We start from the raw sequence: 144,179 nt of genomic DNA, 5'->3' as shown, positions 1-144,179 counted from the left end.
ACATTACCCAACACTACAACACATGGAAACACTTAAAGTTTTTTACTGTTGCAAGATAATAATATTTTATTAATGTTGAAAGATTATATATACATCACATATTAGTAGTCTTAAGCCCATGTAGGGCTTTTCATAAAAAGTGTAAACCAATACAGCCGCCCTTACAAGCAAGTTTCTAGTGTGCATAGCTTTGTTATTTTTGTTAAATGCTTATTTAGTGAAATCTTCAAATTTCCTTTGAATGGTTTCCACTTGGAACATTTCCACTTGAATGGTTTCCACTTGGAACATTTTCTCACATGAGCTTTAGGTTCCTTCCAAAAGGTAACATTATTTTGGGCTCTTTTTTAAAAGGGGCATAAAGTGTGCATGTTTGCCCACTTGACTATATGGTCAATTATAGGTAGATGAAGTGTAACAATATTCATGTCAATAAATTAAGTCAAGGCATTGTGGTAGTGTTAACCATAATGGTCAACATTGCTCTAAACACACCCACAATGACTCACTTGTTTTGACATATCATTTTATACCACACAAAGAGCTTCATGTAATAGATTTTGTGTAATGCTGTATAATAGTCATTTACTAAGCTTACAACTTGTGTAATGTGAGACGGTAGTCATTTATTGTGAGACGGTAGTCATTTATTGTGCTTACAACTTGTGTAATGTGAGACGGTAGTCATTTATTGTGCTTACGCGCCTTGTGTAATGTAGGAAGTATATACTTAACCTAGGAAATAAGCCTATTTCTAGCTTTTGGTCCCTGGACATTACATGTGTGATTGGTCATTTTAAATATAAAGGTTGTATATAAGACATTTTGACTAATGAGAACACATATAATCCCATTATCACAATTGAGTCTAGCTTTATGCTCTTGTTCTTCTGCTTGCTTGCATGTTTTCTCTCTCTTTGTTGATGCATGCTTGCTTGTTTGGATTGTATGGTAAGGGTGTAGAGTGATGTTACTTGCTTCTCCTCCCTCTCCCTCTCCCTCTCCCTCTCGCTCTCCATCTCCACCTCTTTGCTATTCTCTCACTAACATAGATATTGACATTGAGATTGAGTTTTCCATAGCTCTCCCTCTTTACTCACTACCTAGGGGAGGAAAGGTTGAGGACCCTAGCTTCTTCACAAGAGAATGTTATTCGTCCATGAATGGCTAAGGGTGCAAACCGGCATAGACCCTTGAATTCTTCACTTCTTCTCTCTCATGCAAGGATTGAGTGTTTTTGAAATGGTGAACATGTATACTTCCAAACTATTTTTTATGCCCATCCTCAATGCCCATAAAAGGCCCTTTGTTTTCCACTTATGGGGGTGGTATTTTGAATCCACTTCTCTTCTTTTTTGTTATATGAAGTTCCCACTTGATCTCGAGTTTCACTAAAAGTCCTTTGTTTGCCACTTATGGGTGGTCTTTTGAATCCACTTCTCTTCTTTTTTGTTATATGATGTTCGCAATACTTGATCTTGAGTTTCACTAAAGGCTTAAGCACCTTGAGAGTTTCACAACTATGCATCCATTGAATATTGGAATAGAATAGGGACATTGGTGGCCAATTGTGATATACAATGGGTTAGTTGCCTGCCTTAAGAAGGCATACTCTTCCATAATAAATCCATATTGATTATCTCCAAAGTCCATCCAACCTTGTGCACATTCATAGACTTTCTACCTCCTTATGCCCTTCTTATGTAATTTGTTGGCCTTGTTAAACATTGATTTGAGCTAATGGTTTGCCCTCTTATTTCCAACCACTAAATGATTTTACCTAAGGATTAGTCCCATGTCAAAGGTCTCAGCCCACTCCATTCACAATCCTTTAAAGCCTCTTTCCAACAAGCTAATTTTCCTTAGACAACAAACACTTGTTTTATTATGCATGGGGCAAAAAGCCCACTCCAAGTATTGAAAGACCTCCCATTGTTATTAGCCATTGATTGAAGAGCATAGTACATTGAGCTTGTGTCACCACTTGTAGACTATACTTATGCCTTGAACTATACACTTAAATATACTATATATTTAAGGAACGTTTAGTCAACCTCTCTCTCAAGGGCTACATATCCGATCCTAAGCTATTAAGTGTCATCCTAGTTTATGTTCATAAGCTCACAAAAATCTATTAGAGAAATCTCTAAACAGTTTGTCAACCTTCAACCATAACGGTTTTTACTGAAGTCACATATGGAAGCGACAAATAATATGGAGGCTGTGTGTATATGTTTTACCATAATGATTTGACATGTTTTTCAATTCCACCCCATGAAATCTTAGCAACCTAAGACTTGCCCGGTTTGACCCATTTAAATCCATACTTATTGGTTCAATCATCTTGCTCACATCTATGTACATAGAGGGCTTCGTCTTAATGCAAGTTGTTCATAAACCTTAATAGAGCACAAAGTTCCTCTACAAGGCCCAGTAGAGTATCCACATTACCTAGTATTACTAGCATTTCTCCCCTTCTATATTATTACTATAGTACTACAAGGCCCAGTAGAGTATCCACGTTACCCTTTGTCCCCTTCTATAGTATTACTATCCACCACATTAGCCTTTCTTCCCTTTTATCTCAGGAGGCATTACTTTCTAGTACATAGATTTCAATTGACCACACTGATCACAAAAGCCTGAAGTTGATCTTCTCTCATCCTATTCTTAATATGAGGAAGACGACATGGATTGAACTATTTCAAGGGTTTGATTCTAAGAATAAATTCCATCCTAGTAAAGGAAAATGTATTAATTGATGCTCTCAATCGTTAAAGTTTTAGTATGGCCATCTCTATGCCTTCTAATCCTCTTCAAGAGAAAGTTAAGGGTTTTCTTAATCAAGATCCCTACTTTCAGCCAATTGGGGAAACTCTCAATTTAAATCACATGGATCCAAAGCAAAAAGGTTTTACTTGGAAGATGGATGCATGTTGTCTCATATAAGGCTATGCATTCCCCCCTTTTTTAGTGATGAGGAGATTAGAAACAAGATCATCTCTAAAGCTGATGATATTCCTTTAGCAGGTCACCCAAGTGATGCTAAGACCTATGCTTTAGTTAAAAGGAGTTTCTTTTGGCTAGGTTTAAAGAGGGATGTATTAAATTATGTAAAGCAATGCCTTTCTTGTTAGAAGATGAAATCAGAAAGAGTCAAGGCTCTAGGGAAGCTTCACCCCTTAGAGATCCTGCAAATGATGTGGGAATGTATCAATATGGATTTCATCATTGGGCTTTCGATTTGTGCAAGAAGGTGGATATGATTTATTAGGGTTGTGGTAGAAATATTAACTAAGATAGCCCATTTGCTACCACTTAAGAAGCCCTTTTTATTGGTGGGGTGGGCCATATTTTTGTAAGAGAAATAGTAAAACTTCATGGATTGCTCAACAATCAGGGATAATAAGTTCACTTCTGGATTTCATACTCCTTTATTTGAGGTCATGGGTACTCACTTAGATTTGAGGTCATGGGTACTCACTTAGATTTGAGTATGACCTATTAGAGAGATGGATACACTGAGAGGGTTAATCAGGTTATTGAAGATATGCTTAGGCCTTACTATAGTCAAGAACCTAAGAAATGGTTTAAATTTTTACATCTAGTATAATGTAGAAGCTTGGGAATGTCTCCTTTAAGGCCTTGTATAGTCAAGAATGTATAACACCTTTGACTTGATTTGATTCTCTGATTAGAATTGAGGCCACCAACAAGCAGATGTTGGATGAAATGGATCATCAAGTCAAGCAAACTCAATAAGATCTTAAAGTCACTCATGGATCAATAGAAGAGTTATGTAGCCATAAAGGGATCCGAGAGACTATTTAAAGGAGGAGACATAGCATTTCTCTGAGTTAAACCAAAGACGATTTCCCTATCATTGGAAAATTTTAAAGAAGGAGACATAAAGGGATCTGAGAGACTAATCAAAGAAGGAGACATAGTGTTTCTCTAAGTTAAACCAAAGACAATTCCCTATTATTGGGAGAATTTTGGAAAATCTCTCCTAATTATTGTGGTCCATATGTGATCACAAGGTAGATTTGCAAACCAAGCCTATGAGTTACTTCTACCTCCTCATCTTTGGATTCACAACGTCTTTCATGTAAGTCTCCTTAAGAGGTATGTGGCTAGCCCCTCCCATATATTAGACAATGCCCAAGTGATCATCCCTAGGCAAGGAGAATTTAAGGTAGAGCTAGAACATATATTAATCATCTCTTCCTTTTTGGTCTCCCTCACTACACCCACAACCATCGGAGGACTGATCTCGCTTTATACACCTCACAATTGCTCAAGCTAAGCATTGGGGCTTCTTCAAAACTGAAGGGCACATTAACAAGCAAAATCAATGGCAAAAAATACGTATAAACAAGGCAAAATTTGCAGATTATCAAGTGCTTGTGTTTTTGGGAAAAAACAGTCCATCGCTTGCGTTTCTTCAAATTGGCGCGAGTCCACTCAACCCTAGGTGTTTTTTAGCATGGTAAATTGAATGGTGCAGTTCATTTTTCGATTGGAGGTCTACAATTATTGATTCAATCCTAGACACTAAAAAAGAAGTGTTTTTGGTAAAGTTAAAATTAAGCTTAATTAAGAGATGTAATCACGTGTGTATGAGTTTAAAACTCATCCCTGGGAGCTGCTACTACTTGGTTTGTGCTTACTTTGCAAAAGCCCCATCATTTGGTGATTCAATTTTACACTCCAAGTTTCCCTTCTTTCACACTACAAACAATCAATTGCCCTCTACTAATAATTAGTGATTAATCAGCATTAATCCTAGTATTAATGGACTATTTAGGATTCAAGCTTACCGTTGAGGACTTGTTACAACTTGCCAAAGCTTCATCTTGAAAAATCCCCTTGATTTTCCCCTTCAATGGTGCTCTACAACTCATGATATTTTCTACTCAATTAAATTTTTTTACTTTCACTAATATCTCAATTAGTCCTAATGATATAAGGTTTTTGGCATTTTATGATTGGATCTACATATTTTGATGTTGTTAAACCTCTATAAAGCATCAAATCAATTTATCCCCTTGATTTAAGTGGTCAATTTGTTAATCCAAAGCTGGGTATAATTCTGTATTCATATTGTTTTGGGACAATGAGATTTTTGAGCTTGAATACTTCATGTAACTCATCTACTATCATGCTCATAAATCAATTGTACAATGGCAAGACACTAGCCATTGATAAGGTTAAGACCCCCTTAAGAAGATTTATTGTGTTATCATCTGCAAGAGATATGCATCATCATCATATCAGGCTTCATGAACACATTCAAAACATGATCCATCTTTTCCTACACATGGATTTCATTACACAATGAAATCATGGATAAAGAAGACCAAGAGATACATGTACATCAAGATCTACATCAACATAAAGAAGATCTTCATCAGCATCTTGAACACATTAAGGGGAGATTCAGTTTATATGTTTAATCAAGGGTTCTCTGCCCTAGGTTGTCCCCTGAAATCTGAATCTTTTAGACTTTTTGGGATTGTTGAAAATCCTTGACGTTATAAAAGGCATAGGTGGCTTCCTAGACCAGGCTTGCCCACCTGTGGTCACCCCTCTATCCCAAGTGAATTGTAATCATAACTAGATGTCTAACATCTACCATCATAACTCGCATTGTAAACCACCATGAGTAAGACCTATGAGCACTTGGATGGTCATCATAAAATGTGGTGTAAACGGTAACTAGAGCTAGCATTGTCATCATAGTAGCCATGGATATTCTGTTGAGGGAGGATGTTGAGATAATACACCAAAATACTATGTGACATTTGTTGAGAGATGTAATTGCAGTGGTGTGTATGTGGAAAAGCACCTTAAAGGTGCAAGATATTGTGGCAAGATAAGAATACCACATGTAATATTGAATGGTGTGTGAGTGCTGACCAAAAGAAGTGGAAAAGGGAGTGCCACATGGATGATGATATGTAAAGTGGGATAAGACTAGAAAGCCTATATCATTCTATGCTTCATTTGAGATAGGGCAGTGTTGAGTGTGCATTCTCTCTCTCTCCCTCTCTCTCTCTCTCTCTCTCTCTCTCTCTCTCTCTTATGGAGTTCTTAGTGTAGTTTAATCCACCTTAATTATGTTACTTAATCTATGTCTATCACCATGATCAATTCCATTTTAAGATTGTTTAACATGGTATCAAAGCTTGGGTAAGGTCTTGGTCATGGGTGAATATTTATGTATAGATTTCTTGGTTATGTGTTTATTTGATTAAGCATTATTTTCAGTTTATTATGAAAAAAATTAAGACACTCATTGTCATTAGTATTGCATTTGGAGAGAGATTATGCTCATGGATATTTGGATTTTATGGTGCTACACCAATGAAAAGTTGAAAATGGAGATTTCAGCAACAAGTCTATAGAGTCTTCAGTGTCAACAAGGAAGCTGCCAAGGAGACAAAGGTGCCAAGAAGGTTGGTTTTATGAGTTTTGCCTCATTTATTTTTTGGTTTGAGCATGAGAGAGTGCTCATGTTGAGAAGGGTTGCTGATTTATGGGATGAGAGGATCCCATGGTTCTTTGCTCTTGCACATGGCAAAGAGCATAGTAGGTGCACACTTGTTCAAACGGGGGCAAGTACGTAAGGGCTGAAAATACAATCTAATGTTGAGCTTGTCACAGGAGAGGGGGAGCTTGAATGTGATGCTCATGGAAGATGGGCATGCAGGTGAAAGCCATGTTGAAGCCTTCACAATTGATATGCACCTATTATTTTCTATGGAGAAGTTACAAGAAAGCAAGCACCCTTGGATACAGGCAACAAGCGAGGGCGTCCATATTGGAGCCCAATTGAGAGCTCAATGTGGCCATGATTGTGGTCACTGCCGTGAACCTCATTGAAGAGGTAAGGGAGGTAAAGTAGCAGCATGAAGAAAGCAGCTTGGGTCATGTAGCTCTTGAGAGAATGAAGGAGTAGGATGATCGGAAAGCAATCACAATGGCATAATACAGTTTAGAGAATGCAAACAAGGAAGTTAGGCAATAGCAGCAGTGAGTGGTCCATAAAGAGGAGTGAACTTGCGCAGCCACCCATGAAGACCACAAAGGGGGTGGGAAGGTCATGAAGATCGATATCCGCATGAATCTCAAATCTCGGAAAGAGGGCTAAGTGGTTTTCCAAGGAAGTCTCGTGAGGCTAAGCGGTTTTCCAAAGAAGTACAGGCACATAAGCTTCAGTAAGCTCACAGCAGATTGAACAAGAAGTAAATAGAGCATCTTGCGAAGGCGAGCCGAAGGTTTATTCATCGCTGTTTTCAGCTCTGCTTTGCTGTTAACAAGGGGGGTTCTTTCCTTGCTTCCTCGCATGGCAGCCCTTCATAGCTCGGCTCTGTAGTCTATAGAATGCGTGCAGAAGTTGAATGTGAAATGTGAGGTGCGGCAAAATCACCACCCTCACATTGAGCGTAGGGCTGCAGAGAGTTGAAGTAAGCAGACCATGAAGAAGGAGGACAAGTGGGCCAACTGTTTGGCGTGTTCCAGAGAGAAAACGCGTGGGTCCCTTAGCCAGCTCCACGAATCCGTTTGCAGGTGTTGTGAGCTCATGAAGGTCCAACGCAATAAATGATCCATAAAATGTATTCTTTTTTGAGTGAGTTGGCTTAAAATGGACTAGGTGTCTAAGATGGTAGACACATGCACACATGTTCATTTGATGGACACTCCAATGTATCATTGAGGGGGAGTGTTGAGAGGTAGCGATTGCGGTTGTACAATGCTACATTAATGGGTGATGGGTAAGTTGTGGAACACCTCGATTAAGAGGGGGTGTTGAGAGATGTAATCACAGTGTTGTGTGTATGTGGAAAGCACCCTAGAGGTGCAAGATATTGTGGTAGGATAGGAATGCCACATGTAATATTGAATGGTGTGTGAGTGTTGACTAAAAGAAGTGAAAAAGGGAGTGCCACATGGATGATGACATGTAAAGTGGGATAAGGCTAGAAAGCCTATATCATTGTATGGTTCACTTGAGATAGTGCAATAGAATTGAGTGTTGAGTGTGCATTCTCTCTCTCTCTCTCTCTCTCTCTCTCTCATGGAGTTCTTAGTGTGGTCTAATCCACCTTAATTATGTTGCTTAATCTATGTCTATCACCATGATCAATCCCATTTTACAATTATTTAACAACATTGAGGATATAGGCATATAGTTCATTAGGTCTATAGCCAACTTCGCGTGAACACTCTAGGCATGAACAACCTCTCAGTTAGAGTCAAAAGATGGGTTTGGTGCCTATAAAAGGGTATTGTACTTGGTGGTTTATATGATCTCATTCATAATACATTCACCTTGTGTTGTGCCCAATTTTCTCTCTCTTGTGTGCTTAAGCTTCCTTTTCTCTCTCTTCTTCACACTCCACAACCATGGAGAGCTTTCATCCTCCATAGATCCAAGGTTATCATCTTGTGATTTCTAACATCTAAGAGATTTTAGTAAAGTGAAAACACTTGCCTAGAAGATGCTACTTGGGAAGAGGCTGATGATAGTCAATCATGCCAATCCCCATTTTTTAAGTTGAAGATAGCTCGTTATTTTCAAGGGGAAGGATGTAAGGTCCCTCCCTCTCCTTATTTAACGACCTTAGTCGTTTTCTTTTACTGTAATTTTATGTTTTAAAAATTGAACTTATTAATTTTGCCCCAATAGCTTGCTACTAGGAAAGTTCTTAAGCTACCCATTATAATGAGATATAAATATATTTTTTGATTTTGAGACTCAACGAACGATAGATAATAATAGATATTTTATAGATTTTACACGAAGGCAACAATAAGAGATTTTTTACTTGATAAAGAGCTATAAAAATTCTTAAGCTGACCATTATTGGGAGTTATGCTAATAAATCTTAATTCCAAGCTGGGAGTGGTACATTAGCAAGAAATCAAAGAAAAATATCAAATTATTTTAGCAAATTAGAAACAAAATATTTTTAGTGATGTTTGTTAAAGATGAAATTTTGGTCCAATGTAAGTGACCATTTGGACACCTAGGTGTGTACAGATTATAACCTTAGTTAATTGGACTTTGTAAGGGGCCTACTTGAGAAACTTGCTCAAGGGGCTTGCTTGCCCATCCCCCGGCCATGTGTTCACCATTATTTCTTCTAGAAAGGACTAGATGCTTCTCACTTTACCTCTTATTACCATCCCCTTTCCTTGTGTGACCACATGCATCATGTTGCTACTATTGTATTTAGGTTGTCTGGAGACTTCTTCTCCCTACCTCTAAATTGAAAAATGTGCCTACATCCCGGGCTTTTATGAGTTTATTTTTATCATAAATAACCCTTCCTCTTATTTTTATTTTTATTTATGAGTTTATTTTTATCATAAATAACCCTCCCTCTTATTGCCTATTGCCTCCTACCACTACCCCCTACACTCTCACGTGATATTGGAGCAGTTTCTAGAGCTACAAGACTAATTCCTACTCTTCCAAAGTCAAGCCAAATGTCTTGTAAGTAATTTTTTGGTTTTTCTCCAAATTTTTGGTAATTAATCTTAATTAAGATTTTCCTCACGTTTAATTATGCTACTAATGTGTTATGAAGTACCAAGGGGCCCTTTCTTGGAGTTTTCTACTCTTTTACCATGTCCACTCACTTGGATCCCACTGAAGTCACATGAGAGGGTGACCCTCCCATAGCCATAGGTGCCAGAATCCCTCTCTAGCCACCTTGGTCGGTGGAGGGTCTAAGTACTAGTAGCTATGCTCATGGAAACTAATCATCCTTCAGTCCGTTTACCCAGTCTCGTCATATGTTGGGGGCTCGTTTGTGCATACCATGGGGAGCTTTGAGTATGGGCCCAGTTCGATTACTCAGAGCTTCTTTTTAGACAACTTCCCTTGAAATCCTAGGAGGAGCCTCACTTGCATATGGGCAGGGATAGACTTAGCCTTCACATTTACTCTTTCACCCCCCAGAGTGGCTTGTCCTAATCTTGATCTTTAATCCTGATCTTGATCCGGAACCCTCCCCACCCCTCTAGCGTAGTTGGGAGTGTTCACCAGACGACATGACATACCTTTGGCCGTCTAGGGCACTAACGAGAGCTTCGCCTTCCTAACCTTCTCTATCGGACCACATGGCACACTCGATTGGAGGATTTTAGTATGCACCTTGCCAAAGAGTTCCCAAGGTCGTAGGAGGCTAGTTGCAATATGTTCTTAAATCTAGGGCTAAAGCCACAAGCATGCATCTCTATGAAAATTCATCTCGTACTCTAGGCCATGGGACCCCCGGGTGTGAGTAGAGATCTAGGCAAGTCCTTCCAAGGCTCACAAATATGTTCTTAAATCTAGGGCTAAAGCCATGAGCATGCATTTCTATGAAAATCCATCTCGTACTCTAGGCCATGGGACCCCCCAAAATGGGGGTGCCATGAGTAGAGATCCAAGCAAGTCCTTTCAAGGCTCGCCACCCGGAAGAAGTCCACAAACTATCAACTTGCCCAAAAGGGCATGACTTTGAATAGAGGGGTCGATGATACAAACCCCCCCATTGTTAACAATCAGAGTGAAAGTAAGAAGAGTGTGAGTCTGAGAGCTTTCATTGATAGCTAGAGATGCATGCTATGGTGTTTCACTGTGTTTATGTTGAGAAAAGATATATACATGAAAGAGAGAGAGAGAGAGAGAGAGAGAGAGAGAGAGAGAGAGAGAGAGAGAGAGAGAGAGAGAGAGAGAGAGAGAGAGAGAGAGAGAGAGAGATTATCCTTTCACACAACTTCAAAGGTTGTATTTCTCATTAAGGTTCTCACTTCATGTATGAGACTCAATTATTTTATACAGAAGGTTAGGGTTCTTATCCCCCAACTACAACACACTCACACACACTACATTGGTTAGCCTACACATGCTTTGCCAGGCCCACACACACATGTAAATGTCTCGCTTACATAGACTAAGGAGTTCCAACACCCCCTCTCAATTCCAACATGTGGCACACCATGATGGCACAAGTGCTCTACATGTGTAGAGCACGTGTCCAAAGCCCACCAATGGTTCATGCATCCATGCTCCTCTTCCACTGCTAGAGGAGTCCATTCTTGTTATGCTACAAAATGCTTGCATAATTCCCAATCTCCCGAGGCTTCTTGCAATATCATGCAAGATGTCCAGTCTCACTATCACCACAAGTGTTACAGGGAAGGATCTTTCAAGAAACAATGCGTCTCATCGTGTGATCCTTCTTCTTATATAGTACCTGCACTTGACCAAATTTGAGACCTTCTTTTTATTGTGACCCATAGCTAGGGCTTGCTCATGTAGGATGCCATGTCTCCCCTCTTTGCCTTGATGTTTCTCTCCTCATTAAACAATGCACCCGATAGATGCTTCAAAGTTATCATAAGACTTTTGTATGGCTTAGACATGCTGTTCAAGAACAAATTTGAGACCTTCTTTTTATTGTGACCCATATCTAGGTCTTGCTCATGTAGGATGCCATGTCTCCCCTCTTTGCCTTGATGTTGCTCTCCTCATCATTAAACAATGCACCAATGTTAGATCCGATAGATGCTTCAAAGTTATCATAAGACTTTCGTATGGCTCAGGCATGCTCTTTAAGAACAGCTATTTAAGAACACTGCAATTACATCATCCTCTTCCACCTTCGCATTGATGGAGGCCAGCTGAGTGGTGATACTGTGAAGCTCACTGGTGAAATCATTAAGTTTCTCATCCTCGTTGAACACTGTAGGCCAATTAGCTTGACCTTGAGAGCAATTTGGGAGTGCTTGGCTCTGCTCCAATTTGTTTGATGCTGCCTTTGAGGACATAGACCCTACCACCAAGTGAATGAGCTTGGGAAATATATTCAAGGCTATGATTTCTATTGCCTTTCATCCGCATCTACTTCATCACTGTTGCTAAGATCAACTTGCTTAGTGCATTTCACATAAGGCCACAACCACTTATACATCAGTAGATACTTAATTTGCATCTTCCATGCATGGAACCCCTCTCCATCAAAGGGCTTTATGCTGCTTAATCTTAGCTCCTTTGTCATGGTTTTTCACCTATATTGATTCCAACTTGCCCTGTTGATTGAGATTGTAGAGAGAGGATAAAGGGAGAGATGGATAGGTGCACCTCTTTCATAGACAAAACTCAAAAAATCAATTTCATAGCATATAATGGTTTTCCTTATGTTCATTGAAAAATTTAATAGGAAGAATTTTAGTTTGATGAGAGAAGGCCTTTGGCCTTTCACATGGAAGGGGAAGAGAAGATGCTTGAGGAAGAAGATGCATCACAAAAATCATGGAAGCTTAGGGATCAAAGAGCCTTTGGCCTCATAGCCCTTGGTCTCTCTGATAATTTCATACACCATGTAGTAGATATGCCAACTTCCAAAGATACCTATAAGAAGCTAAACAAGGTTTTTGGAGCTCGGGCAAAGATCTCCAAAGTTTCTTTGTAGATAAAGTTCTATGGTCTTATAATGCATGCACATGAGAGCTTTGATACTCGTGTACAAGATGAAGTCCATATAATGAACTAGCTTGCAAGTTAGAAGATAAAAGCTGATGATGATGTGGCCCTTGTAGTGCTTATAAAGTCAATATCTGAAGAGCTTTATGGGAACCTCATCACTGCACACTAAAGAACCTACCAAATCTTACTTTGGAAGGGGTATAACCTCCTTCAAAGAAGAAGATAGGTAGATCAAGAACAAAGAAGTAGGGAGAACAACTCCTTCTTCACAAAGAAGAACTTCAAAGGGTATAAAGTGCTCCCTTTGTGGTAGGAACAATCATGCAGAGAAGGACTTCAAAGAAGTTGTGCAAACATTATGGGAAAACAACCATAATGAAAAGAATTACTTTCACAAAAAGGCAGATGCCAATATCATTAAGGAGACAAAGCTTTCCACCATAGAGGAAGAAAACTATTGATATGATGATTGGGATTTTTAAAGTCTAAGATATGTGTTTTTTTCTATTGACTTGTGTGTTGTTTTTAGTTGTGCGTGTGTGACCTGATCCTTCTTTGTCCTTACCCATGGAATCCCATAACTGGCCTAGGAAACTAGAGCCATAACTAGCCTTTGAAACTAGAGTCATGTGATTTATCCTTGACTAGGAAATTTGGCATGAGAAACCATGAGCCTAGATTTATCCTTGACATAGTATGAGGTAATCTCTTGAGAATCAAGGTCTTACCTATGTGTGAACCCACTCTTATGAGTGTGGTAGTGTGTTTATATGTGAACTGCCTCTTATGAATAATATCTAAATATTTATATATGTGTTTGACATAAGCACTGATGTCATTGGGGCAACCTTTATAACCTATAAAGGTACTTGTACTTTGTTAAATCAATTAAGCAGCAACCACATCATTGAGTCATGTACTTCACTCTCTCTCTCTCTCTCTCTCTCTCTCTCTCTCTCTCTCTCTCTTTGGCTTGTCATCTCTCTCTTCTCTCTCTCTCTCTCTCTCTCTCTCTCTCTCTCTCTCTCTCTCTCTCTCTCTCTATTTGCCCCAATGCCATAGCCATGTACCTCTTCGACCCTCTATAGCTACAGCTCTGTTTTCATCAATACGCATTTGTGTAATTTTTTTGCCCCCTTTGTGCTCATTTACTTTACTTTTGTTATCACCACTAGTGATGGGTTTGCTTGAATGGTGTTAGCTTAATCTTATCTTTGTGATATTGAGTATGATTAGTGAGAGTTTAGAGCTCTCATATGGGATCCTTAAGCTTTAACAAAATCTTTACTTATATGCTTGTAAAGAAAGGTTGCTCATCATTTTTTATGTGGTAATTTGATCTTAATCCTATTGGGTAAATGGGTAAGCTTGAATGCTTGGATTAAGGTAGGATTAGCTACTTGGATCATTGTAAAGCATGAATGCCTAGATTAAGATAAGCTTAAACATTGAATTAATGTAAGCTTGAATAAGCTTAAACATTTGGTTTAATGTATTTGGATTAATGTAAGCTTTAATTCTTGGATTGGTGTAAACTTAAACACATGGATTAGTGAAAGAGATGTATGATTTATTATTTTGTGTATAAGATTGGGATTAATGTAAGCTTGATTGATTAGATTGGTGTAAGCTTGATTGCTTGGATTAGTGTAAGCTTAAAACACAAGGATTAGTGTGAAAGATATTATATGACTGTTTATGACTGTGTAAGCTTAAAACACAAGGATGATGCAGGATAAGTATAACTCTATACTCAAGAATGACACCTGGTATTTGACAGATCTACCTCATGGTGGCAAGAAGGCCATTGGTACTAAGTGGGTTAACAAGTTAAAACACAAAGTTATTGGTAGCATTGATCGTTACAAGGCTAGACTTGTTGCAAAGGAGTATGCCTAGCAAAAGGGCATTGATTATGATGAGACCTTTGCACCCACATCTCGTATGACTACCATAAGGTGTCTCATTGCTTTGGCAGCACATCATGGGTGGAATGTACATAAGTTGGACATTAAGACTACATTCTTGAATGGTGATTTACATGAGGAGGTGTATCTATCACAACCTCCTTGTTGAAAAAGTCTAAAGTATGGAGGTTGAAAAAGTCTAAAGTATGGAGGTTGAAAAAGGCTCTTTATGGCCTTAAGCACGCTCCTAGAGCATGGTATGAGAAGATTCATGCATACTTGGTTGCAAATTATTTTTGCAATAGTCCAACAGAGAGTACCCTCTATGTGAAGAGGAGTAAGGACATATTTCTGGTCATTGTTCTATGACATGTTGCTCACAGGACCCGATATAGACTAGATTTTAGCCTTTAAGGTTGATTTGCAGTCATCATTTGAGATGTCAGATTTGGGGCTCTTGCATTATTATTTGGGGATTTAGTTTATGTAGTGTAATGATGGCATTGTTATGCTGTAGTCTAAATATATACATAAGCTATTGAAGATGTTTAATCTTGAAGACTATAAACCTGTGGGGCTACACCTATGGAGACAAGTACTCGACTTAGTCTTCAAGATGCCAGAGACTCTTTTGATGCTAGTTTGTATCATTAGGATACTGGATCCCTTCTTTATGTATGCAATACGAGGCCAGATATATAGTATGTGGTCTCATAGTTGAGTAGATTTATGCATAGCCCAGGTACGAAGCACTGGCAGGCTGTCAAGCGGGTTTTTTGCTATTTGCAAGGCACTCAGTATTTTGGATTATTTTATCCAAAGGGAGGTGAGTCACAACTGCATGCTTTTCGTGATTCAGATTGGGCTGCTGGATGTTATGACACAACACGAGTGTCCACTAGTGGGTTTTACTTTCACCTTAGTGATTCATGTATATCATGGCTTAGCAAGAAGCAGCCTGCAATGGCCACTTCTAGCTTCTGTGAAGTTAGGGTAGCTTTTAGAGCTACAGTTGAGTGTGTGTGGCTTAGACATCTTATAGCTGATTTGGGTGTTGGCCAGTCATCTAGAACTACAATTTTCACTGACAGCCAGATCGCATTAGCAGTTGCAAGGAACCCAGTGTTTCATGCTCGCACTAAGCACATTGAGGTGCATTACCAACACTTTGTCAAGGAAAGACTCTCTGTAGTAGCAAAGATCACCTTGGTCTATGTGCCTACACATGACAACATGGCAGATTTATTCACAAAGGCTCTTCCTCGTGTGAAAAGTTCAAAGCTTTTCGTAAAGCTTTGGGCTTACTACCTTTTTAGGATTGATCGGCCATACCCTGTACATGTTTAGATTATCACTCCAGGGGAGATTTGTAGCATTATATGGTAGTGTTGTGTGTGAACACACTTAGGACTACCGGGGCCCTTTTTCCCTCACTAGGAAGTTTTTTCCCCCGTGCGTATGTACACCCTCTTATCTACTCATTTTGGGGTGTGTACTTATCTTTTGTATCTGGCATACATTTTTTCATTTTTCTAATCTAGTGAGTTTGTGTGATCTCAAACTTCTCTATCTTGTGTGTGTGCATTGTTGCAACCCTAACCCTAATTCCAACTGTCTCAAGATGCAGCACACAAGCCATGTAAAAAGAGTGTTAAAGAAAGTAAAATTAAAAGAGTTAAACAAAGAATGTGTTGGAGTGTTCACTCCATAAGGAGCTTCTACACATGCATACCTTTAGTCCCATGCACATGCATGACACCTATAATATACACATGGGCTTTATATGTAGTAGACACATCTAGTAAGAATAGGCACTGCTATCTTATGTACTTGCATTAAGCCTCATTATCAGTTTGACATTGTTGCTATCATGTACATTTCTAAATGCCCCACCATGGCCACGTCGCTGACATAAGCCTGGCCCATAGTACGACCCATCACTTGGATCCTCCTTAAATTAGTAGGAACTCTCTGTGGCCTCATTTTGACTCTTTAAATCAATAGGAACCCTTTGTGGCATCATTTTGACTATACCAACTCTTAAACCACCTATCCCTAGTGTTGTTGAGAAAAAGAGTAGCTTAACAATGGCCATGGAAGCTGCCTGATGAAGACCCTAATTATGGTGATTAGATTGAGACTTGTACTCATAGAGGGGCTTGAGAGCTTGCTTCATATTTCATTGCTTGAAAATTACCCCTTTTATATGGGTGAGTATAACATTGGCTTTGCTAGCTCATGTGGGATAATTCAAGCTTTGCTCATGTGGCTTCTTGCTAGGTTTGATACATGTTTGGGCTTACTCATACTCACTCCCTACATTTCTTAAGATCAGTGGCACCACATTTCTTAAGACCTCCCATGGTGCCATATTCTTAGGCTATTGGTGGTCAGATGTGACGTTTACAAATGCTTCACCCCCCTTAATGTAGATGGTAGGTGGATTGACATTTGGACATGGAACATCTCCCCCTTGGGTGCGTTATTAGCTACTCTCATGTGGTTAGGAGTGTTTACATTTGCATCACTTCAATAGGCTCTTTGGCTACTCTTAGAAGGTGGTAAAGCATGCTTACAAACAAATAGACTTACCTACTTATTTAGTGGCTTACAACATATGAATTTATTAGGTTAGGGTAGTGGTTGGTAGCCTCTTTATTAGGTTAGGGTAGTGGTTGGTAGCCTCTTTATTGCTCAGTTCTGCTACTTTCTTGAGATCTTCTTGATCTTGCTTGGTGAAGATCCCTTATTGTTGAGTTCATCTTTCATGTTGATGTCTTGTCCTTGTTCTTCATCTTCACATTGTTAGTTCTTGGTCTTTGCTCTTTGGCTTGACTCTTGGCTCTTGGAAAACTCCTTTGATGTGGACCTCATTCTTCTTGATGCTTATGTTTGGTGCCTTTGATTCTTCTCTATGTAGTAGTGCCTTTGATGTTTCTTCTTCATGTTGGTGGATTAGGCATATTTTGTGGAAGATTTTTAAATACACCTTTAACATTTATGTTTCCATGCAATGTGAGGTGCTTTGACCAAGTGTGTGTCCCTTTCCCTAGAGAACATCTCAATCTGGTTTGTTGTGCTTGTTGCCATTTTTGTATTGCCATTTTTGTAAAGGTCTTACCAATCGAGTTTAATGTGCTTCAATTTGGCAATGTCTAGTTGCATATAATTCAGCAATGCAATGAACTTTTAAGTTTAAACACACGTAATTATGTGATTTGAATGCATGTGAGTGTTTGCAAGTGTCAAATGCCATCCATAAGTTACATCAATTTTGCTTTAAATTGTTAATTACACTAATTAACAATTTTGCAAGTGTCAAATGCCATCCATAAGTTACATCAATTTTGCTTTAAATTGTTAATTACACTAATTAAGTCTTAATCCTTAATTAATAACACATAGATTTGGAGGGTTAAATTGAGCATGTGTGTGCGAGAATTGAAAGGGAGTTTTGCATAAGCTTGTTATCCATGAGGACAAGTGTCCTATATGTAGAGAGAATTAGCTTAAAAACCCTAACACCAGATGGATTTGTGCCTTCTACATAGTGACTGGTTTTTTTGCTTGGTGTATTACGATGCATGCAAGCTTTGTTGTTGTGAGCTTCGAGCTGTGGAGTCCTTGTAAGATGAGAAACAAGCCTACCAAAGGGCTTAGGCCAATTTTAAGCACACAAGATGAATGGATCAAATAACCAGTCGCCCAAAAATGCATCACATATGGACTGTAGGCGGGTGATTTGGCATGCATCCTTGGAGCTGTAGCTTCACTTTTAGTGATGGACAATGTGTGGCTAAGAGGGTTTCTCCAATGATTGTGGGTACAAGGAGAACCAAGCAAATAAAGTTTTGGTCCACAAAGAGGAAATGAGGATAAGGTTATGATTAGCAGCTTAATGATTATGATTAGTGATAAAAACTCACTAATGAGCTGAAGTGAATAATTTGGAGAAGCTCAAGGAGGAGAGGGGAGACTCTGATACCATGTTGAGAAAAAGAGTACCTTAATAATAATGGCTATGGAAGCTTCCTAATAAAGATCCTAATTATGGTGGTGATTAAGAAACCCTAATCCTATGGTGAATGCAACCTAATTAACAGCATAATGATAAACCTAATGAGCTAATTAAGCTTGACTTAAGAACAATTGCACAATTAGGTTACAAGATTGAGACTTGTACTCATAGAGAGGCTTGAGAGCTTGCTTCATATTTCATTTGAAAATGACCCCTTTTATATGGGTGAATATAACATTGGCTTTGCTAGCTCATGTGGGATAATTCCAGCTTTGCTCATGTGGCTTCTTGCTAGGGTTAATATAGGTTTGAGCTTACTGATACTCACTCCTCCATACCTTTTTTGTGATTAGCGGCACCACATTTCTCAATAAGTGCTAGCTGCTGTTACGTCAAATCCCTCAAGCCATCTAGGAGAAGAGAGCTCTTCCTTCACCCCATTGGTAAAGGAGAAGAGAGCTCTTCCTTCACCCCATTGGTAAAGGAGCATTCAGTGTGCGACAACAAAGTGAGGACACAGATGGATGAGCTAGTGCACCCACATTGGGAAGTTGCAATAGGTGGCTATAAGGCAAAGACCAACAACTCATAATTCGGTAAGGCTCAGGCAAGCTCTTGACTTGAACGTATGTCCAAGCACGCAAGTAAAGATTATCCTACTTTTGGTGTTTAACTAGAAGTTTTTTTCTTGGTATGTATTGTAAGTGTTTTTTCTTGGTATGTATTGTAAGTGTATTTTCCTTGGTGTTGCAAGTAAATTTTATGTAATGAGCAAACATCCCACATGAACTTGCATTATTCTTCAATTATAGGACTATAAAGATGATATAAACGTCATCACAGCTACATTTTATGAGGAATCATATAATAGATGGTTAAGCGTGACATCCATTCAAAACTATAAAGACATCGGTTACATGCTAGTAGAATCTATGGAGTAAACTCACAGTGATGGTTGATTATGTGGAGAAGGAGATGGTTATGTATTTATAAAGGTCTATATACATTGGAGGTCCTGACACGAGTGCATGGGTTTGTGACCCATAATCAATGCCATTGTCCAAAGTATCAACTCAACCCATAAAGATGTACTAGAAATTACAATATTCCACATCCCACACGTCACACCGAGGCTTATTATGTGCAACCTCGTTTGTGCCCCATAATGTCAATAAAATTCTACCTACATGCTGTCCCATAATGGTCCACTACATCATGTAGCCTATTTGGTAATGTGTTAAATTAATCTAAGCTATCTCTAAATGATCTAAGCATCTTAGACCACCATCCTATGTGTGAATATGAGGATGTTGAGTACTTGAGCTCTTCAACCATGGCTACTTCTCATAATGGGGGGCATACAAACATGAACTTGTGTGGATAATACAATATGAGGGTGGAGCCAACAATGAGTACTTTAAACATGTGATCAATGATGAATGGAATTAATACAACATAGATTCACTTGATGATATTGATGATGAAATTAAGTCACCTTATGGATGTTAGCATATGACTCATAGGGCTCAAAAAACTAGAAAACCCTAATGTGGTGCTTTGGATTCTAATCAAATAAAAATCTTGGTAAATATGGAACTTATAGAATTAATTAAGGATACGAGAAAGATTATGATAGCATAGAAGTTGGATTTGATGGCTTTGGATTCTAATCAAATGAAAATCTTAGTAAATATGGAGGTTCTAGAATCAATTAAGGATATAAGAAAGGTTATGATGGAATAGAAGTTTGGAAAAAAAGATGCTTATAACACACCAGCTACAACTTCAATGTTTCCCCTTCTTCTTCAAAGATAAAAGAAATTTTCTGGTGACCTGTCCCCCTTCTTTCTTTATTGGGGTGATTGCATCACTGCTCATTGACCGGATACCCGTTCCAGATAATCATTCTTAGACACAACAAAAAATAATCTTTAGATTGATTGTAGTTGTGCAACATTCGAGAGAAATAAAATCTATGCATTTTTCTTACTACACCTGTGTCTATTACATTGTATACTCACATGTTTATCACTTTTGTGTGTAGAAATGTACTTTTTTAAAATCGAGAATACTCATACATTTGTTAGTTTTTTGTGAAGAGACATGCATTACTTTAAACAAAGAAGAAAATTTCAATTGTATCTTAATGTACAATACAAGAAATTATAAAAAGTATGTTTTTTAAAAGTTCTTTATATGAGCTATATGAATATTTATACATAATGTTTCAATATAAAGAAGATCAAAGTGTAAACAAAGAACTTTTTAAAGCATATATGTTGACCCATCAAAAAACAGATTGTGGCACACTTTACCAATTCTTATAAAGGTAAAACTTAATTGTTACGATCTTTATTACATGTTGAAGTAATTAACAATTCCAAACTTTGGCTATGGGTTATTGTTATTTTATCTCAATACAATGGTTTAAAGGAAAAATTTCAAGAGTAAAAGAGTTTTGTCCTTGTTTCCCAAGAATGAGGTATATTGGTATAATTCAAGTTGATCAAGTGAAAGATGTAAAGGAGATGGAGATGATAGTGGATACGTATAAAAAGATAATGTAGCAAGCTATATTAACAATTCTTACAATCACCCTAAAAAAACAAATGGGTATTCGAGCTTGGAGAAAAAATTACACCCTTGGATTTAAGATATTAGCATTGCATTTTGAAGATAATCTATGTATAGAAACCTTTTGTATGAGAGAATTCAACATAAATGAAGAGTTATTAGTAGATTGTGACATTTGATTTTTTTGCCTATGTCTTATTTGAAACATGTCAATTAAAGATGACCCAATTAAAGATCATCCATATATAGGAACATTTTCTATGTGGTGAAGAGCTATTATAATATTCTCATTACAATGATATGTATATTTGGTTTTTTTTGGAAATCTATCTCTTTTTAAGCATGTGAAAGAAGTTAAAGCATGCTAATGTGACACACTTATGTGGTTCTTCCTCTAATGGGTTGTGCAACCTTCCTCTCTATGGTAATCCTCACGAGAAAGGATTTCTATGCTAATCCTAATCACTCAAAAGAAAGAGGGAAGAGATTAGAAGATGAGACAAATGTGGCAAAGCATTCCTAGTCCCTAATCACTAACAATCATGCATAACATAGATAAGGGAGTAGAGAGAACACTAGGTCTAAAGCACAGATGGGAAAGATTGAGTTATAAACATGTGAATTCAGATTTTTATACTTTATAAAGAATTTTCTCATAAGGCCAGAGAGTAAGTGGCTCAAGGTGCCCATACTACAAGGTTTTTATAAGTGTTTGGCCTTCTCATTGAGGTTTCTCATGTTATGACCTTGGGAGTGTTAAGTATGCTTAGAACATATAAGTGACATAATTACAATATAACAAAGATGCTATTTATGTAACAATATGGACATTATTGATAGAGAATCTATATTAACAAAAAATTATTAACATACTCCCCTTCCTATTGTTGCTTTTATCCTCGAGATTGGGTTACACATAAAGTAAAGACTATAGTAGCAATCAAAAGATTTTCATGTTTGGTCCATTGTTATGCCCTCTGCTAGTGTATACAATGGCCATATAGAACAATTATATTTGGGTCTTATTTATCTTTCTTTGTTTTTATATTTCTCTCTCTCTTTTTACCTTTAGTGGTAGTGTTATCCTTTTTTGAAGAATTTGAGCATGATAGACTAGAATGAAACAACTATAATCACCTATATCGAATGGAATAGTGAAAATGTGTTAGGCATAACGTCTATGGAGATGCCCATTATTTTATTTTGAGATATTTTATTTTTGGATGCGCCTTTTATTTATATCATTTACCAATATTAATATGTTTAATAAGTTTTTTGCACTAGTATGATATAGTCAGGATTAACCAATTTAATCAGCTGTGTGTGCTGACTAATATTATTTTGGATGTAAGTGATGATTGAGTGATGGATTATGTGTTAATCATGAGTGGAACACTATGAGATATTTTGAAAGACATGTGAACACTTATTATGGTTTTATATTTTGGCATTAATATTTTTGTAAGACTAAGGCCTCAAACCTTTGTATATACCAATTAGTATTTTATTAGGCCCAAGACTTTATATTTATAGATTGCTAGCGCGCAAAAACTCAAAAACACTTATGCTTTATTTTTGGAGTTCCCTTTTTGAAAAGCAAGCTTTTAATACATATAAATATGGGTGAGTGGTATAAGGGGCCACACTCACCTAGGGGAGATTCAACCCAATCTCTTGTGTCGATGGTGATCTCTTTCCTATTTTCTAGCTCTCTTGTGTATTTAATTTTATTTATTAAGGTTGATGCTTTTAATTTGTGTAAGTCTATGCTCTGCTTTAATTTTTGTGCTTGAGAATTAGAATTTCTTCTCTAAGTGGCATAAAGGTCGTGATAGTGGTATCAGAGCTTTGGGAATCACTCAAGGTCGTGATAGTGGTATCAGAGCTTTGGGAATCACTCAAGGAGAAGGATTTTTGAAAAAAATCAAAAGCAAAATTTACTCAAATATTTGAAGCAAAGGCAAAGTATTTGATTTTTGCTAAATATTAAAGCTTCAAACAAAGAAGGAACACTTGCACAGGAAGGCAAATGGTGGAGGCACTCTCAAAAAAATTAGTTATGAAGTGGAAAGGTTGATTTACACGCTTTTGGGGAACATTGTGGGCAATAGCATAAGAATTTTATCCATTAGGAAAAGCTTCATCTTCACCACATTTTGCAAAACCATTTAAGCTCCCAAAACCACCTTTCATTTCCCTCAACTTCTTCAAGTTCCAAGCTTCTGGATGGATTAAGCAAAGCTTGAGGATCGTTCTCCTATTCTCATAATTTTAGTAGCTTCATAATCTAGGAAATTTATATTGGATGATGTGGAAGGATTTCCTTAAATCCTCCAAGAATTTTTCAAAAAATTAAAATTTCCATCTCTCCATGCACTATGCCTACAAATTCTTCTCTCTTTCTTTTGTGTTGGCCACCAACACCCTCTTTCCTCTCTCCTCATCTCGCGAAATGCCATCACCTTCTCCTTTTGTAAGATTCCTCCCTCCAGCTTTTGCGGTGTAAAGGTGTAAGAACCTCCACTTCTGTTCTTGAAATTATTCTCCTCTCTGAAATAGGAGAAAGATCTTGTTTTACCATGTTTTGGCCCAGAGAGAGAAAATGTCTAGAGAGAGATAATCTAAAATTTAGATATCTTTGGATAAAAAAATCCTCCTAGTGTCTAAAATGGATTCCCCTAAAACAAAAGTTCAAAATGAACTTTCCAATGTGCATTAGGAATTAATTGAAAATGGTATAAGGGACCTTCGCCTAAGGGTCTACATTTTCAAAAAAAAAGAGAGATTATAGTCCAATTAAGGTTCCAATGGGGCCAATTGGATTAATCCAAGTGTTGGGATGAGATAAATCCAAAGAATAAAAGAAAATACCCAAAAATGAGTAAATGCTCACATAAGATGAAGAGTTGACTGAGTACAAGGTTGATTAGTTAAAAATTATGAGATATTACTAAAAAAATAAGATATTTTAGAATAATGATGCATTTTTGACACCTTGGTGAGGAGAGGGGAATCTTGAGATAGGCACCTATTTCACATGTGTGGAAGAATTTTTAATTTAAAAAAATGTGATATTTTTATCTCTCCTCTCTCCTGGATCAAACCAAATCAAAAAGAGAGCCAGACTGGTTCAAATCTTGTTCAAATCTTGTCCAAATCTTGTCCAAATTGAGTCAAATTGAACGTGGAAAATTCTAGAACCCAGTTGGACTTGGTTAGTGGCCTCTCTCACCTATAAATAGACCCTCAGTCTTTTGTAAAAATATATTAGAGCTATAATATGCCAGTATTATAAAAAAATATTAGAGCTATAATATGCCAGTATTATATTAAAATAATCATATTTTCTATTATCCCTTAAATTTTCCTCTCTCTTGGGAGCTTGGAGCTCTCTCTCTCTCTACAACAACTCTTGGAGTTGCTCTTCTCCTCTTGGTGGACCAATGGATTGGTCGGGGGCTTCACTGTGCTCTATTAGAGAATTAAGCCAAACTTGGAGGTAAAATCAAATTTTATGGTTTTTTTCCAATTTATCTGAATGACTTTCTTCTTCTCAACCCCTCTCAAGCTTGAGAAGCTTTCTAAATAATTGTTTTAATTCAATTAAAGCTTTCCCTTAAAGTCTTAATGCTTAATTAAGAGAAAGTTAATCTTCATGCTTATTTGTAATGCTTTCTTTAAGTAAATCTTTCTCTCTAAAAGAATAGCCATCTTTATGGCTAAATCCTTTGAAAAAGGATGCTTCTCAATGATAGTCTCTTAATTCAAAGCTAAACTCTAGGCTTGATAAGCTAGAGATTAAGAAAATGATATTTTTATGATTTTATGTTAACAAAATAATGGTTATTTCTTTTAGATTATTTATAAGTAGTTAAAAACTAATTTGATTGATTCTAAATGAGAAATATATTATCCTATCAATTTGGGAAAAGAGAAATAATGGAATTAGCTTAATCTAGTGGGATAATCATAATTAACTTTATGGTTATGGTTAAAATTATGATTTAAATTCATAATTTGATTTTAAGCATAAAAGAGAAACTAATATCATATTTCCATTACAAGTTTTTATTCTGTAGAAAAATTTGAGAATTATCAGTAATAGTAGCAGCGATGTGATAAGATGTGAATGCGATGTGATAAGATGTGAGTGGATGTGATGAGATGTGATGTGATGTAAATGGATGTGGATGTGAATGTGATAAGATGTGAATGTGATGTGAGGAGATGTGAGTGGATGTGATGAGATGTAAATGGATGTGGATGTGAATGTGATAAGTTGTGAATGTGATGTGAGGAGATGTGAGTGGATGTGATGTGATGTAAATGGATGTGGATGTGAATGTGATGTGAGGAGATGTGAGTGGATGTGATGTGATGTAAATGGATGTGGATGTGAATGTGATGTGAGGAGATGTGAGTGGATGTGAATGTGATGTGAGGAGATGTGAGTGGATGTGATGTGATGTAAATGGATGTGGATGTGAATGTGATGAGATGTGAATGGGAGTGATGTGATGTAAATGGATGAGAATGAGATGTGAAGTGATAGATGTGCATGTGAATGAATGGATGGATGTGGATAGATGTGAATGTGAATGAATGGATGGATGTGGATGAATGTGATGAGATGTGAATGGATGTGATGAGATATGGATAGATGTAATGTAGACGGAATGAATGAAATGTGATATGGATAGACGGAATGTGTGGATGTGATGTAATGTAGACGAAATGAATGAGATGTGATGTGAATAGATGTGGATGTGATGTAATGTGGATGTAATGAATGTGATGTGATGTGGATGGAATGAATGTGATGTGGATGTGGATGGAATGAATGTGATGTGATAAGGATAGATGTGGATGGAATGTATGTGATGTGATGAGGATGCAATGAATGTGATGGATGTGAATGGGTGTGATGGATGTGAATGGGTGTGATGGGTGTGATGGATGTGAATGGGTGTGATGAGATGTCAATGGATGCGATGAGATATGAATGGATGTGAATGTGATATGATATCTAAATGGATGTGATGTAATGTGAATGGATGGATGAAATGTAAGATAGATGAATGTGGATCTAGGTAGATGTGAATGGATGTGATGTGGATAGATGGGATGTGATGTGGATAGATGGGATGTGATGTGATGTATCTCTAGATAGATGGGAATGGATGAGATGTGAGGTGAATGGATGTGATGTGGATCGGGGTAGATGTGAATGGATAAGATGTGATGTGAATGGATGTGATGTGATGTGATGTGGATAGATGTGAATGGATGTGATGTGATGTGATGTGATGTGATGTGGATAGATGTGAATGGATGAGGATGGATGTGATGTGATGTGATGTGGATAGATGTGAATGGATGAGGATGGATGTGACATGATGTGATGAGGATCTGAATAGATGTAATTGGATGTGATGAGATGTGATGTGGATGAATGTGATGTGATATGGATAGATATGATGAGATGTAATATGATATGATTGGATGAGAATGGATGAAGACGATGTAATATGGATAGATATGATGAGATGTAATATGATATGATATGATTGGATGAGAATGGATGAAGACGATGGGAATACATATGACTGGATGTGGAATAAGTAATGTGAATTGATGTAGAAGAATGTGGAATAACGAGAAATTATGTGGAACAATGTGGAAAGATGAGAGTTCTTTAGAAACTGTATTTATAACCTGTTTTTAAATGACTGTTTTATGTCAAGAATTGCAACCGGACCCTTTAATTTTCTTGAAGAGATTAATAAAAAAACTCATAAAATATATCAAATATTAAAACAACTACTTGAATTAAATTGAAAATTAAAGCATATAACAAAACATAAGACAAGAGAAAGAAATACATCACCATCAACACAAGGCAATACAAGACTGGGTGCAATCTCCCCCCCCCCAACGTGAGTGGCTTCTCCTCGCGTGGGTATTTTTGATATATTCCCAAAAGTAGGCTTTCAGCCAAAAATAAAGTATACATCCATATTTAGACTTTGCCATTTAATTAACCTTTGTCCTCAATTAACCTTTGTCCTCAAACCTTTGTCCTCAATTAACCTTTGTCCTCAAACCTTCTAAGGTTTACACAATTTTTCTAATTCAATAATCTAACTTGTGTACTTATGCACATTATAAAATAAATCAACTAGTGCTCGTACGTACACAATAATTTGACACGTGCGCACACACACATCACACTGATGTCAAAATAATATCAAATGCATTAATACAGCCATAAAATATTGTGAATAAAATAATGAGATCTGTCCACACGCCATGACTCAATCCACCATCCGTGCGACACCTAAATCGGTACCCTCGCACTGTGCAACACCTAAATCGGTACCCTTGCATACCTCATCACCTAAACTCATAAACATAAACCACGTCAGTAGTAACAATCAATTGACATCACATCAATCAATCCTAATGTGTTCATGAGAAATAGGCATCATAAAAAATATAAATTAAATGACCATGATTATCATTCGTCAAATAACATAGGTCATAACAGTCCCCCCTGTTGGGAATCAACTGTCCTCAGTTGTGCAATCAATGAGTGGATGGCTTCATGGCACAAGTGGAGGACAAAATCATCACATCAAACAATTTCTGAAAATAAAACCAAACAAGTGAACGCATGTAAAAGAGATCTAAGTGTCCCATACCACAGAGGTACCTTCCACATACAAACACTCGCTGGTGAAAGATAGAAGACATAGATACGTCCGGGGTAGGCATGTAAAACCAATCTAATGTCCCATACCATAGATTAATTCCACAGATTAATTCCACACGACACTACCTTAAGAACAGAAGTTTGAGACGGAGTAGCTAATTCCCTCTGAAACTTTCATTTTGACATAACTTTTCTCTATCCTCAAAATTAGATTATGTCTTATTCCAAAAATGAATTAGGTCGAAATGAAAATTCTTATCAAGTTAAGATTGAAAAATAATCACGTACATTACTATCAATAACTTGATGAATTCTGGGGATTTATTCTTGATCTTAATCTTGTAATTGTCTAACTAAATTCTCGAGATTTGTTTTTCATCTTGTAATTGTCTAACTAAATTCTCGAGATTTGTTTTTCATCTTAATCTTGATGAATTCTCGAGATTTATTTTTGATCTTAATCTTAATCTTGTAATTGTCTAACTAAATTCAAAAATTACAATCTTTGAATAGGTTTATAATTCTTGAATTTGTGAATCTTACTTGTAAACAATGAAATCTAAAGTGTATCTTGATGTTAAACTTAAACTTAAACTTGAAATCAGAACTTGAATAATGATAGACATCTTGCGTCCTAGTTGATAGCAAGAACTTGATATACTAGTAGTGAATCTTGGCTTAGATTAAAAATACTTGAATGGATGAAAATTGAGAGATTATATTGCAATTCTTGAATAAATCTTGTTCTTAAGGGATTTAAATCTTGTTGTTGAATATATCTTTGACTTAGAGTAATTCTTGGTCTAGAAAGATTCTTGTACTTGGATAGATCTTAAACTATGACACTTGAAAATTTAAACAAAACTTTACTTGAATTGATATAAACTTCGTAATTGTGATTGGTATACAACTTCAGCTTGGTTTCTAGTCACTTGAGAGCTATTTCTTTACTTTTCTCATCATCACTAAATTTATTGGTGAAGTAATTGATAACATGAATCAAAGACTGGAGAAACTTGCTTGGTTCTTGAATCTTCAAATTGGTCTTAATCTTCTATGAAATGTCTAGCAATCACTTTTACTTGAATTTGGGTAACTAGATCTTGAGGATAACTTTTGCTGCTAATCTTGTCTCGATCTTTCTAGTTAGGTCACGGTATCTAAAATTCTTTTCAGGAACTAAAGTTTTCTAACTAGGTCTTGAAGAAAAGAATATTCAGAAAACAGATACAAAAGTAAACAAGAAATTGTATATAATAAATAATTTTTTAAACACATACCTCCACCTTTGATTAATGTGTCGAGTGTGTTAACCTCTTCGGTGTCAAGCTGTTCCTGAATAGTACGATGGTGCGGATATTCACCCATTTCTTGACAATTAAAAGAATAGGAAAAATTTAAAACAAGAGAAAAGATAGGGTTTCTTATCTCATATGGAACGTCGACGAGCTAGATGTGAGTCCTGCCAAGTTAGCTCAATACACAAATGCATAATTTTTCAAGAAATAATCCATGTACTCTTTAAAATTAGAAAACTAGCCGTAGGTTAAAGCAACATTTTAATGATATCTTCACTAACAAGCCGTTTATATTATCCGTACTTCATGAGGATTTAGAAAACAACATTATTCACAAGAATTTGACAACTCTCAAAATTTTTGTTGAGGTAAGTTCTAAAAATCTGTAGAAGAAATCCAAACTAGCTATATGTACATGGGATCCTTTTCCATAAAATATGATGGGAATAGTCAAAAAATATTTTCTTTTGTAAAAATATTTTACTAATCTCATTTAAGCTTATTTGAAAGCTTTTAAAGCTTAGTCAAAAGCTTATATATATATTTATAGTAAAATAGTTTTCCTTCTACTAGGGTGTGCTCACCGCATGAATAGAGAAGGGAAATGAAAAATAATAATAGTAATAATATGAAGCTTTTTTTTAAGTTAATTTTATTATTATTATGAAGCTTCATCTCCATAAAGCTTTGTTAAAGTTTTATTACAGTAACAAAAATATATTTATATATATTATTCTGATTCTTAATAAATTTAAACTATCAATCCTCTCTCTCTTGAGACTACCCGCGCCGCAGGGCGCAAGAGGAAAAAATAAAACAAAATTCAGCGCATCTAATATAGAAATAAAAATTAGACATTTGAAGCTTATAAAGCTTTTAAATATAAGCTTTGTAATAATCAAAGCTTTTAGGCTCAATAAGCAATTAGCGCAAATCTGAAAACTTCAATAAGCAATTAGCGCAAATCTGAAATTTTACTCCCCTCCCTGAATTCGCAGCTCGCCGCCGCCAGCCGGATGGAGATAGATTGGAAGGAGAGAGAAGCACGTTGCCGCTGCCGCCCGAGTACGAAGGAGGGAGAGAGAGAGATTGGAAATTGATTGGAAATTGTATATATATATATATATATATATATATATATATATATATATATATATATATATATATATATAGCTTTTACTCTTTTCTCAGAGAAGATTAGATTGCGCTTTTACTAATTGAAGAAAAATTAACAAAAATCTATCATCTCCCACCCTTGATTATAGAAACTGAGCAAAGGAAAGGTTTAGCAATTCTGATTATGGCTCTCAATGCTCCTCTGCTTGCTCTTTCAATCTGTACGGACAGATTAGGAAGAGGATTAGTGAAGAGGAAGGTGGTTTCATGGTTTTGGAAAACCCACTAATGGTTTTTCACCTAGTTTTATCCTTTGGGTAATAGATTGATGGAGATTGATTACCCAATGGTTAAAAACAAGCTTTATTTCATCCATACATAAACAAAAATCCCTAAACGCGTTCTTCTTCAATTTAAATTCAAGAAAATTACCAAAATCAACTCTCAAGAAAATTACCAAAATCACCTCTGTTTTTGTCTCTTTCACCTCTTTTGACCACCTTCAAAAAAATTAAATTACACCAAAGCTCTAATACCACTGCAACCGGATCCTTTAATTTTCTTGAAGAGATTAATCAAAAAACTCATAAAATATATCAAATATTAAAACAACTACTTGAATTAAATTGAAAATTAAAGCATATAACAAAACATAAGACAAGAGAAAGAAATACATCACCATCAACACAAGGCAACACAAGACTGGGTGCAATCTTCCCCCCCCAATGTGAGTTCCTCGTGTGGGTATTTGATATATTCTCAAAAGTAGGCTTTCAGCCAAAAACAAAGTATACATCCATATTTGGACTTTGCTATTTAATTAGCCTTTGTCCTCAATTAACCTTTGTCCTCAAACCTTCTAAGGTTTGCACAATTTTTCTAATTCAATAATCTAACTTGTGCACTTATGCACATTACAAAATAAATCAACTAGCGCTCGTACATACACACTGTACAATAATTTGATGCGTGCGTACACACACATCACATTGATGTCAAAATAATATCAAATGCGTTAATACAGCCACAAAATATTGTGAATAAAATATTGAGATCTGTCCACACGCCACGACTCAATCCACCATCCGTGCGACACCTAAATCAGTTTCCTCGCACTGTGCAGTGACCTAAATCGGTACCCTTGCACAACTCATCACCTAAACTCATAAACATAAACCACGTCAGTAGTAACAATCAATTGACATCACATCACATCAATCAATCCTAACGTGTTCATGAGAAATAGGCATCATAAAAAATATAAATTAAATGACCATGATTATCATTCGTCAAATAACATGGGTCATAACAAGAATGTTGGGGAAGCATTTTGACCATCTTGTGAATGAGGTCGTGGAGACCTAAGTGATAAAGTTGCAACAAATGACGGAGAGTCAATGGAGGACGTCTGGCATGTAGCAAGGTCGCTCGACCGAGGTCTTGACTCGACCGAGGTCTTGACTAGCATCAGTTCGATTTAAATGGTGAGTTTCTGGTACGGTGGATGAGGGACCAAGGAAGCGGCCTATGAGTGAAGCGCTAGGTGACCTACGAAGGAACCTAGAGGGTGCTGACCATACGGTGCTCGGGCTCTAGGTCGCGGAAGATACCCATTCGTGCGTTGAGGAAGAAAAATGGAACAAGGTGTTAGAAATGTTTTCTGAACTCGGGCGTGGATTTGGTTGATTGTCCTTTGCTGGTCCTCAAAACGGATGAGTCCATGGCTCTTTCATATGGATCTGTTAGTTGATCTTGTTGATCTTCAACGGAGAGTCCATCTAGATTTTCTTATGTGATTATATTGCTGGGTACTATGAGCTAGGAACTATTGAAAAGGCCCCTGAGTGAACAGGTGGTGAGCATTCTAGTTTACCAATGATGCCATAGGTACAGCGAGATGAAGGACTGATTGGAAATTGGAACTCAAGCTCGAGATTTTGGAGGATTATGATCAGTGATACTATGGTTTTATTAAAAGATTGTTTTAAAGACAGCTGAATCTGTGATACTATGGTTTTATTAAAAGATTGTTTTAAAGACAGTTGAATCTGTGAAACAGACAATTTCATATTGGGTGTGTAAGTGGTGTGACTATCTTGAAGTTTGCTTGAAGCGTCAGCTAGGGAGCCTGGGAACTCTTTTCCCTGGTACCTAGGGCAAAACATTACCAAATTTCTAAATGGATCCTATCACTATAGTGGTTGGGTGGTTGGCTAACCCATGGGATTGTAGGCTGGACTGATGGATCCCTAAAATATGATCCCTAAAATGAGTCCTAAAATGAGACTCAATTCTGTTAAATTATGATAGTTGAAGTAAATCCCAGATAACCCTTGTTCTATGGAAAAGAATCAACGGATGTGTCTCTTGATGAGGAAAAAAGTGTTGGACTCTATTATCTGTTGAGATATCGAGCTCATCTAGTGAGGCGATGGGGACACTGATGACCCACCTGGGAGGGATAGGCCCCACACTTACACCACTGGCATGGTTGGTGAAATCATGGGTGATATGTGGCCAGTGGGATGACAGGCTGTGTGACAGCCATTCTAGAGACTGGCATAGTTATAGCGCCAGCTCATTTAGTTGGGTTCACACTATAGAGAACCCTAGTATGTATTTGGTTGAGTACCATTTCATATGGTGTGTACTCTTATCTTTCTATATGGTGTGTTGAGTGTTGTGTAAAGAAGAAGAAGATTTTCAGCCTCTCACCTTGTGTGTTCTCTTTTAGGGTTATGTGAGTGTGTGTGTGCTTGCAAGAACTCAAGCTCTCTTCTCCCCTGCATCTTTTCATGGTATCAGAGAGCCTTGTTCATGCTAAGGGCTGAGCTGCAAGCAAGAGAAGCACAGGAAGTGGTACGAGGGTAAGAGCTTCATGTACTCTTCCCTATTTGCGTTGTTGGCGAGACTACACCCTTGTCGGGAGCTCTACGGGAGGCATCGGCAAACGATCTCTGATTGAGGAGCTTTCTTCGCAGGAGTAAAGCTATAGGGCAACTACACTGTCCTATCGGACCCAATTTTTCAGGCCGCAAAAGCATTTCGAGCGCGTTAGGATCTCCGTTTTTCGAAAAGTAGGCAATTTCGAGCAATGCGGGTAAGTCATCGATTCTATGCAAAACTATGTTTTAAGAACTACAGGAAGACAGATTGGTTGTGCAGACATTGTGTGTGCTGCAAAGGAGGTCAACAGTTTCCATTGGGTGTATGTATACACATTGAGGTCACTGGTTGTGACATTTGAGTGTAGTACAGTACCGCTGCAGAAAATACAGTAGTTTGTGCAGGACAAACTAGAGTGTTGTGTCTGGTAAATTTGTGTGTCTGGCAAGATGTCAAATGATGGCATAAACCAGAGTATTGCTGAGAAGCTTGACAAGAACAACTTCCATTGCTTGGAGGTTCAGGTTGACAAATTTCCTGATGAGAAAGGGTTACTAGGACTACATAGAAGGTGAGCATGAAGAGGCACCGGCGGAGATACCGGAGATCAATCATCCGACTGCTGTAGATGTGAAAGAGTTCAAGGATTGGAACCAAGGAGCCAGAAAAGTTATGTATTGGCTCTCTATCAGTATACATCTATTAGTATATACAGGACACCATGATTGGGAACATACAGGATGCCAAATCCCCCAAGGAGGCGTGGGACACCTTGGTAAAGCTCTATGAAACGAATACCAAGGCACGAAAGATACAGTTGAAGAATGAACTTCATACTGTGGAGAAAAAGAGTATGTCTGTGAATGACTATGCATTGAAGATCAAGGCTATTGTGGAATCCCTTGCATCTATTAGCGTTTCAGTAGATGATGATGATAAGGTGGAAGTCTATCTACGTGGTCTCGGGCCACAATATAAGGCGTTCAAGACATCTATTCAGACTCAGAAAAATATTCCCAATTTCACAAATTTGGTATCTGTTGATTATAGAAGAGAAGAGCTTGGGTGAAGACCAACAATCTTTACAAAACAAAAATAGTTCAGAGCAACAGGTCTTCTACACAAGTTCAGAAAGAGGACGAGGTAGAGGAGGCCGTGGACGCAGCCAAGGAGGTGGCCGAATATGTGAAGCATGCCAATTTGGAAAGGAAACAAAGCATGTATTTCCACGTGGACGAGGTAGAGGAGGCCGTGGACGCGGCCAAGGAGGTGGCCGAATATGTGAAGCATGCCAATTTGGAAAGCAAACAAAGCATGTATTTCCACGTGATAGAAATGTGAGCAGAAATGCACTAGATGTTGTGCATTCAGATGTATGGGGTCCTACGAAGACCATGTCTATGGGAGGCTGTAGGTATTATGTGACATTTATTGATGTGACCACACAAGGAAAGTGTGGGTATACTTCATGAAGGAGAAGGGTGAGGTGTTCACTCATTTTCAGAATTTTAGAGTTATGGTTGAAAAGCAAACAGGGAAATATGTAAAGTGCCTAAAGTCAGATGGAGGGGGAGAGTACTTCTCCAATGAGTTCTCTGAATTTTTGAAGAAGAATGGTATTCATGCAGATACACTCTGCAGCAAAATGGAGTTACTGAGCGGAAAAACATGCACATTGCTGAGATTGCACGAGCATTGATGGGAGAGAAGAATATGCTGCATAGCTATTGGGCTAAGACTGTTTCTATAGCAATTTACATCATGAACAAGACTCCAACTATAGCCATACATGTCATACATGATGTAACTCTAGAGGAGAGGTTTATTGGTAGAAAACCTGATTTGTCTCATCTAAAAGTCTTTGGATGCATTGCATATGTGCATGTGCCAGATGAGCTGAGAACTAAGCTGGATCCAAAAAGCTAAAAAATGTGCGTTTATTGGATATTCCCTTGAGCAAAAGAGATACAAGTGTTATAACCCTGCTACACGTGAGTTGAGGGTAAGCGAGCAGCTAGTATGCTACTGAAAAAGAAGTTGTTGGGGCTGATGTGAGTGGAAATGTGGTTGCACAGAGTGCAAGTTAGCAATCACAGTCTTTGAGTGGACCACGAGAGTCCTCATCTAGTGGTTCAATTGCTAGACCATGGAGTGGCAGGCTGCATCATAATACCAGTCCTGCAAATGTGATTAGTATATCACATAAAGACAAAGAGAAAGTGGTTGAGCCCCTTAGTATGCCTGACATTTATGCAGGGCATTCTCATGTTGATGGAGAGTCTAGTGGCTCAGAGATGAGCCTTGATGAGGATCTTGGGATACGAGCTATGAGAACACCTGGTGTAAAGAAGGCTATGGAAGCCATGAATGCAAAGCTGCGAAGATCTGGGATAGAGAAGAATCCTGTGCAGAGGTTTACCTATGATGGTTATGTGGCACATCACTATGGCAAAAGTTGTGCAGAGATTTACCTATGATGGTTATGTGGCACATCACTATGCATACATGGCAAAAGTTGTGCAGGTTGTAGAGCCCACATGCATTGAATGAGGCTGTTGGAAATGTGTGTTGGGAGAAAGCTATGGATGAGGAGATGGATGCACTATATGGAAATGAGACTTGGGATTTAGTGCAATTGCCTAAAGGCAAGAAAGCCATTGGATGCAAGTGGGTGTACAAAGTAAAACATAACAGTGATGGAAGCATAAGCAGGTACAAGGCTAGATTGGTAGCCAAAGGATATGCGTAGACATATGGCATTGATTATGAGAAAATTTTCGGCCTAGTTGCCAAGATGGCAACAGTGAGAGTTGTGATAGCAGTGGCTGCATCAAAGCAATGGTCTTTACATTAGATGGATGTAAAGAATGCATTCTTGCATGGGGATTTGCAAGAAGAGGTGTATATGTTGCAGCCACCTAGTTATGAGGATGTGAGTCACCCTGAGCATGTTTACAGGTTGAAGAAAGCCTTGTATGGCTTAAAACAAGCACCAAGAGCATGGTCTGACAAGATTTCTGAATATCTTATCACTAGTGGCTTTCATGTAGCCAATGCAGATTTCTTGCTGTATGTGAGACACAGTGATAGACGGGTTGTGCTTGTTGTCATCTATGTAGATGACGTGATCATTACGGGGGACCATGATGCAGAGATCTTTGATGTAAAGATCTTGCTTAGATAGAAGTTTGAGATGAAGGATCTGGGGGAGCTCAGATATTTCTTGGGCATTGAGGTGATTAGGTCACCACATGGTATTGGATTACTACAAAGATAGTATGGCTTGGACATGTTGTCCAAGTATGGTATGACAGGCTGCTGTAAGCCTATCTCAATGCCATTGGATCAGAATGGCAAGTTGAGTGCAAATTCAGGAGAGACTTTGGAGGATCCTACTATGTATAGGCGCATAGTAGGAAGCTTGATCTACATGACAATCACCAGGCCAGATTTGAGCTATGTTGTTGGGTTGGTGAGTCAGTTTATGCAGGTTCCTCAAAAGCCGCATTTGGATGCATTGAGATGCATATTGAGATATGTGAGGTCTACTTTACATTGTGGACTATTTTATGAAACTGGGACAGAGATATGTGTACATGGGTACACAAACGCTGATTGGGCTAGTAGTATCTCAGATAGAAGATCTACTAGTGGCTTCATGTTTTCCTTGGGGAGTGGTGTTGTGACTTGGAGCAACAAGAAGCAGCCTACGGTTGCTCTATCTAGTACAGAGGCCAAGTACAGAGGTGCTGCTATGGCAGCATGTGAGGTAGCTTGGTTGAGAAAGCTACTTGCAGATTTGGGTCTATCAGTGGATAGACAAGTTGTCATTTTCTGTGACAACATTAGCAGTATACAGCTGGCCAAGAACCCAGTTTTTCACTGCTTGCACGAAGCATATAGAGATCCACTACCATTTTGTCAGAGAGAAGGTTTTGGCAGGAGACATTGACCTTGTTTATGTCAGCACACAGGATCAGGTCGCTCGCTGACATCTTCACCAAAGGATTGGGTACTACAGAGAAGCTCTGCAGATTCAGGGCTTCACTTGGAGTTGTTGAGCTCGAGGGGGAGTGTTGAGATATCGAGCTCATCTAGTGAGGCGGTGGACACTGAGATGACCCACCTCTAGGATAGGCCCCACACTTACACCACTGGCATGGTTGGTGAGATCATGGGTGATATGTGGCCAGTGGGATGACAGGCTATGTGTGACAGCCATTCTAGAGACTGGCATAGTTATAGCGCCAGCTCATTTAGTTGGGTTCACACTATAGAGAACCCTAGTATGTATTTGGTTGAGTACCATTTCATATGGTATGTACTCTTATCTTTCTATATGGTGTGTTGAGTGTTGTTTGAAGAAGAAGAAGATTTTCAGCCTCTCACCTTGTGTGTTCTCTTTTAGGGTTATGTGAGTGTGTGTGTGCTTACAAGAGCTCAAGCTCTCTTCTCCCCTGCATCTTTTCATTATCCAAGTGCAAGTCTTTTCCTTGATGTGACCATGAGACTTACGGGTTCAGTCGGATCAGTTTGGTTAATGATGACCTTGACTACGTTAGAAAAAAATTATCTTGGAGGAATCGCCTATGGCTGCTGGGCGCGAGGGAAGTTTTTTCGGGTTGAAGAACCGAGGGATTAGTCTCTTGTCTGGATAGCCGTGGGCGAGACCTCGAGTGAGAGGCTCTGCCTTGCGCAAGAAGTGCTACTTCCGCTCTGCTAGCACCCCGGAATTCATTGCGCGGAGGGGGCAAGGATCTTTCACCTCTTTTCTCTTTGTGTGCTGCCCATCACCTGAATTCTCTCTCTTCCTTCGTGGATTAGCATTGCTTTTCTCTCTCTCTCTCTCTCTCTCTCTCTCTCTCTCTCTCTCTCTCTCATTGTTGTGCTAACCACCAACACACTTTTCTTTTCCTTCTCTCCCTTCTTGCCATTTACCTAAGAAGCAATCAATCACATCCAAGCTTGTTAGCTAAAAGCTTTAAGCTTTAACTATTACAAAGCTTTAAGCTTCACTAATTAAAAGCTTTAAAAAGCTTTGCTATTTCTTTTTATCGATTCTACACTTTACTTTCTAAAGCTTAAAATGCTATAAAGCTTTAAATTCTAAAAATTTAAAAGCTTTATCAACTCTACACTCTCTACAAACTCCAAAGCCTTACATAAAGCTTTACACAGTAATAACTTACAAAAAGAAGGAGAAGACATAAGCTATAACACTAAATCTTATAAAGCTTCTTTTATGTGCTACAAGAGAAAATTTCCAAAGGATCAAAGTTCCCTTTTGTGACACCAGAAAAGTAAAAAATTCAAAAGCTTTCCAAAGGACCTTCTTGTGCTAAAGAATAAAATTTTCAAAAGAGTCACATCAGAAAGAGGAGAATTTTTGAGGATTTATCAAAGGTTGCTTTTGGGGATTAATAAAGGGCTTCTCAAAGACAATCTTGAGTATCAAGCAAAAGGATAACTTCCAGGATTAGTTTACTTTTTGCACAAGTTAATCATGAGGATGACAACTTCTATCTCAAACAAGAGGGTGATTTCGAATATGAGAATATTTTTGCACAAGTTAATCATGAGGATGACAACTTCTATCTCGAACAAGAGGGTGATTTCGAATATGAGAATATTTTTGATCATCCAGGTATGCCTAAACTATTGTAAAGAAAGGAGACTTCAGTCTGTAGAGACCAATCCTATAGTTAAGCTAGCTCTTAGATTTTATAGACCTTTCACGATTATTGCCAAGATAAATAGTAATGCATTTAACTTGGATATATCCACGATTCGCCTTTTGAGATCTTTTAAAGGATCTCTACCTTCTCATCCTATATTAGAAGAACCTTCTAAATTAGTTACTGAAGAAGAATATAGATTGTGCTTGGCAATGAGACCATCACTACACACAGATTCAGCACTTATGTTAAGTATCTTGTGACTTTTAAGAATCATCAAATTGAAGATGCCAAATGGATGCCAGAGAAGTGTTTACATTCTTATCAAAATCTCATCCACTTATTCCAGAGAAGTGTTTCCATTCTTATCAAAATCTCATCCACTTATTCCATCCATGCAATTGAACTCAATTGCAACCCGAGCAAAAGGGAATGTTAGTCATAACCTCTATGGAGACACGCATTATTTTATTTTGAGATAATTTATTTTGGATGCACCTTTTATATTTATCATTTACTAGAGAGAATATGTTTAATCAGTTGTGTGCATTGGTATGATATAGTCAAGATTAATATGTTTAATAAGCTATGTGAATTTACTAATATTATTTTGGATGTAGGTGATGATTGAGTGATGGATTATGTGTTAATCACTCAATCATTGCCTACACATTTTATTTTGGATGCATCTTTTATTTATATCATTTACTAGGGTATATGTTTAATTAGCTATGTGCATTGGTATGATATAGTTAGGATTAATGTGTTTAATAAGCTATTTGCATTTAGTAATATTATTTTGGATGTAGGTGATGATTGAGTGATGGATTATGTGTTAATCATGGGTGGAACATGTTTTGGAACATTATGAGATATTTGAAAGACATATAAACACCTATCATGGTTTCGTATTTTGGCATTAATATTTTTGTAAGGCTAAGGCCTCAAACCTTTGTATATACCAATTAGTTTTTAACACTTTTGGTAGGCCCAAGACTTTATATTTATAGCTTGCTATATTTTGTAAGAGCTTTTACGTAGCACTTATGCTTTGTTCTTAGATTTATCTTTTTGAAAAGCAAGCTTTTAATACATATAAATATGGGTAAGTGGTACAAGGGGCCATACTAATCTAGGAGAGATTCAACCCAATCTTGTGTCGACGTTAATCTCTGTTCTATTTTCTAGCTCTCTTGTTTATTTAATTTTATTTATTAAGGTTTATGCTTCAAGACTATGTATGCTATGCTCTAATTTTTATGCTTAAGAATTATAAATTCTTCTCCAAGTGTTAGAATTTATTCTCCAAGTGGCATAAAGGTCCTGACAGTGGTATCAGAGACCATGAGACCATCACTACATGCACATGCAACACTTATGTTAAGTATCTTGTGACTTTCAAGGATCATCCTTTTGAAGATACCAAATGGATGCCATAAAAGTTTTTCGGTTCTTACCAAAATCCACGTAATTGAGCTCAATTGCAACCTGAGCAAGAGGGAATGTTAGTCATACTCTCATGAAAACACCTATTATTTTATTTTGAGATATTTTATATTCGATGCATATTTTATTTGTCCCATTTACCAAGATTAATGTGTTTAATTAGCTACATGCGCTGGTACAATATAGCTAAGATTAAATGTGCTCTGCTAACTAATACTATTTTGGATATAGACAACGATTGAGTGACAGATTATGTATTAAAATCATGGGTGGGACATGTGTTGGGGACATGTGTTGGACCACCATGGAAGATATGTGAACACTTATTTATGGTTTCATATTTTAGTATTAATATTTTTGTAAGGCTAAGCCCTTAAACCTTTATATATACCAATTAGTATTTTATACTTTTGGTAGGCCCAAGACACTATATTTATAGCTTGCTATATTTTTGTAAGAGCTTTTACACTAAAAAACACAAAAGCACTTATGCGTTATTTTTGGAGTTATCTTTTTGAAAAGAAAGCTTTTAATATATATAAATATGGGTGAGTGATACAAGGGACCACACTCATCCAGGGGAGATTTAACCCAATCTTGTGTGTCAAAACGATGATCTTTTTTCTATTTTCTAGCTCTCTTGTTTATTTAATTTGGTTTATTAAGGTTGATGTTTTTAATTTGTGCAAGTCTATGCTATGCTCTAATTTTTATGCTTGAGAATTATAATTTCTTCTCCGTGTCAGAGAGGTCCTAATAATATGCCAACAACTATTCACATATTACCATACTTGAAGTTAAAGCACAAAGTGTTTCTCACTAGAATAACAATAAAACTGGAGGTGGTAATCTTGAGTAGAATGATTACATTATCATAAACTCTCTTGTAAAGGTGAGCACATTGTAAAAGAAGAAGCCATTGTTAGACTAATATAAGCTAGAGAAATTTGGACAATTCGTTCAATCAACATTTTATGATTTTGACTTCTTAAATATCTTACGTTGTCATGAATTTAATATATTGTTTCAATTACCTCTCATCACAAAGATGACATTCCTTTTGAGTCAACATGATCCATAATCATAGAGGTTACAAACTGCATTGGTAGTTTAGAAAAAGGCTTGTGTCTTCTAGCCACTTCTTTAGGTCCCACCAGTCAGCTCCTGTCGAGCGCTCGACATTGTGCTTTTTTCTCATACACTTTGGGACTAAAAGCTTTGATATAAGCTCTCTTATAGTGTGGTGTGCTCTTATTATTTTTATGGTGGTTAAGATGCCAAATAACTTGTCAATTTCATTATCATGCACACTATTTGGGATAAAAACATGTACACTATCTTTTGTTCTTTCGATATTTCAATCCATTAAATTGTGTTAGGGTGAGTGAGAGTGTTGCCTCCAAATTGTTACTCAAATATTAGAAGGAAAGGATTTATTCTTGGATTTTATAAGTTACTCAAATATTAGAAGGAAAGGATTTACTCTTGGATTTTATAAGTTTTGGAGAGATACAAGCTTTCCCATATTAAATGTTCTTTTAAATGAACCAAGAAGAAGCATTTAGAAATGTGATCGGCACTCCACTAACGATGTTGTATCGCTATCTTATTATATGTTTATGGCTTGCACTAACTAACTACTTTTCTTCTATGTGCATGTATGAAATGACATGCGAAGTGTAATGGAAGAACAAAATGATATTCACATAAGGATGTTTTTTTAAATGATTTTTGTTAATAATTTTACATTTTTCTACTTATACTTACCATATATGCTAAGTGAACTTATTTTTAAAAAAATCATTCACTTGTACCTTAATAGTCTGTTAACAAAATGAGTCTTGTAATAGTAGGTGTGATGGCGGCTGGAAGGGACAAGAAGAAGGACCTTCCAAGATAGTAAAGAAGGAAGTAGTTAGCAGTTAAAAGATAGATATATAGAGAGATAAAAGGGATCAGTAGCCACAGAGAGTGAATCTAGAGCACATAGCATTGTACAAGTTTGTTAGTAATACAAAGAATTATTTCATTATGTACTGTCTAAGTAAGCAGAGAGTGAACTTTGTGGTTTTGTGTGCACTTTTTGTTTAAGCTGATAACTAGTGAGTTTTGAACCCGTTGGGCTTAGGCATTTACATAATTAGCGCTGAATAGTGCTGCTGTCTTGCCTGTTAGTCTAACCCGACACTTTGGCAATCGTACTGCTTTCCATCTCACCATTCTCTCACTCACGAAGGCAACATTCGGGCGCAACACTTCAAAGGGGGAGAGGAACTTCTTTTAGAATCAATAGCAAGACAGCTCATCACCCAGTTTGTGTGGAATGAACTACACTAGCAGCGTGCCCTGCTCGGCTTGTAAAAATCACTCAACACCTCCCCGCAATCCATCACTATCATCAAGGAGGCAACAATAAGTATCCAACATACAAGGGTAAGAAGTCTGAAGAGCCCAACACCCACATCACAAAGTTCGAGGCTGTTTGGAAGGTAAAACACACTCGTGCTAATGTTCTTGATGAAAGGATGCGAGACCAATCTTAGGTCACATTCGGGGGGGACATACCCACTGAATGGGTATCCCAGTATGACCCGGACTCCTTCCACACCTTCCATGAACTCAAAGAAGCTTTCATCAAAAGTTTCAAAGCTGTCAAAACTAACTTTGAACTACAGGATAAGTTGCAAAGCCTGAAACATAAGCTGTTGCCACCAGTAGAAGATTATGCAGCAGCCGAGTTTTGCACTCTACAAACACAACTCTCTCTAGCTGACAAACCATCTAAAGCAGTTCTTGTAGATTAGTTCCTACATGGTCTTAACAAAAAACTCAAACAAACGGTGGCAGCAAACCAACATCGACGTCGAAGGGTTCGATGGGCTCGTTGATGAAAGCAGCTATAAGCAAGCGAAAAGAAACATGGGATCGATAAAGAAGTCAAAGAAAAAGAAGAGTAAGAAGTACAAATCTTCAAACAGTGACACCGACAGTGAGTCAGAATTAGAAGACTCAGAATCTGAGTTAGAAGCCGAGGAGGAATCCAAACGCAACAAGAAGAGCAAACCTAAAGGCAAGAAGGAAAAGGTGGATGTCCTAGCCAAAAAGGTGGCAGAGAAGCTCGCTATAATCTGGTAATTCCTCTCCCTCCTCTGACTATAGAGAACAGGTGTATTATGCTCAACATGCAAAAATGAAGGCCATCTGAAAGAGGAGTGCAAGATGTAGTCGCTATAATTCCTCTCCCTCCTCTGACTATAGAGAACAGGTGTATTATGCTCAACATGCAAAAATGAAGGCCATCTGAAAGAGGAGTGCAAGATGTAGTCGACCTGCACAATCTGCCAAACTTTCACACATCCGACAACCAACTGCGCCGATACAATGTCAGAAACAATATTGGCCCCTTCTTATAAACCATACTATAATTAGGGGGGGCAAGGTTGAGGAAGAGGGGGTGCTAGGCGGTCAGAATGTCATTACTGTTGGAATCCTAGACACCGACAAAATGAATTCCAACTATTCCAAAAGCATCAACAAGAGCTGTAAGAAAAGATAGGCAGGGCGGATGCACGAGCAACGTCCATCAACATCATTGACATCATCAAAGTGCTGGAAGGTATGCAGCTAACTGTGGTTGCCATCACCAGATCCAAAAAGGTGAAAGAGAGGTTGGCTGTGTCAAAAGAACCAGCCAGATAGAAGAAAAATAATGTGGATTTGGAAAAAACAAAATCAAGTCAAAGACTTTGCAACAAAGGAGGTGCAAGAAGCATAGAAGGAGAATTGGAAGAAAACTTTTCAAAGAAAAGCAGAAAAGAAAAGCAGAAGAAAGCTTGAAGGAAACCACCGTCATAGAAGCTGCCAAAACAACACAAGAAACCTCCCCCAAAGCAAACTCCCTCAAAAAGGAAATTTGAATGGTCTCAGCACTAACAAAATCAACAAGCAACCACGTAGAACGAGCTCCAACAGCACAACAAGACACCATCGCAAGGCTAGAGGATGAAGCAACAACTCTGTGGAGGAAGGGAGATGAATTAGAGATGGTGGTCTCGCTGAGCTGCTCCAGACAATCAATCTGGACATCCAAAGCAAGTTGCCAACAAGTAGAGCAGACTACTCAAGCATCGTAGAAAAAGCAGCCTGCATTGTGGACCATGCCACTGAAATGATCTACAATGTGGAGCTAATAGCAGGGAGAAAAGACCGCAAGGAGCTACTCCTTTGTGAAAGGGAAGCGGCGAATATACAAGAGAACATGCAGGCTGAAGAAGAGCTGAAGAAGAGCTCCTTGTAGTCTAGATGCCTATGGAGCTAATGGAGCAATGGGAGGAGGAACTGACAGTGACACAAAAAACATGTTTGGGAGGACAATCTACAATTATTGAATATACAAGAGAACATGCAGGTTGAAGAAGAGCTCCTTGTAGTCTAGATGCCTATGGAGCTAATGGAGCAATGGGAGGAGGAACTGACAGTGACACAAAAAACATGTTTGGGAGGACAATCTACAATTATTGAAAGAATACATATTATTGTCAACTCCCACATGCCATCTCCTGCTATCACCAATCCCACCATAGGACCAAGACGGAGCTGGAGGAGGCAAAACCGGAGGATCATCCTCTACACAACCAGAAGGAACCACAACCACCACCACCTCCACAACCAGAAGGAACCACAACCACCACCACCTCCACAACCACCATCTATGAAGGGAACACTTAGTCAAATCAGCAGAATAAAGAATAGTCTTACAGAGCAGCTCGAGGGAAAAAGGAACTCGAGATCTGTCTAGAGCTACTCCAAAAATAGGTGTCATAGCCAGAGGCCCTGCAGGAGAAACCCCCACAAATCAACAGCTGCTTGCAGTCCAATAGAAACAAATTAGATGTAACACGAACAATAGAGAGCCAAGCCGGCACTCGCCAAGGGCAAAGAACCAATACAGCAACCAAAGAACACAACAAAAATCATCGTTGTGGGCAGTCTGCATGCCATCGATCAGATGACACCAGCTCAGCTAAAAGAGTAGATAATCATTATGGAGAAGCAGATCTATGTGCAAAAGGAAGAAAACATGACTAGATAAACTGCCCTGACTAAACTACTGGAAGAAAAGTTTAAGAAGACTGACAAGGCACTGGGCGACGAGGCATATGCAAAGATGGATAAGCAAAAGCTAAACTCATTCACCTTGAAGAGAAGGCGGTGGAGAAAAAGGCGTATCCCAAAACAAGGTCCAGAAAGAAGACTGACATAGCAACAACACCCCAAGAGACCATCAGGGTCAAAAAATTACAACAGCTACACAGTTTGAAGAAAGAAAATTCAAAGCTGACTTCCCCGTTACAAAAAACTCAACAGGAGCTGACAACTACCAAGGAAGCAACCAACAAACCACAAGAAAAACAAGAGGAGCTAACAAAGGCCATAAAGAAACAACTAAATTCAAAGCTGACTTCCCCACTACAAAAAACTCAACAGGAGCTGACAGCTACCAACAAGGAAGCAACCAACAAACCACAGGAAGAACAAGAGGAGCTAACAAAGGCCATAAAGAAACAACTAGTAGACCTGCACAAAGAAATTTAAATCAAGGACACCGGGTTGGAGAAAGCTTCCTAGATGGCACTGGAGCTCCAAAAGCTCCGAACACAACTCATGCAGTAACAAAGCAGACACAAAAAGCTACATGAAGAACTGTTGATAGCCAAATAGCAGTTGAGAGAACAACTCGTAGACCTGCACAAAGAAATTTAAATCAAGGACACCAGGTTGGAGAAAGCTTCCCAGATGTGGTGCTAGAGCTGCAAAAGCTCCGAACACAGCTCATGCACAAATAAAGTAGACACAAAAAGCTGCATGAAGAGCCAAACATTAGTTGAGAACAACAACTTCGTCAGCTAACAAATAATCAAGTATCCTCCGTCAGAGCTGGTTAATCTTTAGGAAGCACATCAGTGAGATAAGGCACAGGCAGCAGAACAATTGAAGGCCATACCATATAACTTGGAACACACCACCTACTCGCTTGCAAAATTCAAACAGCAATACGAAGTTGAAGATTGGGACCTGCCTGTCAACCCCTACAAGCTGGACGAATTCCTCCGCAAGTACAAAAAAGTAGAGGAACGATCTACATCCTGGGCCCCATGATCCTCATCAGTAGATCCGAAATGATGGTACGTGCAGAGGGCATGAAGAACAAGAATCGAGCATCTGTGAAGAAGAACTAGAGGCCCTGCAAAACAGCAACCCTCAACCCAGAAATACAAATATCTACTAAACTATTCTTTCATTCTTTAAATTACCAAGCAATCCATCTGATGCAGAAAGAATTTTTTATCTGATTCAATCCCATGATAATAGGGGGGTTTAGGATATGATCCATAGGAAGCAGACAGATACTAGCTACAGAATAAAAGGTCAGCCAAGTCAACCCTCCAACAACTTCCACCTATTTATCAAACCTTTTGATCCACCTCTCAAATAGCTCGCTGCTGGTGCAGTACAACCAGGCATGCCAAGTGTGTTGAGCGTCCGACATGAGTTAACTGGTGGGACCCAAAGAACTGGCCGAAAGACACAAGTCGACAGTAAAAGGTCTGCACACCAACACTCAGGCATAGAGGACAGCGCACACGCGCACCCATTGTAATCATATGTACTTTGTTGTAAAAGTCTGTTAACAGAATGAGTCTTGTAATAGTAGTAAGCAACAGCTGGAAGGGACAAGAAAAAGGACCTTCCAAGATAGTAAAGAAGGAAGTAGTTACCAGTTAGAAGATAGATATATCGAGAGATAGAAGGGATTAGTAGCCGAAGAGTGAATCTGGAGCACATAGCATTGTACAAGTCTATTAGTAATACAAAGCCCTTGAGCATTATTTCATTGTGTACTATCTCAGTGAGCATTATTTCATTGTATACTGTCTCAGTGAGCAGAGAGTGAGAGAGTAAGCTTTGTGGTTTGGTGTGCACTTTCTGTTTAAGCCAATAACTAGTGAGTTTTGAATTCGTTGGTTTTAGGCATTGATAGGATTACCTCTAACCAATGGTATTGTCTTGCCCTTCGGTTTAATTCGCCGACACAACCTTCCAACCTTTCTAACATTCACCTTACAGGTTGCTCATCTTTTTGTTGACTTTTAGCTCACTAAAAAGATATGCGTCATCTAGCTTCTATGAAGACCTTCCTATGTTGCTACTATAGACATATGTTCTATCTATTTTTCATAAACTCTAAGTAGAAATCCTTGTAGCATATCCACCCTCACTCCAAATATTCAATCTTGGTGTGAGCGAGTACAAGACTTCGAACACCATTGGAAAAACCTTTAAGATCATCAAGAACTCACATAAGTACACACTTACTTAGATGTTTCCTAAGTTTCACATGCTGTAATCTTTGTTATTAAACTCACATACGTAACATGTGCGACACAAGAAAAAATCAAGTAAGCACTCACTTGACTATTCAGATATTATCATCTTTCGAGTAAATGAAAAACTTGAATGAGCATGACAACTTCTCCAGTTGCTCAAAATAAGGTATTCTCTAACCATAGACCCAATGTTTGTTTAACACCATTTGCGCATGTTAACACATGAACTTCTTTATGCATGCAGCTATGAGGTGTAACAAATGGATTTTAGGCTTACACATGTACATGGATACCTAGGCACCTGGGACTTAGGGACATTTACACAGGTGGTGTTAGTAGGACATGAGAGCCTGGGAACTATAAAAGATACTAACCAAAAGTCTATTATACCTTTGAATATCTTTAGGAACCTTTATGATATTAGATATCTTTAGATGTCTCTAGTTTTCTCTCTAATCCAAATTAATCAAAGCTAAGCTAATCTCAACTTAATCTAAGTGTAGTTTTCTTTCATTGATATCAAACTCTTGGCTTAGATCTTGATGTTTTGATTTAAAAATGATTGGTACTTGATTCGTTTTTGAATTAATACTTACATGGTTTTTTATTTTTTTAATTCTATTTTAAGTAGATTGACAATGAGATTTATGATAATTATTTTTGAGTATATGCTAATCACAAGTTTCAAAACCCTAATTCTTGCACAAATTTGAGAGAATTTTGATTTTTGATAAAGCGTAAGGATGAAAGACACCTCGAAGACTTTTTGAAGGAGGTCCGCAACATGAAAAACAATATTCCACAAAACGGCCTCCCGCCAACTACAAACGCATGCAAAGGCAACCTCCTCCTTTCAATTCAAAGACGACCTCCAATCTTTGCCTTCAGTTGTAAGCTTTCTCTCGTCCACCAACCTTGCCATCCAAAATAGTTTAAGCCTTCAATTGATTAAAAATTTGTTTTTCAGAGGCATAGAAGGCCGCATGACAAGGTTTCGTTGGCCGTTTGCAACAAAAGGTAAAAGAAGGCGAATGCTTTTCAAGGGTGTAAGAGTGCTGCAACTTCGATAAAAGTTAATTTGCAGAGAGTCTTGTAGACATTAATCAAGTGTTCACTCTATGCTGGTGTGATTTACAAAAGTACGGGTATCTTCGGAGGGAGAGTGGACTCTCTCACAACGGGTCCACTCTTTCCCTCTGGGGCCCCTAAGAAATTCAACGATGTTGTCATGCTTTGCGCGTGATGAAGAAACGCGGACCTAGGCCACTCAGATCTACCGCCTCGAAGTATCTAAGTCTCGGAATACATCAAGGCGCAAAAGCTCAAGGTACTTCTCCACTCTCTGCCTCTCCCTTCTCTCTTTGAAACGCACCATCGTCATCCTGTCCGTTGCCCAGGGCCTTTGCTCCTGAAGACCCAAGGTATTGAAAGACTCGATTATGACCCCATCGATAGCATTATCTATGCAAAGACAAGGACACAACCCCAAATAAGGCATGTATATGGACAAACCAATCTCTCTGATTTTTGTAAGTTTTGTAAGGCTTTTTATGTTTCGAAATGTGATCCTGCATGTGTATAAAATTGTTAATGTTCTTTCTTACAAGTATGCTTGTGTTATTATGTATTCAACCTAGGCTGCAAGATATTATAACATGTTTACACAGGTACAAGTGTACAACGCAATGCACTTGTGGTAGTTTGTGGTTTGTCATGATTGCACTAATCATCTCCAACCCCCGGAAGTCGTTTTTATGTTTATGAGTTTGCACAAAATATACATTACGATACATTCTCTGTTTGGAGAATGCATAGGTGTGCTTTCAACTACATTCATCACAGATGCCTAAGCCTCTGCTGTTGTTGCTGTTTGCTAATAGTACCCTTTCAACTTCGCACACGATAGCATACTACAACAACATTCCTTACTTGAATAAACACAACCATAGAAAGTCCCAGTAAATGGTTCATGGGTAAGGACAAGATACATGGACAATGCTACTGGCAATAAGAGGCTAAAAAGGTTCAGAATTTGCATATGTTTCACACAGCTAAAATTGAAGCTTTTCACATGCTTTGCAAAAAGCTGATATTACAAGGGCACCTTCATAGCTCCTTATATTACTAACTTTGTTACTCATAAGGTAGAACAGTAAAAAGGACTTCATGCAATTGTAACCCTCTTGTTTCAAGGTACTTAAGAAAAAGGGATGGAGTAAAATACAGAGCTGCACTGTGCCCCTCAACCTCATATTTTTCACCCTTAACCAAAGAAATGCTAGCCATATACGAAATGGTGCATGACAAACTTTTCGACATGGAAATTCAATCAATTTCCCTGAAGCATCAACTTGAGTGAACGGTTTTACAAGGCCAAAACTGGCTTATACATCCTCCCTACAAGAAATATAAGGCATTTGCCTGTACTCAAGCACAAAGGGATTAACAGGCAGCAGCACATTGAATCTCATTACGAGTTACAACCCCTGTAACCCCTTAAAGCGATAGGCTGAACATCTATCCTCAGTATAATCTTTTAGCTATAAAATTCTTCTATATGAATCGGAAAGTCTGAGAAATATAAACAAGGAAGAGTGACATAAATCAGGATTGCCCTTGTTACATTCAACTGCTTCTTCTACCCTCGTTCTAGTGAAATATTGTTGAAACTACTTAACATGGAAACAATCTGACGTTAACATTGAAACCTCTCTCTATCTCTCTCTCTCTCATCAAGATATACCTTGTTTCATTGCAACTTCTTAATTCTACCCATGTTCTATCGGGAACATGATCAAAACTACTTACCATGAAAACAATCTTACTGAATGTTGTTACTGTTGAAATCCTCACCTGAAACTGTTCTCTTATGGAAAATGTGAGCTGTATCACAGTTGTAGTTTTAATTATAAGGATAAACTAATCATTTGGGTGCATACACAGGGATGGTTTGTTCCCTAGTGAATATTCCTCATGTATACAAAGGTGTAGCAAGGAAAACAAAAGTTTGATCTAAAATAGTGCACGGCCCCCTTCCAAAACCAAAATCACTTAAGAAAGTGTAACACATGCACGTTCATGGCATTGGATCTCCTGGCTCTTAACCACACAGATTTTGAACAGCTTGAAACTCAATCGGAAAAATCTGATTTGTCAAATGTATAAAAATTGAAGTTTTGCACAAAACCATGGGGGACAATTTTCACTTTCCACCTCTTTGCCAACTAATTTTAAAGCAGGATTTTGACTGGAGCCCGGAATTATACTACCTGCACCATCACACCTATTTTTGGGAACATGGTGACTAATTTTTGAGCAGGAGTTTTACTGGAGTCAGAAGTTTTACTACCTTCAGGGTCACAACTGGTGTTTTGGGAGCATTCCAGAGCCAACCACAGCCATCCAGCTTGTTGCAGACACCACAGGCATTATCAAGAAAGCTACTAAATAGTGCAGTAGAACACCAATGATCCTTTGTATTTGATGATTAACCTGAAGCACCACAAAAATGGATCACCTTTTACCCTGTAATTATCAAATCAACCTTAAACTGCATAGATACATACAGTGGTAGACAAATTGATGTACAATTGTAAAGGAATTGTGGTTTGCCCAGAAATACTGACTATTATGCTACTCCAGCTGTCTCGACAAATGGGCACATAGTCATGCTTTCACAGCTCCGAGGCACGTTCTATCCCTGTGAGCATCTAAAGCAGACATGTTTTCACAATTCAAAGCATAGCAGAAATGCAGGAGATGGTGTTGGATCCCACAAGCTTCTCTTCTAGTGATACCAAACAACCTGCCATCACCTTCCCAAAAAACAGAGCAAACTCCCCGGGCTTAGGATTTCTTTGCTGGCAAAAACCAAATCCAGCATACATATATTACTAGGAGCCATTTAAAAACACCTCCACACTCTCCAACTCCACTGGACTTCACACTAAAAAATTGTCATTTTTTTTGTGCATTATAGATTATGTAAAGATGGTATTACCAGTACACATAAGACACCACCACCTAGGGGGCATCAATCTTCACAAGTAGCCCACTCTCACCCACTATTCCGTTTGGTGCTCCAGAGCCACCAAATTGATTACGGCCTGAGGAAGGCATGATTAACATAGACCGCAAATCTTGAACCGTGGCATTGCAAAAGAAGCACCGTTGGTTGTTAAGAAGATGTCTAGAGATGCAATGCCAGCAAGACTTGTGGTTGCAAGGGAAGAACACGGTATTTATTTCACATGCATAACAAATGCTACAAATATCTTCCTTCTCTCCTTTGGTCCTGCTACCTGCTTCCATGTGTCCATACACAGAATAAGTCTCGGTCTCTCTCTCTCTCTCTCTCTCTCTCTCTCTCTCTCTCTCAGAGATCAGTTCTAGCCGGGGCGGGTATCGTCCTTAGCTGGGCATATTTCACTATACACAGGATCATTCGCTGATTACATGTACATACACTAGTGTAAGATGTTTTTTATTTTCTTTTTCATTCAGTTTTACATGGCTAGGTATATCCATGGTACCATTGTATCACCTTTGGTCTCATAGACCCTTGGAGTCTTTCGTAGGCGTTAATATTACTCTCTCTCTCTCTCACACACACATTGTCAAATTAAGGTACGCCTGCATATACTCCAAAGCGTAGATAAAGGTATAATATATTACCACAGTCATGATCTAGTATGGTTGCAAATGAGTCTTCTTCAAGCTCTCTTTGCATGACTGCTGAAGCCTCAGCTTTGAGCTGCCTTAAAAACCCCTTCAGGTCAGGAAGCCTTGCAAGAGAAGGATCCCCTTTGAATGCAGTAGCCTGTATAGGAGCAAACAAAAGGAAAATCCACACCAGTCCGCTTGCAAACCAATCATCAGTGACAAATTGAAAGGTTTGAACTTCATACCCAATTGTACTCAACAAGATACTCAAAGTTTCTTGTGGCTACTGAGGAAACATCTACATTGAGAATTGCCTGTGCCACATCATGCTGCAAATACTGAGTGGATTCCTTAGCTGCGGAAAGGTTCAGAATTATACCCACAAGCGGGGCCAAAATCATTGCTCTGTTTATCTTCTCCAAGGACTGCCCTTGATGCCTTAATGTACTGCAAAGAAGACACAAAAACATTCCCTCAAATATCATCATTACTGTCTCTCTAGGAACAAGGGGCACACCAGCATCAAATCCCTACTCGTCTATACTAAAATTATCCAACATGAACAATTTTGCCCCAACAGGCAGCAAAAAGGCTCCACATGCAATCCCAAAAATATTCAGAAATGCAACATTGTGTATCCCAACACACTTACTTCTGAACAGAAAAACTGCAATCCCTTGGATCAGAACGGAGAGCTTAAACTTGCCTTTCAAAGAAAGTTGCATCTGCTGTAGTTGTTGTATGGTTCAAGACAAACATCACCAACTCACAAAGCCTTACAAGGTTCATTTCTGGACCACATAAGAATGCCTGTGGAAGTTCTCGGGTGAAGAACTCTAAAATTCTCTCCAAGTTACATGAGAGTTCAAACATTATAGAGCACTTTCTCTGTTGCAAATCAGCAACCTGCTGCCAGACAGGAGATGGAAGAAACAGAAACGATGTTAAAAATACATGTTCCATCTTTGCACTTGATCCTTTGAAAGTTGGAACTCCTAGACAATAAAAAAACTGTCCAGTGATGAGAGGGAAAGGAAAAGGGCAGGAGCACGTGGGGGATGTGTGGAGATGGAGAAACAGTACCTGACGCTGCTCACTTTGCTCTTGCATTTCTTTCATTGAAACCGAGAACTCTGTGATAGTCCAATTGAGAGTGTTGAATAAACGATTAAGGAAAGAGGAAAACAGCTTTTCATCCTGGATACACCTCTCTCTCAACAAAGTCTGATATGCCAAAGTCTGTAGTGAGCATCTCATTGGAGACAACATAAAGATACTACCCATGTGTGCGTGTGTTATTAACAAGCAGGATATGAAGCTGTGAGTAGGAGGTTTCTGAATACTAACTTGGAAAATCGGTGAGCATGACTCCCCATGTGTTGATGACTTTGAGGATCCAAAACCTGTTCCTTTACACAATCTCAACAATATATTTGTGACTGGAATCCAAAATCTGTTGTCAAATGCAGACAATAATGCAGCCGGCATGACTTCAATCGCAGCAGTGTTGGTTTCAAAAGCAACCACATGCTCCTTATATTGCACCAAAACTGATATGGATTGAAGAAGAGCATCTCTTATGTCTGAATTTGCTATTCTTGTATCATTGAAATGAGTCACCAAAAACGTTATCTGTACACATAATAAAACATAGTAAATAAGTAAATGAACACTCTCTCTCTCTCTCTCTCTCTCTCTCTCTCTCTCTCTCTCTCTCTCTCAGTTCTTCCAACCACGAGTGGGCACCGCCCCAGCCATGGATGACATACCCACAGCCTCATCGAGCCACACATTTCCGAGTGCCCGACCCCCCACCAGACCCCACTCTGGTGTGACTCTAGATCAGGCCATAGCACTACAACGAGCCTGACATCCCAGACTCCCTGGACCTCGCTAGCAGCATAGACATCAGCCCCAGCTTGAGGAGATCTTGGAGAGGCACAGAGCCACCTTCCCATGCCCAGCGGATCTGCAGAGCCTTCTACAGGCACATGAATCAAGACTCAAGAAGAATGCTCCCCTCAAACAACACAATGTGCATCACCACATATTTCAATAGGTACGCCAGTTTGAAACCACAAAACAGGGTGATTCATGAACCAAGGTGGTTAGAAACATAAGGCACGATACGTACAGTACGTGTTCGATACGAGTACAGAAAGTATTTGAAGATAAGGTACTTTAAATATGCCACTCTTTTTCTAGTTGAATATAAAATATGGTATATTGAAAACAATCATGTACATATAATGCATACAAGTTGCATGGGAAAGCATATGGGATGCATAGATGAGGCATAGGGTCTGCCTAAGGTCTAGGCCAAACAAGAACTTCAATGTTTACATAGAAGCTTGTGCTGCAGTAAAAATGTACCCTACACATCATGAACTAGCCCTTCTCTTGGTGCAATCAAAGATTGACATTAGCATGGGAAAAGAGAAGGACAACACCGCCCAAAACCTACAAAAAGGTGGACAACCATCTAAAAGGGATTTAAAGGATGCTCCATATACATATTCAACGCTACCTCAACAAAGAGAGCTTTCTCATTGCGCCTCTCCAAGGATGTGATGTATTGCTTGGAAAACCCTACAATGCACGCCTTGATCCTTGTAAGAACTTGTGAGATTTACACTAGTGACCATGTGAACTAGGGACAATAGGGCACTTTTTACCTTCACGCTTAAGGGGTTTTCCCCCCGCGTGTGTACACACTCTTTAAGAGTGTGTAAAGAGACTTATTATGTTACTCACAGTCTGTATACATGCAAACAATCCATACAGCCTCCATACTCTGTCAGCTGCAATAAGGTGGTCTAATCATGTGCGCGCATCCCAAGCAACAACCAACAGCATACACAAATCAGCACACGCATCAATCCATGAAGCAACCTCAAGAAAGCAAAGTCGATTCGGGCCATTTTCCAATTTCTCCAATTCTTGCGTAATCAAAGTAATTAGCCTTAATTACTTTGTTATTTTTTCACAACTGGAGTGCAAACTTTTAGGAACATCTGCCGTACACAGTGGCCCAATTGTAAGCCCCAATCCCGGACATGACAAGCACAAGCTACATAGGTCAATCTCCCAGCCTTCGATGTTGGTGGCAGTCACTTGGAGAACAAGCATCGAGGTCATCTAAAGATTAGGACATGTGAAGTCAGTTCATTAGGTGAATACATAAGGCATACAACAGCATCTAAGCATAGGTGCATGGGCCAGCCCAATCTACCAGTTGGCAACCTTTGGAGTCATAGAATATCCATGGGAGAGTGTGATGTACCAAGTCGGCCCTCCTAGCTCTTGGGGACAAAGTCCATAAGGTTTGATTAAGAAAAAACACCTTTCTTGCTCAAAAAGCAAGAAAAAGCAAAAAGTCAAACAAGATTGACCACGAGCCAAGGGCACCATTGGAAAGAGGAGACTGAGCTGGATCAAAAAGCTAAAAGGCGCTTTCTCAAAAAGCAACTCTCAGGCCAAAAAGCAAGGCCTTAAAGCCAGAAAAGCTAAGCACCAAAAGTTGAGTAATATTTTATTAATAAAAGTAAAAAGAAAACGAAAAAGCAAAGCATAAGCATGGACAAGCTTTTGGCAAAAAGCAGAGCCCTTTTCAAGTATAAAAAGGCTTGAACCTCTGAAGGAGATCGAGGAGCATGTGTGTGGGCATCATTATGATCATGGAGAGCTGCTTCTTTGCCATCAACACCTTCTCCAACTTGCTTTTCAGATATACGATCAGCCCTAGACTTGTATGGGCATATGCATGGGCGATACGGACGCATGTACAAAGCTCTACGGATCTGTGCGGACATGTACGGACTGAAATATCAAAAACCCTAAAATTTTCAGAAACCCTAAAACTGCTCAAAAAATCCTTAAAAACGGCTTTTTGGAGGTTTTTATCGCTCGAAAACCATTAAAACAGGATTTATATCAGTTTTCTTGCCATAAAAAGCTTTTCCAAGGTTTTCTTCATCGACAAGGCTATACAAGTTGTGGACATTATTCACAGGATGAGCAAGTGGATTTAGAACTTGGACTTGAACTTGGACATGAACATGGAACTTAAACATATAGCTTCGACATGGATCTAGACTTGGACTTGAACTTGGACATGAACATGGAACTTAGACATATAGCTTCGACATGGATCTAGACTTGGACTTGATCTGGACTCAGTTTTGGATTTGATTTGGACTTGGAACTTGGACTTGGATTCATTGGATTTGGATTTGGATATTGGATTTGCTACTAGCCCGGTGAGAGATACTTGTGGGTCATCCCCGTGGTGTGCACACCATCAGAGATCTTGTGCCTTGACATCGACATCAACATCGACTTGGATATCCTACATCAGCATATTTGTCTGTTTTGTATTCATTGATTGTATTGATCCTGGCCAGCGTGCCCGTGGATTGTTCCTGAATAAATTCCTGAAAGGGAACAGAGCTTGTTGCCCGCTCAGTGTGGTGTACTGTGCAAGATCCCCATTCCCTTTTATCTCTCCCCTCTCTCTCTTTATATCTTTATCTCTTGGACACGTGGTTGAGTTTGTCATTGCACGCCTTGCTAGGCTTACAGTGGTACCAGAGCAAGATTTCTCTTGAAGAAACTTTTTAGGGGTGACAGAGCCATGTCGAGAGCAGAGGGAGACCAAGGACCTAATGAAGGAAACAACTATAAGGCCAATCCAGGACTTTAGGATGGGAACCAGGGTCATCAGAAGAGTATCATGACTTTCAGCAGTTCAAGCGATTTAGAGACGAAGAAGTCCTTGCTTGGAGAACCAAGAGGGAACATAACCAAAGAAGGGCTCGAATGTTTGAAGATTTCATCAAGGATCGAGCCACTGAAGCCAAAGGAGTTGAAGCTGCTAAAGCCTATCTTTGAGCCAAAGAAGTCACCGTTGCAAGAGGATCTAGAGCTACCCGCTCTAGATATCATGGAGGAAACTACTCCTAGGCCTACTCTTTTAGATAAATATGAAAAGGAATAATCCCATTATCACAATTGAGTTTTGCCTCCTCTCTCTCTCTCCCTCTCTCCCTCTCTCTATTCCTCAGGATAGGTAAGAGAAAGGAAGACAAAGAAGCCAGAGAGATCGGAAGATCGTCAGACTGACATCATGCCAGGAAGTCTTGCGATCAAGACAGATTCAAGAGGGAGGGATTGTGCCTCTACTCTCTTCATTGTATATATTGGACTGGAACTGACCGTTACTTTGCTTATAATGATTACTTAGAAATGCTCTAGTTCGGTGTCAATGATGCCAAATAGCCCAAGGAGCAAGATTTGTATATGGGAGGCAACGATGCCAAATGACCCATTGGATGGCAATGATGTCAGAACGACATTTGTATGTGGGAGGCAACAATGCCAGATGACTCATTGGACGACGACAACAATGCCAGAACGAGATTTGTATATGGCAGGCAACGAGGCCGGATATCTTGGACTTCGCAGTTGGGCGATCATTGCAACCAGATGGCCTAGAAGACTATAATGGATTTCGCAGTTGGGTGGTCATTGCGACCAGATGGCCCAAACGACTGTATGGATTTTGCAGTCGGGCAGTCATTGCGACCAGATGGCCCAAACGACTCTGTATTGGATTTCGCAGTCGGGCGATCATTGCGACCAAATGGCCCAAATGACTGTATTGGATTTCGCAGTCAGAAGGTCATTGCGACCAGATGGCCCAGATGACTGTATTGGATTTAGTAGTCGAGCAGTCAATGTGACAAGATAGCCCAAATGACTATTGATGAACTCTCCAGCGGTTCTAGTGACCAAATGGCCTTGAGGATAGTCTGAGCGGTCCTAGTGGTCAAATGGCTCAGCACGGTTTCGATGAAACTAGACAAGACAATCCATGAACAGGAGGATCGTTACTTGTGCATTGCATACTGATGTATGTTTTAAATTCTTTGACTTTGTGTGCTGTTTTTGATGTATGGACAATGCTTGGATTTATGGCATGTGATAGTCCACTGGGCTCCAGACTACCTGGCCAGTACTTGGAATACCCAATAGACACGAATGTTGCATACTTGTTTGTTGACTAGGTTGTGTCTAGTTTTTGCAAGAGTAAGTATGCATTTATTTTATCTAACACATGTGATAGGTAATGAAGATGTACCATCAAGAACAAGGACATCGGTCCAAGAAAAGACATTGAGATGTTGCCAGATGAGCAGATCACACCACACATATAGGGAAAGACTAGATGCACAAGCTCCCCCAATGGGGCTAGTGCCTTGTAACATGTGGATGTACTTGATGTACCTTGGAACATATGAATGTACTTGATGTACCTTGAAACATATGGATTTACTTCATGTACTTGGAACACATGGATATACATGGAACATATGGATGTGTTTGGAACACTTGCAAAATGCAGTTGAGGACAACTGCAATATAAGAGAGAGGGAATGTAACTATTTGTCCCTCCTAGCTCTATTTCACATGATGAAACCCATGCCCGGACATCAGATAGGTGGAAGAAGACATGGGAATAGGGTCCATAAGGTTTGATTAACAAAAAGCCATTCTTTGTCAAAAAGCAAGAAAAAACAAAAAGTCAAATAGGATTGACCGCGAGCCAGGGCACCATTGGAAAGAGGAGACTGAGCTGGACCAAAAAGCTAAAAGATGCTTTCTCAAAAAGTAGCTCTTAGGCCAAAAAACAAGGCCTTAAAGCCAGAAAAGCAAAGCACCAAAAGATGAGTAATATTTTATTAATAAAAGTAAAAAGAAAAGAAAAAAGCAAAGCATAAAAAGTCAAAGCAAAAGCATGGACAAGCTTTTGGCAACATGCAGATCACTTTTCAAGAGTAAAAAGCCTTGAACCTCTCTTGTAGCATCATGAAGGAGATCTGGGAGTGTGTGTGGGCATCATTATGGTCATGGAGAGCTTCTTCTTTGCCATCAACACCTTCTCCAACTTGCTTTTCAGATATACGGTCAACCCTAGACTTGTATGGGCATATGCATGGGCGATACGGACGCATGTATGGAGCTGTACGGATCTGTGTGGACATGTACGAACTAAAATATCAAAAACCCTAAAACTGCTCAAAAACCCCTTAAAAACAGCTTTTTGGAGGTTTTTATCACCCAAAAACCATAAAAACAAGTTTTATATCCTTTTTCTTGCCAGAAAAAGCTTTTCCAAGGTTTTCTTCATCAACAAGGCTATACAAGTTGTGGACATTATTCACAGGATGAGCGAGTGGATTTAGAACTTGGACTTGAACTTGGACATGAACATGGAACTTAAACATATAGTTGGATCTAGACTTGGACTTGAACCCACTTGGAGAACAGGCATTTAGGTCATTTCAAGATTAGGGCATGTGAAGTTAGCCCATTAGGTGCATACATAAAGTATACACCAACATGTAAGCATAGGTGCACGTGCGAGCCCAATCTACTAGTCGACAACCTTTGGAGGCATTGAATAGCAATCGGCCAGCCTATGTAAGGAGCCCCACACTCCCTTGCATAAATCATCTCATTCCTCAAGAGTTCATCAAGCATCTTAGTGAGCATGTGTGCCTAAAAGCCTTAGGGTTTCTAAAGCATACAATTCAGCCTTCAAGCACCCCATGCTTCATCTCCTAGGCAACATAGAAGATCCTCTCATCTTCAGCCAACATATGTGAAATTCCTCAAAAGATCCAGACTTGCATACATGGCTTCATAGAGTCTTCTACAATGCTATTGGATCAACATATGGTTCAGCTAGCGTTTGGTCTTCCTCGTCCTTAAGTTTGGCAGTCACAATCATCGTACAAGTTCTCCAAAGTAATACAAGCAAATACTCATGCTTGCAAGGGGGGCCCTTCAGTGGGTAATTGGGCCCCAATCTAGTGTCGACTCTTATCTTCTCTCTCAACTCTTCTCTCTTAAGTAAAGTGGATTGCATAAACTCAAAGGTTCAAAGGAGGCTTTGTTGCATGTCACAACAGTCAACGTTTCGCATGCTACAACTGATTTAGGGGAAAAGATGGAGAGAGTCTTGGGAGCACCTAATCACAAATGTTAAGATATATTAGCAGCATGTATGGAAAGACACTCTTCTCAATGATAATCATGCAAGCATTTTGCCACTCTCATATTGAGTCGTGTTCTCTCTGCATACTTGATTGGAGAGGGTTTCCAAAGGATGGAGAGGATTTGATTGTGCTCATCTTTTATGTGGATGAGATGCTACTCACAGGACCTAATGGTGACAGTATTTCAGCATTTGAAGCCGAATTACATTCGTCATTTGAGATGACAGATTTGGGTCTGTTGCACTACTACTTGCGTATACAGTTTCTTTAGCATGGTGATGGCATTTGTTATGTTGCAGTACAAGTACATAAAAGTGTTGCTGACAAGGGGAACTAGGTGCTAGGTTGGTTCTTCATGATGATGGTGAACCATTTGATGCCATGATTTACGACCAAGCTGTTGGATGCTAGGTTTACTTGTGCAATAGGAGACCAGACATTCAATATGGTGTGTCCGAAGTGAGCAAATTCATGCATAGCCTAGGAACTAAGCATTGGCACGCTATGAAGCTTGTCTTCAAGTATTTACATTCTCTTGGATTGTTCTATGCCAAGGGGGGTGATAATTCACTTGTATGCTTTTAACGATTCAGATTGGGCTAGTTGTTTTGACACCCAAGTGTCCACATGCAGTAATTGCTTTCTTTTGGGTACTTCATGCATATCTTGGTTGGGCAAGAAGCAACCAACAATGGCCATCTTGGTTGAGCAAGAAGCAACCAACAATGGCCACTTCATATTGTGAAGCCAAGTACAGAGCAACATTCACAGCAACAGTTAAGTGTGTATGGCTCAGAAGACAACTAGCACATCTACGTGTGGGATCACAATTTCCCACACCCATTCTTTAAGCCACTCAGAGTACTATTGCCATGGCATGAAACCCAATTTTCCATGCTCATACTAAGCACATTGAGGTACACTTCTATTATGTCGGAGAGAGGCTACATACATGAGAGATCAGCCTTGCTTATGTCTCTACACATGACAGCATTGCAAATCCAACACCGCAGATCTCTTCACCAAGGCACTACCGAGGGAGAAGTTTGAAGCTTTCCAAAAAGCTTCAGGCTTACTATATTTTCGAGATTGATCTACTAGATCTCTGTTATGTTCATATCATCATACAGGGGTAGTTCGCCTCCCTAATAGGCTGCCTTACGGTGTGAGTGCTTGCCAGCAAGAGATTTTGCATAGGAGAGAGGAAGGGCTTACTACGACCAAGCTCTCTACCATTTTGTTCTCTCGTTTCTCTCGTCCAAAAGAAAGATAGTTCATTCTTCATGTGTCTGGTAACTGGTTTAGAAGATAACCATTCCCCATACCAAGAGTTGATGCTATCTTGGATAAATTGGATGGTTTATCATGCTTTAGTTGCATTGATCTTAAAAGTGGCTTTTACAGGCGTCTTTTTCGATAACATTTTGGTGTTTTCCAAGAGTGAGAAAGAGCACAAGACGCACTTGAAAGTGGTCTTTGATAAGCTCAGGAAGCATAAGCGGATGATTAATGGCAAAAAGAGTGAGTTCTTGTCACCGGGAGGTGAAACTTTTTGCAATTGTTTTCTTTATTTACATTTCTTTATAAATATATATTTTTCTTTTCTTTCTCTTTGGTTGCTGTTGTTTTCCCCCGGGATCTCTTGGAAGGGCTTGGGCCATTGCAATGTCAGAATGGGTCAGCCAGTGGGACTTTGGACCAGTGGTTGGCTAAGCCTGAGAACTGCACTGAAAGATGAATGACAATGTCCAGGACATGGGCACTGAAAGATGAATGAGAGTGTCCAGGACATGGCCACTGAATGAGGGCATAGGCCGGTTTACACTAGTAAGTGGCCGCCACCGAAATGTGAATGTATCTTGAATTCTAAGCAAATTATGAAGTGACCATACTGGTCAAAGATGGTCAGGAGACCAGAAGGAATGCAGATGACATCATCCCTAAAATCTAGGGAACTACTATTTTGAGCAGTGTCGGAATTGAAAAGTGTTCGCGTCAGTTTGTGCAGAATGTCAAGGGGACCAAAAGCTGGCAGAGGACTGTTGTGAGAATGTCAACCAGTCAGGAGATTTTTAGCTTGGAAGATTGCATGTGGAAAAGGCTTAAAAATGTGCCAAGTGTCAAATTTATGTGCATTTTCCACACTGGGAAGAGGGAAGCGTGGGATTTTGGGCTGAATGAGACTCATTTGCAGCCATCATGGTGGTTTGTTGCAGGTTAAAAGGTATTGTGGTGCACTCCCTTGCCCTGCAACTCATGTATTGAGGGTTGAGCTTGCTCCCCACAGCCTCTCTCTCTCTTTCTCTCTCTTGCAGACTATGGTAATGCTCTCATCAGATAAAATCAGGTACAACTGTGTGAATTTCATGCTTATATGCAGAGGCTAGTTGCCTCCTTGAACAGGAACCGGTGTAGTTAGTTCCTACACCAAACTAGGGACAGAAGAGGGTAATAACCTCTTCAATACAACGCTGTTTCAGCACTGTTTAGGTGCTGTTTTTGGGCTGTTATGTTGCCCGGTCGATGCCAGAATGCAGTAGGACTTTGCTAAAGTCTTCCAGGACAGTACAAGGGTTAATTTGGGCTGAAAACAGAGCTGAAAACAGGTCTGTGCAGAAAATTACAGCAAGCTGAATTGTAATGTTTTGGACTCCATTGGGTAGTATGATGCCTATGGAAGTGAGCCTGTCAGTTGGGACTCATTCTGAGATGTTATGGAACAGTTTTAGTGTAGTTATGCTGGCAAATTTCTCCCAGAATTTGTAAAACTTAGCTGGTGCAAGTAGAATGCTCTGTTGCACTCAAGCTTTGTATTTTCCAACTTTTTAACAATAAAGAAATACCGCAAGGGGCGCCGGACTTCGGGGCCAATGTGTTGTTGAGCGAGGGAGCGAGGATTCTGTGATTGTGTGTCTGAGTAAGTCCAGGTTATTTGTGAATGAATTACCGCTTTATGTGTCCATAGACCGGTTTTATGGTTCCATTGCCGGGATAGGGTCCTCTTTTCTGCAAGAGCCCAAACATGGATTGCATTGGGTGAACAAGCGACACACACAGAGAGGTACAGGTGATTACAGGTGAGAAAGATTATGAGATCTTTCTTTGGATACAGGATTCCTTTGAGGGCTCAGTAGACAGCATGGTAGATAAGGAAAAAGGAAAGCTCCCGGCAGAAGAGAGTTCCTCTTCTACCCGCCGACACCGTAGAGAGATGACAGGTGCCAGGGTGTCAGCATCTGAGCGGACACAGCCATTGTCACAGCCAGCCATGTCAATAGAAGAGCAGGAACAAGAGGATTTATTTCATGCGCAGCTCCTGAGCATCGTTGGTACCTTTGAACAGCTGGTGAAGAATCCCAAGATGAAGAGATATTTGCAGTCAAGGACAGGGGATTCCCAGGCTGAATCATCTCAGCATGCAGTTGAGAGAGAGCAGGAACAAGTGCCAAGGATGCCACAGCATGTAGAGCAGACACAAGCAGTGGCAGCTGATCCAGTGCAGCATGTTACACAAGTACAGGATCAGGCAGTTAATGGTCAGGGAAGTAATGCACAAATGGTTCTGCCGACCGTTCCTCCTTTGGTTGCTGCCCAACCAGGTTATTTTGGTGGTGGGTCTATTTTCCAGGCCATGGCTAGACCGCCCACAGCTTTGCCAGGTTTGATGCCAAGAGGGTCACCAGGACTGATGCCTACAGAATTTGTGAACCCTCTTTATGCCAACATAGGTGTGCAGCCTGGACTTCAGACACATTTCAGTCCAGTTTTGATGCCTGCAGCACCTGTTAATGTGGCTGAATTTTCTCAGCCTAGTGGACAAAGGGCAGCAAGGACTGGTGCATAGAAAGTGCAGAAGGATTTACCATTCTTACAGCCGCCAGTCTATAATTACTTGACCCCCAAGAGCAGTAAGCAAAAGGATTACAAAGAAGGTGGTCAAGCAGTGAAGTTTGAGACTTTCAGTGGGATGCAGGACAAATTGAAAGCGCTGACTTTCATTCAGTAGTTTGATGCAGCATTCACTGGAGGCAACTTCACAGAGTCTTCTAAGGTGCGGAAGGCTGCTACTTTCTTGAAAGGTAATGAATTGCAGTGGTGGACCTCACTGTTGATGCAAGGACAGGCACCTACTACATGGGTCCAATTCAAGCAGCAGTTCTCTTTTGCATGGCTGACAAACACTTTTGAAGTGGATGTGATGACAGCATGGCACAAACTGAATGAAGCTGAAACTGATTTGTCTGCACTAGACGAAGGTACAAAAGGTTTCATGTTAGACACTACACTGACATGATCTGCTTTTTGAACCTGAATTTTCAATGACATGTACACTTGTATCATATGTTTGGCAATGTACAGTTTTGACATTTGTTGTCAATAAATGAATGAATGGACTTTCAGTGCTTTGAAGTTGTATCTGTTACAATTCAATGAATGATTATACGTGTTGTGACACTAATAGTGCGGGGACACGTGCTATCGCCCTGTGTTGCATCTGGAAACATGTATTTGAAAGGCTTGAACCTGCGATGACACAAATGGTAGTGGGGAATTCCTATCATCGCCCCGTGTCATCTGTTGGCAGGAGAAACATGCGATGACACTAATCACCTAGGGAATCTTGTGATCGTCCTGTGTCATCCGTTTGCATGTGGACTTGCAATCGAGGTCGCTTGCTTCTTTCAAGAGGGGGGTATGTCACCAGGAGGTGAAACTTTTTACAGTTGTTTTCTTTATTTACATTTCTTTATAAATATATATTTTTCTTTTCTTTCTCTTTGGTTGCTGTTGTTTTCCCCCGGGATCTCTTGGAAGGGCTTGGGCCATTGCAATGTCAGAATGGGTCAGCCAGTGGGACTTTGGACCAGTGGTTGGCTAAGCCTGAGAACTGCACTGAAAGATGAATAACAGTGTCCAGGACATGCGCACTAAAAGATGAATGGCAGTGTCCAGGACATGGGCACTGAAAGATGAATGAGAGTGTCCAGGACATGGCCACTGAATGAGGGCATAGGCCGGTTTACACTAGTAAGTGGCCGCCACCGAAATGTGAATGTATCTTGAATTCTAAGCAAATTCTGAAGTGACCATAGTGGTCAAAGATGGTCAGGAGACCAGAAGGAATGCAGATGACATCATCCCTAAAATCTAGGGAACTGCTATTTTGGGCAGTGTCAGAAATGAAAAGTGTTCGCGTCAGTTTGTGCAGAATGTCAAGGGGACCAAAAGCTGGCAAAGGACTGTTGTGAGAATGTGAACCAGTCAGGAGATTTTTAGCTTGGAAGATTGCATGTGGAAAAGGCTTAAAAATGTGCCAAGTGTCAAATTTATGTGCATTTTCCACACTGGGAAGAGGGAAGCATGGGATTTTGGGCTGAATGAGACTCATCATGGTGGTTTGTTGCAGGTTAAGAGCTATTGTGGTACACTCCCTTGCCCTACAACTCATGTATTGAGGGTTGAGCTTGCTCCCCACAGCCTCTCTCTCTCTCTTTCTCTCTCTTGCAGACTATGGTAATGCTCTCATCAGATAAAATCAAGTACAACTGTGTGAATTTCATGCTTATATGCAGAGGCTAGTTACCTCCTTGAACAGGAATGTGAACCAGTCAGGAGATTTTTAGCTTGGAAGATTGCATGTGGAAAAGGCTTAAAAATGTGCCAAGTGTCAAATTTATGTGCATTTTCCACACTGGGAAGAGGGAAGCATGGGATTTTGGGCTGAATGAGACTCATTTGCAGCCATCATGGTGGTTTGTTGCAGGTTAAGAGCTATTGTGGTGCACTCCCTTGCCCTGCAACTCATGTATTGAGGGTTGAGCTTGCTCCCCACAGCCTCTCTCTCTCTTTCTCTCTCTTGCAGACTATGGTACTGCTCTCATCAGATAAAATCAGGTACAACTATGTGAATTTCATGCTTATATGCAGAGGCTAGCTGCCTCCTTGAACAGGAACCGGTGTAGTTAGTTCCTACACCAAAGCAGGGACAGAAGAGGATAATAACCTCTTCAATACAACGCTGTTTCAGCACTGTCTAGGTGCTGTTTTTGGACTGTTATGTTGCCCGGTTGATGCCAGAATGTAGGACTTTGCTAAAGTCTTCCAGGACAGTACCAGGGTTAGTTTGGGCTGAAAACAGGTCCGTGCAGAAAATTACAGCAAGCTGAATTGTAATGTTTTGGACTCCATTGGGTAGTCTGATGCCTATGGAAGTGAGCCTGTCAGTTGGGACTCATTCTGAGATGTTATGGAACAGTTTTAGTGCAGTTATGCTGGCAAATTTCTCCCAGAATTTGTAAAACTTAGCTGGTGCAAGTAGAGTGCTCTGTTGCACTCGAGCTTTGTATTTTCCAACTTTTTAACAATAAAGAAATACCGCAAGGGGCGCCGGACTTCGGGGCCAATGTGTTGTTGAGCGAGGGAGCGAGGATTCTGTGATTGTGTGTCTGAGTAAGTCCAGGTTATTTGTGAATGAATTACCGCTTTATGTGTCCATAGACCGGTTTTATGGTTCCATTGCCGGGATAGGGTCCTCTTTCTGCAAGAGCCCGGACACGGATTGCATTGGGTGCAGGCTTAGTTCCGTACGTCGTACGGACAGATTCGTACGTACGAATCGTACCGTACGGTACCGTACGTATCCGTACGATTAGGTACGAAAATCGCCTGGATCTGCCCGTTGGAAGTGCCCGTTTCTGTCCGTTGGAAGTAGCCGTTAACTGCCCGTTTTCTGCCCGTTTTTCTAGCCGTTTTCTGCCCGTTTTTTTTGGTTGTTTGCCTTCATCTCTCTTGAGTCCTTCTATAAAAGCCTCAAGGCCCAAGCCTCTCCTCCATCTACTCCAAGCAAGCCTCAAGCACCAAGCCCTACTCCAAGCCTCTCCTCCACCCTCTTCCACCCTCCTCCAAGCTCCTTCCATCCCACTTGAGCCTCTACTCCAAGTTCTCTTCCTCCAAGCTCTTCCCGTACTTCATCTTCTCTACGCTCTCTCCTCTACTCCACGCTTCAGCCCTTCTCTTATCCATCATGCCTCGGGAGAAGCATGAGGCTTTTGATTTGCATTGCCTCAATGTGGAGAAGGACACCAAGAAGTCCAACTCCCATCATTGGACATGCCGATATTGCGGCAAGTCATACACTAGTGGAACAACAAGGCTTCTCCAACACCTTTCGAAGATTGGGGGACAAGTTGCCCCATGCAAGGAGATTCCGCAAAGCATTGCCGATGACATTTCGTGGAAGATGAGCCGCGGCTCAAATTCAAGTAGAGGAGCATCATCAACACACGCACCGGCACCACCACCGGCACCACCATCGGCACATGATGAAGCGGCCACCGGCTCTTTCATTGGTGTATCCTCCACTGCCACTTCCACGGATGCACGGTCCGCCTCCGCACCGGGCAAAAGGCAAAGGGTGGTGGAGCGTGAAGGGGTGCAACCCTCTCTCCACCAAGTCACGGGTAGTGTGAGAGGTTCGGTTGCATTCCTTAAGGAGCGGCAACGCCTTGCGGAGATAGAGATTGCTCGCACCATTATTGAATGCAATCTTGCCTTCAATGTACTCCAAAAGGAGCAATGGAAGAAGATGGTGACGGCGATTGCAAATGTGGGCCCATGTGAGGGGTGGACGGGGGTCTCTTACACGGCTATGCGCACAAGGAAGATTGATGAAGAGAAGGAGAGAATTGATCGAGCCCTTGACCCGATTCGAGCCGCATGGACGAAGTATGGATGTTCTATTCTCACAGATGGATGGAGTGATCAAAGGAAGCGTGGCATTATCAACATCCTTGTGTCTTGCCCGCTTGGCACATACTTCTTGCGTGCGGTTGACACCGGGAGAAGGGGGAGAAAGACAACCGGGAGTTTCATCTACCGCCATATTAGGCAAGCGATCATAGAGGTAATCATTATTTTACTTAAGTGTGGCTGATTTTGTCATTTGTGCAAAGCCCTCAACTCATATGATTTATCTACCATGTAGGTTGGGGCTCAAAACGTGGTGCAAGTCATCACCGACAATGCATCAAATTGTCGACGCATGGGCCGCTTGCTTGAGGAGGAATTCCCCACCATTGTGTGGACTCCATGTGCGAGTCATTGCATTGACTTACTCATGGAGGATGTGGCGAAGCTCGGCTGGGTGAAGAGGATTGTGCAACAAGCTACATCTATTGTCAACTTCTTCATGCTAAAGGTGAAGGTGCTTGCTATGTTTCGTGAGCATAGCAAGCTTGACTTGAAGAAGCCATCAGCCACCCGCTTTGCCTACATGTGGCTGGTTTTGGAGCGTCTATACGATGTGAGGCCCGCCCTTCGCCAGACAGTTGTTTCCACCATGTGGAACGATTGGGATGAGCACGTCACTGAAGAGGCCAAAGCCATGCAACGCTTTTGCCTAGAGGAGAGATTTTGGGCTAGAGTCCGAGCAATTGTCATTGCTATGACTCCATTCTATAGGCTCTTGCGGATGACAGATTGCGAGGGGTCCACCATGGGCCTTCTTGTCCACTTCTTTAGAGCTGCCCTTGTGGAGCTGGAGGCTTGCACAGACATTACATCTGAGGAGCGAGCACAAATCATGGAGATTGCACAGAAGAGATGGAGGTGGATGCACAAACCAATCCACGGGTTTGCAGCATTGGTACATCCAGCCTACAAGTCTCCAGTAGTTTGCACCGATAGGGAGCTTCGACAAGATCGGGATGCATATATGCTTCGAGCTGTGCCAGTTGATGAGCACAATGCCTTTCTAGAGGAGTTGGGTTGCTATGTTGATCAGAGAGGTCAAACCTCCTTTTCGTCTCCCACTTGCTGGAGGAGGGAGTCACTTGTGAAGCCCCTTTTTTGGTGGGACAATTTTGGGTATGGACTAGAGCATCTCCAACCCATAGCCTTAAGGGTCCTAGCCCAGGATTGTTCTTCGGGTGCATGTGAGAGGAACTGGAGTTCCTATTCTCTCATACACACGAGGATACGCAATCGACTGAGCACACGACAGTTGGAGCGGTTGGTCTACTGCCGCACTAACTTGCGCATGATGCAGGGCATTCTTAGTATGGGTAGTCCCAAGCAAGTAAGTGACAAGTCTAGACTCTAACTTGTCATGACTCATAACTTTTAAGTTTTGTGTACACTGTACAGACTCTAACTTTTGTGCCTTAATGTGTAGGTCAATGTTGACACTTTCACCTTGACGAGTGAAAACTTTGCAAGTGTCAATCAACAACCTGATGAGGAGGAGGAGGCAATCTTCATGGAGCTCTATAGTGAGCTTGTGGCAGCAGATAGTCGCAGCACCAGGAGTCAGCATGGACGGGGCCGAGCAGTTGGAGTTCATAGGCCTCCGCCTTCGACATCGGCAAAGGGTGGCCTCCTCACATATGTGAGGCGGGGATCCTCGAGCTCCAATCCCCGCCTTCATGATGATATTCCATTGCCCCCTCATGATGATACCCCACTGCCTAGAGAGCCCTTGTTTGATGATGATGGCAACCTACTTAGCGAGAATGATCCCCAGAGTGTCTCGTCCACCTTCGAAGAGTCCTCTTCAGAGAACTCTCTTGATGGACACTCTAGTAGTGATCATGCAGATGTTGGTGATGATGTAGACTTTTGATATGTTATAGCTCTCTAGGCATTGGGCATCTATCTCCTTCTAGCCCATCGATGATGTATTGTAGTATGTAGTATCATGTATGTACGCATGTTGGCGGTCGCCCATGCCATGAGTTTTTGGCCTATCCTTTTGTAGCAATTTTGTACTCTAATGGCATGATGACATTATGTTCATGGTTCTACTATTTTGTAACTTCTTGTCTACAATTTTGAAGTTTAGGAAGTATTTTTTAAAAAAAACGTACTAATATCGTACCGTACCTCAAAAAATTTTAAGGTACCGATTAGTACCGTATTTTATCGTACCGTACCGTATCGTACCTTTCGTACTAACTAACCATGATTGGGTGAACAAGAGAACAAGAGGATTTATTTCATGCGCAGCTCCTGAGCATCGTTGGTACCTTTGAACAGCTGATGAAGAATCCCAAGATGAAGAAATATTTGCAGTCAAGGACAGGGGATTCCCAGGCTGAATCATCTCAGCATGCAGTTGAGAGAGAGCAGGAACAAGTGCCAAGGATGCCACAGCATGTACAGCAGACACCAGCAGTGGCAGCTGATCCAGTGCAGCATGTTACACAAGTACAGGATCACGCAGTTAATGGTCAGGGCAGTAATGCACAAATGGTTCTACCGACTGTTCCTCCTTTGGTTGCTGCCCAACCAGGTTATTTTGGTGGTGGGTCTATTTTCCAGGCCATGGCTAGACCGCCCACAGCTTTGCCAGGTTTGATGCCAAGAGGGTCACCAAGACTGATGCCTACAGAATTTGTGAACCCTCTTTATGCCAACATAGGTGTGCAGCCTGGACTTCAGACACATTTCAGTCCAGTTTTGATGCCTGCAGCACCTGTTAATGTGGCTGAATTTTCTCAGCCTAGTGGACAAAGGGCAGCAAGGACTCGTGCAGAGAAAGTGCAGAAGGATTTACCATTCTTACAGCCGCCAGTCTATGATTACTTGACCCCCAAGAGCAGTAAGCAAAAGGATTACAAAGGAGGTGGTCAAGCAGTGAAGTTTGAGACTTTCAATGGGATGCAGGACAAATTGAAAGCGCTGACTTTCATTCAGCAGCTTGATGCAGCATTCACTGGAGGCAACTTCACAGAGTCTTCTAAGGTGCGGAAGGCTGCTACTTTCTTGAAAGGTAATGCATTGCAGTGGTGGACCTCACTGTTGATGCAAAGACAGGCACCTGCTACATGGGTCCAATTCAAGCAGCAATTCTCTTTTGCATGGCTGACAAACACTTTTGAAGTGGATGTGATGACAGCATGGCACAAACTGAATGAAGCTGAAACTGATTTGTCTGCACTAGACGAAGGTACAAAAGGTTTCATGTTAGACACTACACTGACATGATCTGCTTTTTGAACCTGAATTTTGAATGACTTGTACACTTGTATCATATGTTTGGCAATGTACAGTTTTGACATTTGTTGTCAATAAATGAATGAATGGACTTTCAGTGCTTTGAAGTTGTATCTGTTACAATTCAATGAATGATTATACGTGTTGTGACACTAATAGTGCGGGGACACGTGCTATCGCCCTGTGTTGCATCCGGAAACATGTATTTGAAAGGCTTGAACCTGCGATGACACAAATGGTAGTGGGGAATTCCTATCATCGTCCCGTGTCATCTGTTGGCAGGAGATACATGCGATGACACTAATCACCTGGGGAATCTTGTGCTCGTCCTGTGTCATCCGTTTGCATGTGGACTTCCAATTGAGGTCGCTTGCTTCTTTCAAGAGGGGGGTATGTCACCAGGAGGTGAAACTTTTTGCAGTTGTTTTCTTTATTTACATTTCTTTATAAATATATATTTTTCTTTTCTTTCTCTTTGGTTGCTGTTGTTTTCCCCCGGGATCTCTTGGAAGGGCTTGGGCCATTGCAATGTCAGAATGGGTCAGCCAGTGGGACTTTGGACCAGTGGTTGGCTAAGCCTGAGAACTGCACTGAAAGATGAATGACAGTGTCCGGGACATGGGCACTGAAAGATGAATGACAGTATCCAGCACATGGCCACTGAATGAGGGCATAGGCCGGTTTACACTAGTAAGTGGCCGCCACCGAAATGTGAATGTATCTTGAATTCTAAGCAAATTCTGAAGTGACCATAGTGGTCAAAGACGGTCAAGAGACCAGAAGGAATGCAGATGACATCATCCCTAAAATCTAGGGAACCGCTATATTGGGCAGTGTCGGAATTGAAAAGTGTTCGCGTCAGTTTGTGCAAAATGTCAAGGGGACCAAAAGCTGGCAAAGGATTCTTCTAAGAATGTGAACCAGTCAGGAGATTTTTAGCTTGGAAGATTGCATGTGGAAAAGGCTCAAAAATGTGCCAAGTGTCAAATTTATGTGCATTTTCCACACTGGGAAGAGGGAAGCGTGGGATTTTGGGCTGAATGAGACTCATTTGTAGCCATCATGGTGGTTTGTTGCAGGTTAAGAGCTATTGTGGTGCACTCCCTTGCCCTGCAACTCATGTATTGAGGGTTGAGCATGCTCCCCACAGCCTCTCTCTCTCTTTCTCTCTCTTGCAGACTATGGTAATGCTCTCATCAGATAAAATCAGGTACACCTGTGTGAATTTCATGCTTATATGCAAACGCTAGTTACCTCCTTGAACAGGAATGTGAACCAGTCAGGAGATTTTTAGCTTGGAAGATTGCATGTGGAAAAGGCTTAAAAATGTGTCAAGTGTCAAATTTATGTGCATTTTCCACACTGGGAAGAGGGAAGCGTGGGATTTTGGGCTGAATGAGACTCATTTGCAGCCATCATGGTGGTTTGTTGGAGGTTCAGAGCTATTGTGGTGCACTCCCTTGCCCTGCAACTCATGTATTGAGAGTTGAGCTTGCTCCCCACAGCCTCTCTCTCTCTTTCTCTCTCTTGCAGACTATGGTAATGCTCTCATCAGATAAAATCAAGTACAACTGTGTGAATTTCATGCTTATATGCAGAGGCTAGTTGCCTCCTTGAACAGGAACCGGCGTAGTTAGTTCCTACACCAAAGCAGGGACAGAAGAGAGTAATAACCTCTTCAATACAACGCTATTTCAGCACTGTTTAGGTGCTGTTTTTGGGCTGTTATGTTGCCCGGTTGATGCCAGAAAGCAGTAGGACTTTGCTAAAGTCTTCCAGGACAGTACAAGGGTTAATTTGGGCTGAAAACAGGTCTGTGCAGAAAATTACAGCAAGCTGAATTGTAATGTTTTGGACTCCATTGGGTAGTCTGATGCCTATGGAAGTGAGCCTGTCAATCGGGACTCATTCTGAGATGTTATGGAACAGTTTTAGTGCAATTATGCTGGCAAATTTCTCCCAGAATTTGTAAAACTTAGCTGGTGCAAGTAGAGTGCTCTGTTGCACTCGAGCTTTGTATTTTCCAACTTTTTAACAATAAATAAATACCGCAAGGGGCGCCGGACTTCGGGGCCAATGTGTTGTTGAGCGAGGGAGCGAGGATTCTGTGATTGTGTGTCTGAGTAAGTCCAGGTTATTTGTGAATGAATTACCGCTTTATGTGTCCATAGACCGGTTTTATGGTTCCATTGCCGGGATAGGGTCCTCTTTTCTGCAAGAGCCCGGACACGGATTGCATTGGGTGAACAAGAGAACAAGAGGATTTATTTCATGCGCAGCTCCTGAGCATCGTTGGTACCTTTGAACAGCTGGTGAAGAATCCCAAGATGAAGAGATATTTGCAGTCAAGGACAGGGGATTCCCAGGCTGAATCATCTCAGCATGCAGTTGAGAGAGAGCAGGAACAAGTGCCAAGGATGCCACAGCATGTAGAGCAGACACCAGCAGTGGCAGCTGATCCAGTGCAGCATGTTACACAAGTACAGGATCAGGCAGTTAATGGTCAGGGCAGCAATGCACAAATGGTTCTACTGACTGTTCCTCCTTTGGTTGCTGCCCAACCTGGTTATTTTGGTGATGGGTCTATTTTCCAGGCCATGGCTAGACCGCCCACAGCTTTGCCAGGTTTAATGCCAAGAGGGTCACCAGGACTGATGCCTACAGAATTTGTGAACCCTCTTTATGCCAACATAGGTGTGCAGCCTGGACTTCAGACACATTTCAGTCCAGTTTTGATGCCTACAGCACCTGTTAATGTGGCTGAATTTTCTCAGCCTAGTGGACAAAGGGCAGCAAGGACTCGTGCAGAGAAAGTGCAGAAGGATTTACCATTCTTACAGCCGCCAGTCTATGATTACTTGACCCCCAAGAGCAGTAAGCAAAAGGATTACAAAGAAGGTGGTCAAGCAGTGAAGTTTGAGACTTTCAGTGGGATGCAGGACAAATTGAAAGCGCTGACTTCCATTCAGCAGCTTGATGCAGCATTCACTGGAGGCAACTTCACAGAGTCTTCTAAGGTGCGGAAGGCTGCTACTTTCTTGAAAGGTAATGCATTGCAGTGGTCGACCTCACTATTGATGCAAAGACAGGCACCTGCTACATGGGTCCAATTCAAGCAGCAGTTCTCTTTTGCATGGCTGACAAACACTTTTGAAGTGGATGTGATGACAGCATGGCACAAACTGAATGAAGCTGAAACTGATTTGTCTGCACTAGACGAAGGTACAAAAGGTTTCATGTTAGACACTACACTGACATGATCTGCTTTTTGAACCTGAATTTTGAATGACCTGTACACTTGTATCATATGTTTGGCAATGTACAGTTTTGACATTTGTTGTCATCAATAAATGAATGAATGGACTTTCAGTGCTTTGAAGTTGTATCTCTTACAATTCAATGAATGATTATACGTGTTGTGACACTAATAGTGCGGGGACACGTGCTATCGCCCTGTGTTGCATCCGGAAACATGTATTTGAAAGGCTTGAACCTACGATGACACAAATGGTGGTGGGGAATACCTATCATCGCCCCGTGTCATCTGTTGGCAGGAGATACATGCGATGACACTAATCACCTGGGGAATCTTGTGCTCGTCCTGTGTCATCCGTTTGCATGTGGACTTGCAATCGAGGTCGCTTGCTTCTTTCAAGAGGGGGGTTATGTCACCAGGAGGTGAAACTTTTTACAGTTGTTTTCTTTATTTACATTTCTTTATAAATATATATTTTTCTTTTCTTTCTCTTTGGTTGCTGTTGTTTTCCCCCGGGATCTCTTGGAAGGGCTTGGGCCATTGCAATGTCAGAATGGGTCAGCCAGTGGGACTTTGGACCAGTGGTTGGCTAAGCCTGAGAACTGCACTGAAAGATGAATGACAGTGTCCAGGACATGGGCACTGAAAGATGAATGACAGTATCCAGGACATGGCCACTGAATGAGGGCATAGGCCGGTTTACACTAGTAAGTGGCCGCCACCGAAATGTGAATGTATCTTGAATTCTAAGCAAATTCTGAAGTGACCATAGTGGTCAAAGATGGTCAAGAGACCAGAAGGAATGCAGATGACATCATCCCTAAAAAATAGGGAACTGCTATTTTGGGCAATGTCAGAATTGAAAAGTGTTCGCGTCAGTTTGTGCAAAATGTCAAGGGGACCAAAAGCTGGCAAAGGACTGTTGTAAGAATGTGAACCAATCAGGAGATTTTTAGCTTGGAAGATTGCATGTGGAAAAGGCTTAAAAATGTGCCAAGTGTCAAATTTATGTGCATTTTCCACACTGGGAAGAGGGAAGCGTGGGATTTTGGGCTGAATGAGACTCATTTGTAGCCATCATGGTGGTTTGTTGCAGGTTAAGAGCTATTGTGGTGCACTCCCTTGCCCTGCAACTCATGTATTGAGGGTTGAGCATGCTCCCCACAGCCTCTCTCTCTCTTTCTCTCTCTTGCAGACTATGGTAATGCTCTCATCAGATAAAATCAGGTACAACTGTGTGAATTTCATGCTTATATGCAAACGCTAGTTACCTCCTTGAACAGGAATGTGAACCAGTCAGGAGATTTTTAGCTTGGAAGATTGCATGTGGAAAAGGCTTAAAAATGTGTCAAGTGTCAAATTTATGTGCATTTTCCACACTGGGAAGAGGGAAGCGTGGGATTTTGGGCTGAATGAGACTCATTTGCAGCCATCATGGTGGTTTGTTGGAGGTTCAGAGCTATTGTGGTGCACTCCCTTGCCCTGCAACTCATGTATTGAGAGTTGAGCTTGCTCCCCACAGCCTCTCTCTCTCTTTCTCTCTCTTGCAGACTATGGTAATGCTCTCATCAGATAAAATCAAGTACAACTGTGTGAATTTCATGCTTATATGCAGAGGCTAGTTGCCTCCTTGAACAGGAACCGGCGTAGTTAGTTCCTACACCAAAGCAGGGACAGAAGAGAGTAATAACCTCTTCAATACAACGCTATTTCAGCACTGTTTAGGTGCTGTTTTTGGGCTGTTATGTTGCCCGGTTGATGCCAGAAAGCAGTAGGACTTTGCTAAAGTCTTCCAGGACAGTACAAGGGTTAATTTGGGCTGAAAACAGGTCTGTGCAGAAAATTACAGCAAGCTGAATTGTAATGTTTTGGACTCCATTGGGTAGTCTGATGCCTATGGAAGTGAGCCTGTCAGTCGGGACTCATTCTGAGATGTTATGGAACAGTTTTAGTGCAATTATGCTGGCAAATTTCTCCCAGAATTTGTAAAACTTAGCTGGTGCAAGTAGAGTGCTCAGTTGCACTTGCTCAGTTGCACTCGAGCTTTGTATTTTCCAACTTTTTAACGATAAAGAAATACCGCAAGGGGCGTCGGACTTCGGGGCAATGTGTTGTTGAGCGAGGGAGCGAGGATTCTGTGATTGTGTGTCTGAGTAAGTCCAGGTTATTTGTGAATGAATTACCGCTTTATGTGTCCATAGACCGGTTTTAGTTCTTCCTCTCGCAGATGCATTATCTTAGACACATATTGTCTAGAGATGGCGTGTGAATGTATGCTGTGAAGATCCAAGCCATTAAGGACTGGCCATAACTCAAATCCATTCATGAGATTAGCAGTTTTCTTGGTTTAAGCTCATACTACTGGAGGTTCATATATCACTTCGCAATGATTGCCTCACCATTGCATGAACTAACCAAGAAATGGGCTACATTTAGATAAATATAAGCTGAAATTGATGCTTTCCATGAGCTCATGGACATCATTATGTCTCAGCTGGTTTTCGTAATCCGCGACTTGCAAAAACCATTCATTGTGGGATGTGATGCATGCGGCAATTGCACAGAAGAGCTATCCTAAATCAAGAAGGACATGTTGTTGCATATGAAAGCAAGAGATTGCATGATGATGCCGAGCTTTCTCTCCACATTTATGAGAAAGAGTTTTTGGCTATGATTCATGCTCTTACAATATGGAAGCATTATTTGTTGGAGCTGAATTTACAGTCAAGAATCTCTCTGGGTCATTTTCAGATTTTGCACTCTCTCGGCAAGAAAAATGTTGTTGCATATGCTTTGTAAAGAAAGCCATGGTTGCAATTTCAGTTGCCTCTCATAAGAACCTCTCTAGGATGCGAGACGATATGTATAATTTGAATGCTAAATTTGCATATATATATATATATATGGGCTAATTTGATGGATGGTCTTGCACATGCCTCTTATGTGGTGAAAGATGGCCCTCTCATGAAAGACAACTACCTATGTGTGGTCTCAAACATGAGGCAAAAAGTTTTGGATGAAGCTCCACTCTATGGAGGACAGCGGAATATTGCCTACTACTCAAATGATTGAGAGGCATTTCTTTTGGCTGGACATGAGAAAGGACATGAAGGCTTTTGTACACGCATGTGTCACCTGTCAAAAGGTGAAGTTTGATAGGTAAAAGTCTCCCAATTGGCTTCAGCCTTTGCCAACTCTAGACCAGCCATGGAAAAGCATTGCATGGATTTCATCATGGATTTGCCTATTACACAAAATATGGCAATGATGAAATACGGACAAGTTTAGCAGCCAAGCTCATTTCTTGACTCTCAAAAAGACCATAAAAGTTGAGCATATATATATATATATATGGTCAAAATCTTTATATCACAGATGTTTAAGCATTATGAGATGCTCAAGAATTGTCGGGGATAGAGATCCTAGGACAAGTCGGGCTCTCGTTGACAATATGGGGTACTCGTTGTGAGGGATAGAGATCTCAGGACAGCAAGTCTCTTTTGGAGAGCTCTCTTTGACAATATCGGTACTATGCTGATTTTTTTGTCAACTTATCATCCTTAAATGGACAGGCAAAGTGAAGCTTATGGGAGAGATGTGACAATGGGGGTGAGGTGGCCGAAAATGGCCACCACCTTTGGGCATAGGCACTCACGACTTCCTCTCTCCAAATCATACGTGTATCTTTTCAAAGAAAAATAAGAAGCCATTGCTTCAAAAATCTAGTCGGTATATGTTCAAAAGTAGCTTGAACAGCTGCGCCTACATTCCGTACTAATGCATACCCTAAGCTTTGGATTTCAACATTCTACATCAACAAAAATCAAGTTTAGTATCTGATTTTCATTGCATAAAGTGTCATTGGAAATCAAGTATTCATTGCCCATGAAGCTTGTTCTTTGAAATTCCTTTTTAATACATTTATGACGAGGGGAGTCGGCTCTTTCTGACCACAACCTATTGCCTATGTCAATTAATTTTCAACATTGCTACTTTATTTGTGTTGTGTCATTCCAAGTTTGTTTAAGAATATTAATAGTTTAAAGTGTGTGACACGATTGTGCTCAATCCCGTATGGGGGAATTTCAATCGGTGCTTAGTTTTTCTTCTCACCTTCTACATGAGCACAAATAAATTTCAGCTTCTTCGATGAGAGGGCTACTTTTGAAAAAGATAATTAAAGATCTCAACCAAGAAAGAATCTTCTTAAGAATTCCATGAGGAGTTGCCATCATGTAGGTGGGTTCTGGATGGTGGAAATGGTTATCAATTTTAGAGAATGGTTCAGTAATAAAGGCCCTTTTTAAGGACTCCTATAGGGAAGAAACCATCACCATTCCTCGCTCATGAAGGCAGATTTTTCATGGGGAGAGAGAGGTGAACCTTTCCATGGCTTTAAAATTACCAAACATTTTAATTAATAGTCACCAATATTGTTATGTCCCAATGCTAACTAGGGTTAAGACCTTCAGGTTTAGGTTAACCATAGCCTGGATAAGGCATCTTAAGTGGGGGGTAAGTAGCTATTAGGAGACACGTGCTAAATTTCTCTCCTAGGTTATAGGAGGCCTATTTAAGTGACTTTATGAGTTAGTTTGAGGGAGAGCTCCTCGGACCTAGACTCTAGACCGTAAGACTACTCTGTGCTTACATCTGATGGGTGTATTCTGGTGGTATGGGATGCCAGGGAGTTTGCATGTGGAGCCATGTCTCAGATGCTATTGTCCCCTAGTGCTCAGGGGTGAGCCTACATGGCTCTACGGTTGGGCGGTGAGCTACATGCCAATCTCTCTATGTTCCATGTTTATGCTTGACTGCAGGGGTTTGATGGCTGGAGGACTTTACATTGGTATCAAAGCCAAACCTGCATGGTTAAGCTTGGAACAAGTCGGAAGGAGGAGAGGAAAAAATCCATTGCCAGATTTCTTCTAAATCCGAGTCTATGGGCTGTTCTTGTCTTCCAAGGCCCGGTGCTCTGGGACGCTTGGGCGGAAGATGGGGCACAGGCAGACGATGGTTGGAGAACGCGCTGGTTAGATGTGTCTGGAGACCATACGTCTATGAAAGCAGAAGCTTTATCTGTGTTTTATGTGCATGTTGAAGACACCCATGTAGGCTTCTACCTGCATGTGTACTTGCAGGATTTTCCCTTGACTTCCTCGTTGCAAGCTCATGAGATTGTTCGATGCTTTACTCGTGCTCATGGAAGGCTGGCTGTTGTCTGTTCAAGGCTGGAAAACTTCATGCTTATGTTGTGTGGAGTTTGGGGCCTCAGTGAACTTGATCATGTGCGCTTGCTTTTCCATGGGCATGGCTAGAAGCAGTTTGCTCTCAGGTAACAAAACAATGAGAAGCAGCAAAAGGGAATCCTCAAGGTTGAACTCCTGGGAGTAGTTGTCAAGATTCTTCTTTCCCATCTCCAACTTGAACAACCGTTGGAAGTTATCAATCTTGTTTATGGAGACAAATGCAGCCTTAAACACTTACTGAAAGTCAGCCCATGTTGTAGGCTTTACACGGTGGTCCTTCCACCAAGCGAACACCTTATGTTGAAACATGATCTGGATTTGATTGATGCGTTGAGCATCAGTGTATCTATATAGATCAAAAAAAGGCTGTCCACTTCCCAAGCCAGCTTTCTAAATAAAGCTCCTCGCACTCCTCCTCACCCGAGGAAGGCTCGGGGTGAAAGGAGAGTTGCAACAGAGGAGGGTTACCATATGTAGCTTGGGGAGCCTGGGAGCGTAACTCCTGTAGCTGTCTCGGCAAATCAAGAATGGTGGAACACATGATTTCCACAAAAGGAGATGCGGGAGGTTGAGGAGTAGGTGAAGGTGCAGTAGAAGGCGGAGGAGGTTGCTGATAACCCGCATACTGATTGTATGGTTGTTGACGAGCATTGAGAGCAGACAAGGCATCACATAAACTAAGAAACTGAGATGGTACCTGAGATGCAGCTGTCATGTGTGGTTGAGTGCCAAGCTGTATCTCTTTGTTTACAAGTCCATGAGCTCCAGGTTGAGCAATAGACTGTACTCCTGAAGTTTCTATTGCCATAGGTGCACTTGTAGTTGAAGGGTTTTCTGCCATAGAGTTGAGAGGTTAGATTCAGCAGAGAGAATATGCAAGGATGAAAGAGGGAAGATGCAATGGCTCGCAATAAAATTCTGGTTTACAGCTATAACTGGTTGACCATTAGCCTCATACATGTGTGGCTCAAAACAGCATGTAGACCCAATAAGCAAGCCCCCAAATGTCCTCAATAGCAACGCGCCTTAATTCAGCCCTCTTTTCCCCCTTTTTTTTTTGGCCCAAGTTGCTATTATAGCAAGGGAAAAGTGCACGAGTTGCTATTTCAAGCAAGGCAAAAATGTGGGAATTGCCATTTCAACCATTACTACCACTCTCCAAGGACACGATTAGTTATTCTGAGGGGCTGACATGCTTTATTTGGACACAAAAAGGGTCATGCATGCAAAGCTCACCCCTCGCATGCAATATCCGGTTGCTGCACACACATAGGCACTCGAGCATGCATGGAGCCCCATCCAGCAGTAGTCCTGGCCAGCCAGAAGCTTACACAGCCGACCAACAGAGGTTTACAGTCCACATAAGCAAATCGGCCATCTGTACTACTCGGTTGCTTTTCGGACCGCAGCTTCTCTCTTTCTCTCTCTCTCTCTCTCTCTCGCAACTTGCCCACATGAAAGAAGTTATGCCCAAGATAAGGGCAGCCCGAGAGAAAGGGAAAGTGGCCTTCTATAGAGATGGTAGAGTGTTGATTATGGAGAGGCGCTCTTCATGACGGCGCGAGACCTATGGGACTACACTCAAAGTTGCTACTTGGAATTGTAATGGATCTCTACGCCTTGATGTAGGGGCTTTTGAGGATAGTTTCACTGGGAGAGACATCATCTTCTACTGTGAGACGCATCAAGCTCCTGGACAGTCCATGCCACATGTTAGTGGATACCGATGGGAGACAGCTTGTAGACAGGAGACTCGTTCAGAGCATAGAGGACGGGGCTCAGGAGGAGTGGCAATATTGTTTAGAGAGGAGCTACAACCACTGATACATATAGTCCGCAAAGATGAGCAGGCTAGGTACATGTGGGTTAGACTGAGGGCAGAGACGGGCAGATATCTCTACATTGCTATATGCTATTTTGCTCCTAGTACATCAGTGTATGCATCACCTAGCGGGCAGTCTCCCTTTTCTATTTTGGATGATGACATTTGGGAGTTCTCCAGGGATGGTGACATCATTCTCTTGGGGGACTTCAATGCCAGGACCGCCCATAACCAGACAGTATTTTATGATACCTCAGAGGAGATGTTGAGGGAGCTTGATGTTAGGGATATGGACCTATCTAGACTCTCCCAGGATGAGGAACATACAGTGTATGGGCGGTATTTGATAGACATGGGGATTGCACATGGATTGGCCATCCTGAATGGCCTACAGAGATTCCCGACATCGGGCGGTTTCACTAGCTTTCCACATCGGCATGGTGCTAGTACAGTGGACTATGTTATGGCTCAGCCCAGTCTCATTCCCTCTTTTCAGGATTTTATGGTAGGCACTAGGTCGGTTGGAATAGCAGTGGATCATGCTATCTTGTCCTTCACTCTCACATTTCAGTTCAGCACCGCTCCATTGGGGCAGGTCTCCACACACACTCGTTATACCTTTACGAGGGAGACAGACACCGTGTACACGGATGAGATAGACAGACGCTTATGTGCCGAGGAGCCGGGACGGCCATTAGATGAGCTCACTCAGATATTGATAGAGACGCTTCATGTTGCAGCATCAGAGGCATATCCCCATAGTCAGCCTACACGGAGACGATCTGGTAACATGCCCTAGAACAGTTGGTATGATGAGGAGTGCAGAGAGATGAGGATCAGATTACAGAGAGAGATGCTCATGGGTGTTACCACTCACAGACAGTCACGGATTACCTTCCGGCACCTAGTGCGACGGAAGAAGAGGGCTTATCTTGCTCAGTTAGAGAGGGATTTGTACCACTTATTTATGAGTCAAGACTCAGGCGAGGCATGGAGACTATTCCATGAGCATTCACCATCACCAACCATTACCTCCACAGAGATTTGGGGTGACTATCTTCAAGTCAGGGGATCCCATGCTTCCTGGGAATTATCGTACCATCATGATTGGTCACACATTGGCTAGATTATATGCATCTATTCTTGAGTAGGAGTTGAGTAGATGGGCAGAGAGAGAGGGCATACGTGCATCAGGGCAGGCAGGGTTCAGGAGAGGTTTCTCCACTCTAGACCATATCTTGACACTCAGAGCTATTATTGAGGAGGGCAGATTATATGGTAGGAGGATTTATTGTTGCTTTGTGGATTTCTGCAAAGCTTTTGACACAGTACCGAGAGCCAGAGTGATGCACAGACTACAGGAGATGGGAGTGCCCACAGAGCTGATTTGGGGAATCATGGCTTTATACAAGACAGTTGTGAGGCAGGTACGTACTACTCAGGGTATATCTGAGATGGTTCACTCCACTATTGGGGTGAAACAGGGCTGCCCCCTTTCTCCCACCTTATTTGGGATGTATGTGGATGAGGTTTCGGACTATGTATAGCGGGAGGGTGACAGAGGAGCACAGCTAGCAGGGACATGGATTTCGTTGTTATTGTATGCTGATGATATTGTGCTGATCTCATATTCTCCAGAGGGGATGCAGCGTCATTTGGATGCATTGCACACGTTTGCAGAGGACAGTGGATTGTCTGTTAACCTTGGTAAAACCAAGGTGATGGTGTTTAACACCACAGCACAGTGGGTTAGGAGGTCAATACCCACCTTTACATATGGTCAGGAGACAGTGGAGTATACAAATGCATATACTTACCTTGGTGTGGTTTTTAGTGGCCCACTATTTTCCTTGAGGAAAGCAGCGAAGACCAGATTGACCAGAGCTTATGCAGCATTGGGGAGACTAGAGAGGATGTGTTCGCAAGTTCAGTTTCAGGAACCTCGAACAAAGCTCTGGCTCTTTGACACTTTGGTCACTTCAGCCATGCTGTATGGAGTGGAGATATGGGGACCCTCGGTGGATCACCACAGCCGAGCTGGTAGCACTGATGGATGGAGACGTATGGAGAGGTCCTTGGTTTCTATGATTTCCCGGATGATTAGGGCCAAGGCCTCCATACCACATGATATTATCCGTGCAGAGATGGCTGCCCCCCCATTGGTAGTAGAGGCACTCACTCGATAGTCTCCTTTATACATAGCACTTGGGCTCTCCCTAGAGACAGATATGCTCGCTTAGCCCTGGAGTCTTCACGACAGTTGGCATCACAGGGAGACGGATCATGTTGGTATGCACAGATGACAGCTTGGTTCCAACTGCATGGCTTTAGTATGGACAGGCTACCTCATTTTCAGTACTCCCTCGATGCACCCTCCCTCTCTCTCACACGGGCAGAGATTACCAGACTTATCAGGCAGGACTTGACTCAGCTGGACACTAGGAGGACATGGATACAGCCGACACACGAGCTTGGTACGAAGATGGCTTTCTATAGAGATCATCTTCTCCAGCTCACGGAGGATGGGTTTGTGATTAGACCCAGCTACATAAATACTCATCTTTCTCATGGGGTACGGTGTGCTATTGGTCAGATGCGCACATCCTCACACCAGCTAGAGATTGAGACTGGCAGATTCAAAGGAGTACCAGTTGAGGCCAAGATTTGTCAGCTGTGCCAGATGGAGCCAGAGACAGAGTTACATTACATATGTCACTGTCCAGTATATTATGAGATACGAGGCCGTTTTCACTGCCTGTTCAGAGAGGGCTTTGGACCACTTTCTAGAGTCATGAGATACCAGGATCAGAGATGCCTCGGATTGTACTTGCTGGAGCTGTGTAGACATAGAGAGGGTCTCCTAAGAGGGAGGGAATCAGAGAGGAAGAGACACCTACAGAGGCAGATTACAGACTTCTTTCGACCAGAGATTGAGCAGTCAGGCCAGCAGGCATTGCAGCTAGCCCCAAAGTACAGCCGCACCAGAGGTACACTGATTGATCGGGCTATAGAGCTGGGGCGGTCGAGGCGCCCCAAGTTGAGAGGCCCATCTCGACACCGGCGGAGACTACAACAGAGGATCAGGACCATACTAGCACGGCATGGGAGACGTCCAGTCAGAGTACTCACCATGGAGGACATTGAGGATATCCCATCGACCGATGAGAGACATCTTTGGATAGTGATGTGTATGATGGCTACCTTTGTTGCTGGAGTTTTCCTCCCAGATGTTATCCATTAGGAGCTCCTAGTACCGTACTTTTCCTCATGGTTGTTTCAGTTTCAGTTAGTTGTTTAGTTGTTTTTAGCTTTCCTTACACACACATTGTATCAGATCCACCAATTGTTGTAACCTTTTTGGTCTCATAGGTCATTTTGGCCTTCTGAAGACGTTAATATATCATTTCATTTTCATTTTCTAGGTGCCAGTAGTATCATCTTTATTTTTCATTTTCTGGGTTTTTTTATCCAGACATTCTATCAGATCCACCATGATGTAACTTTTGGTCTCATAGGTCATTATGGCCTTTTGAAGACGTTAATATAACATTTCATTTCATTTCATTTCTCTCCCATGCATTAAGATTTTCCACGGCTGGCCCTCTAAACCTACATAAAGACCTCGTGCATCGTTGTAAGGCTCTTAAGGAACCACATGTTGGTATAAATGCTATACTTATTTGGACTTCCACCAGATTATCAGAACGAGGTCCTTCGGAACCATGTTCATTCTCTCGACGACGCATACCGTTATGCCAAAAAATTTTATGGTACTCTTACTGTGTTAAAAGAGGTGACACCCAATCTTCGCACTCACATTTCCCATAAGGCTCGGCAGTTTGAATTCAAGGTTCAAAAGGCCACATTTCAGCGGCCTCACCTCTTTTATGGTGTGAAATGATACTCAGCATTCAGCAGTTTTGGGAGTATGCACCCATTCCAAATTGGAGACAGCCTGACAGGACACTTTCACAATTGTTGGTGGTGTTCCTGAGCCTGTCTTAATTCACAGGGGGCAGCATTCCACTCATCTCCCATATCCAAGCCCAGAGAGCCATCAAAAAAGAAGCCAAATGTGCTTTAATTTATGTCCGTAGCCAGCAATCTGCTATTCAACTAGCAACCCCCTTGATGCAAAGGCTGGATGGTCTCCTTGCACAGTTTCAAGATATTATGTTAAAGGATGATCTCCCGCCTCAGCTCCCACCCAATCGGCTTGAGGATCATCGCATTGAGTTGGTCCCCAGGACAGAACTGCCTAGTAAGTTCCCCCACCGCCTTTCCAAGGCATTGGAGGGCGAACTGGAGTAGCAACTTTCCCAGTTACTCTAAGCTGGATCTCCCATATCCAAGCCCAGAGAGCCATCAGAAAAGGAGCCAAATGTGCTTTGATTTATGTCCGTAGCCAGCAATCTGCTATTCAACTAGCAACCCCCTTGATGCAAAGGCTGGATGGTCTACTTGCACAATTTCAAGATATTATGTTAAAGGATGATCTCCCGCCTCAACTCCCACCCAATCGGCTTGAGGATCATCGCATTGAGTTGGAGCCCAGGACAAAACTGCCTAGTAAGTTCCCCCACCGCCTTTCCAAGGCATTGGAGGGCGAACTGGAGCAGCAACTTTCCCAGTTACTCTAAGCTGGATTTATCCCGCCCTTATCCTCACCCTTTACTGCACCTATTTTATTTGTGCAAAAGAAAGACAAGTCCGTACGATTATATGTGGATTGCAGGGCACTCAAAGAGCTCACAATTTAAAACAAGTTCCCAATGCCCAAGATTGAGTACATACTTGAGCGACTCAATGGTACAAAGTTCTTTTCGAAGATAGATCTCAAAAGTGGCTATCATCAGGTTCGGATCTTTACAACCAGCACCAAAGTGTGGGCGCATATGCATGCATAAAAATATGTCTACCTTAGTGAACAAATCTTCATAGATAAACCACGATACTGAATTTATATCACTTCTCCAGAGGTGAAAGGCAGACTCAGCCATGATGAAGGTTAGCACTAAAGCGAAGGTGCATGCACATACACACGCATGCCCCCCTCAACGTGCACGAGCACACACGTGCAGGGTAGCTGGCCAACCAAGTGCACCCCTTTGGATATATGGCTTGGGGGTGAAATTGTGTATTGTCCGACAATGCTGATCATGGCATGTGTGTTGCTTTGACCTTTTGGGCTTCTATATCTCGCTTGATTACCAAAAATGTAGGCAAGTTCCGTGCCTTGGAGGGAGATTCAGAGCGTGGTGGATTAAATCATTGAAAGCCAGCTGGCTGCAACTTGGACAAAGATTTCCAAGAAAAAAACTGCACCTTTGCTAATATGGCAGAAAGTTATACCAATGCAATATTTCAAAAACTCAACAAACACCAAAGTACAATCTAAAAAATCCTACCTTGCAATGGAGTTTATCTGAAACACTACTAATTGGCAATTTATATTAATAATAAAAGACAAACACTTGAACGGAAAAAAGCATCACCCAAAACTAAAGCTCAAAAAATGTAATCATGTTTACGAGATGACACCCCACCCTAACAAACTACAAATGATGCTCATAAAAAACATGAATAGGACGCAGTTCTTGAGAGGAAACACTCACAAGAGGAGAAAGTCCTTGTTGTAAAAGAGCTATAGGAGAAACAAATAATGGATCGCTGCGCCGCAATGCATGAAAACAATCCAGCTGGCAAAAAAATAAATAAACATCAATAGAGATTGAGGAAACTCCTCATTGTGTCCAGTGCCATCAAATCAATATTTTAACAAATGCACACATTATTTTGCACAGCCATATACCATTCTACCAACAAAATAAACAAGACTTGTGAAAACAGCTAGTTTTTACTATTAGCTTCAAAGTGCGAGGAACAAGTTCTTTTTGATTTGCATATGCATAGATAACCTTGTGAGTGGCAAAAGCGTCCATGCTCACACACCCCCCGGCATACACGCACCCACACACGTGTTATTGTGAGAACTTTAGAAAACTACATGTAGTAGCACAGGATAAACACTTGCATTGAAGTATGACCTGCTGTATTACCAATATGCAAAAAAATCAGAACAAAGTCACTGATTCATCAATACAGTCATCATCACTACAGTAAAAATTGATAAAACCAAGCGTATGCATAGCAGTGGTGATACATTGATCAACACAAGACACTGTGGCATCTTAAAGATAAATATGCTCTGGTTGATGTGATGATGGTTGAGACCAAAAGTTCCACATAAGGGCCTAGATCTACGGAGCCAAAAGGCTAATAGTGAAGGTCAGTTTATGTTACTGCAGAAAATAACAAACTTAGATAAAACTGGCAATGAGTGTAAAGTTGTATTTGAGCGTGAAATGGGGTGAAGAAAGAGAGAAAGAAAGATATATAAACATCTTCAGAAGACCCAAAGGGTCTATCAAACCAACAAAATAGTGTGGTATCTCCATGAGAAATGCCGAATAATGGCAGAAAAACCGAAAAAATAAACTACCTACCTACGCTAAAAACATGTGTCAATGAGAGGTGAGTACAAGTAGCTCTGTGGCTGATACAAGGTGCGAGTGTGTACAACGGGGGATGAGAGAGAGAGAGAGGGAAGATGAGGCTTTGAATGTCACAGCCAAGCTCGTGGACCACATATGATCCATATGACAGCAGGGAATGGGATTTGAACTCAAAATCTCTTTATTAGGAGCATGATGCATGTACGGCAACCCTGACATTACACTTTCACACAAGGTACAATGCTTTTATATCCTTAGAGGCTCATCTATATGTCACTACTTATGTCAAACAGGTATAATATCTGGATACTATTCTAACCACTTAAGAGTGGATTGACACACACTTACTCACACATGAGTGTTTGTCACATGCACCCTCACTGGAGTGCTATGTGACACACTGGCTCTACATCAATGCAACATTTATACAGTAGCAGTACCTTTTTACGAACATTTTGTCGTATGTTGTGGCCCCATTGTGAGCCCCAGTCCGGGACATGTCAGGCACAAGCTACGTAGGTCAGTCTCCAAAGCCATAAAGAGTCTGCATGTGTCAGTCCGCTTACCAACTTGGAGAATCCATCAGATAGGTTCATGTAGAGGTCAACCCCAGCATTAGGCATTGCATTCGCAAACATTTTAGGGCATATGCACATGGGCCAGCACATAAGCCACCCCATCATGTAGAGGTCAACCCCAGCATTAGGCATTGCATTCGCAAACATTTTAGGGCATATGCACATGGGCCAGCACATAAGCCACCCCATCATGGGGGTTGCCTTACATGTGGGTCTAAGGACCACCCTATGCCTCCATTTTATTAGCATGTCAGCTAGCATAGCTAGCCACATTCAGGAAGACACCCAGCATGGAGAGCAAAGGCAGCCAGTCACAACCTCTACAGGCCTCCAACCAGCAGTCGGCCAGCATAGCATGCCTACAGGCATTAGTCGGCCAGCATCCAGTTCACATCAGCAGCAAGTCGGGTATGCTCCAGTCGGCCAGCATGGCATTATTGATGTTATGCGCAGCATTTAATGCTTGCAAAATAGCATTTTCTTGTCCCATAAACAGGCCAACACAAGATAAACCAGCCCACCACCATAATCCATATATAAGCAAATGCTTCATTCACAGCATAAATCCTCCTCCATAAATCAGTCTACAAGCAATCAAGAGCAATGATGTGTCTAGAGCCTCCGGCCTTGTGCATACATTCAGCAAAGCAGCACCTTATTATGCTGCAGCCTCAAGGCCTCCGCAAAGAGCTTCTTCAGCATTCAGCCAGCATATGTGCATCCCTCAATTCTGGGTTTGCATAGTGGTCATCGAAGAGTTATTAAAAGGAGCTTGGACAGCATATGGTTCAACCTGTGTTCAGTCTACTTCGTCCTTGCATTGGAAAATCCTCGGTCATCTTTCATTCTCATTGTACAAAGTTCTATAAAGAAATACAAGCAAATACTTTTGCTTGCAGAGAGGCCCTTCAATGGGTAATTATGACCCAATACTGTATCGACTCTATCTTCTCTCTTTCTTCTCTTCTCTCTCAAAGTAAAGTGGAATTGCATAAACTCACGGGATTAAAGAAGGCTTTGTTGCACATTACGACGAATCAACCTATTGCATGCTACATTGGTATTAGAGTTGCAGGTTGTGACCCAACTTATGTCACCAAAGCATCAAAATACATGTTGCTAATATGCAAAAACACAACATGCGGGGGAAAAAATTTTAAATGGTTTTTGAAAGAAAAAAAAAGTGATGTGGCGATGATGAGGTGGCACCAACAAGGCCACCTTACAAGCTTGGAATGATGGGACTAGCTTTTGAAAAGCAAAAGATTAAAAGCTTTTTAAATACTGAAAAGAGAAGAGCTTTTAGCAATTCTCCAAAGAATTAAGATAGGCAAATACTCCTCCTTGCCGGGGGAGGGAGCTTTAGTGGGTAATTGGGACCCAATACTATGTCGTCTACTTTCTATTCTACTCTCTTCTCTCTCTCTACTCTGTGAATGGATGCTAAAGATCTCACCAAATAAGGTATAATATAAAGAAGGCCGTGTTGTGCGTTACAATGATCACCCTTAGTGCATGTAACAAAACCTTTCCTTTACAGGAGAGAGCGCCCGGTTAAGACAGATCATCAAGCACTTAAATGGTTGCAAACCATGCCTAGTGCCCAATCGAGTGATAGACAAGCCAAATGGCGTCAAATCTTCCAACAGTTCGGAGGTATGATTGAATACATTGCTGGCAAACCCGTTGCCAATGCTCTAAGTCGTAAAGGCACAACCCAAAATTTGCAAAAGTCCACTGTGCTCGAAATATAGGAAAAAGATCTTGATAGTATGAAGAAGGCACAATACAAGGATTCTTTGGAATTCGGGACTCAGTATAGATTGGCCCTCAGTCAGAGCCGGGTTACTATACTATCCATGATGGCTGGTTATTTTACAACAACCAACAGTGCATACTAAGGGAAAAGCCACAGGCACTCCATGATGCCCACGACTCTCATCAGAGGTCATCGAGGTATCAACAATACATTGGAGAAGCTTAGGCGAACATTCTATTGGCTTAAAATGAGATGGGATGTCTATCAACATGTCCAAGCAGGCCAAATATGCCAGAAAGTGAAGGTTCCTCATACGAAACAGATAGGGTTGCTTCAACCTTTGCCGGTTCCCAAAGGCCCTTTCCAAGACATCGGTATGGACTTTGTTGGACCTCTTCCCACTGCATTTGGATCTCAGAACACACAATGCATGTCTCACGGCTAAGCCGAAGACATCGCTCACCTGTTGATCCCATGCAAGCAAACAACCACAGCCGAAGACATCAGTAAGTTTTGCATGTTGATCTCGTGCAAGCAAACGGGCATAGCCGAAGACATCGCTCGCCTATTCATTTGCCATTGGTACCCATAGGTGGATTGCCAAGGACAAAAACATCAAACAGGATCCCAAGTTTACTTCAAATTTTTGGAGAGCATTATTCGACAACTTTGGAACCAGTGCATCTGTCCAGTGCATTCCATCCCTACTCAAACGGCCATACAAAAATCTATAATTGCCTGGCATTTAATGTTCTCAAATCATATTGCCATGACAGGCAGTCAAAGTGGGAGCATTGCCTTCCTTTGGTTCAAGCCATCCTAAACAACACTCATTCATCTAGCATTGGTCGAACTCCGTACGAGGCAGCATTTGGCTGCCATTTCTCCTCACTTCTTACAAGAATGGTGTCACCTTCCTTGGAGGCCAACAAGACCACTGAAACTTTTTCAGAGATTATTGAGTCTGTCAAGGAGCACCTTGCCAAAACGCACGAAGCATACACCAGGCAAGCCAACAAGTCAAGACAAGATGTCAACTTTAAAGAACGGGATTGGGTATATCTCCGAATAATGAAGCAAAGATTGAAGCAAGTGGAAAAACATTGTCCCAATCTCTCCTTTCGTACCTTTGAACCCTTTCCTATGATCAAAAAGATCAGTGATGTCTCCATGAAGCTTAAGCTTCCAATTAGTTGGACTATGCATAATGTTACCATGTTTCTTGGTTGAAGCCCTACATTGGTCCAGCTTTGCAAGATATTGCAAATGAGCACACCAAACGTGGTAGACAAAGCCAAAGTTATTGAGCCTGAACAGATTCTCCTCCACAGGTGGAAGCAAGGATCCGGTCGAAGACTTAAGACAGTTCTACACGAAAATCAAGGACCGTGGTACCTATGAAATCATATGGCTTGATGAAGAGTTCTTTGTACCCCCAACTCCTGACGGACTACTTGGAAGCCATGAACCTGCCACCAAACTAAGCAGGAGGGAACATCACATGCACCTTGCACCGGAGTGTTATGTGACACACTGGCTCTACATCAGTGCAACGTTATACAGTAGGAATACCTTTCTAGGAACATTTTGTCGTATGTTGTGGCCCCATTGTGAGCCCCAGTCTTGGACATGTTAGGCACGAGCTATGTGGTCAGTCTCCAAAGCCATAGAGAGCCCGCATGTCACCAATTGGCCGACCATTTGGTCCATCTCCAGATTTGTGTCTCATTCACTTGAGGCCAGGCTGGTGTCTCATGTGAAGGGGCCAGTATTTTTGCTTAATTTGGACAGGAGCCAGACTGGTGCCACCCGTGTGTTAACAAGATGATGTCGTACGGACAGGAGCCAGACTGGTGCCACCCGTGTATGACCTGGACTGTGTTCTATCCATGGGATTGTCACGCCATGGAAGAGCCAGTATTTGTGCCGTGTCTTGCCTATGGGACTGTCACTCCATAGGGAGGCTCGTGCCTCGATCTTTGTCTTACCTATGGGACTCACTCCATAGGAAGACCGGGATTTATGTTTTCTGTCGTGCCATTTTTGTGCCTGACAGATGTTTTGTACTTGTTCCATGAACGGGAGATATGTCCATGATACTATTTGCACATGCATTCATGTTTTGCATGTTTGAAACTGTTTTCGCATGACTTGTATTCTTGTGTTTGCCTGTTTGACGTGCCACTTACTGAGCAGGGACGCCTGCCAATGAGTCATGAAATTTGCTCTGTCTTTTTAGGAGTTTTGTTGCGTGTGAACAGGTGGTAAGTGTATTGCACTTGTTTGTTTAATAGCTTTCTTTCTAACCTTTATTTTTATAAGGTTGTAAGTTCACATTCATTTAAAAGTGGGCACCCACGTATGGGCCAAGGTGGAGAGGGAAACCCCACTCTTAACCCTTTATGTGTGGGGGTGGGTGCATGGCCACCTACCCACACCACACCTTGAAACTGGCCGCCCTCATGCAAGCTAGGGAAACCGGCCAGCTGTGGGTCGTGTGCTTCCTCTTCAACACCTACAAAGAGGCGACCATCCTATCATCCTTCACGGGACTTGGCAGGCGACCATCCTTCATGCTCCTCAGGCGGTTGTGCACTTTCCACAATAGGCTGCACTCCTCTCCATAGCGGCTGCTCCCTCTGCCCTGCAGGCGGCTGCGCCACCCCACAGGCAGCTTCTGCACCCTCAGGCGGCTGTGCTCTACCAGCAGGCTGCGCTCCTCCGCCTCCTCCCTTGCAGGCGGCTGCGCATGCTCTCCAGCAGACTGTGCTTCCTCTCCAGCAGGCTATGCTACCTCTCCAGTAGGCGGCTGTGCTTTTTGCAAGCGGCTGCGCTTTCTCTCCAACAGGCTGCGCCTCCTCCTCCTCCTATACAGGCGGTTGCATCTCCTCCACAACAGGCGGCGCGGCTACGCCCTCTTCTATAGGCGGCTGCGTGGGGCTGCGCTCCCCTCTACAGGTGGCTACACCTTCTACACAGGCAGCTGCTGCTGCTCCTCCTCGACAGGCTGCTACGCCTTGGTGTCCCTCTCCAGTAGCTGCACACAGACGCCTCGGGTATTTGTCTTCCATTAGCGAGCTACAAGTAAGTGGATTCAGATTTAAGTAAAGGATTTTGTTGTAAATCTGATAAAGGATTCTCTCTACCGCTAACACCCATTCAGTGCCAGGTAGTCCAAGCTGTTGGAGAACCACGGTCCATGGGTGCCGAGATCGGGAGAGCCAGGCATTAGTACGGAAGCGCCTGTTTGTGCGTGGCCCTAGAACACCAGTGGGGCGCCGCGGATTCCAGTGAAGGCACAGGACCGTAGAGACTTGACCACTCAAGTGGGTCGCTCTCCTTCGAACATCTACTTCGAGTCTCTTGTTTGGTACTGTATTCATCTCAGTTGTACATGGACATCATCTGGTTCTTTGAACCCATGGAGCATTGTATTTGTTAAATACTCCCAATAATATATCGTATATTGAGGGGGGAGTCGGCCCGTTCCGGCCCTAGTGCTGGTGTCCATTGATCAACATTTCATTTCATTTCAATTTTTCAATTGTTATTAAGTTGTCCATTCAAATTGTGATATTTAAGTTGTGCTATTACGCGTGTGGGTGTCCAACGGAGTCTATTCCCACTTGACGGGATCGGTTTCATTGGTATCAGAGCACGGTTATTTCCCATGGTAGGGGTGACAGGTCTGCCACTAGAAGAGCTTTGCCTACTGAGTTGTCTCATGGAGAGACATTGCCTTATGCAGGAAGGTCACATGCATCTGATTCTCAGGTTCGTGGAGCACATGCCACCGTGCTTCATGAAACTTCCATGATGGCCCATGGAGCCCATGCAGATAGGGCTGCCCCATTGGATAAAGGAAAAAGAAAAAGAGAGGACCATGAGCCTCATACCAGAAAGCTCAAGGAATTTAAAGCAGGTGACAAGTCCGTTAAGTTTGATGTTTTTCATGGAGAGCATGATGCTTCCAAAGTGTTAGCATTTGTGGCACAGTTTGACATTGCTTTTAGCGATGAGGACTTCACTGAGAAGTCTAAAGTACGCCATGCTAGCATGTTCTTGAAGGGGACCGCTGCTCATTGGTGGATCACTGAAAAGATCACCAAAGATCCCATTTTCACCTGGAAAGAGTTCAAGGATAGATTTTATGCTCAATTCTTGCCACCAAATGCGGAGTAAACTCTCACCCAAAAGTGGGATAGACTTGAGCAAAGAGATAATGAAAGTGTGCAACAGTATGTCAACAAGTTTTGGAAAGTGTTGCTTGAGGTAACTACTTTTATACAAATCACCGAGGATGAAAGAAAGAGGAAGTTTCGCTCCGGATTGCAACCAGCTTATCGTTCGGGCATTGAATTGCACCCGAAACATACTTTGCAACAACTTACATCCTCTGCTCTTGCTACGGAGCAATTGGTGCTCAAAATTAAGCAAGATCAAGGCGGTTCAAAGGGCAAAGACAAGGCTGTCCGAAATCTACAAAAAGGTGGACAGCCACCTAAAAAGAACTTCCGGGAGATCCAGAAGGGAGGTAAAGCTAAAAATACCTCATCTAAAGATCAAGCCCCGAGCAAAGGGAGCAATATGCCAAGGAGAGAAAATGTTTTTCTTGTGGCAACAAAGAGCACATGTTTCGACAATGCCCTGACCGAAAACCAAAGCACGAGGACAAGCAGACCAAGGCTAATGTACATGCAGTTCCCGATGTGCAGGGAAACACTAAACATGATCCAAAAGAGCGGATGGTATGCAAAGCTTGGAGTCAAATCAAGGATCAGTCCGCCTTATTCATGTTTGATGATTGTGCAACCGATAACTTCATCTCTATACAAACAGCAGCTGCCTTGGGTATTGAGGTTGAGAACCTGGGACCTCAGATTGATGCAGAAGCTGCCTTTGTTGGTAAAGAAGTGCAGGTTACCCCACTAATAGGAAAGTTGCGCATACATATCCAGGGCTACCTTGATAATGAGCATTTCTTAGTTGCACCACTAAATGGGCCGCATGCATTTCTAATAAAGTAATGAAAAAGAGTCTTTTTGCGTACTTGGTTTTTGTTCGTGATAGCATTGTACCAAATCAACAAAATGTGGATGCTATGACTTACGATAGGCTGAATTTTCTTCATGCATTCAACGACTGTTTTACTGATGCATTGCCACGTGAATTACCTCCCCAAAGGCCCGAAGATCATCGCATAAACCTTGTGCCAGGTAGTTCTCCACCTAACAAACCCGCATACCGTGTGAGTGCCACACAACAAGAAGAGATCATGAAGCAGGTAAATGAGCTTTTAGAGAAAGGTTTGGTTCAGCCTAGTTCCTCACCTTATTGCTCTCCTGTGCTTCTTGTTCAAAAGAAAGACGGGTCATTTCGCATGTGTGTGGACTATAGAGCTTTAAATAAGCTTACCATAAAGAATAGATTCCCAATTCCGCGTATTGATGACATTTTGGATAAGCTTGATGGTTCGGCTTATTTCAGCCGTCTTGATTTGAAGAGTGGTTATCACCAAATACAAGTGGTGCCACAAGATGTCCATAAAACTGCATTCAGGACAGCTTTTGGATTATATGAATTTTTGGTGATGCCTTTTGGTCTCACCAATGCTCCTGCCACATTTAATCGTATGATGGATAGGATATTCCGACCTCTTGGTTTTCTCCAAGAATGAGCAGGAACACAGAAATCATTTGATCACAGTGTTCGAAGAGTTGCGGAAGCATAAACTTTTCATTAATGCCAAGAAAAGTGAGTTCTTCCTTTCAGAGATACATTATTTAGGTCACATTGTATCCAAGGATGGAGTAACAATGGATCCTGCAAAGATAAAGACCATTCAGAATTGGCCAAAATTGCAAAACGTACATCAAGTACGTAGTTTTCTGGGATTATGTTCATATTATAGGCGTTTCATAAGACATTTTGCTATGATAGCCACCCCTCTACATGATCTCACAAAGAAGAAAACCACTTTCAAATGGACTTCAAAAGAACAGGATGCTTTCTTGCAGCTCAAGCATGCTATCATATGTGGACCCGTATTAATTGTTCCTGACTTGCAAAGATCATTCGTAGTAGAATGTGATGCTTGTGGCGATTGTATAGGGACTGTCCTAAATCAAGAAGGGCATGCATTTGCATATGAGAGCCGTCGTTTGCATGATGCTGAGCTTCATATGGATATCTATGAGAAAGAGCTCTTGGCTATAATTCATGCCTTAAAGATATGGAAACATTATCTTCTTAGGGCTGAATTTGTAGTCAAGACAAATCATCAAAGCTTGAGATACTTTCTATCTCAAACGAAGCTTTCGGAGACGCAGATGAGAATGGCAAACTTTCTTTCCATGTTTCATTTTCAGATTGTGCATACTCCGGGAAAGAAAAATGTGGTGGCCGATGCATTATCCAGGAGGCCTTATGTGGCTACAGTCTCAGTGGCCTCTCATGGAGACTTATCTGCTATGCGAGATTTGTATCATTTGGATGCTGATTTTTGCCATATATGGACTGATTTGATGGCTGGTCACTCACATGCCTCTTATGTTATCAACGAGGGTTATCTTATGAAGGATAACTACCTATGTGTGGTGAAGGATTTGCGTCCAAAGGTTATGGAGGAATGTCACGCTCCACCTTATGCTGGTCAAAGAGGTATCATGCCCACTACACGCATGATTGAGAGATATTTCTTTTGACCAAGCATGTGTAAAGACATTGAGGCTTATGTACGTGCATGTATTACTTGCCAAAAGGTGAAATTTGACAGGCAAAAACCTCCAGGTTTGCTTCAGCCATTGCCTATTCCCTCGCAACCTTGGGAAAGTATTACTATGGATTTTATTATGGACTTGCTTAGATCCCAGCATGGAAATGATGCTATTTGGACCATTGTGGACAGGTTTAGCAAGCAAGCTCATTTCTTGCCCGTCAAGAAAACCATTAAAGTTGATCATATGGTAAAGCTTTTTCTTGCTAATATCTTCAAGCATCATGGTATGCCTAAATCCATTGTTGGGGATAGAGATCCCAGGACTACGAGCCTCTTTTGGAGGGCTTTATTTGATAATATCGACACTAAACTTCAGTTTATCATCCCCAAACGGATGGCCAAAGTGAAGCTGCAAATTCAGCCGTGTTGGATTTGTTGAAGTGTTATGTGGCAGATCAAAAGACTGCATGGGAGAAGTATCTTCCACTTGTTGAGTTTGCCTACAACAATACGATCTATGCCTCCACGGGAAAGGCCCTGTTTGAGATTATTTATGGCAGAGTGGTTTTGCCACCCATCCTTCGTACAAAGGATGAGATTTTTGCCAGCTGATGAATATGTTCGTGCAAAGGATGTAGCCTTTGCTCAGGTACGGACAGCCATTCCAAGGTCACAAGATAAGCATAAAATGGCTGCTGACAAGCATAGAAGGGACATGCAAGTCAAAGAAGGTGATTCAAAAGATCAATGAAGTGTCAAACAGGCTTGCTTTACCTAATCATTTTGAAAGATTCACAACGCATTTCATGTGAGTCTTTTTCGGAAATATGTGGGGTCAGATCCTGACGAGCCTGTCACATAAGATCCGCCAGAGATTGATGAGCTTGAGGAGATCCTCCAGCCAAAACAGATTGTCTTTCACAAGGAGCGAAAGCTACCTGCAGGAAAGCTTTCCAGGAGATACCTTGTGAAGTTCAAAAATTATTTGCCCATTGATGCAAAGTGGGTAAATGAGGATTATTTTATTGACTACCCACAGTTGTTGCAAGCATATCTTGAGGCTTTTCAATTGAGGACAACTCTTTAGAAGGCCGGGGGAATGTCACCAATTGGCCGACCATTTGGTCCATCTCCAGATTGTGTCTCGTTCACTTGAGGCCAGGCTCGTGTCTCATGTGAAGGGGCCAGTATTTTTGCTTGACATGGACGGGAGCCAGCAGACTGGTGCCACCCGTGTGTTAGCAAGATGATGTCGTATGGACGAGAGCCAGATTGGTGCCAACCTGGACTGTGTTCTATCCATGGGATTGTCACGCCATGGAGGAGCCAGTATTTGTGCCGTGTCTTGCCTATGGGACTGTCACTCCATAGGGAGGCTCGTGCCAGGATCTGTGTCTTACCTATGGGACTGTCACTCCATAGGAAGACCGGGATTTATGTTTTCTGTCGTGCCATTTTTGTGCCTGATAGATGTTTTGTACTTGTTCCATGAACAGGAGATATGTCCATGATACTATTTGCCTGACAGCTGTTTTGTACTTGTTCCATGAACAGGAGATATGTCCATGATACTATTTGCACATGCATTCATGTTTTGCATGTTTGAAACTGTTTTCGCATGACTTGTATTCTTGTGTTTGCCTGTTTGACATGCCACTTACTGAGCAGGCACGCCTGCCAGTGAGTTGTGAAGTTTGCTCTGTCTTTTGACGAGTTTTGTTGCGTGTGAACAGGTGGTAAGTGTATTGCACTTGTTTATTTAATAGCTTTCTTTCTAACCTTTATTTTTATAAGGTTGTAAGTTCACATTCATTTAAAAGTGAGCACCCATTTATGGGCACCCACGTATGGGCCAAGGTGGGGAGGGAAACCCCACTCTTAACCCTTTATGTGTGGGGGTGGGTGCATGGCCACGTACCCACACCACACCTTGAAACTGGCCGCCCCCATGCAAGCTAGGGGAACCGGCCAGCTGTGGGTCGTGTGCTTCCTCTTCAACACCTACAAAGAGGCGACCATCCTATCATCCTTCACGGGACTTGGCAGGCGACCATCCTTCATGCTCCTCAGGCGGTTGCGCACTTTCCACAACACGCTGCACTCCTCTCCATAGCGGCTGCTCCGCGGCTGCGCCACCCCACAGGCGGCTTCTGCACCCTCAGGCGGCTGTGCTCTACCAGCAGGCTGCGCTCCTCTTCAGCTGGCGGCTGCGCCGCCGCCTCCTCCCTTGCAGGCGGCTGCGCATGCTCTCCAGCAGACTGTGCTTCCTCTCCAGCAGGCTGTGCTACCTCTCCAGCAAGCAGCTGTGCTTTTTGCAGGCGGCTGCGCCTCCTCCTCCTCCTATACAGGCGGCTGCATCTCCTCCACAACAAGCGGCGCGGCTGCGCCCTCTTCTATAGGCGACTGTGTGGGGCTGCGCTCCCCTCTGCAGGTGGCGACTGTGTGGGGCTGCGCCCTCTTCTATAGGCGACTGTGTGGGGCTGCGCTCCCCTCTGCAGGTGGCTACACCTTCTACACAGGCAGCTGCTCCTCCTCCTCCTCGACAGGCTGCTACGCCCTGGTGTCCCTCTCCAGTAGTAGCTGCACACAGACGCCTCGGGTATTTGTCTTCCATTAGCGAGCTACAAGTAAGTGGATTCAGATTTAAGTAAACGATTTTGTTGTAAATCTGATAAAGGATTCTCTCTACTGCTAACACCCATTCGGTGCCAGGTAGTCCAAGCTGTTGGAGAACCACGGTCCATGGGTGCCGAGATCGGGAGAGCCAGGCATTAGTACGGAAGCGCCTGTTTGTGCACGGCCCTTGAACACCAGTGGGGCGCTCTCCGCGGATTCCAGTGAAGGCACAAGACCGTAGAGACTCGACCACTCAAGTGGGTCGCTCTCCTTCGAACGTCTACTTCGAGTCTCTTGTTTGGTACTGTATTCATCTCAGTTGTACATGGACATCATCTGGTTCTTTGAACCCATGGAGCATTGTATTTGTTAAATACTCCCAATAATATATCATATATTGAGGAGGGGGGTCGGCCCGTTACGGCCCCAGTGCTCGTGTCCATTGATCAACATTTCATTTCATTTCATTTTTTCAATTGTTATTAAGTTGTCCATTCAAATTGTGATATTTAAGTTGTGCTATTACGCGTGTGGGTATCCAATGGAGTCTATTCCCACTTGACGGGATCGGTTTCATTGGTATCAGAGCACGGCTGCATAAGCCCATATGCGCCAATCAGAGTCCACATCTGCAGGGTCTGGGTCAATATGCCACTCCGAGAAGCGGCGGCCACTACCCGTATCCTCTGAAAAATGCACTCTGCAACCAAAGGCGACTCCACCTCCACTCTCTAAAGTCTGCCCTCATCCTGGATCTCATAGTAGAGGCATCTACCATCCTCATAGTAGAGGCATCTACCATCCTCAGTGCAAGCTCTGACAGCAATCAGGATCTCCAACTGTGTAAAGGCTCCCATCCACCGTGGGGCCACTGGCTCGAGAGGCGTGAACCACTCCTCTGTGATTGCCTCCTGAATGTCATCCCTCATAATCAGCCCCCCTCTGAAGTGACTCAGCCTCTCCACCTGGATCTCCTCTGGGAGACTGCAAAAGGCCTGCCTGTCTCCAAAACTACGTGCTGGGCCTGCCGCCGATGGTCCCCAGGCTAGACGAGGCCGAGAAACCCGCATATGACCCTGCTCTGTGCGAACTGCTGGGCTACAGATGAGCGGCTGTCTGGCCCGCTCCTCATCACAAGAAGGAGGTCTCTGAGAGAGTCCCGGTCTCAGCAACTCCCAAGCTCGCAGGATGCTCAAGGCAAATCTGTCCTCCCATCCTCTACTGAGGCCTATCCTCCTCATCTCTATGAAGATCAGTCGTATCTCTGGTGCCCAAGTGTCCCCTGCTAGAGGAGCCCGAGCTTGCAGCCGCTACAAAAGAAGCTCTTTCCAAGGCTCAACACCTGGAAGCAGCCCCGGAACAATAAGCTTCCCCAATAAAGCTCTACTCTGATCAACTGGATCTATAATGCCCAAGCCCCCTTGGGCCAGCGGAAGTGTAATAACTGCCCAAGCGACCTTAGCCCGGGCTGACTGACCGTCCCGCCCAGACCAAAGAAAGTTCTTGATCAGCCTCTGTACCTGGCTGATGCAAGAGCTCGAGAAGATCCAGCAAGACGTGATGTACCACATGGTCGCTAAAAGCACCTGATTCGCCACCACCACCCTCCCAACCAAGGATAGCCGAGTTGTACTCCAATACAAAAGCTTCCTCCGAATGCTCAGAAGAAGCGGGGCAATCTGCTGCTCAGGTGACAAATCTAGTCCAATCTGGCATCCCAAATACCGCACTGCTATGCCAGGAGGAATCCATCGAAAACCCGGGTCTGGGCTCCATGCCGGAGTGCGAGCGCTACTGATCCAAAAGGCCACTATCTTGCACCAATTGATCAATGCTCCCGAAGCTGCACTAAAAACCTGAAGCGACTGCTCTGCCCTCTGAAGATTGGCCTCCTGGCCATGCAAAAATAAACCCGTGTCATTAGCAAACTCAGCAGCGAGCAGGTCCTCCCCCCGCACTGGGCGCTGGAGTCGTCCCAAACCAACCTCCTTTGCCGTCAGATACATGCTCATAGCCTCAGCAAAGAAGAGAAAAAGAAACGGGGCGAGAGGATGTCACCATTGAGCTATCTAATGGTCCTCTTATCTTCTTGTGTGAGCTTTGGGCTCTGGATGAGCATACTCCGTAGTGGTGCTCCATCGCTAGGACTGGCACGGCGTGATTCGTAGTGCCAGGGACGGGTGGATTGCACACGGTGTATGTTTCTGGATTACCACCGCTAGGACTGGCACGGCGTGATTCGTAGTGCCAGGGACGGGTGGATTGTACACTGTGTGTGTACCTGGAATTGACTTTCCGGTGGGCCTGTTTGTGCCCGGAAATGTCAAGTATTGTGCAAGTACATGAACGGAGATTATCCTTTAACAATGTTGCATTGTGCACTCATGTTTGCCTGCCTTTGAAATGTTTTCGCGTGAACTGGTTTCGTTTGCATGCTTGACATGTGTGTCTAGCTCAGGGGTCGGGGACGCCCTCCCGTGGGCCGTGGAATGCCTTGTCTTCTGACAGGTTTTGTGGCGTGTGAACAGGTGGGAAATTCTTATTTTAATAAGAGTCTTAAGTTATAAGTCTTATAACTTACAGGTTTCATACTTCATTAAAAGTAGGTGGACACTTTATAAGTGTGGGCACCTTCTTTTGGCCTGGGCACCCTTTTATAGCATGTGGGGTGGGGGTTGGCCACCTATCCCACCTACCACACCCAATCCTTTGCATGGGAGGAAGGCGCCTCACCTCCAACCCTCTCCCTTGCATTTTGGAGAAAGAAAACACAACTGCTTGCTGGGATTTAGAGAAAAACAGGCTGGAGCACTCATTATTTGCTGATTCTGGTCGTACAGCAGGTACAGTAGGTACAGCAGCAAGTACAGTAGGTACAGTACCATCATTATTTGCTGATTCTGGTCGTACAGCAGGTACAGCAGGTACAGTACCATCATTACTTGCTGATTCTGGTCGTACAGCAGTTACAGCAAGTACAGCAGCAGGCACAGCAGGTACAGCAGGTACAGTACCATCATTATTTGCTGATTCTGGTCGTGCAGCAGGTACAGCAGGTACAGTACCATCATTATTTGCTGATTCTGGTCGTACAGCAGGTACAGCAGCATGCACAGCAGGTACAGCAAGTACAGTACCATCATTATTTGCTGATTCTGGTCGTACAGCAAGTACAGCAGGTACAGCAGGTACAGTACCATCATTATTTGCTGATTTTGGTCGTACAGCAAGTACAGCAGGTACAGTACCATCATTATTTGCTGATTCTGGTCGTACAGAAGGTACAGCAAGTACAACAGCAGGTACAGCAGGTCAAACCAGTGGGGTTATCCGCGTGGATTTAGGACATACGCATTTCCTACAAGTGGCCCAGGTTGTTTCACTCTTCCTACTGGCTGTACGGTGGCTCCAGAAGATTTTCATCGCGAAGAATGAGGAATTCTCCCGCTCTCCTACGTCTGGACTCCTCTTCCATTCACCGAGTCAACTCCGTGAGGGTGCCCCATCGCTAGGACTGGCACGGCGTGATCCGTAGTGCCAGGGACGGGTGGATTGCACGCAGAGTGCGACTCTGGAAGGTGCTATGGACGGGGCAGCCCTTGGTGATTGCAGACTCGGCATCAACAAACATATTTGGGTTTGATACTTTGTTTTTCATTGTGCATTGCTTATTGGAAATCTGGCCTTGGGCCCGTGTACTTGTAACAAATTCTCCCAAGTAATAATATCATTCCTTGGGGGGGGGGCGGCCGTTCCGGCCTCAGTGTGGTGTCATCTATCTATGCTCAGAGTTGTTAATTACTTTTTATTGCTATTCTGTCTTGTGCTATTGTCTTTTAAGAGTGTATATTAAAGTGCTAATTGGAGAAGTGAGTCCAGGAAGGGGTGACCCCTTCCTGGACTCAAGCAGGGGTGACCCCTGCTTGGGTCTCGTTTCAGTGGTATCAGAGCACGGATCTTCCTTTTTCTACATTGGGAGACGATCCAAAGGCTTCCTGACCACTCTCCATTAGTGACTTTACTCTTATTATGGCTAGCCAAGCAAGTAGCAAGGAAGTGCCAAATTCAAAGGGGCACTCCAGTGGAACACAAGCAAGTGGACGGATGCCTTATGCCCGTGATCATGTATGGTTGGGACAGCCGTCCCGTGGCAAGGAGAAAATGCAGGAGCAAGAGCAAGAGCCAAGTGCCATGAATGCTGAAATTCAGCGTATGCGAGAGCTTCTCCATGCCAGGGAGATGGAATTGGCCAGCCTACGTGAGGACCCACACATTCAACAAGTGCTAGATGCAAAGAAAAAGGAGGCAACCGTCTTTCAAGACTTTGAAGCTTTGGCTCGTGGATCAGGGCTGAAACCTCGTGAGCTAGCTCTTTCATTCTTAGTGGACAAGGGTGATGTATTGCAGGGCCAGGATGGGGAGCTTGTTATAAAGAGATCTCCATTGGTGGACATGCCTGGGATAGCCTCTCCAAAGCTGAAATCTGCTGTCCACAAAGAGGAGCCTTCCATTACATCCCGACGTGATTCTACCTTACATGGGAGGCATAGCCATGCCTATGAAGGTAACATTACTTCTAGAGATGATCGTTACAAGCCTCATTCTTCATCTTTGCAGGTTTCTCATGGGCTTAGAGAGCACCGACATCCCCGTACTACTACTTTACCTGTTGAACTCTCCCGTGAAGAGCCATTTCTTCATGCTCCCATCTCCACACCCTCTCCGGATCATGCTTATGCTGCAAGAAATAGTGGTGGGGCTACACACATGCATGCAGGTACAGCACATGGTTCACGTCCACCTATGCCACCTAAGTATGCAGGAGCATCTATGGATGCCAGGGCTGATCCTCATGAACGTGGAATCAAGAGGACGCATGGGGATTATGAGCATCATGTTCATAAGCAAAAGGAATTCAAAGCCGGGGACAAATCCGTCAAGTTCGAGACATATCATGGTGAGTTTGATGCTTCCAAGGTTATGTCATTTGTTTCCCAGTTTGACATTGCCTTTAGTGATGAGGATTTTTCAGAAAAGTCCAAAGTGAGGCATGCCAGCATGTTCTTGAAGGGCACGGCCGCTCATTGGTGGCTTGCAGAAAAGCTCTCAGGCACTCCCGTGGACACTTGGGCTGAATTCAAAGTTAGATTCTATGCCCAATTCCTACCCCCTAATGCCAAGAAGAACATCCGCAAGAAGTGGGATTGGGTTAAGCAGAATGAAGGTGAGTCAGTTCATGCTTATGTATCCAAGTTTTGGAAAACACTCTTGGAAGTTTCCCCTATTGTGCAGGTAAATGATGAGGAACGCAAGAGAAAGTTTGAATCGGGACTCCAACCGGTTTACCAATCGGGCTTGGAGTTGTACCCAAACCACACTCTACAACAGCTCATTTCAGCTGCTTTGGCCACCGAGCAATTGGAGCAAAAGCTGAAGCAAAATTATAGAGATGGACATGCTCAAAAGGGGAAGGACAAGGCGAAGACAGGGAGATGTCACCATTGAGCTATCTAATGGTCCTCTTATCTTCTTGTGTGAGCTTTGGGCTCTGGATGAGCATACTCCGTAGTGGTGCTCCATCGCTAGGACTGGCACGGCGTGATTCGTAGTGCCAGGGACGGGTGGATTGCACACGGTGTATGTTTCTGGATTACCACCGCTAGGACTGGCACGGCGTGATTCGTAGTGCCAGGGACGGGTGGATTGTACACTGTGTGTGTACCTGGAATTGACTTTCCGGTGGGCCTGTTTGTGCCCGGAAATGTCAAGTATTGTGCAAGTACATGAACGGAGATTATCCTTTAACAATGTTGCATTGTGCACTCATGTTTGCCTGCCTTTGAAATGTTTTCGCGTGAAATTGTTTCGTTTGCATGCTTGACATGTGTGTCTAGCTCAGGGGTCGGGGACGCCCTCTCGTGGGCCGTGGAATGCCTTGTCTTCTGACAGGTTTTGTGGCGTGTGAACAGGTGGGAAATTCTTATTTTAATAAGAGTCTTAAGTTATAAGTCTTATAACTTACAGGTTTCATACTTCATTAAAAGTAGGTGGACACTTTATAAGTGTGGGCACCTTCTTTTGGCCTGGGCACCCTTTTATAGCATGTGGGGTGGGGGTTGGCCACCTACCCCACCTACCACACCCAATCCTTTGCATGGGAGGAAGGCGCCTCACTTCCAGCCCTCTCCCTTGCATTTTGGAGAAAGAAAACACAACTGCTTGCTGGGATTTAGAGAAAAACAGGCTGGAGCACTCATTATTTGCTGATTCTGGTCGTACAGCAGGTACAGTAGGTACAGCAGCATGTACAGCAAGTACAGTACCATCATTATTTGCTGATTCTGGTCGTACACAGCAGGTACAGTACCATCATTATTTGCTGATTCTGGTCGTACAGCAGTTACAGCAGGTACAACAGCAGGCACAGCAGGCACAGCAGGTACAGTACCATCATTATTTGCTGATTCTGGTCGTACAGCAGGTACAGTACCATCATTATTTGCTGATTCTGGTCGTACAGCAGTTACAGCAGGTACAACAGCATGCACAGCAGGTACAGCAAGTACAGTACCATCATTATTTGCTGATTCTGGTCGTACAGCAGGTACAGCAGGTACAGTACCATCATTATTTGCTGATTCTGGTCGTACAACAGGTACAGCAGGTACAGTACCATCATTATTTGCTGATTCTGGTCGTACAGAAGGTACAGCAGGTACAGCAGCAGGTACAGCAGGTCAAACCAGTGGGGTTATCCGCGTGGATTTAGGACATACGCATTTCCTACAAGTGGCCCAGGTTGTTTCACTCTTCCTACTGGCTGTACGGTGGCTCCAGAAGATTTTCATCGCGAAGAATGAGGAATTCTCCCGCTCTCCTACGTCTGGACTCCTCTTCCATTCACCGAGTCAACTCCGTGAGGGTGCCCCATCGCTAGGACTGGCACGGCATGATCCGTAGTGCCAGGGACGGGTGGATTGCACGCAGAGTGTGACTCTGGAAGGTGCTATGGACGGGGCAGCCCTTGGTGATTGCAGACTCGGCATCAACAAACATATTTGGGTTTGATACTTTGTTTTTCATTGTGCATTGCTTATTGGAAATCTGGCCTTGGGCCCGTGTACTTGTAACAAATTCTCCCAAGTAATAATATCATTCCTTGGGGGGGGGCCGGCCGTTCCGGCCTCAGTGTGGTGTCATCTATCTATGCTCAGAGTTGTTAATTACTTTTTATTGCTATTCTGTCTTGTGCTATTGTCTTTTAAGAGTGTATATTAAAGTGCTAATTGGAGAAGTGAGTCCAGGAAGGGGTGACCCCTGCTTGGGTCTCGTTTCAGAGGACACCCCTGACGGACTGATCTGGTCAACTCAAAACTCGGCCCCGGTCCTCCTGCCATCAGCACCTGGCTACGAGCTGTGGAATATAGAGCCGCCACTCCTCGAATCCAAACTGGCTCAAAGCCCAGGCGAAGCATCGTGCCCTCTAAGAAACTCCAATTGACTCGATCGTATGCCTTCTCAAAATCGAGAAGCATCACGACCAGGTCCTCACCAAGAAATCTAGCTCGGGCCGTCGCCTCCCAGAAGATGAAAATGTTGTCAAGGATACTACGCTCCTTGACGAATCCGGTCTCGGTAGCATGAATCAACTCCCCTAGGAAGGGCTGGATCCTCAAACTCAAGGCCTTTGCTAAGACCTTGTAGACAGTATTGAGGATCGTAATAGGTCTCAAATGCCGAATATCATCTAATACTCCCTCCCCCTTGGGGATAAGAAAGATCAAGCCCTCTGAAAAGCACTGTGGCATCACCCCAGTGTCCAAAACATATTGAAAGCCCCTGCGGAGGCCTGGCCCCAAAAGGTCCCAATATCGCATAAAAAAGGCAGGCGTCAATCCGTCCTCCCCAGGGCAACTGTGGCGCGGAAGGACTCTCAAGGCCTCAGCAAGCTCAACCTCTGAAAGAGGCTCACCCAGAACTGTACGCATACAATCTGTGACCCTCCTCTACACATGGGCCCACACAGTCTGTCTGCAAGCATCCCGAGCCTCACTGGCTGGCTCCACTGAAAGTAGGTCCCTATAGAACTCAGTGGCAATGGCTCTGATCTCCCCGGGCTCAGTGGCTATCCGTCCTGTCTCCTGAGCTGGCGGACTCCTGCTCGAGCATGGCGAGGTCCAGTAATCTCAAAAAACTCCCCAGTCACTCTATCACCAAGCTGCGTCCACTGAGAGGCCTGGCGACGATAGTAAAACTCATGTCTCTACTCCTCTACCTCTCTAACCTCCTGGCGTGCCTGGCTCAGCTGGGACGCCACCCATTCACATGTAGGCTGCTGCTCATGAAGGCGCTGAAGCGAAGCAAGGCTACGTCTCAACCACCGCTCCCGCTCGCGTGTCTCTCCCAGCCGTGTCAAGGCTACAGCGTGCAAAAAAGAGCTGAGCTCGATGACTCCCTGGGCACACTGGCCTGTTGCATCCTGGTCAGAGCTCTGGCTATCATGCCATATCTTCTCAATGTCCTCAGCGGACTAGGATCTGTCAGCAAGCATGTTTAGATGCAAGGTTTTCAAAGCTTGATACTCCTCACAGCTTTCTTCAAGAGTGGATACGGATGCATAGATGCCAATTTCAAGCATGATTAACAAGCCATGGCACCCTCACTACAACATCTAGGCAGCTTGTTGTCTATGAAGGCCATTGGAGGATAGGCATTACCAGCTAAAGCAGAGCGCTATCACACAACATACTACGCCAAGAGGTTGAAGAGCCGCTTTCACATACCACAAAACTTTTGTCTAGGGATGGATTTGAAAGTGGAGTTTGGTAAATTGAATGTGATGATCTTCCATGCTAGCCATCAAGATTACAAAAGGATACACTTACCTTTATTTAGTTGAAAGAGTGGAGATGGCGAGGGGCTACATCTCTATGTGAAGTTCCAAAATCGTCCATGGAACTAATGGCAGCTGCATGTTAGAAGTCAATCCCACTTGCAATAGATTCAACCAAAAATACTCCTCTTTAACTAATTGATTCAGCCACCAGCCACATATGACCTCTAATGTCACATGCTAGGACTAGAGCTAAATGGCGAGACCACAAGTCATGATCCTCCCATGACTATAGGCATCTTTCACAACAATAGTGCTATGCACTTCTGTCATGAGGTACAAACGTGGTTTGTTGGGTTTCGGAGTCTTCACCTGTGTGTACCCGCTTGTGCTTGCGTGTGAACAGCCCTTGTATGTGTGTGAACACTCACTTATGTAAGTGTGTGTGTGAACAAGCATGTGTCATTGCCTAGTAAATGTGATGTGTCAAAGATAAGGCTTTCAAGCCTATTAAAGCATGTACTTGGTGTAAGCTTTAATCATGAATCAATATCATCATTCGACCATGCAATCACTGCCTCTGGTTCTCCATTTGAGTTTGTTACATCTCTCTCTCTCTCTCTCTCTCTCTCTCTCTCTCTCTCTCTTCTACATACAACACCATGGATAGATATCTTCAAGCCTTCATAGCTACTGTTCTGAATCTCATCACCAGTGATGAACTCCCAGTATCCTTTTCCCATAAGAAAATTGGTCATGAAATTTGGGGGTTTTCAAAATTAGGGCAAATTTTGCCTAATTAAAGCCTCTACAAATTTAGAAAATTTGGGGTTTTTTCAAATTGAAGCCTCCTTCAACACATTCAAGACATTCCGAGTTCTCTGCCCTGGCCCTAGGCCTAAAATGATTGGCCAAGCATCAATTGCTTGGTGAAGCCATCGTAAACGACATCTCATCGACACTTCACCAGTTTCGGAAGTTCCTAAACTTCCATTTCCTGTGTTTATGTGTGAGTGTCAATAAGGGTTCTCTAGCTAGGTTGTCCCCCAAAACTTGATTGTATCTATTTGTGTGTGTATGTGTGTGTTCATATGTGTTCTCCATGTATGTGTGTGTGAACACTTGCTTATGTGAGTGAGTGAGTAAACAACCTCTTATAGCCGTTTTATTCATGAATGTGATAAGCAATGATGTCATAGGCCTAGACATGTGTCACATCAAACGAAATGACATGATTTCTTGAAACTATAAGAAGGCCATGATATGGTTTGCAAAGCGTATCACAAGGAAAATATAACCCTAGGAGATATCGCAAGGCAGCAACAATCTTGAGGCAATAATAATAGGCCCCGTATTTTGGTTTACCACATTGACCAAGGCATGTGCCTGTGTTGGTACAAAAAAGGCTTGCTCCTGTAACTTGGTTAAACACAATGCTAATCGATACACTTAAATACACTAAGATTTGATGGACACTTGCTCAAATACAAGAAGTAAATTGTTGAATTGACAAGAGACACACAATGAGCTGGAACGGCCGACCCCTTCCTCAGATAAAGTATATTAATCTTGGGAGAATCAAGTACATAGTGTCATGGGCATTTCTAACCAGATTTCCATACCAATGCATATGAATACAGTATTGCAAACAAGTGGTTGTCGATGTAGACTTGCAATCCACACTACCCTCTCAAGTGTCCATGTTCCCTACCATCTCCTCTCTATTGTTCCACCAACACATGGTAGCAACAATCTGCAAGAGAGCACGTAGGACAAGAGAACACTACACAGGGTATGTGATCTTGTAATCCGGTTCCTCCCTCCTGCTACTTGCTCCCATATTTAAGCATAAAAGCTTACCAATAGCAAGTAGAGTCCATGACAGCGGAAGTCTTCGCGATGGAAGTCCTTGGAGTGTTGAGATCTTTGATTTGTCGCCTTTCTGCGCGACAAAAGTCTTCAAGAGGATGAAGGGAACCTTGGCAAAGCTTCCCCTATGGTTCAACTTGAGAAAGGAAGGCTGAAATTAGGGTTTTCAGCAAAAAGACCAAAAATTACAGTAAAAATGAGAGTGGTTTGCTGAATTTCAGTCATTGGGAGTGAGTAGGAGAGTGATTAGCACTCGGAAACACTCTTGAAAGCTTGGAAAACACCCTAGCAAGTTGGGTATGGCTATGGAGAGCTTGGAAATGGAGAGAAATGGTGAAAAAACAGAGTTTTCACTCTCCAAAAATCTTCATGAAGAGAAAACACGAATTTTCTCTTAATAAAGTAAGTGAATTGGGGTCCAATCAGGTGAAGGGACATGGGGAGATGCTATGCAATGCAGCATTGGTATGGACAATCCCCGTTCATGAGACTATACCAAAATAGACGTGCTCCAGGCAAGTACACGAGGTAACAGACCCAATGGAACACCAATCCACCAAACATTTCCGGGCATGTACACGGAGGCACAAGTCCCAACGGAAAGCCAAGTCTAGAGTATCACATGAGTGGCATCAATCCCCGGCATAAACAACTGCCATGGACACCAGTCCAATGTACATACATGATAAGAAAAGCACGGGTGGACCAATAAAGTGGCCAAATGGTGACATCTCCTGTTCTAAAACAAAAAGGGTTATATCCATAGTGATACAAAAAAGGATTATGCATGTATAGTAGGCCCGGTATTTAAGTTGAAGCGAGTGACCAAGGCATGTTCCTGTATTGGTAGGAAAGGCTTGATCTTGTTCTAAACCAAAAAGGCTTACATTCATAATGATTCAAAAAAGGATTATGCATGTATTGGCACACATATTGGCACCAAAAAAGCATGTTCCAAATGGGACAAAGACAGCATATGCCCAAATTGGCAAAAGAGAGGCCTATGCTTGTATTGGCACTAGAAATGCACACTCCCAAAAGGAACAAAGACTCTGCTTGAGCACATTTTGTAAAAGGGAAATCCCCGTCATTAAATATACCCATTCGGAACGTGTGCATTTTCCATGTATGATATTCTATTTTCGAGACTTATGTCACGTCCCGTGGAATATGAATATGAGGTAAGTCTTATATACCTAGATGAATCCATGAACATGCCCCAATTCACCTTATAGGAAAGTGCAATTTATAACCTCATGGTAGTCATCCACAAGATGATAAACCATCAACTCCAAGATGAATGAATAGCTGGTGTGTGGACAGCAACGTCTGCAGGCAGCAGTCCACGTTAGCAACCAAACTGTATGGCAATCAGCAAGCTGCCACATCATCACCGGCCATCATCAACAGTGCCACATCAGCAGCTGCTATACGGCTGATTCAAAGATTGTACAGCCAGTAGAGAGGGCAGCCACATCAGCAGTACAATCTGCTAAATGCCAAAAGTTGTAGGGACAGCTTTGCTAGTGTTGTATGGGCATTGATGTCATCAGCAGTCATGTGTAGGTGGACATCAACAGTGCAACTGAGTTTGACACATGTAAAATGTATGGGAAGTGCATTGGTTACTTTTCAGGATAATGTTGTGAATAGATTTTGCCAGCTGTTTGAAGGCCTGAGCTGGGCACCTGAGGTAACAGACAGGAGGCGCCGTTCCAGCAAAGGAAAAGAAAGGTTATATGAAAGTCTAATCCCTCTGGAGGGGGAGGGGGAGGAGGAGGGGGGCTGCACTACTCATGATTATGCGATAACACAATTACTAAAAATATTTCACATTGACCCCCTAATGTGGAGAACTGACCAGTGAGCACACTCACCACAAAATAATAATACTCTCAATAGCAGGCCTTTTTCTCAATATACAGTCTGGAATGTCGCATGGCCCAAAAACCAAAGAAAAAAATAGGGTACAAAGAAACACGTATAAGAGTTTATGGTATGAAATGTTTCATTCCCAAGGGAATGACACGCGTTTCATTGCTACCATGGCCTACAACTTTGAGAGGTAATGCCATCAGCGCTCCAGGAAGCCTAGAACCCCCACCCGATGTGGAGGGAGTAGTCTGCATCCTAAAGGGTGGAGCAGCTAGGTAACAGACAACCAAGGTCCCCCCAAACTGAAAAGACCATCATCCCCCCCTTCCCCCCACCCAATGTGGAGGGAGTAGTCTGCATCCTAAAAGGTGGAGCAGCTAGGTAGCAGATAACCGAGGTCCCCCCCAACTGAAAAGACCATCAGACCACCAAGGGGACGTCATGGCCCAAAAATAACAGGTGGAACAGTCGATGATCAGACTCACGTGGCCCCCCCTACATATATATGTTACATACATACATACATACATGTGTGTGTGTGTGTGTGTGTGTAAAGAAATCAGATGCATTATGCAATACATGGCCTTCTTTGACTGCTTCTAGGCAGTCACATCCCTGGCCCCTACAAAGGGGCCTCAGTTGTATCATGATGTCTTGTTTGTGGGTTTTCACCTCGCAATGAAGTTTCCCACTGGTAATATAAGAATAACTGAGGCCCCTACAAAGGGGCCTCAGTTGTATCATGATGTCTTGTTTGTGGGTTTTCACCTCGCAATGAAGTTTCCCACTGGTAATATAAGAATAACTATATAAAAAAGTGTGTGTATAAAGAGTTTCTCTGCATTGAAAATGGCATGGTAACGTTGAAGTATTGACCACTGTGGAAAGAGTCTATAACTATAGCCACCACCACATTTGTTTCCTGCTTTTAATGGAGGTTAATCTTACACCTCGAACAGTCATCAAATAAAACTTTAACTGCAGTGTACATAGTGTGCACGCAAAAAGCAAAATTCTCTTACCAAGGTTTCGACGTAGTACTCTGGAACAAAACTAAAGAGGGCATCTCTATCACTCAGCATTAACAGCAGTTGAACGATCCACATGCATGTTGCAAACATGCCCCTCTGCTTCCATTTGGAAAATAGAGACACCCTGTACCTGCAAAGACATCTTTGCCATGAGAACAGACAGATGGAGAAGCTATGCAGTCTAGATGCACTTAAACCAAGTGTGTTGCATAAACAACAATAATAGATACAAAAATGGAGCAGCAAAGCAATTTAAATGATCTAGCACTTACATTTTGTTGGTTGGAAATAAAAAGATAAGAGAGAAAAAGAGACACCTACCAGGTGCTTTGCCGCACACAATCAATTAAATCTTCCCTGTAGACAGCTCTGGCCTCCTTTAACTGCTTCAAGAGATCACTTGATGTCTGTTCCGTGCGTATCTGTCTGTCAGTGTCATCTAATTGTGTAATGGACTGCAATTGATGTTGCAAGTAGTATGATGCCTGACAAATAAAAACAGAAAATTTTACAATCATATGCTTCTATCACAATAGAATAGACTATTGGAAATCATATCTACACACAAACACAATGCATGGTATGAACTTGCTCAATAGCTGCATGAGTGACCAAGGTTAAGTTCTTGGGACCTGATCAGCCATTCTCTCTCAGGGGCTTTGGTGACGTGACCCCTACCCATTAAAAAGAGAGATCTCACCTGTCCTCATCCTCATGAGCAGGGGCTGTCAACCCCTGCCCATTCATATGATGGCGAAGAAATGTGTCTGTAAAGCCCATTATTTCGCATGTCTAGCTGCCCATTTTAGCTTTCCTGTGCACACCTGCTTTGATATCCTGTATCTAGCTACCCAGCACTTCTTTTCAACCCTGCAGGCTGCCATGCTTGCTTGGTTAAGAAAGAAAACAACGCCGCAGCCTGCAACCCCACCTCCATCCCTAACTTGTATGAATCCCCCCAAGCCTTTTCCAGCCCTTCATCCCTTCCTCTGCTGCCAGTCATCTTGCTTTCTCCCTGTAAACACTCTAGTTGTAAGATACCTCCCATACCCTACCTTACCCCTTCATTCGAGGTAGGGAGGGATCTCATTGGTAAGTAACACCCCAAGCTTCCTATGAAGATTGCCTAATCAAGAGCCAATCCTTGATTATCTGATATACGAATACATTCACGGTCTTGGGGATCTTACCTAATATTTACCCATATTTTGCTTGGAAAGTACCTGACTAATCGGGTCCACCCTAGCACCCACTTTCTAAATTTGGAATCCAGTCATCTATGAGGTTTTTTAATTACTAAGCACGTTGTTAAATAGATGCATCACATAACAAGGTTCCTTTCCCTTCACTCGTTCTTTTATCCCTTAATGCCAACGAATCATTTAAAAAACATTATATCTTGGAAAGGTCCTTTGGGAATGGGTAAAGGCTGTAACAACTCTATCCTCTTCCCACGAGGAGCTTTCACTTTCTGACAAATGTCACAGTGTTCGACATGAGTGAACACATATTGCCTCATTCTTGGCCAATAATATTGTCTTTCTAGCTACTCCAAAGTCGAATTCATGCCCCTGTGACCACCAGTGATGGCATCATGGGCGTCATGGAGAAGAGCTGCCCTGAACGACTTCATGACACAAAGGCGGCCTTTCTAGAAAAGCCAACCATCTCGTATCAAAAAGTGGCATGGTCCTCTGGCATCCAATGCCTACTCCCACTGTGTACCAAATTCCTCGGAATCCATGTACATGTGCTTCATGTCATTTAGTCCCATACCAACAAGGCCGAGTCTAGTGTTCTAAATCAAAGTCATTGTTCCCTTCATGCTCAAAGCATCGGCTGCTGGGTTGGCCTTTCCTAGAAGGTACTCGATCATTCCACCAAATTGCTAGAAGATTTGACTTCATCGGTGCTAACGGTCACTCCACTGTGCACTTGGCATTGACTGGATCCAACGTAATGCCTGATGTTCAGTGTGAACCTCAAATTCTCGGCGCGATAAAGGAAATGCTTCCAATGTTTCAGGGCATAAATTACTGTTAGAAGTTCCCGATACACCGAGTAATTCTTTTATGCACGCAATAACTTACGGAACATGTAAGCTATTGGATGGCCATTCTGTTGTGAAACACCTCCAATGGCGATGTTACTCGTATCGATGATTACTTGGAACGGCTCATCCCACAAGACAAGCACTAGACAAGGAGCTTCTGACAAAGCCACCTTGAGATTCTTGAATGCCTCCAACGCTCGTGGAGTCATTGGATCCGCTACCTTTTAGTATTGACACCCTTAAGCATATCTATAAGATCCACCGAGAGGTCAAAGAACCTGTCAATGTGGGTGGAATATGCTTAGTATATGCCCACAAAGGATCGGATATCGTATGCAGTCTGTGGAATATGATTAGCATCACCTTGGCCGAATCAAGTTGGATACCTCAACATTGATTATGTATCCAAGGTAGTGAACCCGAACAGATAAAACTCAACGTTTTCTCGTTGACATAGAGCTCGTTGCTTTCCAGCAACTTTAAAACTTTCACCACATCAATGTCATGATGCTCAACCATAGCTGAAAATACTAGTATCTGAAACCGGACTTCAGAAATCTGACGAGCGGTGAAACAAACACTCGCATACCAAACACTTCATCATCCATGGGGACATGGAAAAGGAAAATAAACAAAGGGAGCTATAGTGCTCCTGCAAATAGTACAAGGACACCGATTGGCTCAATACGCAGTGACGCCCCTTGAGGTATTTCTTTACTTGAACAAAATTTGAGTACATAGTACAACTTGTCGAATCCTCTACCAATAGGATCCCTCGAAGCTTTCACTAGGACTTCCAAATAAGAACTCTCGTTATTACAGCAAAGCATTCCATAAAGGAGGCACACCTGTACGACACCGCCCTACTTGAAAAGATCTTATCTATCTCTACCATGGATCTCTCAAACCCTTTCCCAAACAGCAGTAGGGTTGTACCAAACCACATGTCCTCCCCTGTAGTCACAGCTTGCATGTAACCTCGAGAAAACTAGAACCTGTCCACATGAATCCAGAGACATGCTTTCCACATGAAACCAAAGACCTGTATCCGATAAACCAAAGACATGTATCCCATAACCATAGGCATGTTTCCTCGATACCAAAGTCATGTTTCCTCTTGAAAACCAATGTCCTGTTTCCATAACAGATAAACCCACATATCACGGTTGCCAAAACCTAGAGAGAGAAAGATAGAGGACGTGTCAAGCAATCCCTGAATACACATAAGTCCAAGATGGAGAGCAACAACACATCTCTTCCAAGAACATCATCTTGTGTGTACATATGTAGCTTGATCCTCTCTAATCTCGTAAACAAAACATGCTTGCAAAGAGAGAGAGAGAGACCCCTTGGCTGTTAGCCCCTCGGCACCTCCTTCAGCTCACCTCCTTCCAAGAGAGAGAGAGAGAGTCAAGCGTGGTGTTCAGCCCTTGCGCCTCTGTGGCCACCTGCAGTCCTTCTGGCTGCCCGACTGTCTATAGAGAGTCTCACGCCTTGCGCCCGTTGCTGGCTGAAGCCCATACGTGCAACCACCTGGCGTAGAAAGCCTTCACCTCATACCCGCCTAGCTGCCCTGATTGGCTGCAGCCCACCTGGCGCCCGTTAGCTGACTGTAGCCTGCCTATAGCCCACTGCCTATAGCCCTTGCGCGCAGCAGCCGCCCTGTAGCCCTTGCGCGCAGCAGCCGCCCTGTAGCCCTTGCATGCAGCAGCCGGTAGCCCATGTGTGCAACAGCTGCATGGCCTCCCTGTAGCCCTTCTGCAGCAACACCCTGTTGTGGCCCATGTGCGCAACCACCTGGTCGCCTGCCTCGTTGCCCGACTGGCTGCAGTCCTTATGCGCAGCCACACCCGGCTGTAGCCCATGCGCAGTTGCACCCGCCTGGAGCCCATGCACAGCAGCAGCACCCACCGCCTATAGCCAATGTGCAGCAGCCTGGTAGCCGATGTGCAACACTTGTGCAGCAGCGCCTAGGATGTAACCCTTGCGCGTAGCAGCGCCCTGGTCACCTGCCTAGTAGCCACACACACAACAGCACCCGACTCCACACGGCGACCACCTCAAGGGGATGCGCCATACTCCATGTCCCTCCGCCTATTTAAAGAGGCGATTCGCTTTTCAAAAACGCCAAAAGCAATCATAGCAAAACGCATGCCTCCAATAATAATATTATTTTTAAGTCATATAAGGTTATTAAACCTTATAAACTTTATAATCCTTTTTGTCCCCTTTCACACTTGGGCTGGCCACACACACATGGGTTTTCCTTTTCATATCCAACTAATGCTTGTTCACACTATCCATCCCATGCCTGTGCCCACCTACTTGTTGTCCAGAGGGAAAAACACAGGGTCGTAACAATTATCTCGTCCAAAAATATGAACACACTTTCCAATCAAGTTCCTGAATATCCGCATCATCATGCCGTTGAATGTGGCCGGGGCGTTCATCAAGCAAAAAAGCATGACCACAAATTCATAGAGAGTCCGTTCCGTCCGGAAGGCCGTCTTAGGGATGTCCCCCTCAACAATCCTAACCTGGTGGTACCCACTCTTTAAATCTAGTTACGAGAACACCTTGGCCCATTCAGCCTCTTGAGAATGTAATCTGTTTGAGGCATCAAGAACTTGCTCTTGATAATAAGCTTATTGAGTGGATGATAATCGACACAAAATCGGAAAGGACCATCTTTTTTCCTGACGAACAGGATCAGGGCTACAAATGGCGACACACTCGGGCATATGAAGCCAAATTGCAACAGCTCTTGGAGTTGGCGGTCTAACTCCGATTCCATTGCCTTGGACAGACAGTATGGAAACTTGCTCGGGGATCCGAGCTGGAGAGGTCGTCTTTCTTGGGGGGAGCTGGGGAGGGAGATTGTCTTGAAGACGGAGAGCCTGGTACTTCTCGAAAGTGTTGGCCACTGATTGGGCAGTATGGATATGAATCATTGCACATCGTGCACCTTTCCGTATTTGTCGTTTAGCCTGTACGTGACTTATGAGAGGAAAGTTCAGGATCCCTGGCTCCTCGCACTTAATGGTCACTGGGGCTTTGAAAACATTCCCAGTAATCCGAAAAGTGTGACTGTCCCAATCAATGTCTGACTGGAACTTGTGAAACCATTGAATTCCCAGAATTATGTCTGCTCCTACAAGAGAGACAACCATAAAGTCACGCACAAACTATATACCCTGAATCACTAGCTTAGCACGTTGAGCTTCATGCTTGATACTCGTCATCGTTCCTGTGCTAAATCCAACAACCTTCTTGCATACCGAAGTCAACAGGAACCGGGCTCGCCGAGCGGCCTGTTCCGTGACCACATCCTCCGTGCTGCCGCCATCAAACAAGACGACAACTCTTTAGCCACCTATGTAGCCAAAAGTCTTGAGCAGTTCGTTGCGGTCGTACTCCTGGTCTTGGGCACTCTTCTCCTTATCTTCGAGCTCCCGACTAACGATTGCACCAACTAAAGAACAGGGATCTGAACCACTAGGGATGACCGTTGGGTCTATCTGGAAGCAAGGCTCGCCAACGGAAGTCATGGAGGTTGGGGTGGTAGTCTGCAGAGTGGTAGTCTTCTTTGGACAATCTTTTGGAAGTGTGTCCTTTTGTTTGACAAAAGAAACACCTACCCTCCTCCTTGTACTGAGCTATCTCTTGTCGACTCCGTTTCCATCGGTCTTGCCTGCTTGAGCTTTCTGGTTTGGAGTAAGCTTGGGTTAGTTGAGTTCTTGGAGCCAGAGGCTCCCATGCTCTATCCTAGTGTCACCAGCTTGGACATTTTCCAGTATGAAAGGGGTCTCGTGGACTCCATGATGTCTAAATATTTGGAAAGTACAAGCTTTGGGAATGGGAAATTATCTTGGAATACAAAGAACTACACTCCTAAAATTTAGGAGAGTTGCTATTTTCGGCCCAACTCCGATGGAAATTCTGTTCACGTCATTACATCTCGAATTGAGCAAATACCAAGAGTTGGCAAAGTGCCTATGATAGAATGTCTACCAGTTGGGATATTTTTAGAGAGAAAGTTTATGGAAGGACCCATCTCTTGAATTGGGACATGTGGCCCAAAGTGAGACAAGTGGCCTCACACTTGTCACTTCAGTATTGTGTGGCTCTCCACTTGTCATTGTAGCATTCTCTTGCCATTTTAGCTCTTGGGAGGCCCAAACCTATAAATTGGAGCCCTCTCTTCTCATTAATAGAGGCTCTCTTGCTGCACACTAGCCTCTACCACCGTTACAAGCTACCCGAATGATGGCTACTCTCTTTCTCTCTCTTGAAGGCTGCCCATGAAGAATACCAACTATTGGAGACTGTTTTGGAGGCTTCCATCGCGAAGAAATACTTAAGGCAAGGGTATTTAATCATTTATTATGATTTCTAGCCATTGTACTTGTTGTACCAGCCCTTGTACCTACTGTACCAGCCCCTGTACTGGCTGTACCAATCCTTGTACGTTGTTGTACCTGCTTGTACCAACCATTGTACACCAAGATTTGTACTTGCTGTACCTACTGTGCCAGTTGTACCAACCACTGTACCGACTGTACCAACCATCGTACTCATACCGGTTGAATGGAGAGTTATACTTGCTCTACCAGCTCTATTGAATGAAGACCCGTGGTTTTTGGGGAAGAATCAGTACCCACACGAAGGTATATGGATTATATTGTTGGTTCGGCATTTCTACACCCTGTGTTCCGGCTTGGTAGCCTCGTGTTGGGCTGTGTTATGGCATTTGTATATGGATAATCCGGCACCTCCCATGGGAAGAGTAAGGCCCTCAAAGCTAGTACATGATATTATTCTCCTTGGGTAATAAAATACTCCAAGGGGGGGAGGGGGGGTGGCCCATTCCAGCCTCTATGCAGTGTTATATGTGCAACTTTTACTTTCAGCTTTGTGGATTGTTTAATGGCTATGATTAAATGCCGAAATGTTTATTTATGCTCATGGGCAAAGTGATGCACACCCACTCTCGCCCTTCTCGGGCGACTTACATTGGTATCAGAGGCTTCCTTCTATCAATGAGGAAGGGAAAAGATCTCAAGTGGGAACCACACTTACTATCATTGCTATTAAGCATGGCCAGCCACGTCATAGCCTATGAAGCAAGGCAATAGACAACTTGGTCTAAGGATTTATGAATTCACAAAATTTATCTTGGAAGTATGGAGTTGGCTTGACGTGCACACGTTTAGCACTCTTTCCATATGGACATTGTGGATTATATTATCAAGCTTACAGGCAAGCTATATGGAGATATATCTCAGGATATCTTAAGGATATGGTGACGAGATGTTTCTTTTGGCTTCATGACCAACCTGGCAAAGAAAAGCTAAGTATACTTTGAGTCCTTGTATAGCCATGCAAGGAGTTTCTTGCCTTGAGATGGTTTCAAGGAAACATTGTTTATGGCTCCCTTTATTGGGATGGATTATATCTATGGAGATAACTTTCTTGGATGAGATTTATATAGATATTGGGCTTCACAAGCAATTTCTATGGACGAATCTATCCCAATTTATAGAGAAGAAATCTTTGGATATCTCATGGATATGATGCTTTTATGGATAAAGTCCACCTCTACTCCAAGGTGTGTGGTTAGCACAGAGTATGTGGTAAGAGTTATGGTATACAAGTCTGTGGATTCCTGGACTTCTTTTCTAGGGATTTGGATCCATCCTCAGGTTTATGGATTATTCTTTTTGGCTCTCTTTATTTTGGATGCATTGGACTTATGGAACTCATGGTTCACATACCCTGTGTAATGTTCTCGTCCTATGTGCCCTCTTGAAGATTGTTTCTACTATGTATGGGTGGAACAATAGAGAGCAGATCAAAGGGAACATGGACACTTCAGAGGATAGTGTCAAGCACAACATACCATGTGTAGTGTTCTCTTGTCCTACGTGCTCTCTTGAAGATTGTTTCTACCATGTATGGGTGGAACAAATAGAGAGCAGATGAAAGGGAACATGGACACTTGAGAGGGTAGTGTGAGTTGGTGGCCGAAATGCCTACAAACTATTGGTGGCCGAAATGCCTATAAACTATGTGTAGCAGAAATGCTTATGGAACACTAGGCTATGTATGCCTACGAGTGATTGTTTTATCTTGTTACTTGAGCCCACCTCTCATCCAAGGTGTGGTCAGAGTACCAACACGGAGTGCAAGTGGTAAAGTGGACATGATACCTCGTTGGCAGGGGACTTATGTGTACGCCAAGGGTCATGTGGATTAGCATATGTGTGTGTGCCTTGAGCTTCTTTGTTACTGGATTATACAGTGACATGGATCTTATGGACTATATCTATGGTTTCTCATTTGGCCGAAATGCCTAAAAACTAGAAGAAACAGGGTATATCTATGATATTAACTATGTAGAAGGAGCTTTTCTGTCACCATGGTTTGTGCTCTTGAATGGCACCAATTTGTGTGCATAGCATATGTTTCTGTGCGAGGCACTAGGTTCTTGTGCAGGGCACTCGTTTGAGTATCTTAGCACCTGGTTGGCGATTTTCATTGGTATACTATTATCTCATTGATATTGGTTATTGAGACACAGCTGCCTCTTGTGCTTGTGTCTAACATATCTTCGACGGAATTCTTGCCTACTTGATGGGACATGATTATATCTTGGATATATGGCTTCAAGCTTAAAGTTGTGGACAACTTTTAAGAAGCTGGGGAGGATGTCACCAACCTGGACATTTCCCGGTATGAAAGGGAAATATTTGGAAAGTACAAGCTTTGGGAATGGGGGATTATCCTAGAATACAAAGGACTACACTCCTAAAATTTAGGAGAGTTGCTATTTTTGGCCCGACTTTGATGGAAATTCTGTTCACGTCATTACATCTCGAATTGGGCAAATACCAAGAGATGGCAAAGTGCCTATGATAGAATGTCTACCAGTTGGGATATTTTTAGAGATAAAGTTTATGGAAGAATCCATCTCTTAGATTGGGACATGTGGCAAGAAAGTGGACCAAAGTGAGACAAGTGGCCTGACACTTGTTAGAAAGTGGATTAAAGTGAGACAAGTGGCCTCACACTTGTCACTTCAACTATTTGTGTGGCTCTCCACTTGTCATTGTAGCCTTCTCTTGCCATTTTAGCTCATGGGAGGCCCAAACCTATAAATTGGAGCCCTCTCTTCATTAATAAAGGCTCTCTTGCTGCACACTAGCCTCTACCACCGTTACAAGCTGCCCAAATGATGGCTACTCTCTTTCTCTCTCTCTTGAAGGCTGCCCATGAAGAATACCGGCTGTTGGGGACTATTTCGGAGACTTCCATCGCGAAGAAATACTGAAGGCAAGGGTATTTAATTATTTATTATGATTTCTAGCCATTGTACCTTTTGTACCAACCCTTGTACCTACTGTACCAACCATTGTACTGGCTGTACCAATCCTTGTACTTATTGTACTTGCTTGTACCAACCATTGTACCAACATTTATACTTGTTGTACCTACTGTACCAACCACTATACTTGCTGTACCAACCACTGTGCTAACTGTACCAACCACTGTACCGACTGTACCAACCATTGTACTTGTTGCACCGACTGAATGGAGAGTTGTACTTGCTTATACTAGCTCTATTGCATGAAGACCCATGGTTTTTGGGAAAGAATCAATACCCACACGGAGGTATATGGATTATATTGTTAGTTCGACATTTCTACAGTCTGTGTTCCGGCTTGGTACCCTCGTGTTGGGCCGTGTTATGGCATTTGAATATGGATAATCCGGCATCTCCCGTGGGGAGAGTAAGGCCCTCAAAGCTTGTACATGATATTATTCTTCTTGGGTAATAAAATACTCCAAGGGGGGGGGTCGGCCCATTCCGGCCTCTATGCAGTGTTATGTGCAACTTTTACTTTCAGCTTTGCGGATTGTTTAATGGCTATGATTAAATGCCAAAATGTTTAATTATGCTCATGGTCAAGTGATGCACGCCTACTCCCGTGCTTTCCGGGCGAGTTACACCTGGGAAAGACAACACCCCCCCCCCCCCCCCCCTCGAGGTGGGTGCCTTGTCAAGGAAGGTTGGGAAGTCTTGGGCTTTCCATCATTGTACTTCATTTCAACAATGTGCCCAAAAAAGAGTGCATCCTTGAAGACGGCTGACCGAAACATACGTACTTCCCAATGGATTTGCACGTCAAGGCCATAAAGGAACTCCCTTTTCTTGTCCTTGTCAGAAATGTCTAATTGCAAACATAGGTTTGAAATTTTGGTAGCAACCTGTAGGATTGGTTGTGCATTTTGATACGCCCCCCTAAACTCGTCTTCGAGTCGCTCAAGGTAATGGGGCGGTAGAAATCGCCGCTTAAGATCTAAGACAAACTCGTCCCAAACATTAGCTGCCATACCTAATCTCCTGTGGGCATAAGCCCATTGGGTCAACCATGGAATGGCCTCACCTTCTAAATACCAACTAGCCAAGATCACTCTGTCAGCATCATTTTTTCTTATAGCATCAGAATAAGCTTCAAATTGATGCAACCAAAAATAAAGGGATGTGAGGTCACGTTTACGATTATACTTACTCAAGTTCATCCTCTCGGAAAGACGATGGTGTCACTCTTCCATCTAAAGCTGGAAGAAATCTTTTGTACTCCGTGCGTCACTGAGCGTCTCTAAAGGGTTGTCAGGAAAAGGATCTACTATCGGGATGTGGGAAAGAAAAGGAGAGAGAGGAGGAGACGGAGAAAAAGGGGCTAGAAAACAGGTTCTTTCTTCCAAGGCCAAGATCTACGCCTTCTACTCTTCCAATTGGGTGCTCTGGTCTACACTTGCTTGCATCATCGTCTAGAACATGTCATGCATACTCATGTCTACCGCCCTCAAAGGACTGCTTAGTGCTCCTTGTTCTGAAGTTCTTCGTTCTCTCTCTCTCTCTCTTAGTTGAAGTTTGCCATAGTGGAAAAATGCACTTCCTTTCCGGAACGCAATCTAACCATCCACTATGCGTGTGGGAGACTTTTCAAAGGCTAAAAACCAGTTGTCTTTCTAGGGATAGGAGTCACACCGAAAGGGGTTATCCTCCACAGTTTAGAAACCAACCACACAAGTGTGAAAAAAAAAACTTTCTTTTTTTTTGAGTTTTCTGGCTGAATCTTCACACTTGAAGAAGGCATTTATACCAATGTAACATGCGAAAGCTCGCTGGATAGAATCGGTAACTTCAATGTTCACAATTCAGCAATCTTCGCGACGAAGATAACGCACAAAACACAGAGAGATGTGCATATATATATACATATATATATGCACATATATGTATACATATATATATATACATATATATATACATATATATATACATATATATATATAACGCACAAAACACAGAGAGATGTGCATATATATATACATATATATATATATATATATATATATATATAGAGAGAGAGAGAGAGAGAGAGTTGGACACAATACTGGGTCCCGAATACCCTCTGTAGGCCCCCACCACAAATGGTGTATTTGCTTTATTAGAATAATGTACAATAACGCAAATCTGTAGATCTGATGATCTGTTCTTGACCTGCACTCTTCACCTTGGTTGTAGCACCCCCCTGGCTGTCCTGGCCCTTGGAACACAACCACCCTTTGTGAATTACAAGATGCTTGACTGAGATCTATGCTTGGCTATTTATAGCCCTAATGATGCTGGTTGGCTGGCTCAAACAGGGGTCGACCTGTTGTTAAAAATCCCACGATCAGGTTCTTAATGCTTTTACTTCATGCACTGTCACACCTAGATGCTAGCCGCCTGTCCAAACTGGCTGTCCAGGCCTGTGCTGGCTGCTGGGCAGCCCATATGCCCTGGCCGCCTACAGTCCTGGCTAAAATGGGCTAGCTGACTCGCTGGGCTGGCCTCTAAGGCAAGTCAGCTGGCTGGCCAAGCCCCAATGGGCTGGCCAACAGCCTGCCATGCCCTTCCTTGGGCTGGCCGACAAGGCCAGAGGCTCCAAAGGCTGGCCAACACATGCCCTAGCCTTCCTGGCTAGAGGGCAAAAGGCCATGGGCCATCTTGGCCCCCTTGGGTGGCATAAGGCCTACCCCATGCCCATGTTCAAGGGATTCCACTCCGTTGCTGGGGTAGCCCAAAGGGATTGCCCCCTTCTACGTGCTTCCTATACAAATGCCTGGTGTCCGGCTGCAAACCAAACACTCAGAACACCTGACATCATTCCAGAGGGAGACTCACAATATGGACTGGCACTTCTTCATGTGCAAGACAATGCACACGTGACCAAGACCATGTACGGGACTTGTACACCTGACCTTGGACTCTTAGTGGAACCCTGGCTAACTCGTCCCGGACTGGGGCTCACATGGGACTAGTTTCCACTCGTGGTCTTGCACCTTGGTATCAGATATGGCCACGTGGCATCCAAGTGTGGGATGCACATGACACCCTGCAAGCAGGAGTATTTGCTTATATTAATTCTTTGGAGATTTGTTGTACAATGCTTGAGAACAAGCAATATGACTGCCCAACACAAGGACAAGGAAGACTGTACGTCGGTTGAGTATCCACTAATCCAAGGGCACTGCACAAGACTCTTCAGGGCCACTTATGCAAGTCCAGATTAGCTTTAGGACTGCACATATGCTGGCTGAATGCTGAAGAGAACTTCAGGTTTTTCTTGGAGAAGTAGGATGCTGATTTGATGACTGAAAAACTGCTTGAGACTTTCTGATGTTGAATGAATTTATGCTGAATATATGCGCTTGCTTTTATATGATGTTGGCCTGCTGGTCGGCCAGTGCATAGGCTGTCGGCTAGATCATGTGGACAAATAAAATGCAAAATTAGCATTAAATGCTGTGCAACCAGCATTTAATGCTGCACAGTCTTGCTGCCCCAATCTTCTGCTGGCCGATTGCTATACCACCCGACCTGCTAACTAGCCCTTATCTGAGGCTGGCCGATAGGAGCCAAAGGACTCCCTCTTGCTGTCAGCTGCCTCTAATAGAGGTTCGGGGCTGTAAATAGCCCTTAACCAGGCTGCCAACTGGACCACCAGCCATGGGCTGGCCTTTGCTAGCCCGTGGGCATGCCTTCCTAGTCTCCACATGCTTACTTCATATGCTAATGCTTCTGATGCACAAACCTAATGCTAAAGTTGACTACCGACTCCAGACTGACCTCTATGGCTCGGAGATTGACCTACGTAGCTCATCCTTGACTGTCCCTGGACTGAGGGCTCACAATGAGGTCATGGCATACGACAAATATTCCTAAAAAAGGTATTACTTCTATACAAATGTCACACTAGCCTACACACTCAATAGAGCCCTTAGTGAAGGATTTCCACCCTCTTGGTCCACTAACACCATCAGCCCCATCCTCAAAGACGGAGATCCACTTAATCCTAATAACTACAAGATGATCATGATTGCCACACATTGGTCGAACTCTATGGAGGAGCTCAATTCATTTGCAAAGAGACAAGGATGCAAACCCTTTCGACAGGTACGCTTTCGCAGGAGCTACTCTACCCTAGACCACATTTCACCCTCTGTGCCATAATCGAAGAGGAAAGAGAACATCATCAGAGGATTTACTCTGCTGCTTTGTAGATTTCCGCAAAGCTTTTGTTACCGTACCCTGAGCCCGCCTCCTAGACTGTCTACAAGAGATAGGAGTCCCATCCAACGTGGTTTGGAGCATCATCCCCTCTATGAGTCCTTCACCGGACGAGACAGAGCCCCAAGAGGTATGTCGCATGAGACTTCCACCACTATTGGGGTGAAACATGGCTGCCCTTATCACCCTCTCTTTTTGGCCTCTACATCCCACGAGAGATGCCAGATTATCCATATACAAATGCCATAACACAGCCCAACACAAGGCAACCAAGCCGGAACATAGGCTGCAGAAATGCCGAGCCAATAATATAATCAATATACCTCCGTGTGGGTATTGATTCTTCTCATGGGTCTTCATGCAATAGAGCTAGTACAGCAAGTACAACACTCCATTCAGCCGATATAGCCAGTACAGTGGCAGGTACAACAAGTACATCAAGTATAAATGTTGATACAACAGGTATAGTTGTTGGTACAGCAAGTACAGTGGTTGGTATAGCAAGTACAAAAGTTGGTACAATCGGTACAATGGTTGGTACAGCCAATACAATGGTTAGTACAGCCGGTACAATGGTTGGTACAATAGGTACAACAAGTACAAGGACTAGTACAGCTAGTACAGTGGCTGATACAACAGATACAAGGGATGGTACAACAAGTACAATGGCTAGAAATCATAATAAATGATTAAATACCCTTACCTTCAGTATTTCTTCACGATGGAAGCCTCCAAAACAATCCCCAACAGCCGGTATACTTCATGGACAGCCTTCAAGAGAGAGAGAAAGAAAGTAGCCATCATTAGGATAGCCTGTAACGGTGATAGAGGCTAGTGTGCAGCAAGAGAGCCTCCATTAATGAAGGGAGAGGGCTCCAATTTATAGATTTGGGCCTCCCATGAGCTAAAATGGCAAGAGAAGGCTACAATGACAAGTGGAGAGCCATTTTCAGCATTTGTGGATGTTTTGTCCAGCTTTTATGTTTTATGCAAAGTGATGATGGATATGTTAAGGCTATGGCCATGTTTAAATGTTTTAATATGCATTGATGGTATCAACAAGTGTATCAAAGGCCCTAGTCCCCCGGACCCCGCTGTGAGTTACATTGGTATTAGAGCATAGGCTTTCTTGGAAGCGGAGGCTTCCTTCTATCAATAAGGAAGAGAAAAGATCTCAAGTGTGGACCACACTTACCATCATTGCTATTAAGCATGGCCAGCCACTTCAGAGCCTATGAAGCAAGAGCATGAGTAATAGACAGCTTGGTCTAAGGATTTATGAATTCACAAAATTTATCTTGGAAGTATGGAGTTGGCTTTATGTGCACAAGTTTAGCACTCTTTCCATATGGATATTGTGGATTATATTATCATGATCTATCTTAAACATAAAATCAGCCCCAAGAAGGTAGTGTTTCCAAATAGTCAAGGCATGAATCGCAACCAACAACTCCTCATAAACGCCCAAAGAAAGTTTTGCATCATGCAAACAATATACTATGGCATGTCCTTCTTGATTTAGGACAGCCTCAATGCAACTTCCGGATGCATCACACTCCACACATAAAGGTTTCAACAAGTCTGGAATGAGTAAGACAGACCCACTCATCACGGCATCCTTGAGACGAACGAAAGTCTCTTTCTCATCAACTATCCATTTGAAGACGGCCTTCTTCTTAGTGCTCATGCAATGGCGAAGCAATCCATGCCAAGTGTCTAATAAAACGCCTGTAATATGAGCATAAACCCAAAAAGCTTCGTACTTCATGTACAAAAGATAACTCAAGCCAATTCCGAATGGCTTCATTCTTTGATACAATATGCCCTAAATAGTGAATCTCGGAAAGAAAAAATTCACTCTTTTTCACGTTAATGAAGAGCTTGCGGTTACGAAGCTCTTCAAAAACAATGGCCAAATGTTGGCGGTGCTCTTGCTCATTCTTGGAAAATACCAAGATATCATCAACAAACACACCTATGAATTTCCAATGCTCACGGAAAATGCGATCCATCATTCTATTGAATATTGGCCGAGGCATTCGAACCAAACGGTATAACCAAAAACTCATATAAGAGTATCTACGCACACATCATTACATTCAACCTTATCATCACGAACAAAGACTAAGAATGCGGAAACACTCTTTCCCATTGCTTTATTGATCTGAACATGAGATACAACTGGGATGGAGTCTCCCTCTTGGCCAGCATCAATAACATGCATGCGGCCTCTATGCATAAAAGTAATCCAGTTGGTCTTGTACTCCTTGTGTGGCTCAATGTGGTGACGCCACGGCTTTCCCAGCAATACATCACATCCCTACAATGGTGCAACCAAGAAATTCTCATAATCAAGATACCCCTGGATGTGTTTGTGTAGCTTTCCAATGATAGGAGTCACTTGCACTTGTTTGCCCACAAAAGCAACCTCCGCCTCAATATGGGGTCCGATGTCCCCTACATTAATGTTCAATTCGGCATCTCCACATAAATGAAGTTGTCTGTGGCACAATCATCAAACATAAAGAGTGCAAGCTGATCCTTAAGTTGTCCCCACGCTTTGCAAACCATCCTCTTTGTCATCCTTACCTGCATTCCCTTGCACATCAAGAATGGCATGCACATTAGCCTTTTGTTGCTTCTCATTGTCCTTACTCTTGCACTTAGGACATTCACGAAACATGTGATCTTGGTTGCCACATGAGAAGCACTTACCCACCTTGGCATATTGCTCCCTTTGCTCAGGAGTTAGGCTAAACTTGTGCTTTTTCTGTGAGGCATCCTTTGACTACTTATTTTCAGCCTTCCCACCACTCTTTACATCTTTCACAAAAGGTTTAGTATGCTGTCTGCTCTTTTACATGCTATGACCAGCCCTTTCTTTGCCCTTGAATGCATGGTCTCCTTTGCCAGAGCGCTGCAATTTGTGCTCCAATTACTCGGTGGCAAGAGTGGCTGCAATGTAGTCTTGTAAAGCAGCATTATGATGCGTATCAAGTCCGGATTGGTAGACTGGTTGGAGCCCGGACTTGAACTTCCTTTTCTTCTCAAGTTTACCCACAAGCAAAAATGGAGAGACCTCCAAATAGATCTTCCAAAATCTGTTTACATATGCTTGCACAGACTCATTATCCTTTTGCTCTATCTTGTCCCATTTGCTCATGATCTCCTCTTACCACATTTGGAGGCAAAAACTGTGCATAAAATCTTTCTTTGAAGTCCACCCATGTCTGCACAGGGCTACTAGAAAAAGCTTTTCCGTAATCCACCAATTGGCAGCCGAGCCCTTTAGAAACATGCTTACGTGGCGAATCTTGGATTTCTCACTGAAGGCAATGTCAAACTGGGCTATAAAAGCCATTGCCATGCTTGCATCAAAATCACCATGATAGGCTTCAAACTTCACAGATTTGTCACCTGCTCTAAATTCTTTAAGCCTCTTGGCTCATCTTCTAGTTTTCTCTTCCCCTTGTCCAATGGAGCAGCAGTAGGTACATGCATATGTCCATGGCGAGAAAAATGCAATACGGAGGCATGTGCCCTATGCAACGGTGATTTGTGCAACAATAGTCTCCCGGTACTTGCATTCATATAAGGTCCCTCTATGAAACTTGTTCACCCTGGGCATACTCGATGGCATGAGTAGCCGGTGACACATGGTCTTCCTTGGCCATCCTAACATTATACATAGCTTTCAGCCCATGACGGGACTCTTCTCTGGCCAACTCCATAGGCAAAGTGCTGCAGCTTACATAGCTATCACTTTCCCCATGTGAAGCATGTATCACACGTACATTTTCAGCATGTCTGCCACTCATTCTACCATGTATATCTCTTTCTTTTCTTGACCCACGCGGACTGGGGGCTTGCTTTGAAGTCACTGAAGCCTCATCCCTGTGTACATAAGATTTACCCCTGCAAGATACATCATTTCCCGTCTCCACATATGGGGGCTCTTTAACACAAAGTTCACTTAAGGGTCCTTTCACTACATCCCCATTGAGTATAAGATAATTGAGAGATATCTCACAAGGTTTCACACCCAATTCCTTCGCCATAGAATCCATCGTGTGTGCCACCATAGACTTGGCCTTTGTAGTCTCCATAAGCTTGTGAACCTGCGGTTTCTCATACAACATTTTGAGCTCTTCTTCCTTGGCATACAACTGCCTCTTCATGTGCTCCATCTCAGCCTTTATTACATCTGGGTCATCTTCATGCATCTTCTCTTTGCCTCGAGAAGGTTGTTCAACATGTGTTTGCTTCTCTTCATAACCTGAATGCATATGCTTATTGCCCACAGCTTCAGAAACATGAGTGCCACTTGCTTGGCCAATTGAACTAGGCCCTTGTCCATTGTGTGCATGGCTACTGTTCACACGATGCCCAATGTCCAAACAACCGTTTCCCCACTAAGAAGAGGGAAACAACACTGCTTTGATACCACTGAAACTACACCAACTAGGTGTGAATGTCCTTGAGCACCATCTCGTGAGCAATACACTCGTCAACACTAAAATGAACTAGCCACAATACACATAATCACTCAAAGATACATCAATGCTCAATGCTCAAGACAATCTGCAAAAGAGAAGCACTGCACAGTACACCACCATTGAGGCCGCGAACGGGTTAACCCCCCCCTCAATACTGAAGTATATTATTGGAGTATTTTATTTGTGTACCAAGTTCCAAGGGCTTGCTAGCCAGATAATCCATGCAATGCATAATATGAAGACATATTACCCAAACAATTGCCGGTGAAGAATGTCTAAGCCGGACTCGTCGAATGAGTACATACAACCAGCCCCGACTCCTCGTAGGCGTGGAGTTGTGTGAACACGAAATTATCGTTCCGAGACCACACACGAACAGGCACTCTTGTACTAGAGCATGGCTCGCACAACTTGCAGAGGAATGGGCTTGGTCCTCCCAAGTGTAGGCACACAAACAGCTGCTCACACTCTACAAGTACACGAACAAGTACTTGTAGAAGATCCGGTACACAAGCTAGTACTATTAGGGTTTCAGCAGGTACATCCATGAGTACAGTTCTGATTTTTCAGCAAGTACAACTGGTACAGTTAGGGTTTCAGCAAGTACAACAGGGAGTACAGTTCTGATTTTCAGCAAGTACAGCTGGTACAGTTAGGGTTTCAGCAGGTACGGTGGCTCTTTCATGTGGTACAGCCAGCACAGCAAGTACAGCAGGTGCCCACATCAGGTACAGCGGGTACTGTTAGTGTTTCAGTAGGTACGGCAGGTACAAAAGGTACAGCAAGTACTGTTAGAGTTTTAGCAGGTACAGCAGGTGCCCACATCAAGTACAGCCGGTACTGTTGGTACAGAACGTACAGCAGGTACTATTAGTGTTTCAGCACTGTTAGGTTTTCAGCAGGTATAGCAGGTGCCCACAGCAGGTACAGCCGGTACTGTTGGTACAGCAGGTACTGTTAGGGTTTCAGCAGGTACAGCAGGTACTGTTAGGGTCTCAGCAGGTACCGCAGGTGCCCACATCAGAAAAAGGGAAGTGAGCCAACGAGAGTTGGGCACCAACTTCTAGGAGAAGGGAAAGTGCAAAGAGGTGGAGAAGAAAGCAGGACGAGGTGCAGGGGTCCAAATCCCTTGTGGCATAGCCCACCATGAGTAATGGTGGGCACCTCCTTAAAGTGTCCACACTTATGAGGCCCTGTGTGGGTGCCCAGCATTTGGGCTTGCCACACTTTTGACCTTGGGCCCTGGGCACTGAGGTGGCCGGTGTCCACACTTTTGACCTTGAGAAGCCTAAACTGGGATCCCTGACAGTGGGTTCCACGTCCTAGCCACACTACGGGTGACACGAGGCCTGGCCTCCCGTAGGTGACGCAAGTCCTGGCCTCAGTACGGGCGACACGAAGCTCCCTGGCCTCCCGTACCTTGGCACAAAAATAGAGGAAGACCACTTGGGCGGCCAAATGGTGACAAAGCTAAGCATGTCTTCAAAGCCAAAGAGCTCATACGCAGACCCAAGGAGGTTGAGACAGCGGAGCATTATGATCGCTGCCAAGTAGGTTTCATTGTCTGTTCCATGAGGGGTTTGGCCCACTTTCCAATATCATTATTGACTTCCCACACCAATGCTGCCTAGGGCTCTTCTTGCTCAAGCTCCACAGACACACGGACATGCTCCACCACCATCGAGCTACCTTTCCACGTGACATGGCTGAGGGAGACCTCTCGATCATACTCATTAGCCCCACGCTTGATATATTGGAGAGCTTTTGATTTTTGCTATTTTATTACCTGTTCCATGATGAGATATGCCATGGACATTATTGTATCACTTTGGTCACATTGGGTCTTTTGGCAGATGCTCTCTCTCTCTCTCTCTCTCTCTCTCTCTCTCTCTCTCGATCACATGTACTGTCAGATGTTTTCATTTTACTTGTTCTTTCAGTTTTCCATGGCTCAGTATATCCATGGTACCATTGTATTACTTTTGGTCTCATAGGCCCTTGGGACGTTATTATCTCTCTCTCTCTCTCTCTCTCTCTCTCTCTCTCTCTCTCTCATTTGGCATTGCCACAGCTACTTCAGCGGTAATTATTCTGAACAGTCATCCTTATCCCTTGGTTGTTCTGTTATGCTTCATAATTGGGATCTCTCCGTTTCAAGAACTATGGCATTACAAACAGTTAACCAAAAAAAAAAGGAATACCTGTTTGAAGTTTGGAGCCACTCCTAAATGATATAGCAACACCATTATATCCAACAACTCCTCTTCCCGAACAGCATCAGACAGAAAAGCTTCAGAACTGCTCTTCTTTTGCAAACTAAAATAAGATGAACTGCTGAGAATAGGATCAACCCTGCCACTTCGGCTACGTTTCTCTTCTTCATCCTCAGTACAGTTCCTCCTACCATGCTCAGGCCTTGCAGTTCCACTATTTTCACTGACACTATTCACATGTATGTTGAAGCCTTTGTTAAGAACTCTGACAAATCCCTTGCTACAGCTGACTGTGCTTCCCAATATTCCAGGGCAACAGCACGGCTTTTTCTTCCCGAGATGTGTGACTTTCTTTTCACCGTCTTCCATACAGCCTTCCTCCCAAACAACTGCATCACGATCACCTGGAGCCAGAATGTGTGCCTTGGAAAGATGACTATACGTTCCACCAAGCCTTGCAAAATCAATTATATACGAATCAGCATCTAAAAATAACTGCACACTGAAGCTTCTTTTGCCACCCCTATGCAAGAATCCAACAGTGGCATCGTGTTCCATCCCAGCAGATTTTGCACTGCTTGAAGTGAATCCCTCTGATAAAAAGCGAAGCAGCACAGTGTAGGCAGTCATTAAGACAGAGTTATCTGATAAGCCAGGAGGAGGCATGTTTCTTGCCGCTCCCTTGTTTTTGCTCACCAGATGTCTCAGAAATGACATAAAAACTGATCCTGATGGATGTGTCAAGCTTGACTTGAACAATAAGTCTGATGACCCAGCATTTGTACTTGAAGAGCCCGCAGTGGATGGCACAAATTCAAGGAGACAATGGGACAACTCCCACTGCAGCTCTTCCACCTGATACAGTGGATAAATTATAAAACAAAATGCATTACCTAGCCTAAAAATGAGGCCAAAGAAAAACACTCTGATACTTACAAGCATTTAAGTCTATTGACAAGTAAAATCTTTAAAATAAGCTCTCCGCAATACATGATCTGCTTACCTTGCCAATTGCTTTGGACAAAGCTTGGGCAGTCTGTCTCATGTTATTCTCAGTACATGAATCCTCCCGAGAACCAGGCCACCAAACAGTCGGCATCAATCTCTCAAGATCGTATTTGTTCGGGCCCTTCCTTGAGAGCAAACCTTCCAAGCATAGCTCAAAGCTACTAGAGCTGCACCAATGTATTAAAATATCCTCTCTGCGTAGTAAGCGGCATGCCAAAACCAAATATGAGTATGAACCTGTGAATGGGGACTCAGCAAGAATGATAGGAGACGTTCTGCACCCAAATGCAAGTGCTTCCATAACCTCACATATGCAGATACAGGCACTTTTTGAGTCCAAAAAGGGCAATATCAGGTCTAGCGCGATATCCACACTTTTAACATCATGTGGCGGTTGAAGCCTGGAAAGTTCCATGAGGAATGGGACAAGAGCTCCCCACGTCACATACTCTAAAGATCTGACACTCTGACATTCCACCGTGAGTAAGCTTGCAAGTGATTTGCAAATCTCTCTCCCAACAAGAGTAGACTCTTCACCAAGCGGCTTCAACCGCTTCAATCTCTCAACAGGTGCCATGGCAGCAACAACTTCTTTGCTGTCCAGCTGCAAGAGTCTCTGTAGGCATCCTAACAGAAATCGGGCTCTTGTCAATGCAGGAACTATAAAATTTTTATCCTTCACTAATGGAGGAGCCTGTATTGGTTGAAAGCCTTCCACTGGATATCTGAAAGGTCTCCCACCAAAATTAAGATCACACCTCTCACCTTGAGACAAGGAAATGGCAGGATAGTACGGCAGCTTGGGCTCTGAATTTCCAACCTTCGTAAATGCAATACCAAGGGAGAGACCATTTCTCAAGAATGAAATCTCACCTGTGTCTAAATTGATGCAGCACCCAATCACATCTCCAGATACCCAAGGCTGGCCATATGGATGCCAAGAAACACTCCATTTCCTGACCCTTCTTCCATCATATGCATAAGAATCTGTCGAGTCACCTACACCTTCTTCTCTTGTGAAACTACAAGAGCGCGTTGCCCATCCCAATTGCTGTATTCCTGCAGTCTCAACAGTGACTTCGTACATCCATTTTCCCCTTGAAACACAAGCATTGGCTCGGACACTGCTGAATGCAGCTTGACTTTCCAAAACCAGCCCTCCTCGCATAAACTTGATATCCCCCACTGCACTCTGCTTATCAACTGCCACAATCCCATCACCCGATCCATCATTTGTGATTGAGATGCCATCTCTGCTGCCTTTTTCATGATTGGGAAAATTCGGCAACAGCGTTTGCAGGAAGGATTGTATGCTTTCTAAATTCACCTTATCACCCACAATGAAAGCTGCCCCATGGCCTGAACTTACATTGAACACGTAGTCAAGTGTTTGTTCAGTTGAATCTGTTCTGCCTTTATCACAGACACATCTAACCGTAGTGACAAGGTCGGCGTTACTTTCGTCTTCTTGGAGAAGTACAGACAGACCTGTGGGAAGCCCCCCAAAGCATGGCTCTCTACCAAAAGAATCCCTCATATTTGGGCACTGGATTGATCTTCCTCACAACATTTGAGATATGACAGCAGATAAACTTCCCAAGGGCCATTCAATCTCATCAGAAAAAGCAAAGAGTTTCATCAGCGAGAGCATAAAACTATTATCCTGCAACGGCACTGTTTCATCATGCAGCAAAATCTGTATTTAAGGAACTCAAGGTAGCGAAAGTAATACCCGTGTAGTGAGATGGCAGCCTGTGTTTGCGTGTGCTCCACCAAACACCAAGTTTTACATCACATGCCTGTCACGGCACATACCTTGGCATCCACCCCAGGAGTCTGAACAACTCAGGCAAATCTCGGCAATTTGTAATCTCGTGAGCATATCCTATTGTCCCAATCTATCTAATCCTACTCTTCTAATCTCTACATCCACTGATGTCTGGGTGCTAGATGTGCCCTTGACCTCAGAAATTGAGCGGATCGACAGAAAAGCCCTTATCGCAGATAAAACACCTTGTTTCCTTTTTCCTCTGGCCAAAACCCTAACTCTGTGCTCTGCAAATCACACCTTGTTTTCTTCTTCCAAACCCTGGCTTTGTACTCTGCAGAATCGGGCCTCAAGACAGGTGCCAAAACAAAATAACTATACAGAAAAGATAAGGAGAAATGATACAGACCGTCTGGCTATGTTGTGCAGTCTGCAAAGGAAGGGTTCTGATTCTGCAACTACGGCGAGATCGAGAGGGCACAGTGCAGGAAGAATCGAATGGTGGTGATGACGACGCCGACAAAGAGGTATCGACGTTCCCCTATTCCAAAAGGGAAAAAAAAAATAGCACAAAAAAAGGTTGGTATAGCGCTTTTAATAAAACCCCGTTTTTTTCCGCGAGTATGGTCAAATCAAAGCATGTGGATAATTTCTTCTTCTTCTTTTTTATTTGCGCAGCTAATTCCTAGTTCATGAGAGGACGCCCGCTTTTAACACGACAACATATGCGGGCAACATTACAAGGTAGCATCATTCGGGGTAACCAGCAAGTTTGACGCACAAGAGGTAGGAAGCATTTCAAGGTTGACGCACAAGAGGTAGGTCTTTCTCTCGCTCTGGTGTAGTGGACGTGACAAGGTTGCAATGGAGCAATCGTAGGAGGGAAGATGCACAAGAGAGATAGGAGGGCGATTTACGCGGGAGTCACAGTTCGCCCGGTCCTCGCTCTACGGGATTTTTCTTTTATTCTTCAATTTATCTCCTCCCTACATTTGGATTAATCTTATTGGTCCATGTGGAGGAAAGCCCAAAGGAAACAGGTGAGAGGATGGAGGGGGAGAGAGAGAGAGAGAGAGAGAGAGAGAGAGAGAAAGAGGATTGGTGAGAACGAGGAGTTGCACATGTACGTACAGGCCCACTATGAACCTTAGCATTAGTTAATGCACCCATAATAGTTTGGGTGGATGATAATCTATTTAACAATCATACTATGAATATTGCAGAGGGCTAGTCTACAATGTAGTGGCATAGCATGGAAAAAGATGGGTATATGATGATTACATTAGGGTTGTTCATTATGCTCTAGCTTTTAGCATTCACTAGTGTCATGACCCGTCCTTGAGACGGGCAAGAGTATTCTTGCATGCAAAAAAATAAAAGGCTCCTCCTCGAGGGTGAGTAGAGATCAAGCCTTATATTTTGGGCATCATGGTCCTCAACTTGCCAACCTATATAAAAACACACCATGGTTGGCGTATATACCCATGTAGAAGCTCGTAAAGCACATACATTTCTTTAGATTGCAAATTCCAAGAAGCCCAAAGCTCTCGTTGTAAGTGTTTTCTCGACCATACAAACCTAGCAATAATCTAGGTTCCAAAAAATATAGATATTCCATGTTTATCACCAAAAAGTGTAGCATCAACGTGAGATAAATAGAAGGATTTTACATCCATCTCCTATTTAACGTCATGTCTTCGCATCTCTATATAGTTATTATCATTGTAAAAGAAACATCAATAAACTTCAAAGCATGCACACCTACTGAAAGACAACATAGTTTGCACATGTCACATCTTTACAAACATTCTCGTTTCAAATGTTTACTTCTTTGATACAGAGATATCTATGAATATAGCCTCTGGCGTTTGTAGGCTATTATGCTTGTTCTCTATCTTTTCGACATAATATTATTTTCTTCATGCCATTTGCAATACCTCTTTGTGGATAACATTGTTTGTGAAGACTTTATTTGAATCTTCTATGCTACTTTTCTGATCCACAGTTTGCTTTACACACACTTTCACTGCATCAAACGATCTAACACGTAACATAGCAACATACAATTGTCGATGTGTGAATACTTGTGTGGCCAAATAAAGTCGCAACACATTCAATTTTTGTCCTTGGGACTTATTTATTAACATACCAAAGGCTAACCTCACAGTAAATTGTCTCCTTCTCATGTCAAAAGGCAATTGAAGCATAGTTGGTAAGAATGTTATCCTGGGAATAAAGACCCTGTCTCCAATGTTTGCACCTCTAATGATTTCTGCTTCTATCACCTTCAAGTGAAATTGCTTACATATCAATCTGGTATCATTACAAAGTCCTCGCCGACGAGGGTCCAAATTGCGGAGCAACATGATAGGAGCATTAATCTTTAGAAGCAAGCGATGAGGAGAGTAACCCCCACCTAAGTTCAAACTGTTCAAGTACTCAATTGGATACAATATACTATCATTCTCATAAGAAACAACCGAATCTGCACTAAGGTATTCTATTTCAAGACCGGGTAATGCACTCAAGGCTAGTTTATTGATCTCATCAACCTCTAGGTTTCGTGGTGCAAGAATAGCACGGTCTTTGAAGAAGCATGCATTATCCTCCACTCTTTACCCATTCTACCAAACTCAAAAAGGAGTTTCCATGGATCAACATTCGTGGTGGAATTACCACTTTGCCTTCATTATTTGGATCACATATAGAGCCATCTCTAATTTGTAAAGTCCATTTAACAAATTCTTATTCTGTACAATCATAAGCACTCTGTCTGACCGCATGTTTTGGTTGAGCTTTAAAACATTCACATATATCCAAATATATGAATGGCATAACGTTGCATCAACAATATCCTCACGCGATCCCTTTACCACACAACATGTAAGATTTGTCTAAAGTCATCACCAAAGACAAATATCCTCACGCGATCCCTTTACCACACAACATGTAAGATTTGTCCAAAGACCATAACTTACCACCAAACACTATATCACTTTGCATAATGTCTTTGAATGTCCTATCCAAAGCCTCATATGCATACCAATGCATCATTGGAGCCTCATCCCAAATGATTAACCTTGCAAGCTTCAACACCTCAACCAATGGGCTATTAGCTTTGATACCATATGTGCTAGAAGCATTAAGAACCAATGGCATTTTGAAACATGAGTGTGCTGTACGACCATTTGAAAGTAACAATGCAGCTATTCCAGATGATGCACTTGCCAATGCAACTTGATTCTCTCCACGTAATCGACATAGCAAGGCATTATAAAGATATGTTTTGTCTGATCCACCTGGTCCATTGAGGAAAAATACACTACCCTGGTTCAAAGAAACAGCTTCGATGATAGTATCAAATGCTCTTGATTGGCAACTATTTAGACTCCTTTCCATGGAAACAGACAAATCGGCCTGTTTGTAAACATTATCTCTTCCATTAGCAAACCATTGTTGACTATCAACACTTGATCTATCAAGAATAGGCAACCCTTCAAAATCATGTAGCTGCTTTCCATATTGTTGTAAGTTGTCTTGCATGTGCAACAAAGCTTGATTATTTACTATAGATTGACAAATACCAACATCAACACACCCTCTCTGCTGCAAGGCATGGAAAAAATCATCCGAAAGTTCAGTGGATAATTTTTCCCAAAGCTGTCCAAGGGATACAGGCTCACAAAAAACCAGTATAATGACAATTGATGCAGCTAGAATCCTGTTTTTTGAAATGCAGCTTCTTAAAGAAACATATACCACTCCTCATCACTCTCCAGCATTCCTCTGGCTTCACATGTAGCCTTAAAACAGGGATACAAATGTCCATTCACTATTCATACATCCTCAAAAGATTTACACCCTTTGCACACTGTGAGTAACATGTGTAGGTAATATTGCTCACCTGCACTTGGGCTAACATTATACATGCTTCTAATCATATTTCCCTTTTTTCTTCTAGTCCATGATCAAAGAGGTGTATTCCATACCCACTTGCAAGAAGGGAAATCAACATATAGCAAGCTATTTGTATCTGCATACAACTAATTACATCACGCAAATCATCCTGATCATTGAATATCACATTATTCTACATCGAGAGATGAACATGCAACCTTTGTATATGGAGCTTTTCATCATGCAAATCATATTGGTATAAGCGCCAACATGCCTCTGACGCGAATACGTACCATGCATCCAGATATTGACTAACCTCGTCAATAACCCCATGTGTATCTTGCAACTCTATAGTAGCTCTATCATTTCCTTTGTATACATACTTATACAAATACTCACTGGAGTAATGGTAGAGCATACTTATATGTTGATATGGGCTTTGTATCTCATAGAGAGAAAAGGGTTATATGGGACAACCCATCGATTATCCACCCTATGATCCTTTACTTGGATGAAACTACCATCGTCTTGCCACATGTAAGTTGGATACCCATTATCTCATCAACTCTAGTTTCATCCTTTACTTGGATGAAACTACCATCGTCTTGCCACATGTAAGTTGGATACCCATTATCTCATCAACTCTAGTTTCATCCTTTACTTGGATGAAACTACCATCGTCTTGCCACATGTAAGTTGGATACCCATTATCTCATCAACTCTAGTAGTCTCAAAAAACCTTCGAGTATACCGATGTTTGCAACTCTCGTTAACCATGCAAGGAGAGCACATATTTAGTTCCCCACATGGTCCATGGACATTGCAATAACTGATTATGTTATGCAACTTAGGAAACATTAGCTTATCATGAATTTTAGGACATACAAACATATCATAGTAGTGAGCAATCTCACCCACTTTCCAATATCAATAATATATATGCATGTGGCAAGCCTCTTTTTTGAAATTCAATAACATAGACAAATCCCACTACCTTTCCAAATAATGTTTTTTTCATCAATAAGTGCATCGTATCCTTATGCTTCTCATAAAAGACACGTGCTATCAAGTCAGGTCGATCATGGGTAGCCTGACCCGGCAGTAAAGTATTGCTTATTTCATCCCACTTAGGATTGCAAGTAAAGGTAATAAAGTAATAAAAAGGTTAAGTTCACCCATCTTCCTACATTTAATCCTGGTACAATTGATGCAGATATCGAGGCCCCCCAGTATATGTAGATGGTAGAACTATCTTGCGTCCAACAATGCTCCCAGAGACTCTATTGACTCCATCGCTTCAATTAACCATGTCTGCAGCAAGACCTTGGTATACTTCAGCATGCAATGCTGGTTATTGCGTATCCATATTAATCTTAATTCTTCCATGCTACTATATGCATCAACAATGTATTGTTGCAAAAGTCGACCACCACCGCGCAGAAGGCACGCATTTGTATCTTCCCTTATCTACAGTCTATATGCATAATATTGCTGTTGAGTTACAATCTTTGACACCTCATTTGAACCTTGTCTATTTCTACCATGGACTAGAATTCCAACATGCCAACCATCCTATCCTCGAGGAAATAGAAGAACATATAATAAAGGCATATATGAACAATGCAAGTTAGATTTATTTTGTATAGCACATGTGCGAGACATTATTTGAATATCTCTACGCCCCACATGAAAATCATCTCCTAGACCCGGCATGATGTCTGCTACCTCACTTCCTGTAGGAACCAAGTACTGCCTTGACGTTGATCATGTTTCGGTGATGACCATTCTTAAATTTGCATGTGGACTTAACTGCAACATTTCTCTCATTGTACGAAGTGCACAGGCGTACAGATTATGTTTATACATCATTGTTTGCAGCCTTTCAAGCACATTATGTTTTAAAGAAGGCATCCCATGAAGCCTATTCTCTAATTCATGCTTTGTATCATACACATATAATTAGGTAAATTTGGAAGCCGCATCTTGTGTTTCATCGGGTATTACGGAACCAACACGATGATAAGTAGTACCATGGATTCATAAATTGAATACTCCTCCCTCCTAGTAAACTGATTATCCAAGTGAGCACCTAGTGAAACGAATGCCAAGGCATTGTTATAAGACCATATATTCTTTCTGTATTCCTTACTTGCACTATCATTACCAAACAACAATCCACCAATGCAGGAGAAGGGTTTTACAAAGGCAGCAAAGAGATATTTCCACTTGCACAATAATAGAGATATTTCCACTTGCACAATAATGTTTGCCCACATATAGTCCAAGCTTTCTTAACACCTCACATTTCCAGATTAGAGCACTACGAAAATGGCACTTATAAGAAAGGGTTGAGTGAAGAGTACAATCTCCGGAATATACAACCATAGTTGCTATGTGCTTAACATTCCAAGGAAATGAAAACACACACCTTATAGAGTGACATTCGGATTTAATACCTTTCATATCACCAACAGCACAGCAAACAAATTGAAAATTATCAATAAGAGCGGTTTCATTTATAGGTAGCTCATTTAAATCAAACAAATGAGGGCCTCGTGCCATATGTCTATGTACCTGAATAGTGTGATATTCATTGATAGCTTCTTGAAGTATCATAGCAGTAGCAGTAGCTCCATTACTTGAATCTAAGTGGGTTCTACCTTGGAATTCTAAGTGGGTTCTACCTTGGAATTCTCTATGCTCTTCCTCGTTTTCAAACCTTCCAAATGTTTCAGTTTCATTGTCACATTAAATTAGCAACAATTTGTTTTTGAATGCAAGCCCTTCTCTGTGAACAATTACGGTGAGACACGCGTATTGCATCCAAAATTCGAAGCCGACGAACTTGGTTCAAACTCAGGTATATACAGCTCCTAACCATCTTCAACCTCTTTCGAAACACAAAATAACAAATTATAATTTGCTTTTTACAAACTTTACTGACTTCAAACGGACAACATAATATTACCTTGTTACATTTATTCTACTTCAAGTACCATTATCATAATGTGACCCTACTCTCAAATAGACTCCGCAAAGTAGCAAACATGATGTAATTATTAGAGAGATTTATAATCCATCTCCTTATGACACTAATAAAAGAAAACCTCTCTTCGTCTCCAAAAAGAGAGCGAGAGAACAAAATAGAAGAGATGTAAAGAATTTGAGATAATAGGAATTTATAATTAACATGGAGAGGCGGATCTGGAAAGTTGCAATACAATATGTCCATTAAGCAAAAGCATCATTACTGTCACAATATCTCTAGCCAACTACCTTAGTTTCCAACATATGCCTCATCTTTTTCATAATAGCATTGAGTTGGTTAACATATATCTTTAGACTCAACACCTCCAAGCCTAATGTATGTACCTGCTCTTTTAGAGAATCGACTTGTTCGTTACATTCTCTATTACGTCCACCTAGACATTCCTCAATTTGAACATGCATATTTTCTATGAAAGAAATCATGTCTACTTAGTTAGCCTCCATGTGACCACTACTGTCAAGAACGTGATGGAAATGATGAGTCAACTCATCTCTTAGTGTATCTCCCCTTTGGCTGCACTTCCACGATCTCATCCCAAAGGGCATATAAGTACTCTTTGCAACAAGCAACCTAATTTTTCTCAGTGCGCTCGCATATGTCTGCAATAGTTTGTATACGTTTAGAGCTTGCTGTCCAGATGGAGACCTTGACCGAGCAAGGTGTTTTGTTGCTCGAACATTCATAAACTCAAGCGGGGTAGACAAAGCTACTTCTACATTGGAAGCATTGTTTA

General features: G+C 42.3%; 2 protein-coding genes across 32 annotated transcripts; one reads left to right on the top strand and one right to left on the bottom strand.

Annotated features, from left to right (window-relative positions):
- Positions 1 to 48,424: 48,424 nt before the first annotated feature.
- Positions 48,425 to 137,087, bottom strand: LOC147613503 (E3 ubiquitin-protein ligase RKP). Of its 31 annotated transcripts, none has more exons than XM_086781456.1 (15): positions 136,910 to 137,079; positions 136,465 to 136,834; positions 134,728 to 136,344; positions 133,713 to 134,579; positions 113,661 to 113,824; positions 113,331 to 113,469; positions 87,161 to 87,244; positions 53,514 to 53,798; positions 53,250 to 53,390; positions 52,873 to 53,072; positions 52,412 to 52,613; positions 52,179 to 52,323; positions 51,505 to 51,805; positions 51,131 to 51,364; positions 50,372 to 50,996 (listed from the first exon to the last, which is right to left on the bottom strand). In XM_086781456.1, the coding sequence occupies exons 3-13, from the start codon at positions 136,267 to 136,269 to the stop codon at positions 51,528 to 51,530; spliced, it is 4,047 nt and encodes a 1,348-aa protein (XP_086637582.1). In that variant the 5' UTR covers positions 136,270 to 136,344; positions 136,465 to 136,834; positions 136,910 to 137,079; the 3' UTR covers positions 50,372 to 50,996; positions 51,131 to 51,364; positions 51,505 to 51,527. The 31 variants fall into 31 exon arrangements, with proteins under 31 accessions (XP_086637588.1, XP_086637582.1, XP_086637579.1 ...); XM_086781453.1 differs by having other exon boundaries at positions 51,131 to 51,319; XM_086781448.1 differs by having other exon boundaries at positions 51,131 to 51,319; positions 52,873 to 53,075; positions 136,910 to 137,078.
- On the top strand, positions 67,251 to 68,159 carry LOC147613504 (uncharacterized). The gene has a single exon (XM_086781436.1). It carries the CDS (start codon positions 67,251 to 67,253, stop codon positions 68,157 to 68,159), a length of 909 nt encoding a protein of 302 aa, XP_086637562.1.
- Positions 137,088 to 144,179: the final 7,092 nt, after the last annotated feature.

The sequence above is a fragment of the Cibotium barometz genome, chromosome 43 (genome assembly GCF_041138505.1).
Source record: "Cibotium barometz isolate CiBa-2024 chromosome 43, ASM4113850v1, whole genome shotgun sequence".
Taxonomy (NCBI): domain Eukaryota; kingdom Viridiplantae; phylum Streptophyta; class Polypodiopsida; order Cyatheales; family Cibotiaceae; genus Cibotium; species Cibotium barometz.
The sequence above is the reverse complement of the archived record's forward strand: the minus strand, read 5'-3'. Positions and strand labels throughout refer to the sequence as shown.

Excerpts from the sequence above, each read along its gene's own strand:
- LOC147613504 (XM_086781436.1), top strand. The coding sequence starts at position 67,251 with ATGCCTCGGGAGAAGCATGAGGCTTTTGATTTGCATTGCCTCAATGTG.
- LOC147613503 (XM_086781438.1), bottom strand. The coding sequence starts at position 136,269 with ATGAGGGATTCTTTTGGTAGAGAGCCATGCTTTGGGGGGCTTCCCACA. Across the intron at positions 134,580-134,727 it reads TGTCCAAAGCAATTGGCAAG|GTGGAAGAGCTGCAGTGGGA; the intron begins GTAAGCAGATCA and ends CCACTGTATCAG. Across the intron at positions 52,614-52,872 it reads GATGCAACTTTCTTTGAAAG|TACATTAAGGCATCAAGGGC; the intron begins GCAAGTTTAAGC and ends TCTTCTTTGCAG.